The sequence below is a fragment of the Dreissena polymorpha genome, chromosome 15, assembly GCF_020536995.1.
Source record: "Dreissena polymorpha isolate Duluth1 chromosome 15, UMN_Dpol_1.0, whole genome shotgun sequence".
Taxonomy (NCBI): Eukaryota; Metazoa; Mollusca; class Bivalvia; order Myida; family Dreissenidae; genus Dreissena; species Dreissena polymorpha.
In genome coordinates, this window is record NC_068369.1 from 53337272 (window position 1) to 53448464 (window position 111193).

The window sequence follows — 111193 nt, forward strand, 5'->3', positions numbered from 1 at the left end:
ATTTATTGCGTAGAGAAAAATAACACTATTTGCACACAAAATGTGCAATGTCATGCTTAGTTTCCAAGAGTCCAATTTGACTATACACAATTTTGACATGAGAGACATTTTGAAATAACCGTGGAATATGGTGTCATCCATGCCCTATATACACATGTCGTTTTATCCTATATTGGGAGGCGTAGACAAAAAAGATATGCGTGCGTGCGAACGTGCGTGCGAACGTGCTTTGTGCGCACAACACCTACATTTTGTATGCAATTTTCGGCAAACTTTTACAGAATAATTATCTTTAACTGTCACAGTGCATAATTTTATTTTTTTGGAATTTAGATTTTGTTCAAAGAAGTTGCCGCTTTTTGTTTTAAATTAACTATCAAAGCTTCTTTGTCAACTCAGTGCTCTTTAATTAAAATAACTATCAAAGCTTCTTTAGCAACTCCTCCTACATAAGGCTTTCCATTCCCATCTTACTTATACCGAATAATTATCTGCAGTGATTCAGCGCATGTGAATCGCTGTTGAGTTCTCACGATTCTGTTATTTTAATGGAGTTATTTTCCTTTGTGTTGAATTACATTTAAAAGCTTCTATGCGCAACTCCTCACATTTTTGTTTGTATTTCATTGTCGTCAGACTAGTACTGACAAATTGCCTCAGCGCATATTTTCAAGGTTACATAATTGCGTTATTTGTAATGAGGTATTATCATTTGTTAAATTATAGGGCGTTTTAATTGCATTGTTTTCTCGAACATTAACATGCAAATTCTAACTGTACCCGTTAGCAACATTGTGTCCGTTGCGAATGGAACACTGTTTGTGACAGCTTCTTGTTTATCCCATTAGTATAGATTGTAAACTACTTTTGTGATTTTTTGTTCAGTTGGTTCTAATATAGTACTAATATAGTTTTGTCAGATATAAAAAAGTGAAACTTCAGCGGCTGCAGCAGAATTGCATTCTTATTATAAACAATTTCGTGGTCCTTTATTTAAGGCACGTGACCAAGTGCCAAAACATAACCGCACAATATAAAACAGCATACACCCATAGTAGAATAAAGCTGAGGTCACCGCATTGGAACGGTCAATACACAGCACTAGGGGTTTAAACCGGTTTTAGAAGATGTCTTCGTACAGTTCGTGATAAATTGTTCAGCCCGCGATTTTACAATGAAACGGACCGGGCGCAGATTTACTTTAAGCATATTTTATTTCCAGAAGCAAATAATGCCATCGTACAATTATATACATTTTGCCCACACTTACATAATTGAAAAAGGGTTGGAACTTAAATTCCTCAATATAATCGTGGTATTTTCCTTGCGATAGATTTAACATATTATGATGGTGACAGACAAACATAAATGAAAATGATGTAATTTACACATTATACAGTGGAGAACATTAAATGAAATAATTATTTTAATTTCATTCGGGACATGATGACAATAGTACCGCTAATTATAACAGTAGTTACAAATAATAATTGTTCTAATACTATAGAGTTTTCCAGGTTTAAGTCACGTGATGTACATAGGTGACGGTACCATAAACATGCAGACACGGGAGCTCTGCGCTCTTTCTCATACCAGCTTTCCATCGTGTTAAATCTATTGTATTCACATACTCTTATATTGGTGCTTATTAAAAGTAGTTAGAACACTTCAGTGTCGTTCTTTATGAACACCAACAGACAGAAAACAATAATCAAAACAACACAGTAATTATAATTAATATTATTATTATGATAATAATATAAATATATCATAGACGGTAAAGGATATTATTGGTAGTAATAATAAGTCCTTCAAAAAAAAAGGAAAAAAGTGTTAGCTAAGCAATAAACGTTTAGTCGTTATAATCTACTTTTTAACTTCGTTTTATGCAGGTGTTGTTTTTATTATTTAACAAGGGCTTACCATAAATGGGCCGCTCACAATTAAGGGGGTGAAACGATCGTCGCGCAGTAAAAAGGGCTAATCGTTGCAAACGGTACGCATGACAATGAAAGAAGTTCTGTTCACATTTCAATATCATTTTCCGCACGCATATAGGGGAGTGTTTTTTAAAATGATTAGTGAATACGTCCGAGTTTAGGTTACTGCAATTACATCTTGAACGGGCATGTAGAATTGATGAATGTCTATTTCTAGTGTAGAAGTGGTATCGAATTGAGCGAAAGAAAATTGAAACAAAACAACAATCATATACGTATGAAAGGCTTGTATTTGTGGGGATGTTTGTGTATGTTTTGCAAAAGTTATGATATAAATACGTGCTTGTTTTGACAATTTAAAACAAAACAAAATATGTGTTGTTAAATCTTAACAGAGAGTGGAGCAGCATATTGTTCTGTTCGTTTTTAAATTTTGATTAATATTGTTATTATTTTGCAACTCGTATATGTTTTGCTAGATTTTAACAAAGGCCTTTTGTTCAATATCACATATTTAAAACTTGCAATAAGAATCACATTATGGCATCCATATCATGACAAATCGGGTATTGGAAACGGTCCATTCCTAATGTTGATAAAAGTTAATTGTGACCCAACCCTTTTGCACTAGTACACATTATCTTTTTAAATGTTCTTCTTGTATTTTAAAGCAATATACACTTTTTTTTAAATAATTATACACATTTTGTAATGATGCCCTCTTGAAGCCAAAGAGTATTAACGGAATGATCTGTCAGTAGTCTTATGTTCTCACATTTAATGTGCATTGTTCTTGTACGTCCATTCTCTTCACACTAGTGAAATTATAAAGCGCTATATGGAATGGGCTATAATTTTTTTACGAAGCTATACGAAACAATTGTTAGGCCAACAATAGGCTACGTAGCTGCAATATGGAAAATTCGGGAATTTTCATCTATAGATTCCGCCCATCACAAAGCCTGTCGTGTATGGAGATATACACAGAGACAGCAGCGACAGGAGACATGGGATGGACCTCGCCGCATATTCGACAGTCGAAATCTGTGCTAGGATATTGATTTCGCCTAAACAGTATGGATGCCAACAAACTTAAGAAACAGTATTTTAACTACTTTACTAAACAGGGCGAACGACGAAACCATTGGAGCAAATCGATAAGAACATCAGTCAATACACAACTGCAAAATGCCGCTTTTGACCATGGTCATCTATACAGCAAAGATCAACTAAACTCAATAATTAATAGCTATCAACAAGCCATGTTGAACACATTTTAGCGTAAATTGGAAGACATCGTTAATAGAGAACATCATCGAATACGCGAAAATCGGGGTAATAAACCTCGGAGCAATAGGCAGTTTAAGACAAAGTTCACTGTAGAGCCATTCGTCGAGTGTAATACGATAAGTCGAGCACAACGTACTGAATTGGAAAATTCCGCTGTGGTGTTGCACCTCTTCGTATAAAAACATGACGTTATGGAGGTGTACCGGAAATTAAACGATATGGTTTGATCTTTATCTATACAGATTTTGTACTGCTTTACTGTGTTTTTGTAAACAATTATACGTTAATAAATTATTATGTCTGTCTGTCTGTCACAAGTTGTCAACACTTATCTTTTCAAAGATTAGGAACTAACAGATCTTGGAAAATTGTTCACACATTCTCAACAGAAAATATAACAACCCTTTAATTACAGGTATACCTTTAAATTGCATTAAGTGCGATTAAGTTCGAGGTAACTTTATCTGATCAGTAAAAATTGTTTATTTTCAATACCTTGAAATTGGAAAAAGGTATATATATATATATATAGTTTTGTCGAAGGAACAAAGATCTGTAAATAAGCATTTATAAACAATGATTATTTATAGATCTTTGGTAGGTAGTTTATATGCAGAACTAGCATTTAAAAGTTTTTTGTTACAAATTTGGTATTTTCTTAAAAGAACATATAGGTCACAATTTGCCCAGAGCGTGCACATCGCCGCTGAGCTTGAATTACAGCATACGTCAAAAGTATTTAATAAATTATGAATGCACGCTATCGAATATATATATAATCCGTAACATTCTTCTGTTTACAATTATGGTTAAAAGACTAGTATGGTATACCTTTAAATGTTAGCCCTAATAATTTTCTCTTAACATGCGTAGCATCAGTACATTATTCCCCAATTTATAACCAATTTAATAATGTGGTGCAATAATCTTTAATCATGTAACAAGTAGGTCTTCAGTTACTTGTAACTAATTAATACACCATTTAGGGTTACATGGGGTGGTATATGATAGTTAAACCAAACAGTATGAAGTTCGAAAAGTCTCATCATCGACCTTCTTAATTATCTGCTTTGTTTTTATTAGGTAGTACACGAATATCTATTTAATCTCTGAACGCTTTTTGAAGACATATTGTGTTACATTGTCACTCATTTTAATCACTATATGATGTTATGAGGCCGGGTACCAGTGGATTATTTTGCGTCTAAAATTTGTGTATATTATCACGTAACCTATTTTTGTAACAAGGATGTTAATTGGACAGATTGGTTTTGATTGACCAATGAACCCAACGTTATCAAAATGCTCTGATACAATTTCCTAGAAAATGGGTCGTTTTCTTATTAAGTGAAAAAACCCACCACAACTTCTATTACATGTTTGTGGCTAGATTGTCTACTTTTACAGTAAGGTAATTATCTTTCTTACAGTCAATTTCCCTTTTACCTGCACGTTATTCATCTAGGATAGATTTCGAAACTTTAAGTTTGCACTGCATTTGCTGGATCAATCATGATGTTTTGTTTGTGGCAGTGGCTAGTCGTACGGCGATTAGTCCATATAAACGGACTCCCAGAGCCTTTGATAATTTTTCTATGGCGGCTCTGGCAGTCCATATGCACCCCTTCATAAACATGGGTGCAGTTCTGCGCAGCGAATCGGTGCACTTAACTTAACAGACGTCGTTTGAGACAAATTGAGGAAAATAATGAATAAACTTCATAAACATGTTAGCCTCTTTTCCTATACATTCGACCACCTAAGGATTGAATCTTGCGCATGCGCGTTGTAAGGAAATATGATGAACTTAAACTGTGCTTAATTCATAGCCTGACATTCATTTGATTGTATTTCAACACAAAAGTTTAAAACAATTGATGCATAAATTTTGTTTTATTTGCCTTTTGACCTTAACAACCGGATGTCAAAATCAGCTGGAGTTTCCTATACATTCGTTGCTTTTCATTGGCTCCTTTATTTGCGCACGGTGGTGGGGTTCTCGACGGGGAAATAAGTTGTGATCAGGGCTTTCCTTTGACCCGAGCTCCCGGGTTTGGACGCTTGTAAGTTACAGAAGACCCCTTTTTGACTCTTGAGAAAATTACGTCATGCGTCACATTTGACCCGGGGGAATATACCGACTTGCGTCAACGAGATCAAAAGTTGTTAAGACTAAGCGATAATTGGCTCGGGGCGGAGTATCTCATTTAGTACGCGCTAATCGTTAACGCCCGTTTCCAATCATCGAAGCACAAGTCCACCCAGTAGGCGGAGTTTGGTTAATTAAGAAATCTAGTATTGACCAATTAAAACACTGCTGGTTCGATGACGCGTGTATTAACTTTCCATTATTTATCATAGCGTTTGTGATCAGCTGTTTGCGGAAAAGACGTGTATTAAACCCACCTAGTTGCAATAATCCAACTCCCAGCTATTGACCCTCTGAGCTGTACGTATGTACTCATAAAAGCTCAGAGCATTTAAGAAGAACTATAAACCCACTAAAACAGAATGGACTCATCCGCGTCAGTTTTAATAATGTTCAATATTAAATAATAACATCCATATCCACAGAACACCGTAAAGCATATTTTGAGATATTTCTTACTTATCACTGTTTTACTTCATGATTGCTCAGTTCAAAGACGCGCGAAAGTTATGCTGGCATATGTACTGTCTACAACGTCAAATTACACGCTCTGCATCAAAGTTGCTAAAAATAACTATAGAACCGATATAACTGACCTTGTGGCAAAGTGACAATTTTTGCATGAGCTAATTGATTGCAAAATACATGTAGGCGTAATAATTGACCGTTTGAGAAGGCATAGAAAACGGCGTGTTTGTCGCACGTCTTCAGTGAAGATGGCACATGAAATAATTAAAGGGCGTCGGAATTTTTGATGGGATTAAATACGGAGGCACCTTTATCGACGAGTAGAAATAATTTCCTTTTATAGTTTACCGATTTATATAGGCTATTGTGTTTAGGTACCACCCGTATGTTGTTGTTTTTTTTGTGATAGCCAGCGGAAATGTTTTTTTTTTCACATTTTGTATTTCATTCTTAATTTAATAGCCACGCGAAACGGTCAAACAAAGTTATTGGATAAAGTGTAATTGTGCAAAGTGTAATTGTGCTTGTGCATTCGGAAAATTTCGCAGAGAAACCTTTTTGAATTCGGAATAGGTAGTAACTCTGAAAGTGTGTGTAAGACGCCAACGACAAAGCGTACTTTAGATCTAAATGACAGTGCCCCTAACACCCCCAAACGTGCGAAAGAAGAACATATGACATATTACTCTGCTGTATACATGAAGTTAATGTTGTATTAGAATACATGTTTTGTATTTATTAATCATTGAAATATTGTGTTTAAATGCATAGTGTTGTAGTGACAGTAAAATGTAAGAAATATATGTTAACATACATGTATCTTTTTATTTGTTGCTTTTTATATATTATATCTCAGTAATTTGCTTAAATTGCAAAAAATCATTGACTGTCCTGCGTTATTATTAGGACTCTCAGAAGTTTGATTTTGACTCTTGAAAATATGGTCCCAAGAGTCCTTGACTCTTGAGATTTGAGGTCTAAGGAAAGCCCTGGTGTGATGAAGAAGAACGGAATGCTATTTGAATTTTGTAAAAAAGTATCAATTTTAATAATCTAACAATAATGCGTAATAAACATGATCAGCAGAACCTAGCAGATTTCACACTTTCAGTATTCAAACAATCATCTGGTGGATATAGTCTAAGTTTAACAATAATAACAAAACAATTAGGGTAGTAGTTTTCACACCACACAGTGACTAACTTGGTCAACTTGAAAAAAGTACAAACATTTTGAAGAAAACATTTTTATGCCCCCCTTCGAAGAAGAGGGGGTATATTGCTTTGCTCATGTCGGTCGGTCTGTCGGTCGGTCCGTCCACCAGGTGGTTGTCAGACGATAACTCAAGAACGCTTGGGCCTAGGATCATGAAACTTCATAGGTACATTGATCATGACTCGCAGATGACCCCTATTGATTTTGAGGTCACTAGGTCAACGGTCAAGGTCACGGTGACCAGAAATAGTAAAATGGTTTTTAAATGATAACTCAAGAACGCATACGCCTAGGATCATGAAACTTCATGGGTAGATTGATCATGACTTGCCGATGACCCCTATTGATTTTGAGGTCACTAGGTCAAGGTCACGGTGACCTGAAATAGTAAAATGGTTTCCGGATGATAACTCAAGAACGCATACGCCTAGGATCATGAAACTTCATGGGTAGATTGATCATGACTCGCAGATGACCCCTATTGATTTTGAGGTCACTAGGTCAAAGGTCAAGGTAACGGTAACCCGAAATAGTGAAATGGTTTTTGGATGATAACTCAAGAACGCATACGCCTAGGATCATGAAACTTCATAGGTAGATTGATCATGACTTGCAGATTACCCCTATTGATTTTGAGGTCACAAGGTCAAAGGTCACGGTGAATTGGTGATATTTTGAGATACATTTGCTCTAATGTTGAAATTTATTGAAATGCAAACTCGTTATTTGATTTATAAATGTTGTTCCATCATGCCAAGGTATTTATTTTTTACTTCATTTGAAATATGTATTACAGGAAATAGTTTTAGTTGTCTTTAATATCATTTCGATGTTAACATTGCAACATGTAACATTTAACAATACAGAACCAATGATAAGAACACAAAAATCAATTATTGGAGTGTTAAAAACTCCATTAACAATCTACGAAGATGTAAACAAATTATAACGCCGGAGCACAGAAGTTAATAATAATTAAATAATAATAATAAGGATACCCAAATCTACCAAAATCTTGTTAATAATAATCATGTTTGTGTGATGGGCACTATTGTTTTGTTTATGCTTCATCTTTACTCGTGACTATACATATATGTAATAATCCAATATAAATATAGATTACACACCACTACTAATTTCTGTTCTGGCCACTATGGTACCTGTTGTGAATGTTACGTAACGTTATTTGGTTTAAACTTATTTTTTACGACATAGTAACATATTCACAAGTTACATGACATTGACATAGGATTGGGCTGAAAGGCGAACCTTAGTGGAGCCCTATCCTGATAAATAATATATTTACGCATGACATTATGTCATGACGTCGTAGTAAATTGACAATACAAGATGCAAAATGCAACTTACAAGTCCAAAAAACATAATACAGAATGCAACGTATATACAAGTCCACTAACATTGATGGAAAGAAACATAAGCAATTACAGGGGAAAAGAAATAGAAACTTAGGGGGGAAAAGGAAACATTCACAAATCACACCAATGTGATTGGTCTTATCTCAATAGGACCAATTTTGGATTGGTCACTTAAAGCTTTCTAGTAATGATACACTCGCTGTGACATACACTTCTGCGGTCGCGGTCGCCTAAAGTGCTGATCTGGATGGGGAACTCGTCTGTCTGTCCATCCGTTTGTTCGTGCGTCCGTCCATTCCTTCGTTCGTTAGTGCGTCTGTTCGTTCGCCCGTCTGTTCGACCCTTTATTTGTGCGCCCGTCCGTTCGTCCGTCGTTCCTTCGTTCGTGCGTCCGTTTGTTCGTTAGTCCGTTCCTTTGTTCATCCGTCCCTTCTTTCGTTCGTCTCTCCGTTCGTTCGTTCCTCCTTTAGTCCACCCGTTCCTTCGTTCTCACGTCTGTGCATCCGTTTATTTGTTAGTCCGTTCCTTCGTTCGTCTGTCCCTTCTTTCGTCCGTCCGTGCGTTCGTCCGTCCGTTCATGGCTTCATGCGTCCGTTCATCCGTCTGTTCCTTCGTCCTTCTGTCCCTTCATTCATCCGTCCGTCTGTTCATTCCTCAATTCGCTTATCCGTCCGTTCGTTCGTTCCTTTGTACGTCCGTCCTTTTGTTCCTTACGTTCGTGCGGCCTTTCACTCGTACATAACATAACATGAACTTTGTTCAGTCTGTGCGTCAATGTCACCTATCACCCTTATCGTTACTGTCTCTCATAACGCCTCACTGTGGTGTGGTCTTATGTCAAATATATATATCATGGTCTGATGTGCGGATGTAGTATCTTAAATGCGGCACATGTAATACAATAATTAATTCAAGCAGGTACACTTAACCAAAAAAACACGATATTTCTTTATTTCCGTTACCAGTTTAAAAAAGATGGTATTACTAAAAAGTAAAACAGATTAATGCACTTGGCCGCTAGATGAATAATGTTATACAATTATTCTGGGCAAATTTATTGTTTCAAAACATTTTTTGTTGGTGATGTTATTCACGTCCAATAAATACATCAGTTCTTCTTATGAACCTGATGCCTGTTGTCTGCTACTGTTTCTTATCATAATTGTATATACTACAAATTACAATACACCATCAGCGGCCGAGCGCTTGGCCGCTAATTTTTTTGTGTGGATTGCATCAAATAGGTCAAATTCCGATTGTATTACAAAAAACTGCTTTTTTATAAATATGTCAAGCACGTAACAAAAAAAAAAAGATATTTCCTTATTTAATGTAGCATTTTGCAAAAGTAAAGCGCTTTATATATAACAATGTTTTATTATTTCTTTCCGGTTGAGTAAAAAAATAAAATAAAATAATGTATAACATATAATATTTGTGCATAATTTATAAAAAGAAATATAATAAAACACGTGATGTTTTATAATTTTGTTAAGTACGCGTGCATTGAACATTGAGTTAAGCAAGAGATGGGAATTAAATTACCGTACACATAATTAAGAACTGAAACTATTCTGTCAGCTTGATATATAAATCATGTTTCATCGCGCCAATATATTCATTGTTTCAAAAATTGTGTATAAAAGCAAAACGATTGAAATTATGTCCGAAACCCAGCTTTTCACATAAAATGACCTTTAACATAACGCCAGCAGACCCGATTGAATACAAATTCATTTATTCCAATCAGGTAAATAACAAATACAATAATAAAACAGGGGAAGTCTACACTGTGTATTAGCAACCTGCTGTGATGATCCCTATCTTGTCAGCTCAATAAACAGGCACCTGGCTACTGTACTGGAAGAAAAGGATTTACTGCCAAAATAACTGATTTCATTTATTGCTAAATTGTTGTGTACATTTAAAATTAACAACGTGAATGGATCAATATCACCGTTGCACATTTTTATTAATTTCACAGTAATCTGTTCTTTAAATAGTAATTAAAGACGGCGCTAATAAAGAATAAAGTGTGAAGGTGGATATTAAGAAATAAGATCCATTTTCGCATGACACTGGCAGTATAGAATGTAGTCTTATATAAATAATACACATTTAAGACATGGATAAAATATAAATAAGACACATTTGAATCTCTCATTTCTTAAAAAAAATAAGCACGTAGTCACAAATAAATAATGAGATACATTAAAGAAACAAAAAAAATATATATAAGATACATTTGCATATTTCATTTCTTAAAAAAAAGCTTGTGAATCTGAAGCAATACATTTACTGACACATTATTCTAAAAGTCGACAGACAACATAAGTCCAAAGAGGGAACCACAATTAAATAAGATCCATTTTCGCATGATACTGGTTGAACGTTGAGTTAAGCGAGAGGTGCGAATTAAATTACACACAATTAAAACCTGATACTATTCTGTCAGCTCGAATTGTGCTAACATCATTAACTCAATAGTAACCACAAATTTACCAAGTTTATTGGAACCTTATAGGAATAATTCATGCGTGTCTGAATTAATCAGTTTTTAAGTCAGCCATACTTCAGGTCATCAAAATGTAAGGTATGTATTTTCTTGCATTTTTAGCTCACCTGAGCGATAGCTCGAGGTGAGCTATTGTGATCACTCAGCGTCCGGCGTCCGTCCGTCCGTAAACAATTTGTAAACATCTTCTTCTACTAAACCATTGAGCCAATTTCAACTAAATTTCATGTGGAGCATCCCTAGGTCATGGGACAAAAGAATTGTTAAAAAAAAATTGATAACATAACCAAGATGGCCGCCATGACCATATATGGTAAAAACCTTAAAAAATCTTCTTGTCAGAAACTGCTCATCAGATTTTCAAAAAATTTCACAGGGATGACCTTTGAGGGCTCCCCTGAAAAAGTTGTTCAAAGAAATTTGATTCGTCAAAAAACATGGCCGCAGGAGCTCGTTGAACTTTGCATGTTTATTCGTTTTTGCCTATTTTGTGAAAACTTTCAAAAATCTTCCACATTTTATGTCCGATCCTTTCCAAATTTGCACAGTGTCTTTATATCAATGAGGACACGAACCCTACAAAAAATGAGCATTATTGGTCCATGAAGTACAGAATTACCTCCCCTTGAATTGAGAAAATGGTGTTAATGCAATAAAGTCCAAATTTTTCATCCAATTCTTTCCAAACTTGTAAGGATTTAGCATGGTTCAAACAAGGGAAACAACTACAGTTTATGCATGTTCTTTTTATTACAGATTTGCCTCCCTTTAATTCATTCAAAATCTCATTTTACAGCAGAGATTCCAAATCTGACCTGTAAATGAGCCCCATATTTACTGCTGGTGCTATGTTACCTTTTCCCATTTGATCATTCTTAAGTATTGGTCTTGTAATGCTGCTACTGCTACTGCTTCTGCTACTACTACTACTACTACTACTACTACTACTACTACTACTACTACTACTACTACTACTACTACTACTACTACTACTACTACTACTACTACTTCTACTACTACTACTACTACTTCTACTACTACTACCACAACTACTACTACTACTACTACTACTACTACTACTACTACTACTACTACTACTACTACTAGTACCACTTACCACCACCACCACCACCACCACCACCACCACCACGTCTACTATAACTACTTCTACTACTACTGCCACTACTACTACTACTTTTACCACTACTACTACTACTACTACTACTACCACTACTACTACTACTACTACTACTTCTACTACTACTTCTACTACTACTACTACTACTACTACTTCTACTACTACTACTACTACTACTACTACCACTACAACTACTATTACTACTACTACTACTACTACTACTACACCACCACCACCACCACCACCACCATTCACAGTGACAAAAAACGTATTCACACAATGGCTGCTACTACAACTTATAGCCCATATAGGGGGGCATGCATGTTGTACAAACAGCCCTTGTTTCTATGGGATTTTAACCACAACTGTTCATGTTTATCTCCGACACATATTTTTAGGTCACCTGTCATGAAGTGACACAGTGAGCTTATGTGATCGTGTGATGTCCGGCGTCCGTTGTGCGTGCCTGCGTGTGTCCGTGCGTCCGTCCGTCAACAATTTGTTTGTGTAGACAGTAGAGGTCACAGTTTGCATCCAATCTTGATGAAATTTGGTCAAAATGTTTATCTTGATGAAATCCGGTTTGGGATTGTATTTGGGTCATCTGGGGTCAAAAACAAGGTCACTAGGTCAAATAATAGAACAACCTTCTGTAGACAATAGAGGGCACAGTTTTCATCCAATCTTTATGAAATTTGGTCAGAATGTTTATCTTGATGAAATCTGGGTTGGGATTTTATTTGGGTCATCTGGGGTCAAAAACTAGGACACTAGGTCAAATAATAGAAAAACCTTGTGTAGACATTAGAGATCACAGTTTTCATCCAACCTTTATGAAATTTGGTCAGAATTCTTGATGAAATCTGGGTGGGATTGTATTTGGGTCATCTGGGGTAAAAATCTAGGTCAAATAAATAAAAAAAACTTGTGTTGACAATAGAGGTCACAGTTTTCATCCAATATTTATGAACTGTGGTCAGAATGTTTATCTTGATGTAATCTGGATTGGGATTGTATTTGGGTCATCTAGAGTCAGGAACTAGGTCACTAGGTCAAATCATAGAAAGACATTGTGTAGACAATAGAGGTCATAGTTTTCATCTGATCTTAATGAGTCAGGTGAGCGATTCAGGGCCATCATGGCCCTCTTGTTAATATGTTCTTTAGGTAAAATTACTGTGGGAAAGAAAACACATTTTTGTATTCAGCAAATGTGAATATTCATAAAATTCTACTAAGTTAGTTCCTCGAGGAAAGTGTGCATTTCATGCATAATTTATTCAAATCGAACATTTATTTTTACGCGTAATATGATTTTATAAAAAACACACACAAACAAGTTATATTGTTAATGTTTAATAATTGAAACAATACAAGAAGGGGTGAGATCGGCAATGTAAATAAAACGATTTTCAGTTAGCCTACGGTACGGATTTTATTCCCCCAATTTTTTTTTGCTTCAAAAACTTTTTTTCCCGTTTTTTTTTTGCTTCAAAAAGTACATGCGCGTTAAACACAAATGCGCCTTATACACAACGTTTTACGGTACCAGTATTTATAACTGCTCCTGTATATATATGCATATAAACGCATGTCCTTATCACTCGATATTTGTTATGTTCATGATGAATTTGCGATTTTAAAATAACTTGACACAAATGATTACCATGTGGAGACATGTGTTGCACAATTTTAACACCCGTGCCTTAAGCTCCAAAGGTCAAGATGAAACATAAAGATCAAAGCGAAAGAATGGCAATTCTACCAGAGGGTTTAATCCCGTGACGAGAATGATTTCAAATTCCAAAATGATTGGGAGTGTAATGTAACAAAATTACTGTGCACAGAGGATGATCTTTGACAATGTTACGCACCAAATATTTTTATATTCACGAAGGTAAAGGATACATGTGAAGGTAACTAACAGAAGGCTAAGTTCACCAATAAACGGTGATGCAGTTTTTTTCACTAGATTGATAATATGCAGCGAGTCAGTGACATAGAATACTGCTGCCTATATGTTAAGGATTAATTGAAATAATAAAAAGAACATATCATTCTAAAGTCAGTTCATCAGTATGTCAGTACAATCTACGGCATATGCCAGTGCATGTGCAAAATAGTAATACATTAATTAAGAAAATGATACATGTACATGTCTTCTTCTTCGTCACTTATATTTGAAGAAGATAACGTTCAAAGAGGCATCTATATCAATATTATCTTACCATCCGTGGTATTAAATGACTTCTTTTTAAAAAAGTTTCCTAAATTCTTTAGGTTTTTAAATCGCATTTCTTTCATTCTAAGAAATTGATTTTTTTTTAAATTACGCTTAGATTGTCTGCACTGATAGATCTACGAATAATCTTTTTTCGCTAAGCTAGCATGTCTACTATTACTAAATTAATCTTTGCATAGGCATAGGTCCTGGCATAAGCGATAAAATCCTGTATCTGTTAAAACACTATAGTTATTATCTCATTTAACGTTATAGCTTTCAGCGTTTATTACATGAACATATTTATTATGCCCCCCTTCGAAGGAGAGGGGGTATATTGCTTTGCACATGTTGATCGGTCGGTCTGTCGGTCCGTCCACCAGGTGGTTCCCGGATGATAACTCAAGAACGCTAAGGCCTAGGATCATGAAACTTCATAGGTACATTGATCATGACTCGCAGATGACCCCTATTGATTTTGAGGTCACTAGGTCAAAAGTCAAGGTCACGGTGACCCGAAATAGTAAAATGGTTTCCGGATAACTCAAGAACGCTTATGCCTAGGATCATGAAACTTGATAGGTAGATTGATCATGACTTGCAGATGACCCCTATTGATTTTCAGGTCACTAGGTCAAAGGTCAAGGTCACAGTGACCCGAAATAGTACAATAGTTTCCGGATGATAACTCAAGTACGCTTATGCCTAGGATCATGAAACTTCATAGGTAGATTGATAATGACTGGCAGATGGCCTCTTTTGATTTTCAGGTCACTAGGTCAAAGGTCAAGGTCATGGTGACCCGAAATAGTAAAATGGTTTCCGGATGATAACTCAAGAACACTTATTTCTAGGATCATGAAACTTGATAGGTAGATTGATCATGACTCGCAGTTGACCCTATTGATTTTCAGGTCACTTTATCAAAGGTCAAGGTCACGGTGACCCGAAATAGTAAAATGGTTTCCGGATGAAAACTCAAGAACGCTTATGGCTACGATCATGAAACTGCATAGGTACATTGATCATGACTCGCAGATGACCCCTATTGATTTTGAGGTCACTAGGTCAAAGGTCAAGGTCATGGTGACCCGAAATAGTAAAATGGTTTCCGGATGATAACTCAAGAACGCTTATGCTTAGGATCATGAAACTTCATAGATACATTGATCATGACTCGCAGATGACCCCTATTGATTTTCAGGTCACTAGGTCAGAGGTCAAGGTCACGGTGACCCAAAGCAGTAAAATGGTTTATGGATGATAACTCAAGAACGCTTATGCCTAGGATCATGAAACTTCATAGATACATTGATCATGACTTGCAGATAACCCTTATTGATTTTCAGGTCACTAGGTCAAAGGTCAAGGTCACGATGACCCGAAATAGTAAAATGGTTTCCGGATGATAACTTAAGAACGCTTATGCCTAGGATCATGAAACTTCATAGGTACATTGATCATGACTTGAAGATGACCCCTATTGATTTTTAGGTCACTAGGTCAAAGGTCAAGGTCACGATGACCTGAAATAGTTAAATGGTGTCTGGATGATAACTCAAGAATGCTTATGCCTAGGATCATGAAACTTCATAGGTACAATGATCATGACTCGCAGATGACCCCTATTGATTTTCAGGTCACTAGGTTTAAGGTCAAGGTCACGGTGACCTTAAATAGTCAAATGGTTTCTGGATGATAATTCAAGAACGCTTATGCCTAGGTTCATGAAACTTCATAGGTATATTGATCATGACTTGCAGATGACCCTTATTGATTATCAGGTCACTAGGTCAAAGGTCAAGGTCACAGTGCCAAAAAACGTATTCACACAATGGCCGTCAAGGTCACGGTGACTCAACTTAGAAAAATGGTTTCCGGATGATAACTCAAGAATGCTTACGCGTAGGATCATGAAACTTCACAGGTACATTGATCATGACTCGCAGATGAAATAATGATGAAACTTGACCAGGATGTTTGTCTGGACAATATCTAGGTCAAGTTTGACATTTGGTGAAGATTGAATGAACCGACTCCTCTCAGGTGAGCGAACTAGGGCCATCTTGGCCCTCTTGTTCTTGCTCAAAGATTTCTTGTGATTTAGGTTTCTGAACTTTCATTTCTTGAGCATTTGTTCTTTGTATTGAAAGCTTGTTTAATATCCGTTTGATAAGAGTAAAAAAGAGCCTCTTTCACAATTAAATATGAATCAAAACAGCAAATAGAAAAGAAACTTATTTACCAAATTTGAGTGTGTTGTGTTTTTAAGCCTAAAATGTGTTTATAAAGACACATGAAAGCAATAGCAATATATTATTGAATGCTTTCTTTTAACTTGCGGAGCAATATATATGCATAAAGCAAGTTACTAAATGCAATCTCATACATTTACTCAATTTACTGTATATTGTTAGCAGGGAATAATCTAGAATTTACTATCTACATGTATGGGTCCCTGAACTCGCAGATTTTAGACCAATGAGTCCCAGGCCAAAATTAATGAGTCCACCTTGAAAAAGAATGGGTCACAAATTTTGCAAGATACCAAGTAGTGAAGAAAATATGTCTAAATCACACTAGCTCAATAACTATACTTGCATTAAACTTTTAATTATCTCAAAAACTTGTTGAAACCAAAAAAACTAATTGTTTGCCTTCACATAGGCTATAACATTATCTGTTACATGAATGTAACCTGTTACAACATTTCAACTTGATTCAAATCGATGATAATATTATTGTTAACATCCGAATTGTGAGCTTGATAATATCACTGTTAGCATCCGAATTGCGAGCCTTTGACCTACCGTTATTAAAGTTTAGATTTGTTTGTTTTGGATTAAGCTTCAACACCTTATTTCGGAGGCATTTTTTCTGTATTATTTATGACTAAGTTACACAAAGTTAAAGCAGGTTTTCATCCGGGGACTCTAGAAAATATCAAAACACATTCTATTTAAAAGGTTGATTCTAATTGGTTCATATTATACTAGAGCCAATCAAAAGACTTGTTGGAGTCTTCAAGCCTCATTCGGTTAAACTCAGCATTCATTGCTACACTCTTGACTCGTACACAACATGGTTCGTACTTATCGTGATTCGCGTATGCGTTAACGGATACAGTTCAGCAATGAGTCCGAGTGAACGCACATATTTCAAAACGATGCGTCTATTTCGATATTTGTGCGTCATAGACGTCGGACGCACATGTAGATTATTCCCTGTTGTTAGTGCACCCAATCCTGTTATGCAATCTTATTTTTTTTACATATTTTGTATCCACTTTATTACTATACATACATTAAATTTTCATTATATTAATCTTGTAACGTAATTGAATAGGAGAACTTTTTTTCGTTTTTAGCTCACCTGTCACGAAGTGACATGGTGAGCTTATGTGACCGTGTGATGTCCGGCGTCCATATGTGCGTGCGTTCGTGCGTGTGTGTGTGCGTGCGTGTGTCCGTCAACAATTTGTTTGTGTAGACAGCAGAGGTTACAGTTTTCATCCAATCTTTATGAAATTTGGTCAGAATGTTTATCATGATGAAATCTGGGTTGGGATTGTATTTGGGTCATCTGGGGTAGAAAAAACTAGGTCAAAAACTAGGTCACATAATATGTAAAATAATAGAAAAACCTTGTGTAGACAATAGAGGTCGCAGTTTTCATCCAATCTTTATGAAATTTGGTCAGAATGTTTATCTTGATGAAATCTGGGTTGGGATTGTATTTGGGTCATCTGGGGTCAAAAACTAGGTCACTAGGTCAAAAACTGGGTAAAATAATAGAAAAACCTTGTGTAGACAGTAGAGGTCACAGTTTTCATCCAATCTTTATGAAATTTGGTCAGAATGTTTATCTTGATGAAATTTGGGTTGGGATTGTATTTGGGTCATCTGGGGTCAAAAACTAGGTCAAATAATAGAAAGGCCTTGTGTAGACAGTAGAGGTCACAGTTTTCATCCAGTCTTTATGAAATCTGGTCAGAATGTTTATCTTGATAAAATCTTGGTTAGGATTGTATTTGGGTCATCTGGGGTAAAAAAATAGGTCACTAGGTCAAAAACTAGGCCAAATAATAGAAAAACCTTGTGTAGACAATAGAGGTCGCAATTTTCATCCAATCTTTATGAAATTTGGTTAGAATGTTTATCTTAATGCAATCTGGGTTGGGATTGTATTTGGGTCATCTGAGGTCAAAAACTAGGACACTAGGTCAAATAATAGAAAAAACGTCAACAGTTTGTTTGTGTAGACAGTAGAGGTCACAGTTTTCATCCAATCTTTATGAAAGTTGGTCAGAATATTTATCTTGATGAAATCTGGGTTGGGATTGTCTTTGGGTCATCTGGGGTCAAAACTAGGTCACAAGGTCAAAAACTAGGTCACTAGGTCAAATAATAGAAAAACCTTGTGTAGACAATAGAGGTCACAGTTTTCATCCAATCTTTATAAAACTTGATCAGAATGTTTATCTTGATGAAATCTGTGTTGGGATTGTATTTGGGTTTACTGGGGTCAAAAACTAGGTCACTAGGTCAAATAATAGAAAAACTGTGTGTAGACATTAGAGGTCACAGTTTTCATCTAATCTTTATGAAATTTGATCAGAATGTTTATCTTGATGAAATCTGGGTTGGTATTGTATTTTGTTAGTCAGGTGAGCGATTCAGGGCCATCATGGCCCTCTGGTTTAAAATATTTTTAAGTGATGTTAAATTATATATTTAGTTGATTATTTGCTTTCTTAAATAAAACTAGGTAATGGTGGAATCGAGTTCAATAAACGTGTCAATTACGTCTTAGCTTATAGCTCCCACTCACCGAAGTTCGCTAATTAAATTTTAGCGAGTAAAAAAACAGCAACAATAGTGTCAATTATCAATACGTACCCCTATTTGTTATCACAAGGGTTTTGATTGATTGCTTTATTACTTTGATTGTTGACATTTTATTTATTACCGTCTAAGTTGCGGCATGTTGTTCTTACTAGTCACCAGCGCAAGTTGACAGTATGTCAGGCAAAAAAAGTAAAATTGTACGAATTATTCAATGATAAAAACATAAACATTTTTTCCAGGTTAACCTTTTCCCGACAATGCAATGTAACATATACATCTCTAAGTCTCCTATTCATTGCTAAATTCGAACGTATTCGAACGTATCCGCCATTGTGTTTGTTTAGGTTCGAATTAACGTGTCAAATCTCCATAGGAAACGCTATACAAACAGAGCCATACGGGTAGCCTCGTGTCTTGTGAACGCAGGAAGTAAATTTGACACAGTTTAAATATTGCACCCTCTAGATACTTATGAATATAGCTGCTGTACATTTATTATAAAACAAACATGGTTGAATTGGCTGCCGTATGGTTTGAATTCCACAATTCTTTCTGTCGATGGTGCCCCTTTTTGTTTTGATCTCATTTCAGAAGCCAGTTATATACTTATGGATACTTATGGAGTAAAATGGAGCAAATATGGTGTATTTGCATAATTTCAATTGATATTTTGGGAAAAGAAGCTGGTATCTAGATAGAATGTAACCGGTGAAATCTATGGCTTCCAATGCTTATGGAGAACACTGCTCAGGTCGTGCATAAAAGGTTACTTGCATGATTTTCTGTTGTAATGCCTATAATTCAATATTCCAAAAAGGACGTAAAATGAAAAAAGACCATACTATTTTCTGTAAACGTGACAAATAATCAGATTAACAATTAGCATGTTATAGCACTGCAAAAATTTTATTGTACTGAGTTTGCTGTATTGTTTTTTATAGCAACAATGGCCCTGTGGGCTCGCACACAGCAACTTCCCCCAGAGGCGTTGAAACAAGTACAGCAAGCCTACAGCAACTACAATAACTTCTTCCCCATAGAAGTGCGGCATTTTTTTGCGCCTTGGATTGAGGACCAGAACTGGTAAAATGATAAGTTTTCACCACAGCTGCTTCATTATTATTAATTGTTACAAAATATGCTAGCAGTGGGGTGTTTTCATAAGCGCAAAACTTTTGTCAACTAATGTATGTCAGAATTCAAGTGCCCAAGAACAGAGTAAATTAAATGAGACTGCTGGAATCAGTCAGTTCTGACTCTCGAATACAAAACAGAACACTTCAAAATTTAATTCAATGCCAATGATCGTCAGTGCAAATGCTAACTTCAATTTCAATATCCAATGCTAACTTCAATACAAAGGAACCTAATTAAGACTCAAATGCTTGTTTCTTTTTTAGGAATGCTATTGACGTGAACTTGCGTGAACATGAAGTGTTTGCTAAGCAGCTTCTGGAGAATTTGGTGCAGTTGATTGATCAGAAGGCCAATGTGACGGAGGACTTTCTGGGTCGTCTGCAGTTCCAAGATTTTGCACAGAAATTTCAGGTTTATTTTTTTTATAGATAAACTACAATAAGAGTTTCCTATAGAGGCTTTGTTGAAGAAAATCTGATTACCTAATGAGTATACAGGGTTCTCAATAAGAGCCGGCCGCTGGCCCAATCGGCCGTTTGAAATCAGATTTTGGCCGGTTCAAAATCACTCAGATTCGGAAAATCGGCAATTGACCTTTCGAAATGTGAGTGTATTTTCGGTAATTTTGCTCCTTTTTGCTATTAAGCAAAGACATCGCTTGATTATCTCCCTTAAAGTATTACAACAACAACAACAACAACAATGAAAAGGCGCAAATTGGAATCGGTCAAAAAGCAGTCAAATGCTGAGTTTGTGGAAAGTCCTACGATTTAATAAATTGAAAAAAAAATATGTTAAGGCATATGGCAAAAACAGACAATTTATATTGGTTTAAAGTCAATGATGTAACAGATTGGACACCACTTAGCAACATGATTTGTATACAAAATCTTTAAATATTCTCTTTGAAATAAACGGCATTGATTCGTCATCACGGCGTTTCAACCTCATCCTTGTTCCTATCAAAACATTTGTAGACGCTACACAAGTGATGTTAAAACAGTTTGAGATCTGACTTCAAGATGTAACATATAGGACACGAACTGTTACATCACCATTCGTAAAAAATAATGATTGTCTGACTGAAAATTGTATAGGTTTGTGCCTATTTTAAGTTTTATATCCAAGAAATAACCTTTATTAATAATATTGAAATAAAGGTAAGTTGCCCAAGATTTTTTGGTAGAGAGATGGAAACAGGAACTCATGGGCACTATAAAGGGTATACCTTTTTTGTCCAGAATCCGCATGTATCGACATGGTCATATCACAAATGTTTGTACTAACAGGGTAGAACTTGGTAGTTTTATGATATTTATCAACAAGTTTTATGTTAATCTTATCAAATATGGCCACAACATTTTCAAATACATTCATGAAATTTATACTTTACATGTTTTTTATCCCCACGCTTTTTGAAAAAAAGGTGGGGATATTGTGGTGATCTCCGCCGTCCGTCCGTCTGTCCGTCCGTCTGTCCGTCCGTCTGTCCGTCCGTCCTGGCCACTATCTCCTCCTACACTAAAAGCACTAGAACCTTGAAATTTACACACATGGTAGCTATGAGCATATGTGCGACGGTGCACTATTTGGAATTTTGATCTGACCCCTGGGTCAAAAGTTATAGGGGTTGGGGTGGGGCCGCGTCAGAAATTATCACTCATTTTTTTAGGTTATTTTACATTTACTTCTTTATTTCTACACCGATTCACTTCAAATTGATACTGGACCTCACCTATGACAATACGGTCAATCTCAACCATGCATGGCCCCATTCCCAACCCTGGGGCGCCCCGCCCACATAGGCCACACCCACCAAAAATTTCCATTTACTATAATTTTTTCATTTCTACACGGATTCACTTCAAATTGATACTGAACTTTTGTTATGACATTAGGGTCAATCTCAACTATGCATGGCCCCAATCCCAACCCTGGGGCGCCCGCCCACATAGGCCACACCCACCAAAAAATTCCATTTACTATAATTTTTTCATTTCTACACGGATTCACTTCAAATTGATACTGAACTTCTCTTATGACATTAGGGTCAATCTCAACTATGCATGTTCCCATAACCAACCCTGGGGCCCCGCCCACATAGACCACACCCACCCAAAATTGCCTTTACTATAATTTCTTCATTTCTACACCGATTCACTTCAAATTGATATTGAACTTCTCTTATGACAATACAGTCAATCTCAACTATGCATGGCCCCATTACCAACCCTGGGGCGCCCCGCCCACATAGACCACACTCACCCAAAATTGCCTTTTACTATAATTTCTTCATTTCTACACCGATTCACTTCAAATTGATACTGAACCTCTCTTATGACAATACGGTCAATCTCAACTATGCATGGCCCCATTACCAACCCTGGGGCGCCCTGCCCACATATGTCACACCCACCCAAAATTGCCTTTTACTATAACTTCTTCATTTCTACACCAATTCACTTCTAATTGATGATGAACTTCTCTTATGACAATACGGTCAATCTCAGCTATGCATGGCCCCATTACCAACCCTGGGGCACACCTAGGTCAAACATTCGGCGTGGGGATACGCGTCGGCCTCTGCCGCGCCATTTCTAGTTTGGGATGTAACTAAAAAGTGCTGGACGGAAAAAACGGGCTAATTTATCTTTTGTTAGTTAAAAAAGCTAAAATTCATAAAATGCATACAAAAAATGCTCACATTTGAGTGCTTGGCTGACCATTAAAATGACCCAAAATGCAGGAAATCAAGTGCTCAATTTTAAAGTTTTCAGGGGGAGCATGCCCCCGGACCCCCCTAGAAGACCTGTTGGTTTCACATTTTGGCCTGTTGGCTCAAAAGTTATTGAGAACCCTGAGTATACCACTCAGCGTGTTTGTCCTCTTAGTCTATGAAGTCTATACACTGTAAATCCAATATAATGTTCTCGGTAAATAATGCTGAATCCAGTATATCAAGGGAGAGTCTTGGCTCCCATTTTTAGCTCGGCTGTTTTCATAGCAATCTCGGCGTCCGCCGTCAGCATCGTGCTCAAACCTTAACATTGGCTCTAAAATCAAAGTGCTTCCACCTACAACTTTGAAACTTTAATGTAGATGCACCTTGATGAGTTCTACACGCCACACCCATTTTTGGGTCGTTAGGTAAAAGGTCAAGGTCATTGTGACCTCTTATATAAAACTTTAACATATGCTCTTAAATCAAAGTGCTTCCACCTACAACTTTGAAACTTCATAATTATGTAGATGCACCTTGATCAGTTCAACACGCCACACCCATTTTTGGGTCACTAGGTCAAAGGTCAAGGTCACTGTGGCCTAAAATTTTTCTGAAAAGCTTTCATTCATTCAAAACTGCACCCACAGCCGAGCGTTGGCACCCGCTGTGCGGTGCTCTTGTTTCTCCAACCTTCCATTTCGGTCAGGAGTGTTTTATTGATATTCAACGTTCAATGTGCTGATAACATAATGGCTCAATTATAATCGATTAGAGACCAACCATTGCTGGGGAATTTGATGTGATAGTAGCATTGTTTCACGCTCATTTGATGTAACTTTGTATGTTCTATCGATCTTTTGAATCATTGACACCTTTAATAAGTTTCACCATACATGTTTCACTTTATTGTTATTTGTAGACAATATAAATTTTAATACTGTCTGCTAAAATGCAATTAAAAACGTAACATGAAAAGAGAAATTAAATACCCTTAGTAATCAAGACGATTTGTTCCAATTAAAGGCAGGGTAATTGTTAACAGAAATTCACTGTTATTTTTCCGCGATTATCAGGAAGTCCTTGGGAATCACGTTTTTGCATGACTGAGTATGATGCAATATAAAGCATTGCTTTGTATCTTCTTGCATCTAAATTTAAACTCATTCGTCCATTGGTTGTTACAATTAAATTTGAACTGTGCGCCATGAAACCACTTTCCCACATCGCACTGTTCACTTAACACTTGTGGCAAATAGCGTATGTTTGTGTTTATGAAATTCTTAAACACATTTATCGTAATGAATAGTCAGAATATATTTTTAGCTCACCTGAGCGCAATGTGCTCATGGTGAGCTTTTGTGCCGCGTCCACATTTGCCTTGTTAACACTCTAGAGGCCACATTTATTGTCCAATCTTCATGAAATTTTGTCAGAAGATTGGTCGCAATAATATCTTGGATGAGTTCAAATATGGTTTTGTTTGCTTGAAAAACATGGCTGCCAAGGAACGGGGCATTTTTCCTTATATGGCTATAGTAGAATCTTGTTAACACTCTAGAGGCCACATTTATTGTCCGATCTTAATGAAACTTGGTCAGAAGTTTCATCCCAATAATATCTTCGACGAGTTCAAAATTGATGCCGGTTGGTTGAAAAACATTGCCACCGGGGGGCGGGGAATTTTTCCTTATATGGCTATAGTAAAACCTGGTTAACACTACAGAGGCCACATTTATTTTCCGATGTTCATGAAACTTGGTCAGAAGATATCTTGGATGAGTTCGAAAATGGTTTCATTTGCTTAAAAAACATGGCCACCAGGGGGCTGGGCATTTTTCCTTATATGGCTATTTATGGCTTTAGTAAATCCTTGTTACCACTCTAGAGGCCACATTTATTTCCAATCTTCATGAAATTTGGTCAGAAGAGTGGTCTCAATGATATCTTGGATAAGTTCGAAAATGGTTCCGGTTGGTTGAAAAACATGGCCGCCATTTTTCCTTATAAAGCTATAGTAAAACCTTGTTAACACTCTAGAAGCCATATTTATTGTCCGATCATCATGAAACTTTGTCAGAAGATTTGTCCCAGTGATATCTTGGACAAGATCGAAAATAGTTGCTTGAAAACCATAATCACCAGTGGGTGGGGCATATTTCCTTATATGGGCTTATAAATCTTAATGAAACTTTGTCAGAATATTTGTTTAAATGATATCTTGGATGTATATGAAAATGGTTGTGGTCTGTTGAAAAACATGGCTGCCAGGATGTTCACTAGTCATGAAAGTTGGTAAGAACGTTTTGTTCTTATTACATCTTGGGCTGCACAGAACAGGTCAGTTCCTTTGAATCTCAGGTGAGCGACTTTGGGCCTTTCAGGCCCTCTTGTTTTAATCATAGTACAAATGTAGTAATTATATAGGATTATTGGATATATATGCACCATAGAAAAGAGGCATGTATATAGTTGTCTATATGGTAGGGTAACTAGGATTTATGTGTATGTATTGGCGAATGACCACACAACCTTGCAATAATTTATGAATGAATGAGCTCAAAACTTATAACACAAATCTTATTAATAATGCTGTCTTGTGGCTTGGGCCCATTACATTGTAGCTTTTGGTACCTAATACCAGGTCAGCGATTTTCCTCCTTCTTTATAAAGTACCGGTAAACGGCACTTTCCCAATTACGAAAAAAAATACAAATTTTATATTAAATATTAAATTCCCAATTAAAGGTAAAAAAAAAAAAAAAATTTTTTTTTTTTTTTTTTTTAAGCAACATTTAGTTAGTTTCCCTTTGCAGCTCTATAGCTTGAACCTAGGTTTATATAATATTGACAGCTTGAAAACACTTGGTTATCAATTTTAAAGTATTTTGGAGCAAAAAATCAAATACACCAATTTCCCAATTTGAGGTTTTCACGACTCGATTTTTCCTAATTTTGAGGTTTTCACGACTCGATTTTTCCCAATTGGACCGGTACGGGTACTTTTCCCAATTGGACAAGGAAAATCGCTGCAGGTTTCAATGACAATTGAGACAGCAACTAGTTAATCATGCAATAAACTTGGAAAGCTTTTGTTTTGGCGTGTGTGTGTCAGTGTTTGACCTAAAGCAGTGATGGTGATGAATCTCATAGCCTGTCAAACTCCGTCAAAGAGAGGAGTATACAATTACTGCTTTGTCTATCTTTCTGAATTCTTATTTTCATAGAATTTAGTTCACATGGATCTGGCTGAGGTACCATGGCAATTTTCCAACCTTCTTGATGCGAGTCATTCTGTTCTTCCATCAGTCACACTTTGTGTTTCCCCTCGAGATCTAAGACAATAATAATTATAGGAGTGTCATGAAACTATTGGTAGTCTTCCTATAGCATGAACATGGGCATAGTCGGCTTGTCAAGGGTAAAAAAATAGGCCACCAGGTCAAATTTGGAATTTTGGCATGATTACATGATATAAATATGTACAACATTTACCACTTTTCTAAGCATAGCTAATAATTCACTTTTGTTATGAGTATACAAATAATAATATAATACTTAAACTTGAGCTTGAACTTAAAGGTGGGGGGTTTATGAAGTCCGTCGTCAGTCGTCACCCTCAATGTTGGATATAAGAAGTCTTTCACAGTCATTTTGAGGTTTGGACAATAACTGTGATTAGGCAAACAAATCATAAACTTCCGTTAATGCAAGACAAGCTTAGGGGATTTTTTCCTGCAATTAATGTGAGTTTATTGATTGCAGGAACATTATGGAGACCAACCTCTGAGGTTTGTGTATGTGGTGAAGATGTTCCTGGGCAAAGAGGAGGAGCTGCTGAAACTAGCCCCGGATGTACGTACATGCATAATCTTCATTTTATGCTCATATGCTTACAAAGTGGTTAGTGCTGCTACAGACATCATTTTGGCATTTTGTGACATGATAAATAACAATCTTGACCCAAATTACATTAGGAAATATGTTTAAGAAAGACAAAACAGTTGAAAATTGTGATATTTGGATAAAATGGTACTTTTACCTACTGCCCAGAAAATTGATCTCATGATCTATCTGTTTAAATGTTATCAATTTAGCAAATTTCAATTTGAGAAATAACCCATTAAAAGCAAATGTTTGTTCTGTAATAGGCCTTAAGAATTCTTTGTACAGTTGATCTTTATTTGTTCAAACCTGGGTACCCTTGCAAGAGAAGCCTGATCTGAATATTTTTGCTGTGACACTAAAATATTTTTTTATTTTTCAATCAAAGATACATCAAAGAAACTTATGCTAAATTTTTGTATTTTTATACCCCCATTACCAATGATAATGGTGGCTCTATAGGAGTCACTTTGTCGGTCGGTCTGTCTGTCGGTCTGTCCCAAAAGCTTTTCCGGGCCATAACTATGTTGTCCATCGTGAGATTTTTAAATCATTTGGCACATTTGTTCACCATAATTGGATGGTGTGTCGGGGGAAAGAATGGCGTCAATATCACAAAGGTCAAGGTCACTTTGAGTTCAAAGGTCAAAAATGGCCATAAATGAGCTTGTCCGGGCCATAACTTTGTCATTTATTGTGAGATTTTAAAATCATTTGGCACACTTGTTCACCATCATTGGACGGCGTATCGCGCAAAAGAATTTCATTGATATCTCCAAGGTCAAGGTCACACTTTGAGTTCAAAGGTCAAAAATGGTCTTAAATGAGCTTGTCCGAGCAATAACTATGTCGTTCATTGTGAGATTTTAAAATCATTTGGCACATTTGGTCACCATCATTGGACGGTGCATCGCGCGAAAGAATAATGTTGATATCTCCAAGGTCAAGGTCACACTTTGAGTTCAAAGGTCAAAAATGGCCATAAATGAGCTTGTCTGGGCAATAACTATGTTGTTCATTGTGAGATTTTAATATCATTTGGCACATTTGTTTGCCATCATTGGACGGTGTGTTGAGAGAAAGAATTAAGTTGATATTTCCAAGGTCAAGGTCACACTTTGAGTTCAAAGGTCAAAAAAGGCCATAAATAAGCTTCTCTGGGCCATAACTATGTCATTCATTGTGAGATTTTAAAATCATTTAATCACCATCATTAGACGGTGTGTCACACGAAAGAATTATGTCGATATCTCCAAGGTCAAGGTCACACTTTGAGTTCAAAGGTCAAAAATGGCCATAAATGATAATGGCATAATAATTCTTAAAAATCGCCATAACTTAGCTTCTCTTGTTTTGTGAAGACAGCATGCAAAATAGTCTGTGTCAATGCGGCACGTGGGGGTAAACGTCATGTCTGTGACAAAGCTCTAGTTGCTGAATTTATTGGTTTAGATTTTTTCTGAAGTACTTACGGCTAGAAATCAGTAGTTTTCTAGTTTTCTTATTGGAGTTAACAACACTTGTGTGCTTATATTTTCATTATTTCACTTGGTTCCCCTCATTTGCTATCATGAATGCATATTTAAGGCATGTTTGTATACAAAGTTACCAAATAAGTCTAGCTTTATAGATATTTAAGTTGATAAGAGTGTATTTTGTAATTAAATGGTTATGAAAAAAATGGAGGAAAAACACAGAGTGTTTTCAATTTGGAATGTCTCAGAATCCTTAATTTTCTTAAACTGTGATTTGTTATGCAAAACGACATTGCATTAGGAAATATGCCAAGAAAGAACACAAAGTATGAATGTCGTATTAAAGTGCTGAAACCTTAATCACTGGTACTGAATACCGGGTAAAGCATATATTTTCAGTGGTATTATAATACTTTGGGTGTCATGACACACATGTGAAGAAAATTGTATTGTTGATTTAAACTAGTGAAGCCTTGGGTATTGGGGATTTAAAGTGCTTATTGTGTTGTACATGTATACATTTAAGCTTGTTTCACCTTATGTAATATCAATTCTAAGAGCTAATTACAACTTCATGTATCTTGTTTAGTCTGTTGCGGCCTCTGAAATGTTCGTTCGGACTGAGGCTCAAGAGAAGTTGAAGAGAGACATTAAACAACAAACTGAAAGAATTGACCGAAGCACCCAGGTAACTTTACATCTTGTGTCTTTTTATGCCAGGCTTGTATGCAATGTTAAGTAAGAACTCTGGACTGTCAACCCTTGGTTATTGAACTGGAGTCCTAACCAGAAAACTTAAAACATTCTTTTGTTTGCCCTACCTCTGATTAAAGTATAACCAGGAAACTTGTGGAATTCTTTTCTTTGCCTGCCTCTGATTAAAGTCTAACCAGTAAACTTGTGGAATTCTTTTCTTTGCCTGCCTCTGATTAAAGTCTAAGCAGTGAACTGTTTGCCCTCCCTTAGATTAAAGTCTAACCAGTAAACTTGTGGAATACTTTTGTTTGTCCTTCCTTAGATTAAAGTATAACCAGAAAACTGGTGGAATTCTTTTTGTTTGCCTGCCTCTGATTAAAGTATAACCAGAAAACTGGTGGAATTCTTTTGTTTACCCTACATGTGTACCTCTTATTAAAGTATAACCAGAAAACTGGTGGAGTTTTTTTTCCGCCTTACCGCTGATTCAAGTAGTTATTGGTATGTGTAGTTAACATTGGTCAAATGCTTAGATGTTCTCAACACGCCCACATCATTACTGTGGTGCATATTTCCAGGAGGCCGATACTGAGCTGAGGGACATGCATCTTCTTCAGGAAAAATTTGTCATTGACTATCAGACCCACGCACAAATGGCTGGTGAGATGCTTGTAGATTTATATGGTGTTAATACTGCATGTTGGCACTGTGGTTACTCTTAAGGCACTTCAACAGCAGAATTCATGCATAAACAGTTACTTGTTTTATTTGCTTTTTCAATTAGATTTAAGATGTGCATTTTCTGTTGTATTCCATGTACATATAATTGTTAAGTTAATTAATAACATGATATAAATACTTTGAGGTTGTTTGATTTCTGATTGTATATTTGTATTTTCAAAATGCTGTACTTGTGTTTTCAAAATTCTGTACTTTCACCCATTTATTTACCTAAGGTTGATTAATACTTTTCAACATACAACTTTAAGGTTTTGCACTTTTTCTTTTGATATGAGGAAGATTGTTTTTGTGCAAATTTTATAATTCTACGTTAAAGACTGCTAAAGTTTTTCACAGTTTTCAACTTAGATTTTTTAAACCATGATTATTACAACATGCTTGAATACATGTGTACATATCACAAGTGGCTTCAGAATTACTTGATGGAAATTATTGCAACTTTCAACATATAATGACATGCAGCATCGTGAGGAGAAGGTGAATTCTGCTACTGTGAAAAGCTCTTGATATGACTTATAAGTTTTAAAAACTGTTGTTATGTGTAACAGGTGCATTGTGGGAGGGTGCCATGCTGGCTGGCAGGAGGGGTTATTACTGAATGGTGAGGTAGGGGGTGGTGGACTGGTCATCACTGTGGAGGGAGGGACTGGCTGTAGAGATCATCATTAGATGGGGGATAGTCACTTGTGGTTAGGTTATTAATTTCGTGACAAAAAAACTAATCAACGCGTAAGTTAAATTGCTTATATCGCTTCCAGCGCGCCTGGCCCGCGTTCAGTGTGATGGTCGGCCACCAGAAGAAGTTCAGCGTCTGCAGCAGACCAAAGAACAGATGGACAGAATGCTGCTACAGTCTGCCCAGACCATACTGCAACAGAGGCTGGTAAGCAAACATAGTTTTTAGGATGTTTATTTTCTCTGAGGCGTTATATAGATTTGCCCTTGTCTTCCATCTTGACCCTCTGGTCCACTTTTTTGGGTGGCACATAACTACACAAAGTATTGCTGCTAGTGGGCTTAAACTTGGCCAACATATAACCAAGGATGTGAAGTTGTGAACCTCCATATTTTGGTTCCCTTTTTGGTGACAGTGGAAAAGTTTTCAGACAAGAGTGGAATGTAGGAGCATCAATGTCCTTCACAGGGGTTCCACTGGCCCAAAAAAAGTTGTCGCCACTTTTTCGCGGCGTGAATACTGTCGGTTATTCCACCTTATTAATAAAAACAATCATTTTAAGAAACCTTACTACATTAATGTCATTGACTATATTATCACTTTAAAAAGTATGTTATTTCATAAAAAAACAATAAGTACCTTCATTAGTCATACCTTCATAAGTCTTAATAAGCTTTATTTGTATATAAATAACATTTTTTTCAACTTGATAAACAACACAGATAACCAAAATAATATAATAATGTTAACATCAATGTATTAAACAGTATGCTGCATAAATGTTTCGAAATTAATTATTTAACATAAAATCACACCAATGTTCATCATTTGAAAGGGAATCAGAAAATAAAGCATCTCACTTCAAATTGTTTAACAGTTATATTTGGTCGTTTGGACATGATATACATCAGCTTCTGTTGTTAACAAGTTTTCTGTTAGTGGTGGATGATTTCCATGTTCAATTAAATGACTGTTGTTCACGCCTTTTTCCTGACAGAAAGGCCCAGATAATTGCCACAATCCATTCTAGTTGCCTGAAATAACATAAAACATATTTTTACAAACTATAAACATCAAACCAACACATAAATGTCCCTATCTTTAAATGTCCGAATTTAACATATCCGAAATATAGTACATCGAGTGAATGTTTTATATTTAATTCAGAAATTGTTGTTATCTTAATCAATTTATATCCTTCCCAGAACATTACAATAATGAATCTATAAAAAAGAAATGCTCACAAATACCTGTTGAAACAAGTTTTTATTTGTTGATGTGGAGAAATTAAATGCTTTTGCCAGCCCCATGGTTTTGACTTTAACAAAGAAATAGCGGCCCTAATAATCATTATAATTATTGATTGTCGTGACAGTTTGTCCCCGTGTTACTTAACTTATTGCTCATTATCATAAAGGAGCCGTTAATCCGATAATAACCCCCATAAAACTTGACAATAGCAGTAAAAAAAACGTTTGTAACACTTACACGCTTCGGTGATTTCTAATGCACTCTGCACTGTAGGTCGCTTACATCGTCGTAAATCAATAGTTACAACTGACAGACGCTGGCCGCTAATGCTCGGTCTCGTGCTTTCGACTCGCAGTACATTTTCGGATAGGATTTTACCGATTTTTTGAAATTCGCCACTTTTAAAAAATTGGAGCCACATTAATAAATTTAGAGCCATTTGGCGCCAATGGCGATCGACAGCGGAACCCCTGCTTCAGACACATTTCTAATTGTTGAAGCTTTAAATGTGTTTAAATGTTCTGTAATGAGGATGTTGTTATACTAAACTCCCAAATGGCTCTGGCAGAGATTGAAATGTTCTCCACTTTTTCAGGAGCTGGCAGATACTGCCATGTTCTCAACTGTTCACAATTGCAATGATCTATTTGATTGGAGGCTCTGACAGAGAAGCACAAAAAGACACTGACAGAGATATTGTCATGTTCTCAATTGTTCACAATTGCAATGATCTCTTTGAATGCAGGCTCTGGCAGAGAAGCACAAGAAGACACTGACAGAGATAGAGCAGCTGCAGAAGAAGGTGGTGGACGAGGAGCTCATATCCTGGAAACGCAAGCAGCAGCTCTGCCTCAACGGGGCACCCTTCGACACCAGTCTCATTGATACACTCCAGGGATGGTTAGTCTTCTGTATCATATGATATAGTGTTTATTCATAAAACGTATTAAACGCAAGCAGCAGCTCTGCCTCAACGGGGCACCCTTCGACACCAGTCTCATTGATACACTCCAGGGATGGTAAGTCTTATTTACCATTAGATAAGGTGTGTATTCTTAAACCATTTAAAATGCAAGCAGCAGCTCTGCCTTAATAGCGCACCCAACATGGACACCAGTCTCATTGATACACTCCAGATTGTTAGTCTTTTCATGGAAAAGTGTGGATTTCTTAACTGTCTGCTGTTGAATGACTGAAATACTGTTTAATACAAACTCATTGAAACTAAGGAATAGTTTTTTAGCTCACCTGAGCGATAGCTCGGGGTGAGCTATTGTGATCACTCACCGTCCGGCGTCCGGCCGTCTGTCTGTCTGTCTGTCTGTCTGTCTGTAAACAATTTGTTAACATCTTCTTCTACTAAACCATTGAGCCAATTTCAACTAAATTTCATGTGGAGCATCCCTAGGTCATGGGACAAAAGAATTGTTAAAAAAATTTGGATCACATAACCAAGATGGCCACCATGACCATATATGGTAAAAACCTTAAAAAATCTTCTTGTCAGAAACCGCTCATCAGATTTTCAAAAAATTTCACAGGGATGACCTTTGAAGGCTCCCCTGAAAAAGTTGTTCAAAGAAATTTGATTCGTCAAAAAACATGGCCGCAGGAGCTCGTTGAACTTTGCATGTTTATTCGTTTTTGCCTATTTTGTGAAAACTTTCAAAAATCTTCCACATTTTTTGTCCGATCCTTTCCAAATTTGCACAGTGTCTTTATATCAATGAGGACACGAACCCTACAAAAAAAAAGAGCATTATTGGTCCATGAAGTACAGAATTACCTCTCCTTGAATTGAGAAAATGGTGTTTATGCAATAAAGTCCAAATTTTTCATCCAATTCTTTCCAAACTTGTTTATATATCAGATTAAAGAGAATAAAATTTTCTTTATTACGGTTTTTCTTTCATGAAAATCAATAAAGGATAAGTGTTATTAATCGTTGCTTAATTAATGAACAATGCGAATTATCGGTATTGATTTTTTTCCTGACATGCCGTCCCAGATATTAACCGCTTTCAGCTGTAGACTGTGCATCAATACATCGCCGTGTCATTGACCTGAAAAATTCATACGCAGTCGGCATTAACACCGGTCATCGAGACAAATTACTGATGTGAAAACAAATCGTACATCGTAGAGGATTAAATAAACAATTACATCTGATTAAAGATTAAAGATTGCTGCCGATTTAAATCAATTTAAGTACTTTTTGCGTATATTTGATGCCGAATGGGAAGCTGTGTTTAGACTTAAGTTGAGAAAAATGGCAACGAGATACTTGCCTGTTGGTAGCTAAAGAAACTTCAGCGTACAGTTTATAATGGGTGGCCATTCCCCGCTGTAGTCTACGGGCGGGTAGTGAACTGGTTGAGAAAAGTGGAAGCTTGTGGAAAAGCGGTTTGAGAAGTTTGTAAGAAAACCCTGAATTATCAGTCTTGTGGGAAGAAGGCATTGCGTCTCCACGCAGAGGGCCCTTATCACATAAAGAATATAAGAACCATCAAGACCAACCAGGTAGGGTTTTTATTTTTTTAAACTAACACCCCGAATTAGGTCGTATTTTCTGTTGCTAAAGTTTACTGTTTAGGTTGTTTTGCATCAAAAATCGGCAAGATTGATCTAGCAAATTTGCCAATTTTTTTTTATTAATAACGTATGATTCATTGATTGTGAGCTTTTAAAACATTTTGACCTTTGAATAAAGCATAAATCAGGAAAAGAATTTTAACAGTAATTGAAAATACGATCAAATACGCCATTTTTGCTGACTGGGACAGGTCTTTTTTAGTTAAATAAAATGTTATATTGTCCCCAACATATGAGCCCAGCAGCAAGAAATGTTTTTTTTTTTACTTTTTGTAAAACAAATATGGGCAACCTACCGTAATCCAAATTCGCCGACACCTTAATTTGACGATGTTCTATTTTTATCGATTAAATGGATGATTATTGTCTTGGAATCATTTCAAAGTAATACAGCCGAGTTTAAAATTATTATTTTGTGCTATTAAACATTCATTATTTCTTAAATTATTTGCTAAATATTGCTTCATGTAACCGTTACATCGTCAAATTTGGGTCACACCAGGATACAATTATTTAGCATTCAAACAACGATTGGGATAAAAACTAGGGGAACCCATGCTGAAATTTTCAATTTTAACTGTTTAGCAGAAGCCACCATACCCAATTTTCTTAGGTGTATGTGGAGGCCTCTGGCAGCATGATTCTGTGAATATAAATGGTGACATTTGATTCTGCATTAATTAAACATGTATTATTGACTTTTTTAAAGTATGTGTGAAAAATATAATTTGTAACCACTGTTACAGGTTTTATCTGGTTCTTCAAAAGCAACACCTGCAGTCGAGTCCATGCCAGACAGAGGGTGCATGTGAATGAATTGCCTTTTGACTAACTTTGTGTTTTTTATCAAATACATGAAGATTTTTAAATATATGTGTATGTTGTTTTTTTTAAGAAAATAGAATCACCAGAACAGGTACAGGCACCCTTTAAATGTGTCGAATCCAGGAGCTTCTGGGGGCCTCTGGCCCCCTTGTCCCCTGGACATACCGAGGGCCCTGTGGCCCCCTGGCCCCCAGCTTTAAGTTCAGGATTTTCAAAATATCCAACTTTGACCCCTGCAAATGCTTTGCTAAAACTTTGGCTACAGTTTCTAAAATTTGGCTACACAAAATTCCATTTGGCTTAAATGTTGGCCACAGAAATTTTTGGGCAAGAGGAGCCCTGTTTGGATTGTATTTGGGTCATCTGGGGTCAGCAACTAGGCACTAGGTCAAATAATAGAAAAACCTTGTGTAGACTATAGAGGTCACAGTTTTCATCAGATTTTATTGAAATATAGTCAGAATGTTTGTCTTGTTAAAATCTGGATAGGGATTGACTTTGGGTCATCTAGGGTCAAAAACTAGGTCAGATTAAAAAAACAAACTTTTGTAGACAGTAGAGGTCACAGTTTTCATTAAATCTTTATGAAATTTGGCCAGAATATTAATCTTGATGAAATCTGGGTTGGGATTGTATTAGGGTCATCTGGGGTCAAAAACTAGGTCAAATCATAGAAAAACTTTGTGAAGACAATAGAGGTCATAGTTTTCATATGATCTTAATGAAATATGGTCAGAATGTTTATCTTGAAAATATCTGATTTTGGAACGTATATGGGTCATCTGGGGTCAACAATTAGGTCACCGGGCAAATTCTAGTAAAACCTTGTGTAGATGAAAGAGGTCACAGTTTTCATCACGTCTTAATGAAATTTTGTCAGAATGTATTAATTAATGGAATTTGGCTTGGGATTGTATATGGGTCTAATAAAATTTAAGTTCATGAAGCAAGGTTAGTCAGGTGAGCGATTCAGGGCCATCATGACCCTCTTGTTTAGATTTTTCAGATTTTTTACCTTTTATATGACTGAAATTCTGTTTAGTACCAACACATTAAAACAAAATAATAGATATGTAAGATAGTTCTTTACTTTCAATCCTTTTTAAATGCCATGATTTCCTGGCCATTGTTTTCAGGTGTGAATCCCTTGCGGACCTGATCTGGCGCAACCGCCAGCAGATCCTCAGGGTTGACTCCTTGCGACAACAGTTGCCCATTGAGGTTCCTGAGGGATATTCGGACATTCAGCCTGAACTGAATCAGGCCGTCACAAGTCTGCTTTCCTCTCTTGTTACAAGGTACACGTATTATATTTATGTAATTTCTATCTCAGCGGTTTTTTCTGCTGTGTTAAAAAAGGCTGTAAAACGGACTAAATCCCACAGCAAACGGACCTGATCCCAAACCGAAATTGTAAAAAAATCCCAATTTCACAAAAGGAATTTGTTTTTGTTTTTTAGAAAGAAGTGTCTAATTATTATTAAATATCAATATCTCAAATTAATTATGCCCCCCTTCGAAGAAGAGGGGGTATATTGTTTTGCACATGTCAGTCTGTCGGTCGGTCCGTCCACCAGGTGGTTTCCGGATGATAACTCAAGAACGCTTAGGCCTAGGATCATGAAACGTCATAGGTACATTGATCATGACTCGCAGATGACCCCTATTGATTTTGAGGTCACTAGGTCAAGGTCACGGTGACCCGAAATAGTAAAATGGTTTCCGGATGATAACTCAAGAACACTTAGGCCTAGGATCATGAAACTTAATAGGTAGATTGATCATGACTTGCAGATGACCCCTATTGATTTTCAGGTCACTAGGTCAAAGGTCAAGGTCACAGTGACCCGAAATAGTAAAATGGTTTCCGGATGATAACTCAAGAACACTTAGGCCTAGGATCATGAAACTTGATAGGTAGATTGATCATGACTCACAGATGACCCATATTGATTTTCAGGTCACTAGGTCAAAGGTCGAGGTCACAGTGACCCGAAACAGTAAAATGGTTTCCGGATGATAACTCAACAACGCTTATGCCTAGGATCATGAAACTTCGTAGGTAGATTGATCATGACTTGCAGATGACCCCTATAGGTTTTCAGGTCACTAGGTCAAAGGTCAAGGTCACGGTGACCCGAAAAAGTAAAATGGTTTCGGGATGATAACTCAAGAACGCTTATGCCTAGGATCATGAAACTTGATAGGTACATTGATCATGACTCGCAGATGACCCCTATCGATTTTGAGGTCACTAGGTCGAAGGTCAAGGTCATGGTAACCCGAAATAGTAAAATGGTTTCCGGATGATAACTGAAGAACGCTTATTCCTCGGATCATGAAACTTAATAGGTAGATTGATCATGACTCGCAGATGACCCCTATTGATTTTCAGGTCACTAGGTCAAAGGTCAAGGTCACGTAGACCCGAAATAGTAAAATGGTGTCCGGATGATAACTCAAGAAAGCTTATGGCTAGGATCATGAAACTTCATAGGTACATTGATCATGACTGGAAGATGACCCCTATTGATTTTCAGGTCACAAGGTCAAAGGTCAAGGTCACAGTGACAAAAAACATATTCACACAATGGCTGTCACTACAACGGAGAGCCCATATGGGGGGCATGCATGTTTTACAAACAGCTCTTGTTTCATAAACATCTAACAAGGTATATAACTACAATTTATATGTTTTTTTTCCCAAAAGGGGCAGGGAAAGGCCTGATGTGTCAATATTTGTTGATACAAAAATCCCAATTTGGTCCATTTTGTCTATAAAACATTCCCAAATTTGCCATTTATTGAATTTAAAACATCCCAATTTGACTAGATACCTTTTCCCCAGATGGCTAGAAACCCCTGAATCTTATCTTATTACAATATTAATCAAGAATATAATGTGCCAGTCTATAATTGCTGTATTTGCGTGTACAACATTAATATAACTGGTATATACTGTGTCCATCTTTATCTGCAGTAATAAGGTATTAAATATTAATCTACAAATGTATATACTGTGACCATCCATATTTGCTGTAATTAGGTATACAAGGTATATACTGTGTCCATCTTTATCTGCAGTAATAAGGTATTAAATATTAATCTACAAATGTATATACTGTGACCATCCATATTTGCTGTAATTAGGTATACAAGGTATATACTGTGTCCATCTTTATCTGCAGTAATAAGGTATTAAATATTAATCTACAAATGTATATACTGTGACCATCCATATTTGCTGTAATTAGGTATACAAGGTATATATTGTGGCCATCTTTATCTGCAGTAATAAGGTATTAAATATTAATCTACAAATGTATATACTGTGACCATCCATATTTGCTGTAGTTAGGTATACAAGGTATATATTGTGGCCATCTTTATCTGCAGTAATAAGGTATTAAATATTAATCTACAAATGTATATACTGTGACCATCCATATTTGCTGTAATTAGGTATACAAGGTATATATTGTGGCCATCTTTATCTGCAGTAATAAGGTATTAAATATTAATCTACAAATGTATATTCTGTGACTATCCATATTTGCTGTAATTAGGTGTACAACGTTCATCAAACCAGGTATATAATGTGACCAAATATATATATCATTCAACAAGGTGTAAATAAGGAAACCAGCTGCTAAAACCTATTTTAACTGACATTAAGCAGTTGGGCTGTAGTGTTATGAATGGTATTCAATTTTCCTCTAACGTTATAGCATTTGCATTTGTATTATTTCAGTACGTTCATAGTAGAGCAGCAACCCCCTCAGGTGTTAAAGACGAGTGCGCGATTCTCAGCCACCGTGCGACTGTTGGTTGGAGGCAAACTTAACCTCAACATGTTTCCCCCACGTGTCAAGGCAACAATTATCAGGTACCTCTGTCATTTTATGAAAGCAAAATACTTTTACACTAGTCAAGATTCAGGAAAACTGAGCTTTATTAAAGTGCATAAAGTGTCCACTCATGCCTATCAGGGATGACACTTATGGAATTTTTTGTTTTAAGGAAGTCTAGTCTAGGCTGAAAGTGTTGAGCCTGATTAGCCTGTGAAGACTGCACAGGCTTATCAGGGAATACACTTAACGCATACGTAATAAACTCAGTTTTTCCAGAATGTTTCTTACATGTTTTTGCTGTGTGTGAAATAAATGATAAATTATTATTAGTCTCTATAGCCAATCATAAAACAGAGGTTGGCAGGTTTTTATTCCTCAGCCCAGTCATCCTCCCATTGCCTCAGATTCAGGTAGAGCAGTTGTCAGCTACTTCTACGTTAGCGTTACCGATCGCCGAAATCGCCATTGGCGATTACAATTCCTAGCTGGCGATTAAAAATAAAATTTTCATGAAATTGGCGATTGAAAAAAAATAGACCCTATGCTTTACAAATGCACACTCTAAATGCCTGTTTTCAGGCCGTATTAATCGCCAGAAACATCGCTAAGATTACACAGATAACATCCTTACCGGAAAGGCCCCAGGGGATAATGACGACCGCCTAGGTCGATAATCGACATGGCTAATGTCAAGCTTTACACTGCGACCAGACTTTTTTAACGTTTGGGTTACTTGGCTATTTACGCGATGACTGAATCACTGAAGCGTGCCGTGTATGACCTATGCTATAGATGTTATGATTCAACGTTATCGAATCGACCAGTACGGAATTGTCGTTTAATCAGATGGGCGGAGTTATGGCATTGACATAGCCACTATAAACTAAATAGCCCCAAAACGCACCACAGACAATCTAGGATCAAAAAAAAATCCGGGGGGGGGGGGGGGGGGGGGGCATGCCGCCGGACCCCCCCAGATTTGGCGACTAAGTTTTTTTCCTTAGCGCCAACCTAGTACTCGCATAAGTATGTTCACGAAGTATTGGTAAACAAATTGATTTAGGTGTTGATTGACTAACCGGCATGATACCACTGAAATACTGTTGAAAATGGAGAAAAAAACTAAACTACAAAATAAATACTGGGAGATAAGTTTCAATATTTTTTTAATTTTCAGTGAGCAGCAAGCTAAGATACTGCTGCAGAATGTGGAACCTCCTAGGGGCCAAAAGTGTGGAGAGATCCTTAACAACGAAGGGCAGATGGACTTCCACAACGCCACAGGGCAACTCAGTGTGGTCTTCAGAAATATGGTAAGAGGCACAGAATCACTGTGATCTTATGAAATATTGCGAGAGTCGAGTGATCACTTTTAGAAATAAGACTGAGTTTCGTGGCTCATTAGGAATACGTTACATCATCAGAAATATGGTTAAGTATAAGAAAGTTCCAGAAGGATGATTAAGTGTCACATGTTTTTTTTGTATTGTAACATATTTGTATGCCCCCCGTAGTTGAACTGTTCGTCAGTCAGTTTGTCAGTCCATCAAAAAAAAAACTTAAACGTTGGCCATCACTTTTGCAATATTGAAGATAGCAACTTGATATTTGGCATGCATGTGTATCTCATGAAGCTACACATTTTAAGTGGTGGAAGTTCAAGGTCAAGGTCATCCTTAAAGGTAATTTTTTTTTTTTTATCATGCCCAATCTTCATGTTACTTTGTCAAAATGTTTGTTTTAATGATATCTTGGTTGAGTTCAAAAGTGGTTCCGATCCGTTGAAAAACATGGCCGCCAGTGGGCGGGGCAGTTTTCCTTATTTGGCTATAGAGAAACCTTGTAAACACTCTAGAAGTCACAATTTTTGCCCAATCATCATGAAAGTTGGTCATAACATTGGTTCAATTGATGTCTCGGACGAGTTCGAAAATTGTCGAGATCGGTGAAAAAACATGGCCGCCAGTTGGCGGGGCATTTTTCTATATATGTATATAGTGGCAGTTTTGCCTATTTGGCTTTAGAGAAACCTTGTAAACACTCTAGAATTTCCAATTTTTGCCCAATCATCATAAAAGTTGGTCGAAACATTGGTTTTATTGATATCTATGACGAGTTTGAAAATGGTCGGTATCGGTGAAAAAACATGGCCGCCAGTGGGCAAGGCATTTTTCTCTAAATGTATATAGTAAAAACATGTGAAACCAGTAGAAGTCACATTTTTGGCCCAATTTTCATGAAATTTGCTCAGAACATTTGTTTCCTTGATACGAGAGTTGAGTTCAAAAATGGTTCCGGTCAGTTGAATAACATGGCTGCTGGGAGGGGGGCAGTTTTCTCATTATGCCCCCCGAAGAAGAGGGGGTATATTGTTTTGCTCATGTCGGTCCGTCCGTCCACCAGATGGTTTCTGGATGATAACTCAAGAGCGCTTATGCCAAGGGTCATGAAACTTCATAGGTACATTGATCATGACTCGCAGATGACCCCTATTGATTTTCAGGTCACTAGGTCAAAGGTCAAGGTCACGATGTCCAGAAATAGTTAAATGGTTTCCGGATTATAACTCAAGAACGCTTATGCCTAGGATCATGAAACTTCATAGATACATTAATCATGACTCGCAGATGACCCCTTTTGATTTTAAGGTCACTAGGTCAAAGGTCAAGGTCACAGTGACCCAAAGCAGTAAAATGGTTTCCGGATGATAACTCAAGAACGCTTATGCCTAGGATCATGAAACTTCATAGATACATTGATCATGACTTGCAGATAACCCCTATTGATTTTCAGGTCACTAGGTCAAAGGTCAAGGTCACGATGACCCAAAATAGTAAAATGGTTTCCAGATGATAACTCAAGAACGCTTAGGCCTAGGATCATGAAACTTTATAGGTACATTGAGCATGACTCGCAGATGACCCCTATTGATTTTCAGGTAAAAGTTCAAGGTCACGGTGACCCGAAATAGTAAAATGGTTTCCAAATGATAACTCAAGAACGCTTATGCCTAGGATCATGAAACTTCATAGGTACATTTATCATGACTCGCAGATGACCCCTATTGATTTTCAGGTCACTTGGTCAAAGGTCAAGGTCATGATGACTAGAAATAGTAAAATGGTTTCCGGATGATAACTCAAGAATGCTTATGCCTAGGATCATGAAACTTCATAGATACATTGATCATGACTCGCAGATGACCCCTATTGATTTTCAGGTCACTAGGTCAAAGGTCAAGGTCACAGTGACCCAAAGCAGTAAAATGGTTTCCGGATGATAACTCAAGAACGCTTATGCCTAGGACCATGAAACTTCATAGATACATTGATCATGACTCGCAGATAAATCCTAATGATTTTCAGGTCACTAGGTCAAAGGTCAAGGTCATGATGACCCGAAATAGTACAATGGTTTCCGGATGATAACTCAAGAACGCTTAGGCCTAGGATCATGAAACTTCATAGGTACATTGATCATGACTCGCAGATGACCCCTATCAATTATCAGGTCACTAGGTCAAAGGTCAAGGTCACGGTGACCCCGAAATAGTAAAATGGTTTCCAGATGATAACTCAAGAACGCTTATGCCTAGGATCATGAAACTTCATAGGTACATTTGATCATGACTCGAAGATGACCCCTATTGATTTTCAGGTCATTAGGTCAAAGGTAAAGGCCACGGTGACCTGAAATAGTAAAATGGTTTCTGGATGATAACTCAAGAACGCTTATGCCTAGGATCATGAAACTTCATAGGTACAATGATCATGACTGGCAGATGACCCCTATTGATTTTCAGGTCACTAGGTCAAAGGTCAAGGTCACGGTGACCTGAAATAGTAAAATGGTTTCCGGATGATAACTCAAGAACGCTTATGCCTAGGATCATGAAACTTCATAGGTATATTGATCATGACTCGCAGATGACCCCTATTGATTAACAGGTCACTAGGTCAAAGGTCAAGGTCACAGTGCCAAAAAATGTATTCACACAATGGCTGTCAAGGTCACGGTGACTCAACTTAGAAAAATGGTTTCCAGATGATAACTCAAGAATGCTTACGCCTAGGATCATGAAACTTCATAGGTACATTGATCATGACTCGCAGATGAAATAATGATGAAACTTGACCAGGATGTTTGTCTGGACAATATCTAGGTCAAGTTTGACATTTGGTAAAGATTGAATGAACCGACTCCTCTAAGGTGAGCGAACTAGGGCCATCTTGGCCCTCTTGTTTTTCAAAGCGGCGCAGTATTGTGTTTCTGACGAACACATCTCTTGTTAGATATAGGTTTAAGGATAACATATATTCATCATTATGTGAAGTAACAGTTACAAAGGACTAACATCAATTGTGTGTGAACAGTTTACAGTCTGTGTCAAACAACAATGGTTTTTGTATCCACTGATGTATAGTGGTGGCATCTGTTTTCTTTGGACATCTTTCTACTTTTTGGATACTTTATGTGCTGATATAATGTCATGCTCACCCCTCAATACTGTGTCTATTTTAGACCCTGAAAAACATCAAGAGGGCTGACAAACGCGGAGGAGAGGTACATGCAAGTATCTCCAATTTTGTTTCCTGTTACTTGCATCTTCATTATTTTTATAACAGCCCATAGTGTAACATGAACCTACATCTTTACTTAATACCCATTACTTAGCCCCCGCCTAGGAATATTGTTTTGGCATTGTCCGTTTGTCCGTCAGTCCGTCTTTCCGTCCGTCCAGAGCCATATCTTTGTGCTTTGGCGGATTTCATTGAAACTTGGTATGAGTATATATATGGATCAGAGGATGATGCACGCCAAATGGCATTGTATACCATCTGTTAATAACGGAGTTATGGCCCTTTAAATGCTTTTTTGAGTGTCAAATATAAAACTTTTGTGTCCAGAAGCATATTGGCGGGGAACATCAATTCAACGAATTTGCTTGTTTTATCTTGATAGAATTAAAAGCCTATGGCTTGTATAAAATAGTTTGAGTCCCTTTCCTGAGAAGAATTAGCACTTGATGGCCTTGGAAAGATCTGTACAATGTCCATAAGGGACCTTGACCTCCCAGCCGCTAGGCAGACACTATATCCACTTTATCCACTAAATCTTTATTTCTATCTTGAAGTTTTGCAACAAGTTCAGTACCAACAGAGTAAATTATTTTACTTTATTTTATTGATATATTCCTAGTCTATTTTTATGCCCCCGGTAGGTTGGCATATAGCAGTTGAACTGTCCGTCAGTCAGTATGTCAGTCTGTCTGTCCGTCCGAAAAAACTTTAACATTGGCCATAACTTTTAAATATTGAAGATAGCACCTTGATATTTGGCATGCATGTGTATCTCATGGAGCTGCACATTTTGAGTGGTAAAATTTCAAGGTGAACATCATCCTTCAAGGTCTAGGGTCGAAAAAACAAAGTCAAGGGATGTAATTAGCTGTAAATGGACATAGTTATCTGACCTGCCCAGGTATATATTTCTGTTAAATAAATCTAAGCGGCGCAGTAGGCAGCATTGTGTTTCTGACAAACACATTGTGGTTAAAGGTCAAGGTCATCCTTTACAGTATACGGTAAAAAATACAGATTTAAGGGAATAAAAAGCTTTAAAAAGGGAAAAAATTATTCAATATTGAACATAGCCGCTTTATATATTGGCATGCATGGGTATCTCATGGAGCTGCGCATTTTGAGTGGTGCATATGCAGTCACGGTAGTGGCTTTTAATTATTTGCTGCTAAAATAGAGATTTGTTACAGACAATTATTTTCAAGGGAAGTAATTTATATAATTATAAATCTCATATATATTTCCTTACCAAGAATTGAAGTTCTTTTCACAGTTACTGTACAGACTTATTATTTTTATTATTTTTAACCCAAATGATTGATTTTTTTTAAATGATATAATTATAATTTCTTTGATGTTCATTACATACCTGTGGACTTATGTCCATAGATACATGATCAACTCTGGCTATGATCTCTTTTAAACCACAGGCCTTGGTTGTCAGTGATGTCTGACATGGTCATAATTGACTGTGAGACCCTCCCTCCCCCCCCCCCCCCCCCCTGGTTGGATTGGACAAAATTCAAGGGAAGAAATAACCTTTAAAGGGAGATGATTTCTACACCTGCCAAGTGATGAATAGAAATTTTATTTCAATGCGGCGCAGTAGGGGGCATTGTGTTTCTGACAAACACATATCTCGTCTTCTTTAAAATTATGTCAGGATTTTATTGTGTCCTCAAATTAAAAGTGAGTAACATCTGCGATTTCAGACAGTTGCGGAGGAGAAGTTTTGTATTCACTTCACATCTGAGTTCAACGTGGGTGGTAATGAGCTGAAGTTTCAGGTCTGGGTGAGTTCTTGTATTTTGCTTCCAGCTTCATCGTGTAGCCGGCATTCTGCTTCCTGCAACGATGCACCACTATTATTGTGCAGTGTGGGCGCGCAACGATGCACTACTATTATTGTCAAGTGTGGGCGCGCAATAAAGCACTACTATTATTGTCCAAAGTTGGTTGTAAGATTTATTATGCTCCCCCAAAATTTATTTTGGGGGGAGCATATAGTCGCCACTTCGTCTGTCCGTGCGTGTGTGTGTGCGTCTGTCTGTCCGTTCGTGCACAATTTTTGTCCGAGCTATTTCTCAGCAACTAATGACCGGAATTCAATGAGACTTTATGGGAAGCTTCACTACCAAGAGGAGATGTGCATATTATCAGCGGGTTCTTGTCGGATGATTTTTCACAGAGTTATGGCCCTTTGAAATTTTCTATAAAAAAATTCTTGTCCCCCCAACTTCTATGCCCTTAAGATGTTTCCTTTTATCTGAATATATAGTGCAATATTGTGACAAAAAAAAACTTTGGGGAGCATCACCTGTCTCCGATGGTTTCATGTTTCTTACTCCGGCTTTGCAGAGAGAGAGATTAACCTTGAAAAATGCTCAAAATCAATAGGGAGTGCCTTAAAATGCATATTTCTACAGAAACCTTGAAACATGCTTGGAAAGTGCTTGAATTCAGATCCAAAAGTGCTTAAAAATTAAAAGTCAAGACAAATCTATTCTTATATTAAATATGTATCTTATTATGAACAATGGAATTTTTGATACAATGTATTATGTAGGCTAAGCATGAAATCTGAAACTAGTTCTTAAATTTTGCTTTATGACCTTGAAAAATACTTAAAAAGTGCTTGGATTTTGTCAGACATTTTCTTTCTGAACCCTGTAACAGAATGATGCCTAGTTTATCTTGCAGAATACTGACTTTTCATTGCTTAGCCTTGAAGCACCATTACATGTGGAATTCCAAAGCACATCATTAGCAGTTAACATTCCAAGCAATTGTAATATCTGAGTCTATACTAGTATTTAATTTGCAGTTTGGCTATGTCTGCTATCCATATATATGTGTTTACTTCATGGTTCTGGACTATTAAACTGCTAATACAACAACTGCATTTATACTGAAATGGTGATGTAGTAAACATGCTTTTGGGGGTGTGGCTGTAATCCCCTTCAGTTTGTAAAGACAACCGCTCTTGAAGGTTTTCTCCGATTAATAATTAGTTATAATGTAAGGTTAATATGGCTGTTAATTTGTAAGTTGTTCTTTTGATAATAACGGTTATGTTTAATCCAGGATTACTGCCTCAGTGGACGTTTTTAGCTTTCTCCAAGAGTTGTTATAATAGAAAGATTTCATCAATCTAGCCCATAGTTTATATGTTTTTTTCCCCTATGAAATTTCTAAACGAATTGGGGGTTTGGAATGCAGAAGTTGTCATTTATAATCAAGTAATCCCATTGTTCAGCACAGGATGAAATTTTGGTCCTCGTGCTCCTTGTGAACATGAAGGCGTGAAACACTTCCACCTTCTACAATTTTGTTTAGACATTTTTACTCACTTCATGTTGCACCATTTTCCTGTTTCTTAGCATATGTATACTATATGGAGTTGTGTATGTTAATTTTTTTCTACATCTATATAAACACATTTACAATTATAATTTTCAATATTGTTGCAGAGAAATATTTGAATGATTTATACTTGTGTGTGTGGTAGCATCTACATGTATTGATGTAGTTCTGGAATAACTGGGCTCAAAGTATGTTCAGTAAGTGTCGTCCCTCAAAGTATGTTCAGTAAGTGTCGTCCCTCAAAGTATGTTCAGTAAGTGTCGTCCCTTAAAGTATGTTCAGTAAGTGTCGTCCCTCAAAGTATGTTCATTAAGTGTCGTCCCAGATAAGCCTCTGCAGACTGCTCTGGCTTGACATGAACGACACTTTGCCTTGAATAGATTATAGTTTAAAAGAGGCTTTCTTTATACGAAAAATCATAAAGTGAAAAGTGTTGTCCCTGATAAGCCTGTGCTGACTGCTCAAGCTTAACAGGGATGACACTTTACACACATGCTTTAAGTAAATATCAGGTATGACACTTTACACACATGCTTTAAGTAAATATCAGGGATTACACTTTACACACATGCTTTAAGTAAATATCAGGGGTGACACTTTACACACATGCTTTAAGTAAATATCAGGGATGACACTTTACACACATGCTTTAAGTAAATATCAGGGATTACACTTTACACACATGCTTTAAGTAAATATCAGGGATGACACTTTACACACATGCTTTAAGTAAATATCAGGTATGACACTTTACACACATGCTTTAAGTAAATATCACGTATGCCACTTTACACACATGCTTTAAGTAAATATCAGGGATGACACTTTACTCACATGCTTTAAGTAAATATCAGGGGTGACACTTTACACACATGCTTTAAGTAAATATCAGGGGTGACACTTTACACACATGCTTTAAGTAAATATCAGGTATGACACTTTACACACATGCTTTAAGTAAATATCAGGTATGACACTTTACACACATGCTTTAAGTAAATAACAGGTATGACACTTTACACACATGCTTTAAGTAAATATCAGGTTTGACTTTTTACACACATGCTTTAAGTAAATATCAGGTATGACACTTTACAACCATGCTTTAAGTAAATATCAGGTATGACACTTTACAACCATGCTTTAAGTAAATATCAGGGATGACACTTTACAACCATGCTTTAAGTAAATATCAGGGATGACACTTAACGCACAAGCTTTAAACTCAGTTTTCTTAAAATGCGGCTCAATTGATGTCGTATTGCTGGTTATTGCAGACGTTGTCGCTCCCAGTGATTGTCACTGTCCATGGCAACCAGGAGTGCCAGGCAACGGCAACCTTCATCTGGGACAACCAGTTCTCAGAACCGGTATGGAAGACATTCGCAGCTGTTTGTTTATTTTACAAAATATGCTTAAGTTTTGTTGTATCACACATAGTTATATAATCCATTTGTAAGGTGTTTATTGTTTGGTTGTGGGTGACATTAAGTGCGTCCTATTGTCTGTATCTGGTAGGACTATGACCACATTTTAAAGTTTGGGAATGATATTAAGAATCTTAATTATATCCTTAATATGGGGTATACATTCATGTAATACTGTACCTTGGTGTGCAGCTGTGTTATTTTCTATAGGACCAATATACAAATTATACATATTGGGTTATGTTGGTTTCAGGCTGATCTAGTTTAGGATTTCACTTTGGGCTCGAAAGGTCACTTACTAAAATGGAGAAAGACTTTCCGTTTTATAACTTAGGTTTTGGTTGGGATATTGTGCTGTTATTATACCTCTAATAAACAAAGTTTATTGGGGTTTACTAGAATGGCCCTGTCAGTCAGTCAGTTAGTCAGTCAGTCAGTCAGTCAGTCAGTCAGTCAGTCAGTCAGTTAGTCAGTCTATCAGTCAGTTGGTTAGTCAGTCAGTCAGTCAGTCATTTGGTCTGTCTGTGAGGCTGCACATGTGCACTTTGTGGGGCTTATTAGTCTCAGTTTTTTACCAGTGCTTCTACTAGGTTTCAAAAGTCCTGACCATTTTTATTTCATATTTAAGTAAATCTTACCGTATGTGTTGATTGCTGGATGCATGGATGTTCCAAGTCTATCCATTTCCCGATAATCTTGTGTAATTACGATTTCTATTTTCAAAACCAAAATATGGCCAATATCTGCAATGTCTGCAATTTTTTTTCCACTCCTATGTTTTCATTATTAATTGACTGGAAAGCGAGTATTTGCTGAGTATTCATGGATATACCTGCAGGGACGTATCCCATTTCAAGTGCCTGACAGTGCCCCATGGATAGAAGTGGCCAAAATGTTGTCTACAAAGTTCCACCAGATGACAGGACGGGCTCTCACCGAGGACAATCTACGATACATCGGAACCAAGTTGTTTGGTCAGACGGGAAACATGCCCCCTGATCCAACGAAGATTCAGATAAGATGGCATCAGTTTAACAGGGTTTGTTGGATTTCCGTGTTTTACTAACATGTTTTTATGCCCCTGAAGGAGGGCATATAGTGATCGCACTGTCCGTCTGTCTGTCCCTCTGTCACATTTTTTGCGTTTAGGTTTGGAAAAATGCTCACAACTTCTTTGTGGCTTCAGATGTAACCTTCATATTTGGTATGCATGTGTATATGGACAAGGCCTTTCCATACGCACACAAATTTTGACCCCTTTGACCTTGAATGTAGGGTCCGCCTTAAGGTTTCAAAATCTGCGTTTAGGTTTAGAAAAAAAGCGTTTTTCAGGGGCATGTGTCTTCCGATGGAGACAGCTCTTGTTAAATGACAGAGGGTTACTTACTCATGGATGTTGTTGTTAACATTTCATCCTTTTACCCAAGCGTTTACTTAAAGTAATTTTTAATGGCTAAATTTAAATGTTTATTGCTATGATATGTGACTTATTTTGACAGGGTTTCGCACAGACCTTGAAAAGTGCTTGAAAATCAAGGTTTATCTTGAAAAGTGCTTAAAAACGATCTTGAGTGCTTAAAAGTGCTTATTTTCAACCATAGCCTTGAAAAGTGCTTAGAAAGTGCTTGAATTTAGCTGGAAAAGTGCTTGAAAATGAAATAAAAACAATTAAAAATGTTAAAAACAGATTCATTATCTCCAAGCTTTCAGATAATTTCACGTCATATCGATCCAATGATATTGATCGCTCCTCCTATCTGACCCACGGCAATGTTCGCGCGCTTTTCATCAGAACAAAGAAATTCATTTATTTCATGTAGAAGTTGTAACCTAAAATAGCTGTACACAAAGCGTGCAAACCATGTCAGATGATTTACACATGTTGCAATACAACTGTCCTGATTGGGCGCTTATTTCATCAAATCTTTAAATAGAATCATATGAGGAAATTCATTTGATAATTTTGAAAATTGCAAACGTTTGTGTTTATGACTCTAATTATCGTCTATATAACCCACCCATAACTTGATTTTAAAAATGGAAATCGGGCATATATGGGATTATTGAGTAATGGATAAAGATGGAAGAGGTTGCATGTATGCGATTGAGACAGTTGAAACGTATGTATCGGGGAATCTGGAGACTCAGGATAATATCATTACTACAATTAGTTATGAGTTCTCCATGGCTTCAAACTGTTAATTGAATAATCAAACACTCAATTAACACTCCTCCAGGTGCGGTATCCTACAGCTAGGTGCGAACACTGTTTTCTTTTATACGTGAAGTTTTATAAGACAAAAAACACTGTCATGGGCATGGGCGTGAAATACATTATTCATTATCACTTTTAAATGAAAAGGATCAATACAATACGTTTATGTTGAATTAAAATTTTTTAAGCAAACACGATAAACACGGCGGTATATATTATGAGTCTGCGGTAATTTGCGGTGCTCGCCTTATGGCAAACGGCCCCGCGACATTTGATCTGAACACTCATCGCGGGGTTCATATTGGTAAGCAAACACAGTGAGATGAACACCGCAACAAGTGGCGTTTGTTTAAGTACACAGTACCTGTACCAAGGGTAAAAATACATATTTTCATGTCTTTTCCATGAGTCCGAAGTCGTAGTTTTTTCCAGATTTATGACAGTTTCAATCGGTTTATACTAGCAGGTACTTGATCGGTACGGGTTTTATAATGTAAGGGAGGTAACTCTTACTCATCTGTCGCCAATTGGTCTACTTTGTTTGTTTTTTGTATGCATTATGCCATTACGGTGCTGACAAGTTGAAATATGCTAGTGAATAAGTGCATTTTTCAGAAAGGGTTGCTTTTGAAGTACCCTTGGGTTATTGATAACGCCAATTCTAAGTATGCAGAACAGATATAGAGATGGCTAGTATGGGGGAATGCGCATTGTTAAGCCACCAGAAGGGTGAACATTTAGAATACATATTCAATACAAATAACGGGTTTTGTTTTGGTATGTGTAATGCCTTTGGTCAATTACGGTACTATATCATAATGAAATATCTTACTTTTGATTAAAACAGTTGTTACGGTATCAGGGTAGTGCAGACTGTTGTAAGTCACAAAGAATGTTAAGCAAGAAGGGACCAATTTAGCGAAAAATGTTGTCAGTATTGGACATTTCATTCAAGAAAATCTGTATGAACCCTGTTTGAGAAATTAAGCATTAAGTCAGTGTTTACGTGCAATTTTTAGCTCAGCTTACCACAATAATGCTTTTGGTGATCTTATGTGATTGACTTTTGTTCACTGTGTGTCATCAACATTTGCCTTGTGAACTCTATGTTTTCAGGAGAACCTTCCTGGTCGCAATTTCACATTCTGGGAGTGGTTCTGGGCGGTGGCCAAGCTTGTCAAGGAGCAACTCAAGAGTCCATGGATGGATGGGTACATGTTTACACTGAAGCTCTAAGATAATCAAATTTAAAAATGGCTTTGGCAACCGGCATGAAATCTGAAAAGCCTGTTAGTAACTCGCTGTCTGTTGAGGTTTCATACTGTTTGCTGCTCATCATTAACTTAGGGCTGGAAATGAAGCCTTTAAAAATACTATAAAATACTTTTTTGCGCATTAGAAGTTACTTGCATGCTGATCAGGTTATAGACTGGTTGCATATAGCCATGTTCCCTTGGCTTCTGAGCGTGAAAGAGTTAACTTCCAACAAATAGTCCGTAGAATGCACAAAACAGTATTTTTAGGAACTTTTCAAATAGCTCATTCTTTTCATGTTGTTAGCAGACTAATCCATGAAAATAAGAGTATGTGTGTATTTACTTGTCAGTTGTGTTAAAAGACGAATTTATCCCTTGTTTGAAAACAATCCCTTTATTTTTTGCTCTCTTTACGTTCATGACGTTTGATTTGGCAAACTCTAGTTGAGAACTATCAAACAAATCCTAGAGTGGCCTGGAGTATTGAGAAACATGGGGCAATAACAAATGCTGGGGGAAAAAAAAAAATCATTTGGGGGGAATTTTACAAAACTTGAAATGAAAAATAGGCAACAGAGGTTATTAACTTTTTATTTTTAAAGAACTTTAGAAATAAAAACCATTATTTTTAACATAGTTTATAATAAACATTCAAATGCTAGATCAAAACCAAATAGACACATAGAGTTTAGAAGAATGAAATGTCCTCCATAAATTTCATTTGAAGCTTTTACAGCACTTGCAATCTTTCTACAAAAATATGTATAACATTTCAGTTAGTGTATTTAGCTTCCATATCTGTGGCCTCTATTAATCCACATACTTTCCTTGCTGTTCAGCCTTATTGCAGAGGGATCATTTTTATGCGAATTTATTCAAATGTATGTATAATATGTAATCACAGTTGTCAACATGACTTATTTAGATATACACAAAAATAATTGATGCTTTACTAGTTCATAGCAAAGTTGATAAGTTATACCTGTCAGCGTGTCCGATAGTCTGTCATTTCAACAATGTACTCCTTTTGCAGGGCCGCGTCATGCGAAAATGGGTCTTACGCCATATACGGTCAGCCATCCCTTTTGCACAGTCTGGCCAGGAGTTACCCTGTCTGCTAATAAGGCCACAAAAGCTTATGTGACTTTAGCCTTTCCCCCATAAGAATCGAAGTGAAAATGGCTTTTGCAACCAGCTTAAAACCAGAACAGCCTGCAAGTAACTTGCAATCTGTTCAGGTTTTATGCTGTTCCCTGCTCTTCACTATCAAAGGGTTGGAAATGAAGCCTTTAAAACTTGAATCTAGTAAGAAAGGTCTTGAATTAAATGTAACTTTTTAAGATGCCACAAATATGTCAAAATGCGTATCTAAGTGGGAAAGGGCTAATAGTGGACAGCAGAGCTCCTGACCAAACTTTGCTGATGCCCAGGCCAGTCTTGAGCTACGCTGCCGGCATATGGCATAAGTCCCATTTTGGCATGACAAAAGTGTGTGAATATTATAGCCATTTACATCTAACACTTATAGTTGGTATCTGTTTGTAGGTTAATCATAGGCTTTATGGACCGACAGGAGTCCAATGATATGCTGCTAACAAAGCCGAATGGCACATTTTTGTTGCGGTTTTCTGACACCACTCTTGGCGGGATAACAATAGCCTGGGTTGCCAACAGCAACGAGAATGGTACGGGAAATGTGAATACAAAAATGATTGTTCAGTCTTCTTCCATTTTTTATTGGGTATTTTAACAACTGTAATAATAGGTTCAATGAGATTGTCTTTGTTTTGATGACCCTAGCAACTTGTGGGGTAAAAAAGGAGTTCAGGGTTGCTGCTTATTTTCTGTTCCATCACTTTGACAATCTAGCGCAACAAACAAACAATGAAATGAATCTATTCAACATTAAAAACAATTGAGAAAAAATACAACAAAAATTGTTTAATTGGTTTGCAAAAATTCTATTTATGTTCAGTATAAATCTAAATGACATTATTATGTTTTATTAGTTTGTTTGTAATAAAGCATTTCTTAAAAGTTATTTTAAGCGTTATAAATTTCGAAACTGAAAAAAAAATCCTGCATGTAAAGACATATTTCCATATCGCATGACAGTCACTGTAAACCTGCTGTCTTTATTGCAGTGGACAGACAGGTGTGGAACCTAGCCCCCTTCACCATCAAGGACTTTGCTATAAGGGGCCTCGCTGACCGTATCAAGGACTTACCGGCTCTCGTCAACCTCTACCCAGACACCCCAAAGAATGACGCCTTTGCAAAATACTTCACCCCTGCCACAGGTCTGGGTAATGCATAGGACCTAGTTGTTAACAATTTTGGTTCCTAAAAAGTAAAAGACATGGTTAACTTATAACATATATGAGCCATTCAATGGGAAATCAGGGCTTAACCCTTTCAGTGCGGGAACCGAATTTTGAAGGCCTGTGCAAACAGTTTGGATCCAGATGAGACGCCACAGAACGTGGCGTCTCATCAGGGTCCAAACTGTTTGCTATTCTGATAGTATTTTTTGAAAAAAAAATAGAAGAAAATGCTAATTTTTTTAATTTAGCAGACAACATTTTAGCAGAGGACAAATTTCCCAGCATGCAAAGCGTTAATGAATTTGCATAAAGTGTCGTCCCAGATAAGCCTTGCTGTCCTCACTGTGCAGACTTCAAAGGCTAATCTTAAATGACACTTTATACACATGCATTAAGCCCTGCTGTGTTAGAACTGTCCAAAATCAATACAAAGAATTAAATGGTTCTTAAAATTTATGCATCCATGGTGAAGGTTATGCATATAAGAAAGAGAAAACTTCAATCTGGATAATGTCACCAACAGGTAAAATGTTTAAGTACGGGATCATTCTGATTTATAAGATACGATGGCTATCATTTGGTTCTTTATTTCCTAAATAATATTAAGGGTCAAGTGATTATTTCAAATCTAGTGGCAAACCTGATTTGTAAAAACTGAAAAGAAAGTCAATTTGAGCATGTTGGAAATTGTGCAACAGTAGAGATAACTTAAAGTTCCTTTCTTGTGGCATTGTTATGAAAGTTTGATATTTCCTTACAAATTTGCCCTCTATGAATGTGTCTGTTGCCTACTGTAATGTAGGTCGTAAACACTTCTAAAATACTTGCCTATTTTCAACCGTTTCATCTTTATCCAGCACTTACCAAGTACCTGCCTGTTTTCCACCGTATCATCTTTAGCCAACACTTACCAAGGACTTGCCTGTTTTCCACTGTATCATCTTTATCCAACACTTACCAAGGACTTGCCTGTTTTCCACCGTATCATCTTTATCTAACACTTACCAAGTACTTGCCTGTTTTCCACTGTCTCATCTTTATCCAACACTTACCAAGTACATGCCTGTTTTTCAATGTATCATCTTTATCCAACACTTACCAAGTACATGCCTGTTTTTCAATGTATCATCTTCATCCAACACTTACCAAGTACATGCCTGTTTTTCACTGTATCATCTTTATCCAACACTTACCAAGTACATGCCTGTTTTTCACTGTATCATCTTTATCCAACACTTACCAAGTACATGCCTGTTTTTCAATGTAGATCCAAACCAAGAACAGAGTGGCTATGTGAAGTCTACCTTGGTACTTACAGTACTTGATGGACAGAGGTATGCGCAAAACTTAGAACTAACTTATCCACGTTTTCAACCCAAAAAATGATGCCTCCTTACGAAGAAGTGGTTTATATTGCTTTGAACTTGTTTGTGGGTCAATAGGTCATACAATAGGTTTGTGAAATAATAATTGAATGCCCACAAGGTACTTTAAATGCATGTTGTAATTGTAAATGACCATGAGCTGTATATGGTTAAGACGAAGTAAGCTATTCTGTTCTGTTCTGGACATTTTGGATATCAGTTGTTAATATTAGAACTCAGTTCATTTGATCTGTCTGTCTTTGTTTCAGCCTAGGTGCTCACGGAGGCGGGACTTCGTACTACGATGTGCACACGCCCCTAGATGGTGCAAATCCACTTTCGCCAGGGTCTGACTGCTGGTCAAGTGCCATGACCCCTCGACCTGAGAACGCAACGTAAGTCTGTCAGGGCCACAGAATCAGCATTGTACGCACATTTCACGTAAGAAATAGGTTGACCACTTGATCGATGTTGTTTTATTTGTAGCTTTGTTGCTTCCTTTGTTTGCGGTCAAAAATAAGTGGTGCAAAGCTTCTCAGATATTATTGCTTAGTATTTAAAATATCTGTGATTCTGTCATTGTATGTAGCTTTTGTTAGTTGGTAAGGCAGGTGTACATCTTTTGTTATCCTTCAACCTTGCCTAAATCAGTTATTTTTATGTCCCCAGATCGAATGATTGGGAGTATATTGTTTTTGGCCTGTCTGTCTGTCTGTCAATGTCTGTCTGTCTGTAATTGTATGTGTCACAAACTTTAACCATGGTCATAACTTTTGCAAAATTGAAGATGGCAACCTGATATTTGGCATGCACATGTATCTCATGGAGCTGCACATTTTGAGTGGTGCAAGGTCAAGGTCATCCTTCAAGGTGAAAGGTCAAATATATGGCTTCAAAGCGGCGTAGTAGGGGGCATTGTGTTTCACAAACACAGCTGTTGTTATTTGCTATAAAGGTAAATGAAATGTGCTTGCCTAGTCACTTTTTATGCCCCCCTTCGAAGAAGAGGGGGTATATTGCTTTGCTCATGTCGGTCGGTCTGTCGGTCCGTCCACCAGGTGGTTGTCAGATGATAACTCAAGAACGCTTGGGCCTTGGATCATGAAACTTCATAGGTACATTGATCATGACTTGCAGATGACCCCTATTGATTTTGAGGTCACTAGGTCAAAGGTCAAGGTCACGGTGACCCGAAATAGTAAAATGGTTTTTGAATGATAACTCAAGAACGCATACGCCTAGGATCATGAAACTTCATGGGTAGATTGATCGTGACTCGCAGATGACCCCTATTGATTTTGAGGTCTCTAGGTCAAAGGTCAAGGTCACGGTGACCCGAAATAGTAAAATGGTTTCCGGATGATAACTCAAGAAAGCATACGCCTAGGATCATAAAACTTCATGGGTAGATTGATCATGACTCGCAGATGACCCCTATATGGATTTTGAGGTCACTAGGTCAAAGGTCAAGGTCACGGTGACCCGAAATAGTAAAATGGTTTTAGGATGATAACTCAAGAACGCATATGCCTAGGATCATGAAACTTCACAGGTAGATTGATCATGACTCGCAGATGACCCCTATTGATTTTGAGGTCACAAGGTCAAAGGTCAAGGTCACGGTGACCCGAAATAGTAAAATGATTTTCGGATGATAACTCAAGAACGCTTTTGCCTAGGATCATGACACTTCATAGGTACATTGATCGTGACTCGCAGATGACCCCTATCGATTTTTAGGTCACTAGGTCAAGGTCACACTGACAAAAAACGTATTCACACAATGGCTGCCACTACAACGGACAGCCCATATGGGGGGCATGCATGTTTTACAAACAAGCCCTTGTTCTTTGAATATTTAGTGCATTAAACTTCTAACAAAACGTGCTTGAATTTAATTTATCCTGGCTGATGGCTTCTTGTAGAATGATTTCTATGCTTCTTTAAGCTTGCTTAGAATGAATGACTGTGTCAATGTTTTTAGTTTGACTATCATTGCCCTCGTTTGACTGTTTTTGTTGCTGAAATTCGGCCCCATTTCCCCCTTAAAATAGTATACCTTTTTCCCCTATTTCAGCTGAAAATTACCCCTCTTATTTTTTATTTTTTTATTTTTATACCTATGATGCAAGCTGGTATCGTGCTATTAACCTTTGATTTAATGTATATTTATGTAAATAACATTAAAATATAGCAATTTTAAGTGTTAAATGGTTGGTGAAAAGATCTAAATTTCCCATTTTGGCCCAAAACGACACGAAATTCCCCCCTCTAAGGGCCCTGGCCCCAATCCCCCAAAATGTAGCAATGGCCCGACTATTTACCCTATATTGCTAGCTATACTACTCACCCAAATGTCAATGTAGGCAGCCATGGTATGCTCTGGTCAAGGTAAAGGTGCACACTTTTTTTGCACCAGTTTGGTAATGGGGCCAGGTCTCTTTGGGTTGGGAAAAATTGCGACCTTTGGCTAAAATTTAGAAATAAGTGTTTTTTACAAATGCTTCAAAATTAAGTATTAGTGTTTTCAATATAATATTTACTTAAGTTCAACTTAAAGAGCTGAATGTGAGATGAACTAAATTTTGAAATCTAAAAAAAAAAAAAAAATATTTTTTTTTGGGGGGGGGGGGGATCCTTCAATTTAGAATTTTAGGGACTCAATAGGGAAAATATATACCTTTTCCCAATACATTTTTCCATTGGGAATTTGAAAAATTCTGTGTAATGTTTGAGTGCAACTACTCCGTACATTCTCTCTTTATTAACTTCAGATGTTGAAATAAAACATTACATATGTGTTCAGGGTCTTTAACATATACTGACCAATAACTTTGACAGGCTTTCTTGTTGGATTAAACCCCCTTTTGTTCTCTCACACGTTAAGGTTTTCATTCAAATTGATTTTTTTAGTTGTTTTTGTAGCTCACCTGTCACGAAGTGACATGGTGAGCTTATGTGACCGTGTGATGTCCGGTGTTCGGTGTGCGTGCGTGTGTGGGTGCGTCCGTCAACAATTTGTTTGTGTAGACAGTAGAAGTCACAGTTTTCATCCAATCTTTATGAAATTTGGTCAGAATGTTTATCTTGACGAAATCTGGGTTGTGATTGTATTTAGGTCATCTGGGGTCAAAAACTAGGTCACTAGGTCAAATCATAGATAAACTTTGTGAAGCTAATAGAGGTCATAGTTTTCATATGATCTTAATGAAATATGGTCAGAATATTTATCTTGATAATATCTGATTTTGGATCGTATATGGGTCATCTGGGGTCAAAAATTAGGTTACCGGGCCAATTCTAGTAAAACCTTGTGTAGATGAAAGAGGTCACAGTTTTCATCACGTCTTAATGAAATTTTTATGTCCCCCACTATAGTAGTGGGGGACATATTGTTTTTGCCCTGTCTGTCTGTTGGTCTGTTGGTCCGTTGGTCTGTCTGTCTGTTTGCGCCAACTTTAACATTTTGCAATAACTTTTGCTATATTGAAGATAGCAACTTCATATTTGGCATGCATATGTATCTCATGAAGCTGCACATTTTGAGTGGTGAAAGGTCAAGGTCATCCTTCAAGGTCAGAGGTCAAATATATGTGGCCAAAATCGCTAATTTTATGAATACTTTTGCAATATTGAAGATAGCAACTTGATATTTGGCATGCATGTGTATCTGTTGGAGCTGCAGATTTTGAGTGGTGAAAGCTCAAGGTCAAGGTCATTCTTCAAGGTCAGAGGTCAAATATATGTGGCCCAAATCGCTTTTTTTATAAATACTTTTGCAATATTGAAGATAGCAACTTGATATTTGGCATGCATGTGCATCTCATGGATCTGCACATTTTGAGTGGTGAAAGGTCAAGGTCAAGGTCATCCTTCAAGGTCAGAGGTCAAATATATGTGGCCCAAATCGCTTATTTTATGAATTCTTTTGCAATATTGAACATAGCAACTTGATATTTGGCATGCATGTGTATCTCATGGAGCTGCACATTTTGAGTGGTGAAAGGTCAATGTCAAGGTCATCCTTCACAAGGTCAAGGTCATCCTTCAAGGTCAAACATCATAGAGGGGGACATTGTGTTTCACAAACGCATCTTGTTTCAGAATGTATTAATTAATGAAATTTGGCTTGGGATTGTATATGGGTCTAATAAAATTTAAGTTCATGAAGCAAGGTTTGTCAGGTGAGCGATTCAGGGCCATCATGGCCCTCTTGTGTGCTGCTTTCAACTGTATTTAAGTGTTAATATTGCAGTTGGTTTAGCTTAGAAAGCATCCCTGGGTTAGCGTATCTACCTGTATCAGTGCATATGAGCCTTGTTCTGAGAAAACTGGGCTTAATGCATGTGCGTAAAGTGTCTTCCCAGATTAGCCTGTTCAGTCCGCACAGGCTTATCAGGGACGACACTTTCCGCCTAAACGTTGATTTTTTGTAAGGAGGGATTACCTTCTAAAGGGACTTCCTTGAAACTAAAAATACCATAAAAGCAGAAAGTGTCGTTCCTGTTTAGCCTGTGTGAATTGTACAGGCTGATCTGGGAGGACACTACGCACATGCATTATGCCCAGTTTTCTCAGAACTTGACTCATATGCTTACGCCAATAACTGACCACAGCCCAACTTGAATCACAGAAAGGGTGAGAATGGCCATAGATGGCATTTCATGACCAATACCCCCACAAGTTATACAGCCGAGTCAGAGATCCAACCTTTGATCCTCAGATTTGTAGTCAAGCACTTTTCCAACTGAGCTAGCCCGCCCATTCAGGTTGAAGTTTAAATGCAAAAAGGACTTATCTCTGTAACTTCCACAGATAATTAATAAACTTTGCATATGTCTTTGGGATCATAGGTCACTGAAAATTCAGGTTAACGATTTCGTGTTACAACTCTAAATAGCTATGACTAGTGCAGGTATTGAAATAAAATTTAATATATGTGTTAAGGTTCTTTCTAAACAGTCACTGTAACTTTGATCTGTAACTTTGATCAGACTTTTGGCATGATTATGCACTCTTTTGTACTTAAAAAATCTTAGGTTGCATTTTGGACCAGTTGGGTCATGGGAAAGGTCTCTGCTGCTTAAAATAGATTACAAGTTAGTACTCTGTGATGGCTACAGTGGAACATTACCAGCTTATAACAGTTAAGTTTCTAAGTGTCTCATTTGAGCTCAAAAGAGCCATTGCTGACTTGCTTGCAGATTGTTTGCTAAACATTTTGCGCTACCATTTGATAATGCAATATGAAGCCATACTCGGTAAACCCCTTCTTCATTTCTTCACAACTGGTCTGTTATATTTTTTCATATTTTACAGAATGATCTAGGAAAATATGTCAAATAACTACAACACTTATACAGGTAGTATTATTTTTTGTTACGCAAAAAGTTCACATAATTGTTTAAAATTGTTTTTGTTATACAGTCAAAACTGAGAACAGCGGTCAGTCAAGGGAAATGGCCAAAGTGTCTGTTGTCGACGAGTGACCGCTATTCTCGGATCACAATTTTTAGGTGGTTGGTCAGTTGGTAGTATTGCCACGTCGTAGCCCCACCCAGTCGTTCTCACACAGTGTAAAACAAATGCTCATTGCTGATAACTAGGCCTAAGCATAATAACATAAATAATTTCTATTAAATAATACAGAATAATGTCTTTTAAATTGATTGAATTCTTAACTATTTTTAAACTAAATCTATGACTTGTTGGTTACTCATGCATCTTGTTCATTCAATAATTCCAAGAGTTGGCATTACATTCACAGGGATGTATTTTTAGTTAACATTTTCATGTGTCATTGATGTCACATCCAAACAAGTATAAAAGCAGATTTGCTGTCGTAAACAGAAAATGAGGTATAACTTTATGTTTATCGTTCTAATTCAAAGAAAAGATGCCAAAATCTTGTTAAAAATATTTAGTTTGTTATAAAAGATGCACATGAATGTATATTTTTACCTGAACAGACAATCACTTATCCTGTTATTGCCTTCTTATAACAACACTCACTAGCTAAGTGTTGTTTTTAACACCTTATCAGCGATAAAGACCTATTGAATTTGTCACGCGCTCATGCTTAGTCGTTATGAATGTAGCCGATAATTGCTTCTCATTGTTACATGCTCCTGTTTCGTTTGTGTTCTTAATTTTCGCAACTCGAGACAACTGACATGTGACCCTTGTTTTCAGTTCAAACATGACTTTTGGAGTGAAAAATATTGGCTGTTGGCTGTTATTGACAATTGACCGTTGTTCTCAAGTGTAATATAGAGTGATTTTCGTCGGGGGAATCCAGACTGACCGTTGTCTGCTATTGACTGTTATTCTTGTTGTGACTGTTAGGTCAGTTTTTACTGTATGTTCATTTCATAGATTATGAAGGCTTTTGTCGTTTTGACCTCAATTATGCTCATTTTATGACTGGTGGGATTTTATTGAATTTCACTGTCTGTCTGTCAAATGGTCTTTCTTTTGTAAACAGACATTTTTTTCCTCAAAATATCTAGAGAACACTTTGATATTCTCATTGGTATGATGATCACTAGGAATTAAAGGAAAATGCCTATTGATTTTGAGGACAAAGTTATAGGTTCATGTGACTGTGTTCCTGCATGGTATTTAGGGAATGCTTTGACTTACTTTGATCCAAATTTGTAAGAGGAAAAGAAGACGTTAAATCTATTGGTGAAAGATGTTGAGGTCACATAAGCATGTAATAAGTAATATATTTGTCTCGAATGTCTGCAGTATGGGGAGCAGACATGTTTCTTTTATTTGTGTCATGCTTTCTTTGTGAAGATGTTTGTCTTTCTCTTTTGTCTTAAAAAACAACAACACATCAGTACAAAAAATAAAATTCATGTAATATGAACAAGATTTGGTAAGTAGAAAATTAAATACCAGAATATGTACTTATTTCCAGTGATGTTAAATTTAAATAAATGAACTATGTTTATTCAAAACAGGCCATGGGTGTGGACAAATTTGGACCATACAAGAAACATGTTTATGCAAAATTATGATCTAATTGCAAGCAAACTGTCAAGAAATAGCAACGAAATATTTTCAAATCGAATGTAGAAAAAATAATAACAACAAAAAAGATGCCTGACAAATGAATAAAACTTTAAATGATTGATCACCTATAGTAAAATATTATTATATTCAAGTTTGTTTACTCTCAACATTGAGTCATCTTTTATGAACAAATATCAAGCATTTTATTATGTGATTGATCCACCATAGAATCAAGGGTTCCATTTGAACAGTGCTCATGGTTTAGTAATGACATTAGGTTATATATTTAATTGAACATTTTGAACAGTGAGTTCTGTTTTCTGCAGTAAAATGTATCCATTACATTCATTTGTTTATGGTGTGCATTTTCAAATTTTGGGCAAACAACACTGAATAGAATGATAATTAAAATAAAATACTGTAAAATCCTTTATATTTGTGGGCATAAAATTTCATTGTTTAGTTTTTGTATATGACTTAAGCGAACAAGTAAATTTGTGGATTTTTTATATTGCAAAAAAAAGGAATTTGCATCTGTCATTTTCGGATTTGTTTGCGTTAAATTAGTAAGTGTATCTTTCAACCTGTGAAATCACAAAAATTAATGACCAAAGAATATAATGATTTTGTAGTTAGTAAATTTACCAAAACCAACTTTTCCAGTATATGAGTCATGTTCTGAAAAAACTGGGCACAATGCATGTGCGTAAAGTGTCGTCCCAGATAAGCCTGTGCAGTCTGCACAGACTTATCAGGGACGACATTTTCAGCCTAAATTTAATTTTTGCTAAGAAGAGCCTCCATTTAAAAGAGAAACGTCATTTAAGCGAAAAGTTTCGTCCCTGATTAACCTGTGTGGACTGCACAGGTTAATCTGGGAGGACACTTTACGCACATGCATTATGCCCAGTTTTCTCAGAACACGGCTCTTATACTGTGTCTGGTGGCTCTCTACAGGGTATGTTTCTCTCATCAGGGCTTGCGGAGACACAATGATGGACGACGGAAGCAGGGACTTACCCGTGACTGTTGGCGACTTAGCCGACACAGATTTCAACAACATCAAGGACTGGCTGTTGTCTATTGGCTCAAAGGCTCAACCTGACGTTATGTAAATTTAAAATTGTGTGGTTGCCAGAATGTTTTGAACATTGTATGGGAGACTACTGTATCTTGTATAGAAATGTAAAGTAGATACAGCAGTGGTGTGCGTGCATGACCTGTAGCAGTAACAGCCATGGAGACATTTGGTTGTCCCTTGGTTTTGCACCAATCAGCAATATGTTGCCTGGTTTGAAAAACAATTTAACAAATGATGAATTGTTGAAAACAATACCTTCGTTGTTTGCTCTATATTATAGGATTATTGCAGGTTCAAGAGAGAAATTATCTTGTACAGTTTAAAGTATAATTAAGTGTGAAATCTTGAGTAAATGTATTTCATATTGAGAAACCCTCAACATATTTTATTATAAAAATATCATAATTTGAGGTCAGAGATGTGTTTATTATCTGTGTTGTTGGTATTGTAAGGTACTCAACAATGTGTAGTTTTCTGTATATTTGGTAATTTTGTTATGTAGTGCTTTGTTTATCTTCAGCATTCCACTTTGTTCTTTCATGTATGCATCTAGACTTCACAGCATGTTTGATTTGTTCAAATATAATGCAAATGACTTTGTACCCCAGAATAGATTGAAGTGAAAGGATCAGCTGTCAGAGTTTTGTGATCGGATACTTTCAAATCTTTGTTTGACTATTAGGAGCTATGGGATCAGTCTTTTGCATTGTTTTGTTTACGCAATACACTACTCAAAATTTGCTAAGGATCGCTTTTTATTTTCACATTATGTTCAATTTTGTATAACGTTCATTTTAAATTGTTGTTTTGCAAGTATTGATATTAGAATGTGTGTTTTTTATTATTATTTTTTTCTGTATTGATTTATCATTGATGCGTGACGCTGGCTGAATCTAGCTAGGGGTGAACTTCAATTTACACATACTTTAAAAAGTGATCCTTAGCATATTTTGAATAGTATAGTTTAAATGGATGTTCACAGTTGTATGGAACAAATTTTTAAGTTTTTGTTAAGTTAAGATTTGTTGATTGTTTCAAACTTCTCATATTATTTTCTGCTTTTTTCTAACTTATCATGTTATTGTCTGCTTCCCCGCATGCAGTGTTGTATATAGTGTTTGTAAATGTTCTGCTATTTACCAGTGTAGTTAAGATACCATCTGTATTGGTATTTCAACCATGATAGTCAAAGTATGCTCAATATACGTACATGAACAACCTTCTGTAGTTTGTAGAATTGTATGGCACCAACAAGGAATAATGGTTTCAGATCCCTTGTGCTTGTGTTCTCAAAGCTCCTTGCGGACATCTTAGCTAAGTAGTTTTTCAATATCTTATTACATTTTTGGAGAGAAGTCCTATAGCCCTACTTTCTTCTTACAAAAGGGTAAAAATAATCATTTAACCAATATTTGTTATGTTCATAACATGTTAATCAAAACATGCCTAAGCATGTGATTTCAAGAGACTTAATGAGCTTTGATGAGTTTACGGACCTTTGTGAATACAGTCCCTGATGAACACAAAATATGTTGGCATGTTCACAGAAATGAAACATTAAATGGTCAATAAGAAGATTCAGTGAATATTTTTTCAACAAGTTCAGTGAATATGTGAAGCATTGTGGTTGCTTACTTTTTACTTCAAAATAGACATATTCAACATTTAATTATTAATTAACATAGAATTATGTTAAATAATATACTAAATTTCCAACAAGATCAAACTCCAACATTTACAAACTCTAGTGCTGATTTTTTTTTTTTTAGGTAGATTGACAAACCAGAAAACAAACTTATTTCTGTTATTCCCATTGAACAAAGTAAGCCCATCTTTAAAAAAATGAGATTTGTGAGATCTTCATATTTTCCGCCAAAGAAATTGTGTGAGCCTTTTTATACTCAATTGTATATAGGTCATTATTAGAATAGCTAGGTACTTCGCATATTTTCATAGTTGATGACAACCGTGCCATAGTTTTTTTAATTACTGTTTACGGTGTAAAAAACACTAAATATGATGTAACACATTAAACATCTCCCCGTTTAGTGTCTGAGTTATAAAATCTCATCATAGCATTGTGAAAACAAATGTTTGTTTTTATGGAATTTTGCTCACAATGTTTGGTATTTGTTAAGCTTATTGACAATCAAAAAGATTTTGATCTGTTGTTAACTGTAGAAAAAATGTTTAAGGAGATGTGATTTAAGCCTATTATTTTATTACTTGTCAATATGTAATTTATAAAAACTTGTTTGATAGCATTATAAAAATAGTCATTAGCTAATAAAAGACAGAAAATAAAATTATATAGAAGGGCAGTAATTTAACACTTTTATTTTATTACTTGTCAGTGCGTCATATATAAAACTTGTTACTGTGAGTTTGATAGTATAATTGTTTTATTCACTTGCTCATACGACAGAAAATTATATTATATAGAAGGAAAGTAATTAAACGCTATAAATTTATTCCTTGTCAATGTGTCATATATAAAACTTGTTACTGTGTTTGATAGTATAATTGTTTTATTCACTTGCTCATAAAAGACAGAGAACTATATTTTGTAAAGGGAATTTATATGACCTGTGATAACTCAGGAGGTACATATTTCAATAAATATTTTGATTAATTGTGATATATAGAGCTTTGTTTTCTATAACACCATCTGCTAAGGTATTAAAATGATAAAATATTAAATGTCAAGATTTTGCTGTAGAAAATTTGGCTTTGGAAAAAAGTAAGTTACAAATCAACGGTGAAGGTTTTCAAATCTGAATAGAAAGTGTAGTCTTTTATTTTTGCACTGTCACAAACAGTGGATAACTGTACATTCTCTGTACTTCATTTCTTTTATCTATACTCTGAAGACTTTCTCTTAAAGAGAAAACTACAGTTTGTATCTTTTAATTATTGTTTAGCATTTACAATATGTAAACGTGAGGAAAGATTGAGGATGTCTGTCAAAAACTTAATTTTATTAAATATATTGTAGTTATTGTTTAAGTACAAGTATAATATATTTGTTGGGATTTGAACTTTGATTGCTTGCTGTTTGTGTTTTGTGTGCCTTATTTTAATGATGTTATTGCTTTGTATTTTATGAGATTTTAACATTCAGAATTCTAATAACTATAATCAATTTTCAAGAAGTTGCTTGTATATAAATTCTTAGTGATACATTCTAAGAAATTAATGGCATATTATCTGGTAACTAGTCCCTATTACTTCTTTAATGCAATTTAATGAGTGCTTTGAGTTATGTTTTCTAACCTTGTATATACAATTTTAGATTGTTATGGTTACTTTATGTCACATATATGAATATTGATTAATTTTATTATATTGTTACAGTGTTGGTGTCAAATTTATAGTATACTGTCTTAGATTTGTTCAAGTACCTCTATTGTGTTAAAATGTTTTCAAAATTTTACAAAAAGGTTACATGTTAAGTAAGTTTCAATATTGTGTTATAGTTTTGATGTTGTAAGTTCTAAAAAGTTTAGCTTTAACTTGAACTTTATTTGGTTGATTTTTTTTAAGGTTTAAGCTGTCAGAGTTGTTTTATCATATAAATATTTTTAAGATAGAAAACATTTGTTTCATAATATTACCCTGTTCCTCCAAACATTCATGTGTGATTCTGGTGTGATATTGATTTTGGCATTTTCACTCGCCAGCACCCATTTGACTTACTTAGATCTGTTCTGTTCACAGTCGTCGCCTAACTCAATAATTATGATATTGGTAGATCAGTTGTTAGAGTGCAGGGATGTCAAAGAACATTTTGTGAGTTTAAACCCCAGTCCAGTCACATGACTTGTATGGGAACCCCAGTCCAGTCACATGACTTGTATGGGAACCCCAGTCCAGTCACATGACTTGTATGGGAACTCCAGTCCAGTCACACGACTTGTATGGGAACCCCAGTCCAGTCACATGACTTGTATGGGAACCCCAGTCCAGTCACATGACTTGTATGGGAACTCCAGTCCAGTCACATGACTTGTATGGGAACCCCAGTCCAGTCACATGACTTGTATGGGAACCCCAGTCCAGTCACATGATTTGTATTTGGAATCCAGTCCAGTCACATGACTTGTATTGGAACCCCAGTCCAGTCACATGACTTGTATTGGAACCCCAGTCCAGTCACATGACTTGTATTGGAACCCCAGTACAGTCACATGACTTGTATGGGAATCCCAGTCCAGTCACATGACTTGTTTGGACCCCAGTTCAGTCATATAGGATTTTTTAGCTCATCTATTTTTTGAAAGAAAAAAAAATGAGCTATTGTCATCACCTTGGCGTCGGCGTTGGTGTCCGGTTAAGTTTTGCGTTTAGGTCCACTTTTCTCAGAAAGTATCAATGCTATTGCATTCAAACTTGGTTCACTTACTTATGATACTATCATGAGGGGACTGGGCAGGCAAAGTTAGATAACTCTGGTGTGCATTTTGACAGAATTATTTGCCCTTTTTATACTTAGAAAATTTAAAATTTGGTTAAGTTTTGTGTTTTGGTCCACTTTACCCCTAAAGTATCATAGATATTGCTTTCATTCTTGGAACACTCGCAAACTATCATAAGGGTACAGTAAAAGGACAAGTTGCATAACTCTGGTTGTCATTTTTACGGAATTATGGCCTTTTTTGACTTAGTAACTTTGAATATATGGTTAAATTTTGTGTTTCGATCCACTTTACTTCTAAAGTATCAAGACTATTGCTTTCAGACTTCAAATACTTTCATGCTATCATGAGGTTACTGTACCTGGCAAGTTGAATTTGACCTTGACCTTTGAATGACCTTGACTCTCAAGGTCAAATTATAAAATTTTGCTAAAATTGCCATAACTTCTTTATTTATGATTAGATTTGATTGATACTTTGACAAAACTACTCTTACCCGACATACCACAATAGACTCCACCCAAACCATCCCCCGCCCTAAATTTTTTTTTTTTAAGATCATCTCACAAATGACCACCACACCCTCACACTATACCCCCCACCCCCCCCCCCCAATTTTTTTTTGAAACGGTAAAAAAACACAAATATTTATTTTTATTATCTTATTTTTGAAATACCGTCCAACCATTGCACCCAAGAATCCCCTCCCCCCCGACCCCCCGAATTTTTTTTTTTGCATTTTTTTTCCGCATTTTTGGAAGATAATGTAATAAATGTCCACACCCCCACACTATGCACCCCTCTTCACTCCACCCCTCCCTCCTTTGTGATTGAAATTGAGAGTCCCTTCATCTTTAAAAAGAAAATAGATGAGCGGTCTGCACCCGCAAGGCGGTGCTCTTGTTATAACATGCTTTCTACCGCCTTTAATCCTCCTACCTCTGTACTACTAAGTATGTGCACAGAGCTTAGATCAGCTAAGCTAGCACAGGAAAGAAGTTTCAGCATCTTCACTGATTTCCATCAAGTGCCTGTTATTGTGTTGAAGTCAGTGCAGACTATACACCCATGTTATTCAATTTCACGTTCACTTAATTTAAACAATGTTTCATATCAGTTTGGCAGCACCAATAACATGTTTAGCATTTGTATTTGTATAAACAGTTTTTTGTTACTGGAAATATATTGATGAAATTGTATAACCTGATTAATTCAAGGCATTTGTTAATGTAGATTGAATTAGGTTAACCAGTATGTTTAAAGTCAGATAATGTAAATGAGATTAAATCTTAACATTGTATTGCCATCACAAGTTGGTTGGTGCATGACAGATGGTTGATGTATTGCTTTTGGATAGCATGCTGTCTTGAGTGAATGGTTGAGAACACCACAATTCTGTAGATAAACAACAATTTTCATGACAATTCATTTCCTTTCTTATAATCCAGATTTACTGTTAACATTAACCATGAATGACTGAAGGCCCAGTTAAGTTGTAATGCCTGGTTATGAAAGAGTGAAGTATAACTTTTTCCCTATAGGACAAGGTTGCAAATTACCTTTACCTTTTTTATTTTAGGTTGTAATGAGTAAAGTATTATTATGTTTTAAGAAATGTTTTTGATCCTATTCTTTGAAATTGACAGAAAATTAAGTAAGTTTAAGATAATACCCAGGGTTTTACCCTCACATAACCTATCATATTTAAGTTCCTGGTTTGAATTTGACAGTTCTGCACAACATACATATGCTAAGTTTGTCAAGAACCAGGACTGTGTCATGCAAAAATGGGTCGAATGTGGCCAGCGTAGTTCCTGACCAGCCTGCACAGTCCCACAGTAAAGTTTGGAGCAACCAAGCCCGCTATAAAGTCACTCAAGGTTAAGTGGTCTCATTAGCGTTCAGGGTAGCTCCCGACAAGACCGCGTACAGGGTAGCTCCGGACAAGACCGCGAGGATGCACAGGCTGGGCTGGAGCTATGCTGGCCGCATATGGCAAAACATCCATTGTGGCATGACACAGCTTATTGAATGAATGAAAGAGCTTCTGACCTCTACAATCAGCTTTAAAAGCCTATTAATTGGGACATTTGCTGAGATAACTTGTCTAAATGGGAGTATCTTATACACATGTAAGACTGTGTCAAGTGGGGCAAAAACTTATCGGTCCAAGTCGAACAAAATAAATGTGAATTATATTCCAGCAAATATTAAACGAAATCTTAGCTTGATAAAACTTGCTCAGATCATTTCATATGTACTGCATTTGAGTGACCCAGTGTCTCATGACCCTCTTGAGTTCTCATAATTGTTGGAAATTGTGCTCTGTTCATTACGCCAAGGTAATGCATGCTTTGAGAAGCAGTCAATGACATTATCTCATAGAACCAGTCAATGACATCCTCTCATTTAAACTAGTCAATGACATTATCTCAAAGAACCAGTAATGACATCATCTCATAGAGCCAGTCAATGACATCATCTCATAGAACCAGTCAATGGCATCATCTCATAGAACCAGTCAATGACATAATTTCATAGAACCAGTCAAGGACATCATCTCATAGAACCAGTCAATGACATAATTTCATAGAACCAGTCCATGACATCATCTCATAGAACTAGTAATGAAATCATCTCATAGAACCAGTCAATTACACCATCACTGGAGGCTGCTACAACAATCATTTCAAGGAAAATTACTTTTACTGAAAGAAAATTGAGAAATTGATGCCTCCATGAAGAGATTGTTAAATATCACTATATATGTAAGCAATTGCCTTTGGATTTGCTCATTGCTGCTTATCATATCAGTTGTTGTACCACACTAAATTAGAAATATTTTTATAGACTAAAAGAGATATTTTATGAAAGCATTATTTTAGTACAGTTTATTATATAAATGCTTGCAGTGTATTTTTGACATTCTAAATATAGTGAATGAATATGGTCATGTGATTCTTCATGCAGATGAGAGCTGGTTTCAGTTGATTTTACGATGTAATTATGTGTGTGACTTTTATGGTGCCATTCTTTGGAAGAAGCAGTGGTATACATGTACATGTATTGTTTTGCACATTGGTCATGCCTGTCAGCATTTTGAGAATGCTGTAACTGTTAACCTAACCATACATGGCCATGGTAAAGATTAATTACAAGTGTTATATATCATGTCTTTAAAAGGCCCTTTCTTTCATTATTATATTCAGTGTTATATATCATGTCTTTAAAAGGCCCTTTCTTTCATTATTATATTCAGACATTGTAATAATAATTGGAATAATATGTATACACATGTAATAGTATGCATGAATGTGTCGCTTTCTACTTATGTTTGTTTACTTCATACTTATTCAAGCATAATTATGCTGTTTAATGTCTGTTTAATATCTATGACGCATTTTTGGTGGCGGTGTTGGCATTTGATGCCACATAGCTGGCTGAAGGTAAAAATGCTGTATCTAATTAAGAGTAATCAGCTGCAACATTTCTACACTCAATGCTCACCATGTACATTTTAACGCACCATCCATAGGACAGGGTCTATAATAATTCAGCATCTTAGATAAAACTTAGGTTAATTTGAGAATTTCATAAAAAGTGTCAATACTGGTTTTACATACAGATGTTTACAACATTTAAATTTTGCTTAGATTAATTTTATTTTACCAATTTGTGACATACATCTTAATTTTAGTTTAGTTTAGTGTTATTTGCTTTAATTTAGGAGTTTATGAAAATAAGTTATGGTTATTTAATGGTAAAATACAAAATACCTGCGCAGTAGTCGAAAGCATTCCATGTGAGTTGAGATTAAATAAAATATATTGCAAATTAAAAACAAACTAATTAAATAATGAGTGTTGTAGTGAGGGGCCATTGTGTATATAGTTTCCAGTGGTAATGCTTAAAGTAAAGTAAATATATGTGTCCATATAAATGGCTTGTTATAAAATTATTCTTTTCTAAAATGTGACATGTAAGATATTGTATACCAGGGCCTTTTTCTTGATTTTGGGAAAGAGCATGGCCTTCCACTTTGGTGAAAAAAAACCCAGACACAACTGAAAATGGGTAAGAAATTTCCCAAACTAAGCTTGACATTTTGGGAAAATTGCATCGTTTTAAAGAAATTGTCTTAGGGGAAGGGGCCTTTCTCTTTGGGGGCAGGCACCAATATAAGGCCCTTGCTAAAGACAGAAAAAGCCCTGTATACAGTAGTTAAAAATAAAATATAATCCAGAAATAATGTATGCCAAATATTCTTGTGCCATTTTGTTTGAACATACAAACCGAATGAGGGGGAAAATGCTTATTACTTCAAATGCGCCCAGCATAGCGTCAGAACAGCCAGCATGGCGTCAGAACAGCCAGCATAGCGTCAGAACAGCCAGCATAGCGTCAGAACAGCCAGCATAGCATCAGAAAAGCTTGCGCATCTGGTCAGTTTTGTCAGTAGTCAGTGCTACTGTGTTCCTCATAAACGTTAACCCTTTCAGCGCTGGAACCGAATTTTAAAGGCCTTTGCAAACAGTTTGGATCCAGATGAGACGCCACAGAACGTGGCGTTTTTCAGGATCCAAATTGTTTGCTATTCTGATAGTATTCTTTGAAAAAAATCAAAGAAAATGCTAATTTTAGATATTCAGCAGACGACATTTTAACAGACGACAAATTTCCCAGCATGCAAAGGGTTAAACAAACTGTAGTCAGGCTAAGCTGATTTTTACCAATGTGTGTACCAGAATCAAGACTATGTAAATGTGTTCATTAATTGTGAATTCGCATTGAAAATAGTACAACAAAAAAATCGTCACTTTCAATTCTCATTCCGATGTGGTTTGCATTATTATACTTCAAATCGTTAGTTGATAGAATTATGTGTTAGTTATGATTAGATTAAGGGGTATTTTGGTTTACAGTTCTAGTTTCGTTTCTTGTCATACAATGCTTTAAGATTTTCATTATTTTGATTGTTATTCTCAAAATTATAACCGTGTATTTTATTCTTTGTTCTATGGTTTTGAAATAAATATGTATACATCTGTAATGGTGTTTTGTCATGCCTAACTCTTTGTACGATGTTTGTCATGCACTTTGGTTGACCTTCAATTAATGTCATGCGTGTTGGATGACCTGCATAAAATGCAATGCACTTCATTTGACTTTCATTTAATGACAGAACATTATTTAAATGTATAATACATATAGAGAAACGATTATTTAAGGGAAAATGGTGGATAATTGGTCTTTTTCGTATTTCTCAAACTTGTATTTGCATATGTTCTAGGCAGACTAGGTAAAATGCATTTATAATTCATACAAGATAAGTATTGATGCAAAGCATCAAAGGGCGTAGGGAATTTCAGTGTAAAAGGCACTCAATGAAGTTACATGGAACAAATTTTTATGTCCCCCACTATAGTAGTGGGGGACATATTGTTTTTGCCCTGTCTGTTGGTCGGTTGGTCGGTTGGTCGGTTGGTCTGTTGGTTGGTTTGCGCCAACTTTAACATTTGCAATAACTTTTGCAATATTGAAGATAGAAACTTGATATTTGGCATGCATATGTATCTCATGGAGCTGCACATTTTGAGTGGTGAAAGGTCAAGGTCATCCTTCAAGGTCAAAGGTCAAATATATGGGTCAAAATCGCTCATTTAATGTACACTTTTGCAGTATTTCAATATTCAAGATAGCAACTTCATATTTGGCATGCATGTGTATCTCATGGAGCTGCACAATTTGAGTGGTGAAAGGTCAAGGTCATCCTTCAAGGTCAGATGTCAAATATATGTGGCCAAAATCGCTCATTTTATGAGTACTTTTGCAATATTAAAGATAGCAGCTTGATATTTGGCATTCATGTGTATCTCATGGAGCTGCACATTTTGAGTGGTGAAAGGTCAAGGTCATCCTTCAAGTTCAGAGGTCAAATATATGTGGCCCAAATCGCTAATTTTATGAATACTTTTGCAATATTGAAGATAGCAACTTGATATTTGGCATGCATGTGTATCTCATGGAGCTGCACATTTTAGTGATGAAAGGTCAAGGTCATCCTTCAAGGTCAAATATATGGGTCAAAATTGCTCATGTAATGTCACTTCTGCAATATTGAAGCTAGCAATTTTATATTTGAAATGCATGTGTATCTCATGGAGCTGCACATTTTGAGTGGTGAAGGGTCAAGATCAAGGTAATCCTACAAGGTCAAACGTCATATAGGGGGACATTGTGTTTCACAAACGCATCTTGTTTTCTACTGTAAATATTAATATATTGGCCGATTATTTTAAACAAAATAGAAAAAGATACTGGTATAACCATTATCTATAATTTTGTGTTATAACCCCCAAATAACCATTATTTATGATGTGTTATAACCGCCAAAAAACCATTATCTATGATTTTGTGTTGTAACCCCCAAATATTTCATAGTTCATTTTATTTACATTGGTTTCCTTTTTTTTACTGGCATCCGTGTGCAGTTTTTATTAATGGAACAGAACTGTGTAGGTTTTAAAAAATCTGCTTCATCTTGTAAGCGTAATTTCATATTTTTCTCAACTTAAGGGGAGATGAATCTGAACTTATTCTTACTTTGCTCATTTACGATAGGGGTTAAGTACTCATTGATATGAAAACACTGTAAAAGTTTGAAAAAAAATTGAATGAAAACTGTAAATAGCATAAAGAAGCTGCATTTCACAATACCAAATTTGAAATTCAGTAAAAGATCATAATTGATTTATTATGCCCCCCTTGGAAGAAGAGGGGGTATATTGCTTTGCTCATGTCGGTCTGTCGGTCCGTCCACCAGGTGGTTTCCGGATGATGACTCAAGAACGGTTGGGCCTAGGATCATGAAACTTCATAGGTACATTGATCATGACTCGCAGATTACCCCTATTGATTTTGAGGTCAAAGGTCAAGGTCACGGTGACCCGAAATAGTAAAATGGTTTTTGGATGATAACTCAAGAACGCATACGCGGCCAACAGGGCAAACTCGAGCAACTGGTCTGTAATCCTAAATCTATAATTATCAGTCCGTTGAAACATCATCCATTGAAAAAAATAAAGTGGATCCGTAAAAATATTATCCCAATATGATATGAGATTTTTTGTATATTTGTATATTAAATATTGTGTTAATGTTTAATTTTGGTGATTAATATAAATATAATTAGGACAGGGGAGGTAATACACTATTATATCTTTCTTATATACAGGGAAAACAAATGCAATAAGTTTAAATTTCATGTTTAATAAATAGAGGATATTTGTTCATGTCAGTGTGAGATCATTTGTTATTTTTTATGATCACATTTTATTATTACTTTGACTAAATTACCACACCCCACATTATTCCCCCCTCTCACCCCACCCCCCCCCCCATTTTTTTAGACATCTAATAAATTACCACACCCACATGATACCCCCCTCTTACTCCCCCCTACCCCCACCCCCCCCATTTTTTTTTATTATTTTTAAACATATAATAAATTACCACACCCCACATTATACCCCCCTCTCACTCCCCCTACCCCCCCACCCGTCCACCCCCCCCCCAATTTTTTTTAAACATCTAATAAATTACCACACCCCACATTATACCCCCTCTCACCCCCACCCCCTACCCCCCACCCCCTACCCCCCCATTTTTTTTAACATCTAATAAATTACCACACACCACATTGTACCCCCTCTCACTCCCCCCCCTCCACCCCCCACCCCCCAAAAAAACACAAACAAAAATTGTTTTTAAACATCTAATAAATTACCACACCCCACATTATACCCCCTCTCACCCCCACCCCCTACCCCCCACCCCCTACCCCCCCATTTTTTTTAACATCTAATAAATTACCACACACCACATTGTACCCCCCTCTCACTCCCCCCCCTCCACCCCCACCCCCCAAAAAAACACAAACAAAAATTGTTTTTAAACATCTAATAAATTACCACACCCCACATTATACCCCCCTCTCCCCCCACCCCCTACCCCCCCACCCCCCTTCCCCCATTTTTTTAAACATCTTATAAATTACCACACACCCATATTATAACCCCCTCTCACCCCCACCCCCCCTACCTCTCACCCCCCCCCAAAAAAAATAAAATTGTTTTAAAAACATCTAATAAATTACCACACCCCACATTATACCCCCCCTCTCACCCCCACCGCCCCTACCCCCCCCCCACCCCACCATTTTTTTAAACATCTTATAAATTACCACACCCCGTATTATACCCCCCTCTCAGCCCCCACCCCCCCAAAAAAAAAAATTAAACATCTAATAAATTACCACACACCGTATTTTACCCCCCCTCTCACTCCCCCCTAGCCCCCCCCCCCCCCAATTTTTTTTTTAAACATAATAAATTACCACACCCCACATTATACCCCCCTCTCACCCCCACCCCACCCAAAAAAAAAATCTTTTTTAAACATCTAATAAATAACCCCACCCCACATTATACCCCCCTCTCACCCCCACCCCCTACCCCCCCCCAATTTTTTTTTATATTTTTTTTAAACATTAATAAATTACCACACCCCACATTATAACCCCCCCTCCCTGTCACCCCCACCCCCCCCCTACTCCCCGGTCCCCCCCCCCCATTTTTTTAAAACATTAATAAATTACTACACCCCACATTATACCCCCCTCTCACTCCCCCTTACCACCCCTACCCCCCCCCCCACCCCCCCGGCCCCCCCCCCAATTTTTTTTTTTTTTAAACATCTAATAAATTACCACACCCCACATTATACCCCCCTCACCCCCCCCCTTGATCATGACCCCTATTGATTTTCAGGTCACAAGGTCAAAGGTCAAGGTCACAGTGACTCGAAATAGTACAATGGTTTCCGGATGATAACTTACATTAGATCAAAGGTCAAGGTCACAGTGACAAAAAACGTATTCACACAATGGCTGCCACTACAACTGACAGCCCATATGGGGGCATGCATGTTTTACAAACAGCCCTTGTTGCTCCGATATTCATCATTTTCAATAGGGTTCGAGTAATACTGATATAAAAACACTTAACAAGTTTGATAAGATTCAGACGAAAGTTGTGAATTCCTTTAAACAAGTGGAAATTGTTTATTAGTCCCCTACCGGTTTCACCGGAGGGGACTTATGGTTTTGTATCCGTCCGTCAGTCCGTCACACTTTTCTGGATCCTGCGATGACTCTAAAAGTTCTTAATATTTTTTCATGAAACTTGGAATATGGATAGATGGCAATATGGACATTATGCACGTCATTTCATTTTTTTCCTACGTCAAAAATTGTGGTTGCTATGGCAACAAATAGACTAGAAATACTGCTGAAAATGTTTTTTTTTCTGGATCCTGCGATAACTTTAAAAGTTCTTAATATTTTTTCATGAAACTTGAAACATGGATAGATGGCAATATGGACAAAACATGGATAGATGGCAATATGGACATTATGCACGTCATTTCATTTTGTTCCTACGTCAAAATTTCTGGTTGCTATGGCAACAAATAGACTAGAAATACTGCTGAAAATGTTTTTTTCTGGATCCTGCGATAACTTTAAAAGTTCTTGATATTTTTTCATGAAACTTGAAACATGGATAGATGGCAATATGGACATTATGCACGTCATTAAATTTTTTTCCTACGTCAAAAATTCTGGTTGCTATGGCAACAAATAGACTACAAATAATGCTGAAAATGGTGGTTTTCTGGATCCTGCGATAACTTTAAAAGTTCTTCATATTTTTTCATGAAACTTGGAACATGGATAGGTGGCAATATGGACATTATGCACGTCATTTTATTTTGTTCCTACGTCTAAAATTATGGTTGCTATGGCAACAAATAGACTATAAATACTGCTGAAAATGGTGTTTTTTTTCTGGATCCTGCGATAACTTTAAAAGTTCTTAAAATTTTTTCATGAAACTTGGAACATGGAGAGATGGCAATATGGACATTATGCACGTCATTTCAGTTTGTTTCTACGTCAAAAATTCTGGTTGCTATGGCAACAAATAAAAATAATTCTGACAATGGTGGAATTTCTGACAATGGTGGAGCCGGTAGGGGACTTTTATTGCTTGACAATATTCTTGTTTTGTCAAATTTAATAGAAAAAAATCTGGACTTATTGTCCCGATGTTTCTCATTTTAAATGAGGTAAAAATGCTCATTGATATGAAGACACTGTAAGTTTTGAAAGAATCTGATGAAAAATGTTGACGTAATCACCTAACCAAGCAGTTTTTCACTTTTATTTTTTAATTCAAAGAGACATTATTCTGGATTTATGGTCCGATATTGCTCATATAGAGTTTGGGTTGGGTCCTCATTGATAAAAAACTGTGCAAGTTTGGGAACAATCGGATAAAAATTTTGGACTTCGAACAACGATTTCAAAATTTCTCAAATTCTAAGGAAGATAACTATGGACGTAATGGTCGGATAATGCTAAAGGGCCAATACCACCTGGATACTAATACGTGTCGCGCTTCGCGCTCTATATGTGGTTCTTAAAAAAAAATCCGAGGAGTGCTTGACTCTAGGGAAACGGGTTGCTGGGACACAGCTCCTCCTTGATAAGCGGCTGCTTCCTTAATCGCAACTCATTGTTACAATCAATAATACGTGTCGTGCTTCGCGCTCTATATGTGGTAGGGATAGTACTTAGGGCCTATGATAGACAACCGTAAAAATACATGGATAAAAGATGTGTTGTTTGCATTTATATGTTAATATAAAACACGTGTTTTTTTTAAATAGATATTTAAGTGATGTAAGAAATTTTAATTTACGTCACCACGCGGCATCCATTAATTTTAATAAAAATGTCCAATTGTAGTAAAATGGATTTTAAATGTCTACATGAAATAAAGCTTTATTATATTTATTAACCTGACTGGAAAAAATTGTCAGCCGCCGAACTGTTCCGTTCGTGCCGGAACCCGGGATTGAACCGGGGGCCTTTAGATGATCGTTGCGTAAACAACTTCCGTCTAACGCTCTCCCAACTGAGCTATTCCGGCTGACATCATTTATCTACTGCTATTTGGTGAAGTTGTGTATAGCGATCGTTATTATATGTCTATTAATAAACTAATACATTGTACGTTTTCGTACCACTACTCCTTCCAATAAACTTGCTTGCGCGATAGGTCATCAAATATCGTACTACATTGATTCTCCACTAAATAAGCAAATTAGAAAAACCACAAAATAAATCTATTTTGATTATGTTTTGTTTTTATACAAAACCAGAAAGTTTCGCGTATTTGCCGAGTCTCTGTGATCTTTCCCCTGCGATCAGTTGTGGATCAGTTATTAATTAAAACAAAAGCTTTGCATTATTGGCAATACATGTTGTAATAAATGTAATAGGCACAAATGCAGTTCTTATTTACACTAATTTACACAAAAAATCACCACTATGCAAGATATTCTTACAATAATAATATATACATTGATCCGTAAAATAACTTCTCCTCCCATAAGCGGAAAAAAAATGCATTACATACTAGTCGCCGCTCTCCAGAGCGACGCCAATGAAAACAAACGGCATTAAATTACTGGCTTAAAAATAAGAACAATCCAAAATTGCTTGATACAAATTTAACATGCTCATTGACCAGTTTGATTCGTCCATGTCAGAATTGACGGTGCAAACAGATGTTTAACCTATTTATGCCTAGCGTCTTGAAAAAGGCCTTGGCCAACAGCGTAGACCCAGATGAGACACCGCATGATGCGGCGTCTCATCAGGGTCTGCGCTGTTTGCTTAAAGGAATTTCTGTAAGAAATATTCTAAATATAGAAATAAATATACTAGACATTCCTAATTTTGAAAATACATTGATCCAATTTAGATCCAATTTAGAAGGATTGAAGAGTCTACTAGGCATAAATGGGTTAAACGCTTAATGTGTGACTTTAAAGAACGCGAGACTTCCTTCGGACAGCGTCGGAAGAACGTTTTCATGAGAAATACGTCGTTCCTTCAAAGCTGCCCAATGCTAATCACACGTTTGTTCGTAAAAAGTTCGGATATTCACATGGAATATTGTGTGACTTATTTTTGTCCCCTACCGGTTTCACATAAGGTAGGACTTATGGTTTGCGCTCTGTGCGTCTGTGAGTCTGTCTGTCTGTCTGTCACACTTTTCTGGATCCTGCGATAACTTTAAAAGTTCTTCATATTTTTTCATGAAACTTAAAGCATCGATAGATGGCAATATGGACATTATGTACGTCATTTCATTTTGTTCCTACGTCAAAAATTCTGGTTGCTATGGCAACAAATAGACTAGAACTACTGCTGAAAAAGGTGGTTTTCTGGATCCTGCGATACATTAAAAAGTTCTTCATATTTTTTCATGAAACTTAAAACATGGTTAGATGGCAATATGGACATTATGCATGTCATTTCATTTTGTTCCTACGTCAAAAATTGTGGTTGCTATGGCAACAAATATTTAAAAATATTCTGACAATGGTGGAATTTCTGACAATGGTAGAGCCAGTAGAGGACATAAATTGCTTGGCAATAGTCTTGTTTAAAGAGCATTTTTATCGCGTTAAATCTATGTTACCAGACAACATATATCGTTGAAATTTTGGCTATTGCTCTAAGGAACATTGATTTTTTATGGAATAACTTTATTTTTCGAAATATTGTTCGAAATATTCGTTAATTTTGAGTGTTTATGGGCTTCAAAGATTTACTTTGTTATGTTATGTTTTTAATTGATTACGTGAATAATAATCTTTATATGATAGGACAAAGGCAAAGGATCATTATGTCAAACAATTATTTTAAATATTCATCAGTCAGCCAAAATTAGATTACTGTCCCCTACTGGTGAAACCGGAGGGGACTTATGGTTTGCGCTCTGTCTGTCTGTCTGTCTGTCTGTCTGTCTGTCTGTCTGTCTGTCTGTCTGTCTGTCTGTCCGTCACACTTTTCTGGATCCTGCGATAACTTTAAAAATTCTTCATATTTTTTCATTAAACTTGAAACATGGATAGATGGCAATATGGAGATTATGCACGTCAGTTCATTTTGTTCCTACGTCAAGAATTCTGGTTGCTATGGCAACAAAATAAAAAAATATACTGACAATGGTGGAGTTTCACCGGTAGGGGACCATATTGCATGCCAATCTCTTGTTATAAATTGTTTAAATATTCAATAAGTCGTGACGAATAAAAATGGTTAGATACAATTATCAAAATATAGAATGTTGTTCACATAGCGCACTCAAAGAGACAGGTATATGATATTACAAAACAGAGAATGTGACGGCTTTTCGCGATTTCTTTTTGTGTAAAGTCAAAAAATAAACTACACATTTCGAATGTTGCTGAACACATAGTGTCACGGGATATGTTAGAAATAGAAATAGTACGGGAAGTCTATGCCTTAATTTTGTTTAGAACGGCGGCGCTACTATGTTTTGAACATTTTTGAATGCTGAGACGTCCATAGGCTGTTACTTTGATGTATCCGACCCTAGTCGGAACAAGGTTGACAACGCTGGTCAAGTGCGATAATATTGATGCATATCAAGGCAGATAATAAACATAACAGTAATTATTGAAATCGGTGTACATATGTCTACATATGTTTGATAACTTCATATTCATATACGATAATGTGAGGCGAAGGTTTATTAAGTATCTGATGTGTACAGACAACCCACCGATACGTTATCGTCGACACGTTAAACTCGTTATGCTTCACCTATCATACAACTTTTAAAATGATAATACATTACATGAATAATTAGGCAAATTTAATGCAGATTGTTTTTTCTCCAGTAAGCTTTTGTTCTTAATTACTTGTTTATGCTCTTTGCGGTGTTAAATGAACTTAAATTGTGACGCACTTGGAGCAGCGTTTACGTTGTGATTTGAAAAGCGTGCATTTTTTTTATATAATTTTTATGGAGATTCGAACGACCAGTGTTAACAGATGTTGCATCAAGTCAATAAACACATGATCTGAAGTTTCATACATTTGGTAAAATTATCATAGAACGATATGCGCCGTCTAACAACATTGTTGGTTTGCACGTGTGTGTGGATCACGTGCATTAATGTAAGACTTATCCTTGCATTCAAGGAATATCATAGCTGCCAGAATGTGAAAGACGACATTGGTTCAAGCGCAGTCGACGGGGAGTATGTTGTGTTTTTACCATGGAAACAGACCGTGGGCATTTCGGTGTACTGTTATAGTAAGTACAATTCATGTGTAATCCTTTACCACTTAGATACGTATTTTGTCGCATTTGTAGTCCCTAAGAAAGTGACATTTAATTAAATACCTTTCTCACTATATTCTAGTTTTTTCAAGGCTTCATTCAAACCCTTAGTTACTGATGAGCAGCAAACAGCATAAAACCTGAACAGACTGCGAGTTACTCGCAGGCTGTTCTGGTTTTATACCGGTTGCAAAAGCCAATTTTACTTTGCTTCTTATGGGGGAAAGGGGTAATGGATCGTCATCACAAGTATTGCTAGGAGTTGTTTATATTTGTTACGCACAGTGTGGCAAACAATAAAAAAATATCGTTAAAACTGTCTTAGAGTTTCACTGATTGGCAAAATGACAATTTTCTAAATAAAAATATGGTAATACAATACAGTTCGACAGCTGCAGAAATCGATCTAGTGTCTAGACAATTGCGAGTGACATACATACGTCTTTATCTGGGACATGTTATGGTTGTTTTAAAGGGTCCTTTTTACGTTTTGGTAAATTGACAAAATTGAAAAAAGTTGTTTCAGATTCGCAAATTTTCGTGTAAGTTATAATATTTGTGAGAACACAGTAATACTGAACATTTACCATGCTCTAATATAGCCATTATATCTTTTGATGATTTAAAAACCTGAAAATTATAAAGCGTTGCAACGCGAAACGATTTAATAATTTGAAAAGTTCTGTTGTTGTCGTTTTATTTTGTGAAACTACGAAGATTGCTTATATAAAGTATAAAATACATCTATGTTACATACTTGGCAGGATGGCCGAGTGGTCTAATTGGCTTTTACTCCAGGGGGTCAGTGGTTCGAGCCCTGATGACGGTTACTTTTTTTATTCTTGATTTTTTACTGGAGTTTTTTATCCAATGTTTAGATTTATCAATATAAAGCATTTAATGACAAACTTCAAAACATGTCAAAAACTGTGAAAAGGCTCCTTTAACACATTACAGCACCTGCACATTCAAACAAAATAGTGAAGCAGAATCGTCTACATCTCTTGAGTTACGCCATCGACGATGGCTTTATGTAGACATGTCTAATCGGGACCTTTTCTGTTTTGGTAAATGTACAACATTCAAAACAAATTGGTTCAGATTCGCAAATTTTCGTTGTAGCTATGATCTTTGCGTGAACACAGTAACAATTAACATTTACCATGCTCTAAAATATCCATTATAATCATGTATCTTTTGATGATATAAAACCTGAGAATAATAAAGCGTTACAAACGCGAAACGATTGAATACTTTGGAGAGTTCTGTTGTTATCGTTACATTTTGTGACACTACGTGAATTCCATATAATTTTATAAAGTAAACAATATACGACTCACAGTGTTAGCACGGATGGCCGTGCAGTTTAAGTGATGGACTTCTATTCAAATGGTCAGGGGTTCTAGCCTAGTTGACGAAATACCTTTTTCTTTCTTTGATTATATTCTTGAGTTTAATGGGGCTAGTTAGTTGCAATGTTTACATTTATCAAATTAAAGCATTTCAATGGACCTTTTCACAGATTTTGGCATGTATTGAAGTTTGTTATTAAATGCTTTATATTGATAAATGTAAACATTTGATCTTAAAATCTCCAGTAAAAAAACAATGATAAAATAAAAGAAAGAAAAAAGTAAACCTCAACTGGACTCGAACCACTGTAAAAGTCTACCACTTAGACCACTTGGCAATCCGTACTCATACAATGAGTAATGTATTTTATACTTTAAATAAACAATCCTCGTAGTATCAAAAAATGTAACTATAACAACAGAACTCTCTCAATTATTCAATCGTTACGAGTAGCGACGCTTTATAATCTTTAGGTTTTTAAATCGTCAAAAGATGCATATAATGGATATTTTAGAGCATGGTAAATGTTCAGCATTACTGTTTTCTCACAAATACCATAGCTACAACGAAAATTTGCCAATCTGCAACATTTTTTTATTTACCAAGACGTGAAAAGGCCCCTTTAATGACAATCTTGAATACATGCCAAACATCTGTGAAAAGGTCCCTTTAAACCAAACAATTCTTAAGTTACTAAAACAGAGCCCGGTGTAGCATCTTTTCTTAGTTCATATTTAGCGGATATCCCATTTGAGCTAAAATTTAAACTGTTATATGACCAATTGATATCACTATCGTTATTCCGATATCGCGTCTCGATCCATGAAATACAATGCATACGAACAAGCGGGTGTGCAATTAGGTTTATATGTCAATAAAGAATGTACCATAACCTCATGCTGATGACCTTGTAAAACTTTGTTCATCTACTATCGTTGTGAAGTTTGATGTTACGACAGTTTGATGTAACGATAGTTCACTAACTGATGCTAGAGTGTCACAATGGATATAGTTCGAGTTCAAGTTGGGTGCGTGAAAGTCCATTGCAGCACTAATTGTAATATTCTGCAACAAGTTGCACTAGTGAATAGAATTATTGTTTCAATCTTCATATGGAAGATATTACTCGTTTTTTGTATGCATTTAAACCTTTGAGTCTTTTTAACAAGGAAAAATACATGAATATGAATTCGTATGATGGGCATATATAACCGCATAATCCAACTTTATATTTGAATGTTATTTTTCATTCGTAGTTAAATGATATTTATACTTATCGGATAGGAATGCTGATAACTTTAAAGCTGTTTGTAATGAAAATCATATGTCGAAATGTGGTACGCTTACTTGTGGTTAAGTAATGTATTAGTGTTAATAATAGTACTTTCCCCTTTGTTGACCACCTATACGAAAAACGAAACAATAGTTGGTCTATAGGGATATTGCTTCTTAGTAAATATTAAAATAGTATCAGTTAGAGGGCAATGTAAGTTTTAAAAGTAAAATCTCCATCTATATACACTAGTCAATTTAATTTAAATTGTATCATACCCCAGCGTCGACCATCTATGCGAAAAAAGAAATATAGATGATCTAGGAGTATGTATGCGACAAAATTACTTTCGTAGCAGTTACACAATACTTTGAATATTTGATAAACAAATAAAATTACAAACAGCACACACACATACTCAAACATGATACAGGGGTATGTATGCGGCAAGATTACTTTCGTAACAATTATACAATACATTAAGTATTTGAAAAATAAATAAAAGGAGAAGCAGCACAAAAAATACACAAACATGATCTAAGGGTTTGTATGCGTCAAACTTACTTTCATAACAATTATACACTACATTAAATATTTGAAAAGCAAATAAAAACGCATACAGCAAAAAGCATACATAAACATGAATATTCAAAACGATTTGGGTGTATGAAAGCTTTGAGTGGTGTGTAAATCGATTTTATAATTAAACTGTAGATATTACCGTTTCTCTTAGTTGGAAAGCTTTTTGGCAGCATGTTGCTAACTTTTTAAAGTAGTTTTATTTTCGCTTTGCATAAGTAGAACATATTTAAGCATACTCGTGTGAGCATAGAAATATTTTGAAATATATTCTTTCCGAATATGGATATATTTGGGGCACTTTAGGACAAAATGAAACTCGTCTTCTATATCATTTAAGTTACAGAGGGTGCATTTTCTGTCTTGTCTAGGCACATTATTATGACGACCGATTTCAATATTTAATTTGTGGGATGATAAATATAATTTGCATTTCTGCATTTTGGATTTTCCAACTGGCTAATATATGCTGACTTTTCAAAATATTAAGTTTTATTTCTCTATATACATCTAGAGACGTTGAGTTTTCTAGTCCTGATCGCCAATCGCTAATATAGATATTTTTAATTTAATTTTAATTTAAATGATTTTTAATGAGTTCACCATTTGCGCAGTTTCCTAGATATTTTTCCATTTTCTTACAGATTTACAGACGCCAAACCCACGTGCTTTCATAACTCTAAACTCGGGAAGAACATCCAACTTCGCGACCTTTTATGACAATGTTGGTAAGGAAAATGAATATGTTTTCTAATACATCAACGGTTTAGAGATAATCACAATGCCGAAAATATGCTTTTGTTTAACCCATTTATGCCTAGCGCCTAGAAAAAAGGCATTGGCAAACAGCGTAGACCCAGATGAGACGCCGCATGATGCTGCGTCTCATCAGGGTCTGCGCTGTTTGCTTCAAGGAATTTCTGTAAGAAATATTCTAAATATAGAAATAAATATACTAGACATCCCTAATTTGGAAATAAATTGACCCAGTTTAGAAGGATGGGAGAGTCCACTAGGCATAAATTGGTATACACCTCCACGGCCGTTAATCACGCGCGCCACCTCTTTTTTGAGATGCATTAATAAATGAGCCAATGCAACTTCCGAGGTGGCGCTCAGGCCCGAATGTTTTGACATTTCATGGATAATTGTACAGGGTGATTAAGTTTTATATGTTTTTCAACATATTATTTAGCATTATTTTTAAAATCTGGCAATGAAGTGCGATTCAGCGAAGATTTATTCATCCAAAAATATACAGAAGCATACACTCTCAACCCATTTAAAATCGTGAAAACCTTTATAAGTAGTGGCATTGTGAAGTTTTAAAAAGAATTTCGATGAGTTTTCCCTGTGTGACGAGAAAATGTTTATCCAATTAAATCGCTAACGGCATCAAACGATTGCGTACAGCATACATTAGATGCTGCAGTGCACACACATATTGGCTTCTTTCCGACGTAGTAGATAATTTTGCATTTTTCCTAAAGAGATGGAGCCAACGCTAAGGAGGTGACGCTAATGATAGGAGGTGGCGCCAATTCATGATGTATCAATTTACAGTCGTATCGCAATGTCATTATCGCATGATGTACATTTGGTAGATAAAGTTATTTGTTATATTTAATATATTTTTCAGCGTACACTGAAGGCCAAAATACGTTCTATAATAAATAAGAGGTAGTATTTTTTTAACAATTATGTAAGTGATCATCTCAATTAAGAAGTCACCAACATGACTAAAACATATCGTACGATATCAATGTGTAATACTCGATAAAACCAATAACTTAATGTTCAGCATAATCAAAATAATTCATCGACCGCAATATTTGTTTACAGTATGGCAATTCACGAAATAAATGTAAGATACTAATTCTTCTTGAAACGATGATTTGTGTTTCTTAATCCAAATGCTTAATTTACTGAAATACCAAAGACAACGAACCTTAATAAGGCTCAAATATGTTGTTTTTCCCACGATCAACAAAAAAAAAAAGATAGCTCGGTCTTTTTCCGTTAACTTTTTTGTATAATACATGTTTACTGTACTTATCATACAAAGATGAACGTTTAAAACCATCAAGACATCATTAGAAAATTACTTTTTCTTAATTAAAACGCACGTGACTCAAATGTGATGAAGTAGTCAACTTACAATAAATATTGCAAGCCTTGCAAACATAATAGAAACCATAACATAAATATATCATTTTAAAATAGCTATAAATATGCATTGGCGCCACCTTCTAATCTGCGCGCCACCTCCTTGGCATGGGCTCCATCTCTTTTTGAAAAATGCAAATGTATCCATTAGATCGGCTAGTAGAAGCCGATGTTTTTGTGTACGCATTAACTTGTACAGGTTCAAAGCAAAAGTTTTATGTAATGAACGATTTAATTGGCTGTGATTTTGCTCGTCACGATGGCAAAATACATCGATTTGCTTTCACTTATTCTACCATGCAACAACTTATAAAGGTCCTCACATTTCCAATAGGGTTGTGATTGTATGCTTCTGCACATTTTCGGATGAATTTATAATCGCTGAATCGCACTACATTGGCCGATTTTTAAAATAATGCGAAATATGTTGAAAAAACATATAAAACCTAATCACCCTGTAAAATTATCTGTTATATTTCAAAACATCCGGGCGCCACCTCGGAAGTAGCATTGGCTCATTTATTAATGCATCTCAAAAAAGAGGTGGCGCGTGATTAACGGCCGTGACCTCGTTACGAAGGAAAGAGGTATGCTGGAATCAACACGGACGTCTGTCCGTCCATAGACACAAACTTGTCCGCAGGCGTTCTTCTACACTGCTTAACCCATTTAAGCCTAGTGGACTTGAAAATCAAGTTTAGGCGGAAAGTGTCGTCCCTGATCAGCCTGTGCGGACTGCACAGGCTAATCTGGGACGAAACTTTACGCACACGCATTAAGCCCAATTTTCTCAGAACAAGACACATATGGTTACTGAGAACTATTTATTAAAAGAACTTTTTAAATCGTATTTTTCTGACATCTCATATCATGTGACATGGATTGAACCTAACTTTGTGTAGAGATGTGATGGTGGGAGGGGATATATTTCAGACTTTTTTTTCAAAGATCGACGGATACATACTACTTACCGGATTGTAAAACAATGGCAAGAAACGAAATTTCTTTTAAGGAAACTAACGTAAAAAGTTCACGTAAAAACATCATTAATCTGCCCAGTCTCTATTATCAATAATAATTAAATTGTACACAACAATTTTATATTTCAAAGGAATCATATTACTTAAACATATATTCGCATTGTAACAAACTTGTATAGAGTCTACACATCTCTTAGTGATTAAGCTTCCAATATAGTGTTTGTGGAATTCATGTTGGTAGTTAATGATAAATATCATGGGCAAACAGGTACAAATATGCAATATATAATTATGGAAGGGAATGTCCGTCAGTCCATTCATATTGCTAAATGACAATTTCATATTGCTTAATTACAATTTATATTGCTTATGACAAATAAATGTTGACATATTTCAATTGCATTTTGTTATATTACAAAGGATTGTTTCATTGTGCTTTGATACACAAATCGCGTGACCTACTCGTTGACGATCTGATCCGATCAAAGACATATTTCAACTGCATTTTGGTGTATGACAAAGACTTGTTTCATTGTGCTTTTTGTTGCCAACACACTGCAACATTCGTGCGCCTTTGTGCTTCTTTGCATCCCTTGGTTGAATATACTAGAAACATGATTTCATCTGTCGTTTCTTTATAATAATAGATAAAATATTATCTTGTGTGTAAATGAAAATGCACCATTAAGTACCATATATATTGAAGATTATATCGCTTAATCGTTAGCACAGGTGGTTAGCGCGTGGCTATGATAATAATTAGTAAAAACATAATTTTGAGTGAAAAATAATCAAACTATAAGGAAAAATCAACATCTCTAAAAAAAACAAAAATTTCTGATATATATATCAGTCAGGTATATATAACAAGGTATTCAACCCAAAATGACCCGAAAATAGGGTTCATCGCTTTGAACAGCCTTTACTTCATCAATTGTGCAGCGATTGCCATGAACTTGGTCTTATTCAACGCAGAAATGAATTGCCTTTCTGGAAATGGACATATCTTTCCATATTTTAGAATTGCTCGGTCAAATTTTAAGAAATAACACGATACACAACTCGCGCGACCTACTCGTCGACGATCTGACCCGATCAAAGACATTTTAACAGAAATGATGTATTTGTCGTTACTAGCAATACTATTGGATTAACATACCTCGAGTAAACATTATATGAAACTATGCACGAATTATTGATCTTACCGATGGAAAAAGCATAACGAGGAAAGGAAGAGGCAGTTATTTTGTTACAAATGCAACAAAGCAATATGCGATTGTAATTTAGCTGCATGCAGGAATTGGCGGATATTCCTTCCATATATTATACTATTAAAACTCTTACACAAAAATAATCAAATCAAGTTTTGGTAATTAGCGCACCAACTTGTAAATGAAGCTCCAACATGGTGCCTCCATAAAAATCGGATTGACGTAAAAGCTAATTTTCACAGATTTTTGTACTAAAAAATATTGCCTTCTCTGGGATTCGAACCCGAGTCCTCTGGAAGCATAATCCAACGCGCCAGCAGCCTTGCATGTGATCAGCGAAACATAACCGTTATATAAAAAACTCGACGTGTTTTCAAAATTATCGAGGAAAAGCGTTAAAATGATTTTCTATGCCAACAGCGTTAGTTCGCTTGTTTAATCATAATGCATACATTCTTTTTTGATGCAAGACAAATATTTTGGGAATCTTCATTTTACACATGTCCCTTTAAGTCCGCAAAATTTGCGGTAAACATAATTAGCAAAATAAACTGAGATTAATAGTTTTGTTCTTGCTTTGTAATTTATTGGAACTCATTATGCTGTAATTAAGTGCATATTTTACGACCAATACTTTTTTAGCTTTCAATTTTGGCCTTTTGTTTAATGTTGCACGTGGACACGTAAACATGCGTATCAAAATATATGTGCGTTATACGCCTGTATTTGTAAATCAATGTAAAGGGACTTATTACTGCCGCTTACTTACTCGCTTAGTTCGTGTTAACGTTTGTTCAGTGCCCCAGTTGCGCACACGGAACCACAGGCACTCGGCATTAGTTGTTTCCCCCCCCCCCCCCGAACTGCTGCCTCCTCCCCACAGCTGCTATCCGCCCTTCCACAGCTGCTCCCAAAATCCCAAAAATGTCTATTTGTTAAACACAATAACAAAACAAAAAAAGTTAGTCGAACAATTATTTTTTACTTTACATGTATATATGTAAAACAAATAATTTTCAACTAAAGTTTTTGTTTTGTGATTGTGAATGGACCTTGCATTTGGCTCTTTGACGCAAAAGCTAACCAATAACTATTCCTGGAGGCGACTTTGAGCAAAGAATAACTATTCGTTGGGTGCAATTTACACCCACAAGCACGTGACAATGGTTAATGGCAGGTTCGCCTACGGCTTGCGCGGACAAGTACCCAAATGAGATGGCGACGCAGCGGGGCCGCACGGAGTTCTCCCGGATATCAGTCAGGCTCGATACGCTCACTTTAGACACTGGCGACTTCACGTTTGCAAGCACGACGGGACATAACAATATTCGGTAAAATAAAATCTAGCATTTCAATCGTGTTTGTGATGAAAGTTAACGCATTAACTGATAGTAGGTGCAAAATGAAACATTTCATATGATTTACAAATGTGTACCAAAGAATCGAATAACGCCAATTTAATGTAAAATGCACAAATTGTAGTGTAGGTTAATGTGCTCTCTAATGACCTTAATTTATTTCTCCAGCTATTTAGAATTAAAATATCTTTTGTAACATTTACAATCATATGGGTACATATACGAAATACTCTCTAACACTATTCACAGGTATGGCGAGGCGGGGGACCAATACGCGGGCTCAGCGGAATGTGCGCCAATGGGAACCTTCCAGATCGACCTCTCTGGTACCCCGTTCACTGTGCGGGCCGGGACACAGTGGAGCTGGTCTGGCTCCTTCGTGCGAGGCAACGTGTCGCAGGGACAAGCGGTCGTTGATGACGACAGTAAGTTGATATCACATTCATGTAAAAAAATAATCACGTTTTTTTCTTATTATTAATATCGTTTTTTTAAGTTCAATAATTGAAAGTACATGTGTGTTTTTAATAAAACGTTTGTAATGTCATATCAGCCTTCCTGAGACAACACCATTAAAAAATGCGCATGTAGTGTCGTCATTTCCAAACACCCAATGTTTCGTGTAAGTGGTAGCCGTGGGTGGATCAGTCTATACATATTTACTTTGATACATCCGCATATGGAATTATTAGAGTGCGACTAATATCAAAAGAATAATGTGTAACAGTTTGAGTTCTGTCCTTGCCAGGCTTCGTGGGTTGCTATGCGGACAAATGGGAGCGCGTGCTGCCGTCTTACAAAATCTCTCTTGACAACATGACCATCGAGTACTGCAAGTCAATTTGTCTCGGAAGAGGGCAGGGGTTCTTTGGCGTGGAGGTAAAGTCTATCAGCATGAAGACACTGGTCATCACTGTCTTCAAAGCCAGCACTCGCAATGACCGCATTCAATAATGGAACCACGGTCAATAATCACCACTAGCGTTTGCTATAGCACAACCCAGTAATTACATACAATACATCAATAATCACGACTAGCGTTTGCTATAGCACAACCCAGTAAGCACATACAATACATCAATAATCACCACTATCGTTTGCTATAGCACAACCCAGTAAGCACATACAATACATCAATAATCACGACTAGCGTTTGCTATAGCAGAACCCAGTAAGCACATACACTACATCAATAATCACAACTAGCGTTTGCTATAGCAGAATCCTGTAAGCACATACAATACATCAACAATCACCATTAACGTTTGCTTTAACAGAGCACAGTAAGCACATACAATAAATCAACAATCACCATTAACGTTTGCTATAACAGAGCACAGTAAGCACATAGATTACATCAATAATCAACACTAGCGTTTGCTATAGCAGAGCATAGTAAGCGCAAGCAATACATCAATAATCACCACTAGCGTTGCTATAGCAGAGCATAGTAAGCGCAAGCAATACATCAATAATCACCACTAGCGTTGCTATAGCAGAGCATAGTAAGCGCAAGCAATACATCAATAGTCACCACAAGCGTTTGCTATATCAGAGCATAGTAAGCGCAAGCAATACATCAATAATCACCACAAGCGTTTGCTATAGCAGAGCATAGTAAGCGCAAGCAATACATCAATAATCACCACTAGCGTTTGCTATAGCAGAGCATAGTAAGCGCAAGCAATACATCAACAATCACCATTAACGTTTGCTATAACAGAACACAGTAAGCACCAGCAATCAACAATCACCACTAGCGTTTGCTAAAGCAGAGCACAGTATGCACATACAATACATCAATAATCACCACTAGCGTTGCTATAGCAGAAAACAGTAAGCACAAGCAATACATCAATAATCACCACTAGCGTTTTTTGTAACAGAGCACAGTAAGCACATACAATACATCAGTAATCACAACCATTGTTTACTATAGCAGAGCACAGTAAGCACATACAAAACATTAATAATCACCACTAGCGTTTGTTTTTAGCAGAACACAGTAATCACATACAATACATCAATAATCACCATTAGCGTTTGCTATAGCAGAGCACAGTAAGCACATACAATACATCAATAATCACCACTAGCAATTACTATAGCAGAGCACAGTAAGCACAAGCAATACATCAATAATCACCACAAGCGTTTGCTATAGCAGAGCACAGTAAGCACATTCAATACATCAATAATCACCACTAGCATTTGTTTTAAGCAGATGACAGTAAGCACATACAATACATCAACAATCACCACTAGCGTTTGTTTTAGCAGAACACATGCATCACTCACAATACATCAATAATCACCACTAGCGTTTGCTGTAAGAGAACACAGTATGCACATACAATTCATCAATAATCACCACTAGCGTTTGCTATAGCACAACACAGTATGCACATACAATACATCAATAATCACCACTAGCGTTTGCTATAGCACAACACAGTATGCACATACAATACATCAATAATCACCACTAGCGTGTGCTATAGCACAACACAGTATGCACATACAATACATCAATAATCACTACTAGCGTGTGCTATAGCACAACACAGTATGCACATACAATACATCAATAATCACCACTAGCGTTTGCTATAGCATAACACAGTAATCACAAGCAATACATCAATAATTACCACTGGTGTTTTCTATAGCAGAGCACAGTTAGCTCAATCAATACATCAATAATCACCATTAGCTTTTGCTATAACAGAGCAAAGTAAGCCCAAGCAATACATCAATAATCACCACTAGCGTTTGCTATTGCAGAAGAGATTTAACACATACAATACATCAATAATCACCACTAGCGTGTGCTAAAGCAGAGCACAGTAAGCACATACAATACATCAATAATCACCACTAGCGTGTGCTATAGCAGAGCACAGTAAGCACATACAATACATCAATAATCGCCACTAGCGTTTGCTATGGCAGAACACAGTAGGCACACACAATATATCAACAATCACCATTAGCGTCACCGTTTTCCAGCAACAAGATTTGCATCAGCATCACCGTCACTACCACCCTAAATGCCATTAATTACTTGCACACATTCAGAAAAAAAGACTGACAACTAGATATGCATACAAGGCAGTTATTACAAAGTTACTACGCTATATCTTAATTTAAAGAAAATCTTTATCAGCATGATACTAATGATCTGGCTTCATTTTTATGATCGATAAAACACAATGCTGTATGGCATTCTATGTTCCTGTATTTTCGAGCGAGTGTTTCTAGAACAAAATATTGATATACTTTGTAAATGTTGTTTACTTATTTTCCTCGATTTTAACATAATGCACATTCTGACGTGGAGTGAAGGTGCGAGTTTTTGAAGCAATGCGTTTGTCTTTAAAACCATTAACAACGATATTTGTGGTTGATGTGTAATTTAAATGTATACTCTTCGTTGATTCTGTGATTGATTGCTGGGGAAAGATAATAACTCATGCGTATATGATGGACCATAATTGACAAATGTGTGTATATGCATCGCACTGTGGTTTTTAACTTATGCATGTATGGAATTAAAGTCCTATTGATGACATTACTCCTTATTTCGATAAAGTATTCGACTTCAAACTACAGTACATAGTTACGGAATACCGTTAGTGCCATCGTGGTTACACATTAAATTTCAGAGGGCGACAATGCGATAGTGCGATAGTACAATGGCGACCCCGCGATAGTACGATGGCGACAATGCGGCAACGCGATAGTACGATGACGACAATGCGACAATACGATGACGACAGGGATATAGTACGATGGCGACAATTCGATAGTCATATCGTACTGTCGCCATCGCACCCTCGCATTATCACCATCGTACTATCGCGTCATCGTACTGTCGTCATCGTATTATCGCATTGTCGCCATCGTACTATTGCACTGTCGCCATCGTATTGTCGCACTGTCGTCATCGTGTTATCGCATTGTCGCCATCGTACTATCGCCCTATCGCATTGTCGCATTCGTACTATCGCACTGTCGTCATCGTATTGTCGCACTATTGTCATCGTATTATCGCACTATCGCATTGTTGCCATCGTACTATCGCACTGTCGCCATCGTATTGTCGCACTGTCGTATAATCGCATTTTCGCCATCGTTCTATCGATTTACCGTACTGTAGTCATCGTATTATCGCATTGTCGCCATCGTAATATCGCACTGTCGCCATCGTATTGTCGCACTGTCGTCATCGTACTATCGTATTGTCGCAATTGTACTATCGCACTATCGCATTGTCGCCCTCTGGATTTTAATATGTAACCATGATGGGACTTACGGTATTCCGTAGTCAACTCAATGGCTAAGGTATGAATCGGACAAATAACATATATACGATATGGACAATTGATTGACGAAATTTTTACCGGGTAAGCAGACCATCACTGGTGTGAAGAAATATTGTACATTTTTTTCTCAACTGTCAAACAATATTTATGTTTACGTTGGTTTAAAACGTCATTTTGTGTACCAAATACGCGTAAGTTATTTGTTTGATAACGTACTTTTTATCGGGTTGAGAAAACAACACGTGATTCATTCAAAGACCTATAGATGTTATCTATAGGTCTTTGATTCATTATATGCAATCAGAATTTTCAATTCAGCAGTATTTACTACGGGCTACCGTTAGTGCCATCGGTGTTACAAATCAAAATCCAGAGGGCGAGAATGCGAGAACGCGACAGTACGTTGGCGTCAATACGATGACGACAGTGCGACACTACGATGGCGACCATGCAATAGTACGATGGCGAGAATGCGAGAACGCAATAGTACGATGACGACTATGCGACAGTGCGACAATACGAAGGCGACAGTGTGATAGTACGATGGCGAAAATCCGATAGTCATATCGTACTGACGCCATCGTATCATCGCATTGTCGCCATCGTACTATCGCATTGTCGCCATCGTATTGTCGCACTGTCGTCATCGTATTGTCGCTTTGTCGCCATCGTACAATCGCATTCTCGCCATCGTACTATCGCACTGTCGCCATCGTAGTGTCGCACTGTCGTCATCGTATTGTCGCACTGTCGTCATCGTATTATCACGTTCTCGCATTTTCGCCATCGTTCTATCACACTGTCGCAATCGTATTGTCACACTGTCGTCATCGCACTGTCGCATTGTCGAATTGTCGTCATCGTACTATCGCGTTCTCGCATTCTCGCCATCGTACTATCGCATTGTCGCCATCGTATTGTCGCACTGTCGTCATCGTGGTGTCGCATTGTCGCCATCGTACTATCGCGTTATCGCATTCTCGCCCTCTGGATTTTATTGTGTAACCACGATGGTCCTACCGGTATTCCGTACATTAACGATTCTTCTTTTCCGAAAGATTTTTTTTGTAAGACCATTTTATAGCTTATTTTCTTAAAATGTGGTGTTGTTTGCTTTTCGATTTGTTCACGTTCAGCAATTAACAAAAGAAGCAAACACATTATAAATACAAATTGATTAATTATTTTTTATTTTATGGGTTGTTCTAAAGCTGCCTCTCCATAATTTAATCATCGTGTACAATATTTATTCGCGAATAGTCGTACTTACAATACAAACGTTTAAAATAAACATTAAAATCAATAATCTTTGGTGTTCGAAACAGAACCATTAAGATTAAAAGGTTTACGCCTATTATGTAAAACATTCGGCCAGTTAAACGGACGAGTAGTCGGACAGGCGTTTTACATGTCGTACAACGCTATCGTGACCACGGGGAAATGCGTAGTTTTGCAAAAAAAAAACTACAATAACATTCGCATATACATTATGTTTGATTGAACTTGAAAAATTGAGAACACAAGAAAACAAATACGGACAGCGGATCCTTTCCATTTTAGTACCATTCTGAGTGTTTCTGTGGCGACGACAAGCAGCGCGTGGCGAACTCTCGGCGGGCCGCCGACTCCATGTGCAACTATCCATGTGCCGGAAACAAGAACCAGTCTTGCGGCGGACTGTGGTACATAAGTGTTTACAAAACAGGTTCGTGGTCTTATCAGATAAATAATCATGTATGCAAATTCTCACCGGCGACAATAATAATACCAAAGATTAAATAAAAAAATATTTTCTTAGTTACCGCCCCTTTTTGTGCCTTCCTCAGTGGCAGTGCGGTTTGTTTATTTTTCACAGTAAGACGACATCTGCGCTGAATCGTTTTGAGAAACTCAATGGCTACGAACGTTTAGTAAACGAACCATTGTTCAAAATCAATTGTCGGGATGCGCCTATTTTAGATAATTTAATTTACCTTGCATGTTTATTTGACCACGCAAAAGTCTAGGAACGTTTTACATCTTACGTTGTAAGCTTAACCCGTTTCCCTGTGCAGCTGACCCAGTGCAAACAGCATAAAACCAGAACAGCCTGCGAGTTACTGGCAGTCTGTTCAGGTTTTATGCTGTTTGCTGTTCATCAGCATCTAGTGGTTGGAAATTAAGCTTTTAAAACTTGAATCTTGTAAGAATGGTTAAATTAAACTTTCTAAGGGATTACAAATGCGTCAAAATGCGCATGTACGTTGTACGTATAACACCTAACAATGACGAATTCGTGTGACGTTTCTTTGTTGTGCAGTATCCCAAAACGATGACGAATTCATGTGACGTTTTTTTGTTGTGCAGTATCTCATAACGATGACGAATTCGTGTGACGTATCTTTGTTGTGCAGTATCCCAGAGGATCACTGGCAGATGTGGCGGGTACCCGGGCAGGTGCGCCCCCTCGACGACGCTCGCGCTGGACATCGTGCATCACACGTGCCTCGCCAGGTGAGGTCACTGTACGAGTGGTTAGTTATTGGCCTCGTTCTGGTTTATCAGGCAAAACATTTTCCGCCTCGTTCTGGTTTAACAGGAAAAACAGTTTTCGGCTCGTTCTGATTTATCAGGAAAACATTTGACGACTCGTTCTGATTTAACAAAGAGAACACTTTTCGCCTTTACTGGATTTTTGTAAAGAAAGGGCTTCCTAAATATTTATAATCTCTCATAATAGCGGAAAGTATCGCTCCTGATTAGCATGTGTGGACTGCACGGGCGACCATTTACGCACATGCATTAATCACATATTCCTTAGACAGAGCTCATATCGAAACAACTCGCGAGAGCAAATTTAAAGTACCATTATTAGTATTAGCTTTTGAAAACACATATGCATTGAATCAATTAAGTGACCGTTACTGTGATTTATAACGCCCGAAAACTAGTGCTGATCATGTATTTAAGTATAATTCGTTCTATCACAATGAACAATTTCTTTTAAAAACCTTTCTGAAAGGCAGAACATTTATTTAAACAGCAACAGTACACAATTTCGAAATGGTCAATTTTTACACATCCTGTCGCGCGTTGTTGCTTAATATAGCTGTAAAATGAACATCAATTTTGCGGATATAAGAAAGTATATTAAATAATACAAAATTAAAAATACCATTGCAACAGATTTGAAAACGAGGCGTTTCATTGATTGTATATCTCTGTAGACTTAAAAATGTTTTTTGATTTTATGAAAATCCCTACAGAAAAGGAAACGGAAACCAATGAGATATATCCTTAATTATCCATTACTATGCAATATTGATTGCTTTATCTTCAACCCTCAATGAAAAATTATAGCGAATATTTTGTATTTCATGAACGTATGTTCTGAGGATACAAATGACGTAACACAACTTAACCACATGTTTTTGTAAATTAACATTTGTTGTCGTTAGCTTGTGAATAAAAGATATGACACTCGTCGTTTTATAGATCTACCGAGTTTATTAAAATTATCAACTGTTGACTGCCAGGTTCAATTTATCTCGAAGCGAAAGTAGTATCATCTAAATGGGGATAATAATTTGCTGTATTTTTTATTTTTAGCAACCCTTGTTTACACGAAGGTCGTTGCATAGCAACCTCGTCCACCGGATACAAGTGCATGTGTTACCCGGGTTACACGGGAGACAACTGTGAGATCGTCAACAGTAAGACTCCTTCGCCATTTGTGTTTAACCGCAACAACACTGTTTACGTCCCATTATTAATAATCTTTCTTTATTTTAAATAAAAAAGTTAATTCTCGTACTCTATGTAAAAGATTGTCATTTTGTAGTGTTTCTACTGGTTAGCTCTTCGTGGGTCTCTATTACGACAATAAGTAACAAGAAATATCTTTAAAAAAGATATACGGCGTTGATTGCGGTCGATGTTTATGAACGATCAAAAGTTATCTCTATGAGATAAAAAGTAGCGAATGCCTTTTTTTCTGCGCAGTTCTTAGCTACATCATAAGCAAATCAATTACGGGGTGTTGCGCCAGATTTCGTGGCTTATTTTGCTTTATGTGATATTATTACTCAGATATCTATATTTACAGAATAGAAAAACACAAGAAACATGAAAATAAACGAGTGCATATAGGTCAGCCGGCAATACTCGAATCTTATTTAATTGCATAATTATAGTATAGTGAATTATTGTGCTCATGCTTAATAAACTGGTCTAAATGGATAAATATTTCTAATTAATTTTATCAAAATTGGTCCTTATCATGCAAATGTTGAAACCATATTAAAAATCGATGATTGACATACCACAATAATATCGCCGAATATCTTTATTTAGTATCTTTCTGATCAAGACTTCAAGTGCACAAAGTTTACGAGACGGCGTTTATATAAAGATTTCTGCAACTGACCGCAAACTGACCTTGATACCTTGCGGATTGGAATGCAATGCATTACAGTCACTACGTTATTGTCAGTAAGACCGGTGTAACACAATGATCGCAACCCCTTCTGCGAACTCCGGTGATGAACTGTATAAACTCTGACTTTCACAAATGGCCGCGAATTGACCCGAATCCTCGCGGGTTGAAATGCAATGCAAGTAAGTACTAAATATGACAACATAGCCTTTAGTATAAACGCTTTTGCGCTGGTATATCTCTGAAAATAAAAGGTGAACGCGCAAACTGTATTTATGTCGAAAATTGATTGTAAAACTGTTCTATCTATTGAGCCTTTTCATTAGAGATAAAATTGTTTCATGCAGTAAAACAGTGTTACAAAGACGCGGATATGTTTCCAATGTTCTGGTGTTATACTCAAATCAGCCAATGGAATAAATGAAGTGTATTCATTCGTACCTAGCCGCGGGAAATTTTATTTGAGTATTATTGGACACTTACAAAGGTCAAGTCAGGGTGAAAAGCTGGCTTAATACAGCTTACGCCGAAAAACACTAACTAATTTACTTCGCGGGGCATCAACCGGAGCCTCGTCGAAAAAGGAAGAATGCCCTGCATGGGGCAAGACATGTTCCAAATTCGGACACATGAATCATTTCCAAGCAAAATGCAGAACTAACGCTCACATGATCCAAAATTAAAATGCTGAACTTGAAAGTGATGAATTCTGGTTAGCACAATTTGACTCTAGAACCCGAGTAATAGCTACAATGGTAGTAAATGACTGTAATGTAAAATTTCAAGTCGACACAGGTGCTGACATCAACACGATTAACAAGAAATTTGTGAGAAAATCACAGGTCAAAGGTAACGCGTCTACACTAAGAATGAGGAACAAAACGACGATGAAATCACTGGGTGAAGTGACACTTCCTGTAAAAAAATCCAAAAACTGACAATGTTTATGATGTCAGATTCATTGTTGTCCCGAACGACTTCCAGAACCTGTTAGGGTTGAAAACGGTGCAAGAAATGAACCTGATAAACATTAATACAGATGCCTTTGTGGGGAAAGCGGAGAAAGATTTTGGTGACCTAGGTAAAGCTTAGCGTTATGTAGAAGAAGATGCCAAACCAGTTGTTTTGCCAGCACAAAAGATACCAATCGCCACCCAAGGCCAAGTGAAACAAGAACTTGACAAGCTTTTAGAAAGAAGTATTATTGTTCCAGTCGAAGAGCCAACCGAATGGGTGAACCAGATGGTTGTGGGACGAAAATCTTCCGGGGGCCTGCGTATCTTGCCAAATCTCAACCAGGCAAAGTTGTTCACCAAAATGGATGTCAAAGAAGCTTATTGGCATGTGCGATTAGACGAAGAGTCGAGCAAGCTAACAACGATGATAACCCCTTTTGGACGATTTCGATGGTCAAGATTACCATTTGGGCTATGTGTATCAAGTGAGATCTTTGCGAGAAAGCAAAACGAAGCTTTGAACTGTCTTGAAGACATTTTTGTGATCGCAGGTGATATTATCTTCGTTGGCTGCGGTGAAACAGAACAATCAGCAAAGTCGGACAATGACCGTAAACTGAAATCACTTGCAAAACGATGCTCAGAACAGAACATAATTCTGAATGAAGAACAGACAGAGGTCGGAAAAGAAGTGATCTTTCATGGACACAGAATAACAGACAAATGTGTTTTGCCCGATGAGAACAAAGTGAAAGCCATCCATAACATGCCGAAGCCAAAAAATGTCACAGAGGTTCGACAACTCTGCGGACTAGTGCAATACATGAGCAAATTTCTACCTGATCTTGCGTCGACCATGGAGCCCATTCGTCAACTATCGCGTAAAGATGCCATGTGGGAATGGACAAATGAGTGTGACAAAAGCTTAGAAAAAGTGAAAGCACAAATCACGAACGCCCCAATTTTGGCTTACTTTGATCCTGAAAAAGTAGTCGTGCTGCAAGTGGACTCATCGCAACACGGACTGGGTGCATGTCTTATGCAGGATGGACATCCTGTGGAATTCGCCTCGCGTGCTCTAACTCCTACTGAGCGAAAATGGGCGTAAATCGAACAAGAAGCGCTAGCTATGGACTGCGATGTGACCAATACACCTTTGGAATCAAAGTAGTGGTGCAAAACGATCATAAACCATTAGAGACTATTTTGAAAAAGACTTTGGGCCAAGCGCCAAAACGACTTTAAGATATAATTATGAAACTCCTGAGGTACGACATCGAGTTCCAGTTTGTGAAGGGCTCAGATCTCGTGAACGCGGGCGCTCTGAGTCGTGCATACCAAGAATCAAAGGAAAATGAAACTGCAGATCGGTTGGACATTCGAAATGACATTCGAAATGTCAAAAATAGTGCATTTGACCAGTTTCCAGATGCAAGAATTCTGGAAATCAGACGTGCATCAGAAGAAGATTTGTCAATGCATGAGCTTCAGAATTTGATAATCACTGGATGGCCGAAGAAAAGTGACATTAGTGCTGAACTCGGACAATATCACCCTCTCAGAGATACTCTCAGTGTACAAGATGGAGTGATCTTCAAAGGTGAAGCAATAGTTATTCCAAAAAGCCTGAGAAAAGAAATGCTGCAAAGACTGCACTAATCACATCTAGGTTATGATAGTATGGAAAGAAGAGTCCGCGGAACGATATTCTGGCCGGGTATGAGAGCAGAACTGGAAGAGTACACAAAAAAGTGTGTAAAGTGTGAGGACAGAAAACCTCCCCCTCAACAAGAAAAGTTGAAACAACATAGTGATGGACTACGACCTTGGGATAAGGTCGGATCGGACTTGTTCCAAATACAGAACATATTATATCTCGTCGTCGTAGACTACCACACCAGCTTCATCGAAGTGGATCTTCTGACAGCAGCAACCAGACAGCAAGTGATTGACAATATGAAGAAACACTTTGCTAGATTCGGAATTCCCAGAGAACTGATAACCGACGGTGGACCACAGTATACGTCCACAGAATTCCGTAGCTTTTTCACAGAAGTGGGATATAAAGCATCACATCACGTCGCCACACCACTCAGCATTAAACGATACAGCTGAGAGTGCTGTGAAAGCCATGAAGACGCTGATCATCAAGTGCAACGAGTCGCGTACGGACCCGATGGAGGCGATCCAGGAGCAACGAAACACCCCTCGTGCCGAAACCAAAAGGAGTCCAGCCCTCGTGCCGACACCAAGAGGAGTCCAGCTGAGATGATGATGAACCGAAAACTTCGCACCATCGTACCTTCGCGCGTGAAAGCAGAACCAAGTTGTGAATCGCGAGTGAATCGTAAGAAATCGGTGTAAAAATGGTTCGATCAAAAAGCGCATGATCAACCAAAAGTAAAAATCGGTCAATCAGTGTATTTCCATAAGCAGAACAAAAAAAACCTTGCAGAAAGGCATAGTTGAAAATCTCAATGGTGATCGATATATTGTGCGTAGTGAAGAAAGTGGTCTGTATGCCAGAAATCGTGTTCATATTCGTCCGACAAAAGTTGATGTGCAGATTCGCGAGCATTCTCCGCCTCTTCATGGCGATATGAATTCTGAAACTCGTAATCAAAGCGCGCCAAAGACGCCTGAAACTACTCGTATGACTGCAACAGCTTCAGCAGGCAACATGACAGCAGCCTCTGGATCAGAACCAACAGCAGCTGCGGAATCCGGCCCGAGCCGATACAACCTAAGGCGCCGCGGAAACATCCAACGACCCCAGTGTCTTGAGGATTTGGTGTGAATTCAATGAATAGTGGTCATATGTCTAAGACTGAAGATTAGATTTAAGGAAAGAGATGTTAGCTACCAGCTTGATAATTTGATCAGAGTTTTAAAATGTCAAGAAATGACAAACTATTTGAACATGTTTAATTCTAGTCAAGTTAGTAAAAGTTTATATGTTTAGACTGTTCTAAGAGTGATAACTATTGTTAAGTGATCTTAGTTTTATAAGTTAAGACTATTCTAAGAGTTAAAACCATCATTATGATCATTTAATCAACACTCATAGGCTTATCATCTATGCCAACCCACACAGTCACATGCTCACAGTCACGGACCCACATTTGTCCTTCTGGAAATACCCACCCCAAGACAACACAACCATTCACGTCCGCAGCCAGTGAAAGAAGAGAGCGTCAGAACGCGCGTTCCCATCCAGCTCCGTGCTGATTGGTCGCTGGTTCCCCGTCATACGACATGTGTGTGTTTTGTTGGCTGACCATCGGAACTACATTCTATTGATTGTGACTTCCAAGATGTTCTTTACACAGTGAGACTCTAGCTAAAGATGAATAAGAGGCAAATGCGAAAATGAGAATATGTTCATTATTTAACAATACAGTTTGTCGGCAAACGGGATGAACTAAATAGGATGTACATAGAATTTATAGATATGAAATGCAAGTACAATGGGGGCATTTTTGGAATGTAAACTTCAGGCTTCGCTTGTTGGAACCACAGGCAGCAGTATCATAAATTTGCCCCCCCCCCCCCGCCCCCTACCACCCCCCCCCGGAGCTTACCCCAGGGGTTTCAGATTGTTAAATGTACACCTATTGTGCATGGTTTTACTTTTCAACAAAGAATATTGACAAAAATACATAGTTTGAAAAAATAACCCTCGTATAGGTATTATATATTTACACAAGGTATGAAACACACTATATGCCTATTGCTGAAAGATTGTGGAACACTGGACGTGACCATTTTCATCGAAATCACACATGTTCCAATGCAGTTGCCGACAAAATGTAACTGGATTCGATAAAAGACAGTAAAAGCAACGAGCTTACACTACTAACTGATCTCCTGCTCGGCTAATAACTTTTTTATTCATTTAAATTCGATTTTCTCGCTACATTTCTGTGTTTTGCTGCCATATTTTGTCGATCGAATGCTCGGTTCTAAAACGCCATATGATTGGCCAACACAATGAGAACAGCCAACCAGATGACGCGTTATAAAATTTAAATGGTGTACATGTTTAGATGAAACACCGAGTGACATATAGCGAGAAAGTCAAATTTAATTGAATACTAAATTTATTAGCCGAGCAGAAGATCGGATAGTTGTGTAATCACGTCGCTTTAACTGTCTTTTAACGAATCCAGTTGCATTTTGTCGTCGACTGCGTCGGAACATGTGTAATTTCGATGAAAAATGTCACGTCCAGTGTTCCACAATCTTTCAACAATAGGCATATAATGTGTTTCATACCTTGTGTAAATATATAATACCTAAACGAGGGTTATTTTTTCAAACTATGTATTTCTGTCAATGTTCGTTGTTGAAATTTAAAATCAGGCACAATAGGTGTACATTAAACAATCTGAAACCCCTTGGGTAAGCTCCGGGGGATATGGTCCAGGGGGGGGGGGGAAGGGGATAAATTTATGATACTGCTGCCTGTGGTTGGAACTCTCACAATAATTTGTTAAATTCATTAAGAAACTAGTGATGTTCCTTAAGAATTTTCAACATAAAATCTCCTTCGGACTTAATAAGAACAGCTTAATGCATTAGTAAAGATAGAACGTCGATCCATCATGTAGTGTTTTTTCTACATAATACACTATTTATTACCAACTGACAGCCATAACACGCCTTACACTAATTTTCAATTTCTTTATCGATACCCGGCGATACTTCGGTCGATACTAAGGTCCTCAAATAGCTTTTCATCGACACGATTTCCGGATGACCTATGTGACCTGACACGCGTTTGCATAAGTCTCGAGGGACAGCGATTCGCGTACCCGTAAGCACTAAATAACCAATATCACACAGTTCATCTTTGATATGTATGAACTGATTTTGCTCGTGTTTATCCCACGTCCCGTTCGTCAGGCCTTATATCTTAATCTGCTTATCTCAGCATCACGAAATGATACCTTCTCTCTTTCTCAAGTGGTTAAAGCACTGAGTGTTGTTTCGCGCGCAACAAATTAAATATATTCATGGTCGTTTACACTATCTATTGTTCTACAACTGTGCTTGAGCGAAAGTCCAAACAATGAGTCTGGAATATTGTTTCGACCGTTCACATGTTTTACCGTAAAGCAGCTTGATAACCCATCGCTCAAGTCTAGCGTGCGGTTGTGTCCGCTACTCCGTAAATGTATTTAAGCGGCTTGTGGTCAATAAAAAGCTCGAACTCGATACCATAAAGCCATGGATGAACACGCTCTAGTGCCCACACTAAGCTTAAACCCTTTTCCCGTTGTTGGGTATCTCCTCTCAACATCAGTTCAGCTCTATGTTGCCTCGTCACTTTAGAATCAAAACAATGTTCCTTTAACGGTGTTTATGTTAAATGTCTACATAACGACGATTTGTCGGACCGATCTCTGCATAATTAATTCCTTCACTTTTAACTTATGCAATCTTACTGACATTGCAACTATTCTTTCATAACCACTGTCAATAATATAAAAAGTGTGACTTGTTTTCGGCTTCCAGAGACGATTGTGGACGACGGAAGGACGTGTCCGTCTGGGTACCAGGCCGAGACCTGCATGTGCTTTGAGACAAGCTGTAATGGCGCCATGTTCCAAGGCGACGTTTGCACGGCCGCTACAGGGCGCGTGAGTTTTTTTTCGTTTATTGCACTAGCGTGATAGTGGCCAATATTCAACCTTAAATTAAGTAGGACGCTGCGTTTTCAAAACAGAGTTTGAAAGGAGAACACCAACACTGTACGTTACACAGACAATGTGCTATTATCATTCTATTATCCATCCACTTGTACAGTAGGTCCCTGAAGCAATTTTGTATTACCTATACCAACTCGTGCAACACTTATACACCGGTACAGCGGAGTTTTACAGCTGTTGAAAGAAGTATTTTTTTGATTTAAACTCTAATGAACTGCATCATTTCATAATGATGTATGCCCAAGCTCTAGATAACCAAGCCTTACACGTACAGTCGCAGGTCACGTGTCGCCCCGGTAACCCCGCCCACGTGGTCCTGTACAACAAGCAGGCGACAGGCTGGGTGCAGTGTCCTCCAGGGGCGCAGATTGTCGGCTGCTCCTACTGGGCGAAGTCAGTCGTGTTTATTTGTTTTTCAAGGAACTTTAAAATGAAAAATTCAAATCAATTCAGACATGTCGCATAAATTTACACCACGTTTATGACCTCATTAAGTTGTAAGTTATCTTTTTGCGCTCGCTTCATTATATTAACGAAGAATGCGCGTACTTCGATAGTAAAATATTACTAGACCAGGGATCCACTCCGTCATAATTGGTAATTTTATATGTATATGCAATGTGTATCAACACGTGTGTTAACCGCTTTCATACTTCATATTTATATGTAATGATTATCAAAATGATAATGAACCGCTTACTCTTCAGTCAACCTTTGACCGCATTTCAAGGTCAAGGCGTGGTAGATCATGAGGGTAAATGTCGGATACCAAACGCTGATGCTACAGTAACTGTACAAGCCCGATGCAAAGGTTTGCGATTGAACGTATTTTTTCAACAAAATGAGTGGATAAAAAAAATATGGATGCTCATTCGCTGTTAAAGACATTAATTTGTCCTTTATAAATTTTCGGACTGAATAGGAATCAAGTCACAGTTTTTTCGAATTTAGACTGCAGTAAAATACTGCATCTGTATGTCATTCAGGTTTACCATTAAGTGAGACTAGTTTTTCCCCGAATTACAATATGGACATAAACGTAATATTAAACGCTAAATGTCGTATACTTTATTAAACATGATTATTTGTTTGCAGAGTTCGTGTGCGGCTGTGAGAACGGCGGCCACTGTAACAGCGTGACCGGAAGGTGCGAGTGTCCGCAGGGTTACTATGGCGAAAAGTGTGAGACCTTCGACTTTTGTAGCTACTACGAGGATATTAACAACAACACCGCGCCTTGCAGCGCCACAGGTAAATAGTGGTGGTCTTCTGCTGCCAGTTAATTCATTTATGCCTAGCGTCAAGAAAAAAGACCTTGGTAAACAGCGTAGACCCAGATGAGACGCCGCATGATGCGGCGTCTCATCTGGGTCTGCGCTGTTTGCTGAAAGGAATTTCTTTAAGAAATATTCTAAATATAGAAATTACTATACTAGACATCCCTAAATTTGGAAATAAATTGATCCAATTTAGAAGGATGGGAGAGTCAACAAGGCATAAATGTGTTAAGCACGTGCCTCTTACTTATTGTCATCAGTAGGATGAACATTGCAGCCACTCAGACAGGACTTCTTTCTGATGGAATGCGAAAACAAGGGCACACTTTGTTACTCCAACAAACTCAAAATCTAAAAACAATCTTCAAAGGCACAGGACTAATGCCACTAATGTCACTAGTAAGATACGATAAGGACTGTCGAGGTGTACTTAATGGGATCCTGAAATTCTTTCTTTTCAAACAAAATGTCACGTATTTTGCAAACCATTTTTGCACCACTCAGTTCACATAAGCTTTTTTAGCGCGCACGGGGAAACGTGCACCAAGGGAAGAACAGTTCGTATCAGAGAAAGGTAGACTGTTTGCTCCCCATGGAAAATATGCATGTGTACCCAGTGTTGGTTATTAGGAACACTGATTGTGTATGCGTTAACTTTGTTTTCCTAAATATTTAACGAAATATTCGTTGATTTTAAGTGTTAAAATTTTTAATTAAGATTTTGATCCAACCATTGACATATCTTTGCGCGTTTCAGTATTTAAAACAACTCTTTGCTACTACACTATACTTCCTTTCATCGAATGCATGCAAATAACTATTCTATTTATATAAGGTTAAGACGTTTATTGTATTACATAAATTTAAACACAATCAATAACGCGACTACAAAATGACTGGCACAACTGAAAGAGATCACACTAACATAATAAATTTCACAATAGATTTCTATTAAACATATTGACTAGTTAAAACAAGGTTATATTTTTTCGTCTCGTTTCATGAACGAAGCGGGCCATGATTGTTTGCATCCCTGAAAAACTTCTTGCGCAATAATATACATCCAGATATTGTTGCTTTTTTATCTTTGCCGCGTCAGGTGTTTGCACGCCTGTCTACAAGTACACCGTGACTGCTAGTGGTGGAGACAAGGCGGGAGACAGGTGCGTGTTCCCCTTTGACTGGACAGACTACACGTATAACTCGTGCGTCGAGGATAACCTGGTTAGTCACTTTCAAGAAAAAATGCGCAGATTATGAAGATGCAGCTACATGATACCAGTTATTAATTTTGTTCATGGACAAAGCATTGCATTTTTGTCATCTATTGACAAGAAAACAGCCTTTATATGTAAAGAAGCGAAACGGGAGTACTGAAACAGAACACAAATTATGAATTGCTTTAGAATAAATAAAAATTGAACTTAACAAAGTAAGATATGGCTTAATGGCTTTTGCCGATAATATATAAACGGATATAAGGATATAAACAGAATTTATTTAACTTCGATAGCATTTATATGACAACATTGAATGGAGGTGGTGGCTTACGAGTAAATGAACAAATGTTTTAGCAGAGAATGCATACCGTTATTCTGCTTTTGAAAGGTTTCATAGCTACTGACTTCTCAAATCTGTTAGGTTGGCCCACCGTTCGCGTGCGCCGGAGAGTTCGCGCTTGCAGACGACGTAAAAGACGCTCCGACGTATATCGACCTTGGTCCCTGGTCCCCCGGGCCGCGGTACACCGTGGCCGCGTGGGTCAGCCCCTGGCGCATTGACACCATGAGACAGGTACGGCGACCTTAGTTACACAACAGGCAGGGCAAAGCGTCGATTTTAGGCTACTTTGCTATTTTGGTCAACGTCATCAATTTAGCCCAATAGTAGTTTAATATCACATTCATTAGAGAAATAGACTATGTAACAACGAGGATGGGAAATCTTATCGAAAATGGATATACAATAATGATTTATACCATCTTATCTGTAGCCTTTTAAGCTTCTATAAAGTATGTACCTATATTTGAAAGAAAATCGTTTTATAATTGGAATGTATATTTTCAAGCAAGTAACACAATACAACTAGCAATAGTTTTATTATTGATATACCATTATACGAATAACAGTTTATTAGGTTTGATGAATCTCGCATAAAATCTAATGAAGCAGGTGCTATAAGCGTCGAAAATACGACGTTACTGTTAAGAATTTAAGTTCGCTGCGACAATTTGAACGAAAATACCTGTTTCAGACAATAGTGGGCGGGGCATCGAATTGCAACGATTTCGGGTTCAACTTCAATTCCGGAACGTTCCGGGGTTACCTGAAGCTTTCCACGGAGTGCACACGTGATCTCGATACCGGGCCCACACTGGCTACGATCGGCACGTGGTACATGGTCGCCATTACCAGCAACGCTTCGCATGCGTCCATATTTGTGAATGGCGATCTAATAGATACGAATACCGTAAGTATCTTATGTATTGTGTTTTTGTGCAATTTGCAAAATTAATCTTCTTCGTTTATCCGATGTATACTAAAATCTTCAAATAACCAATTTATGCGTAGCGTCTTGAAAAAAGGCCTTGGCAAACAGCGTATACCCAGATGAGACGCCGCATGATGCCGCGATTCATCAGGGTATGCGCTGTTTCCTTAAAGGAATTTCTGTAATATTCTAAATATAGAAATAACTATTATTGACATCCCTAATTTTGGAAATAAATTGATCCAATTTAGAAGGATGTGAGAGTCCACTAGGCATACATGGGTAAAATTACATACGTACAGCAATAAAAGGCCTTCTTAAGTGCAGGATACTTTAATAGATCTACTTACTTAAAAAAAGCATGCTGCATGCAGGAGCGTAGCTTGGGCGTTTTACACGTTCATTTCGAATTATAGGGGGGGGGGGGGGGGGGGGGGTGGGGGTTATGCCAACTTATCATGAAAATAATGATATTTTTGTCATAGCGGGTCTGTGTTGCGATTAATCCCATTTCATGTTAATATAGTTAATATATAAAACAGCAATACATTAACTACGATTGACGTGTTGTTGTTGATGAAGATATGTCCGCTCAGGCTTATGTGGGACGATTCTTTCCGCTTTTATGGATTTGTTTAATGAAGTTTTTTCTTAACGAATATCTAATTTAGGCGCAAATTGTCGTCTCTGAATAGCCAGTGTCGCGGCTCATATGAAATGGTACAGTTCCGTGCGTGCCTGCTGAAGTGTTCTGGATTCTGA

The 111193-nt window shown here is 36.9% G+C and overlaps 2 protein-coding genes across 8 annotated transcripts in view; both read left to right on the forward strand.

The window, feature by feature from the left end:
• Positions 1-4510: 4510 nt before the first annotated feature.
• On the forward strand, positions 4511-73102 carry LOC127859291 (signal transducer and activator of transcription 5A-like). 7 transcript variants are annotated; one of them, XM_052396540.1, is made up of 22 exons: positions 4518-4641; positions 20101-20242; positions 20560-20707; positions 26781-26870; positions 28965-29063; positions 29650-29731; positions 30571-30695; positions 32485-32639; positions 36293-36454; positions 38908-39042; positions 40185-40320; positions 43529-43580; positions 45304-45380; positions 48228-48320; positions 49216-49416; positions 51709-51803; positions 53394-53533; positions 53993-54154; positions 55440-55506; positions 55806-55931; positions 60856-60899; positions 63533-63667. In XM_052396540.1, the coding sequence occupies exons 2-21, from the start codon at positions 20106-20108 to the stop codon at positions 60863-60865; spliced, it is 2292 nt and encodes a 763-aa protein (XP_052252500.1). In that variant the 5' UTR covers positions 4518-4641; positions 20101-20105; the 3' UTR covers positions 60866-60899; positions 63533-63667. The 7 variants fall into 7 exon arrangements, with proteins under 7 accessions (XP_052252494.1, XP_052252500.1, XP_052252493.1 ...); XM_052396534.1 differs by lacking the exon at positions 60856-60899 and having other exon boundaries at positions 4511-4636; positions 63533-73102; XM_052396533.1 differs by lacking the exon at positions 60856-60899 and having other exon boundaries at positions 63533-73102.
• Positions 73103-81745: 8643 nt separating this feature from the next.
• Positions 81746-111193, forward strand: part of LOC127859290 (uncharacterized) — a 72698-nt gene continuing 43250 nt past the window's right edge. The window contains exons 1-15 of the mRNA XM_052396532.1: positions 81746-82310; positions 86187-86270; positions 91077-91230; positions 91507-91682; positions 92006-92136; positions 97143-97287; positions 97976-98075; positions 99171-99274; positions 106470-106594; positions 106938-107056; positions 107371-107474; positions 107759-107914; positions 109040-109164; positions 109582-109734; positions 110195-110410. Of these exons, the coding sequence (XP_052252492.1) occupies positions 82115-82310; positions 86187-86270; positions 91077-91230; positions 91507-91682; positions 92006-92136; positions 97143-97287; positions 97976-98075; positions 99171-99274; positions 106470-106594; positions 106938-107056; positions 107371-107474; positions 107759-107914; positions 109040-109164; positions 109582-109734; positions 110195-110410 (2088 nt within the window). The 5' untranslated portion in view covers positions 81746-82114. The remainder of the gene's footprint in view (positions 82311-86186; positions 86271-91076; positions 91231-91506; positions 91683-92005; positions 92137-97142; positions 97288-97975; positions 98076-99170; positions 99275-106469; positions 106595-106937; positions 107057-107370; positions 107475-107758; positions 107915-109039; positions 109165-109581; positions 109735-110194; positions 110411-111193) is intronic.

Coding starts and splice junctions, on each gene's coding strand:
- LOC127859291 (XM_052396534.1), top strand. CDS start 20,106: ATGGCCCTGTGGGCTCGCACACAGCAACTTCCCCCAGAGGCGTTGAAA. Junction 29,064..29,649: donor GAATTGACCGAAGCACCCAG/GTAACTTTACAT, acceptor GCATATTTCCAG/GAGGCCGATACTGAGCTGAG. Junction 53,534..53,992: donor TGCCAACAGCAACGAGAATG/GTACGGGAAATG, acceptor TCTTTATTGCAG/TGGACAGACAGGTGTGGAAC.